Source organism: Copadichromis virginalis, linkage group LG23 (genome assembly GCF_057382275.1).
Source record: "Copadichromis virginalis isolate Kocher_CV1m ecotype Utaka linkage group LG23, C_Virginalis_male_GT1.1, whole genome shotgun sequence".
NCBI lineage: Eukaryota > Metazoa > Chordata > Actinopteri > Cichliformes > Cichlidae > Copadichromis > Copadichromis virginalis.
In genome coordinates, this window is record NC_140639.1 from 50,783,402 (window position 1) to 50,890,915 (window position 107,514).

A 107,514-nucleotide genomic window follows, 5' to 3' on the forward strand; every position below is an offset into this window, starting at 1 on the left:
CCAAGCCATGTATCATCATCCCATTTGGTGATTTGTTTTACTGGGTAACAAAATCCAGCACTCATTGTCTCATAAAAACATCATCACAAGAGTAATTCTGTCGCCTCCCTGCAGATCGCTGATTTAAGGACATTTTCTCCACATTATAACCAGCTAAGAAAATAAAGTCTTGTTTGATTTCATGTGTGGATGCTGTGTCGTTTGGTTTACTGTTACGAGCATGGCCAGAAAATCAAATAAACCAATAAAGTTTTCATATTACTTCTCATTTGTTTTCAGGATTCCATCGGCTTTAGTTTCATCCATATGACCATGTGGGAGTCCCCGGGCACTTTGCTAGCTGTATTAAATTACACTCTGGAGTCACATACTATGAGCTAGCCTGGTAGCCTCAACACTACCACATGCAGAAAAAAAATCTGTGGGGAGTGATTGCATTCAGTGACCTTTAAGTCGCAGAAGCAGAGAAGGAACACATGCTATATATTAGCCATTGTCTTCATGTATGTGTTTTTACTTCTGGAGGTAAAGCCAGCACACAACAATGACACCACAGATAGTACAGAGAGATACGCTTTGGACAGGAAACCACAATCATGACGCTCACAGAATGTGTTTTTCCTGTTTAGCCCCCTCCGCAGCAGTAACAGCTGAAGACACAGCAGATATGATTAATGATAACGTGAGAGCCACTGCAGGCAACAGAATATATAGCTCCTGGGTGGGTAGTTGCCATGGAAATCCACAGCAGACCCAGTGTTTGACTCAGTCGGCTCAGTGGAAAACCTAGCTGTACCTGCAGCTCTCGGTGAAGGTGCTGCAGTAATACGTGGCTCCTCGTTTCTTTGTTACCTGCTACGGGGGACATTGGATCTGGATTTTTGGGGGACTAAGTGCTTATCTTGCTGTGCAGCAGATGCCGGTGTCATAACAGGAAAAGTAAACTCATTTCCAGGATGCCAAATATCGATGTTTTGTCAAAGCTGTTGGTGCCTCGCTGATGTGCAAAATGTGTCTTATAGAGTTGGTGCCACTGTACAGCGTGTTGAGACAGCTTTTACTCAATTTGCCACATGCAGATGCTTGTAAATGACCTTGTGCCATCTCGCTTAGAATGACATCAGTTTTCAACGTGCATTTGCAGTATTTGTGGGTTTTTTGGATCAATCTGTATTTTTACGTGCAAATAAATAGACCAGACCAATCAGACCACTGCATCAGGCAACAGGTACGCTGTAGCATAAAATGTGTACCAGTACTGAGTATATACCAAAATGATCCTACCTTACTCCAGACACACAACTAAAGGCTGCTCTGGGTCAATCAGCTCTCTGAAATTATTTCTCTGCCTCCTCCGATGTGGTTCAAACTGCATCACTGACGTCCTGAAATATGTACGAAAGCCAGCTCCTGGATCATGTATGAAATTCTCCCTGTGGGCTGTCTGCTGCTGAGAATTGGATGAATCCAGAACGTCTCTTGGACCAGCTCATCACTGCTTGATGTCAACTGTATATTTTTTCACAGTGTGTTTTTTTAAGGATGAATTTTCCATAAAGCACAACACGTTTTGTGTGCGTACACGTCACACAACAAGTTCAGATCTGAAAAATTGTGAATCTTGCATTGCTCTTTGGCAGCACGCTGTGTAAAATGACCTTTAGTGTAACCAAGAAATGTCTGGGGCCTTCATTTAACCAGCAAGTTAAAGTGAAAGTAAAAACAAAGTGCAAAACAAAATGCTCTAAACAGGATACGAAGCACAGATTTCTGGCCGACAGACCTGTGTGACTTATAGACCGTTATCTCTTCCTGCATATTGCAATGGTTGGTCCATTAAGGCACTCCCGCCTTAACTGAGGACTGTTAACGTCTTGTGCAAATTTACATGCAATCCATCCAGCCGTTTAAAAACAAACCGCCCTATTTGTGGCCACAAACAAGTCACATCCAGTAACCGTGTGTCCATTACTGCTAAGTGTAGGGGGACGAACAGCCTGCTAATAGAGTTGCAACTATGGAGCACGTCCACTGAGCAGCCATTAATCAATCACTTCCCTCTGTTAATTAGGCCAGTTTCAAAGACATGCCTTTAGTTTGAGTCACCGTGCTGCAAGGCCAGATGGTTGAAACGTCTGAACAGAAACAGCACAGCAGAACCCGACGCGTTCATAATCTCCCAAGTGTTGAAAACGCGCCAGGAGGACAGGTTTGATGTCGAGTGCGTGCCAGGGAGAAAAGCTCTCCACGAGGACAACAAGCATCCAACCGCCCAACCCCCAGGACGTGACTCAGCAGCAGCTGTTGCCATGGCTTACCAGGCAGGACACCCATAGGTTCCCAACGAGCTCACAGTGCTGACACATCTGACGCACCCCTCCCCTCAAATCTCCCCTTTCCCCTTCATCCCTAGACAACAGCGACTCCACCCCGATTCTCCGTCACTTTCTCTGGGGGTCCTGATGCAGGCCCGAGCGGAGGCGCACAGCATGCTGTTGAACCGCAGGCGGCTGTAATCCCATCCGAGTGAAGACCGGGCCCGCTCTCCCTGCCATAGCCACTACCCCTCCTCCTCAATGCAGATTAATACCTTATTAACAGCCTCTGACTTAACACTAATCCACTTACACTAGCACGTAAGATCTTCGGACTGTTATATGGCCCGAGATCAAGCCCGTCTTCGGCCTGAGAAGAGGCAAACTCTGACGATGTCTCCTCTTTGCATTTGTCTTTAGTGATTGCGAGCCCCCACCCCGGGGAAATACACAGAGTCAGTCCTGCAGCAAAGACTCATCTGACTTACTTGCAGAATTCATTAGCTGATAGTTCAGGCATTCATCGCTACGCCCGTGCTAAGCAAGCCAATGAGGGCTCTGCTCCTCCAGAGCCTGAATAAAAGGTCTCTCGTGAATTATGTCCACCTTTACAAATGCAGCAGGTTCTCTGCATGCATGCTGCTGACGGGAAGTCTTACAGAAGTCATGGTAATAACAGTAAGGCTGTGTAGGCGGTGGCTAAATTAGGATTAATGCAGTTTAGGGTGAAGGACTGAGCAAATCTCCTGCTGGGTCACGGCCATCCTGTCCCAATAAGCCACCGCTCACCAGTGCACCGACCCAGCTAATAGCTAACTTGTTATAGGTACACCCTTATTCTCCCCTGTCATTCAGTATAGCACGTTCATGCTGCATCAAATCAGACCTGTAGCTGTTAGAGTGCCCTACACAATCAGTTCCTCAGCTGGTCTACTCTACTTCCTGAACTTGAGATTGTTTGCTCCACAGCTCAGGCTTTTAAAGTGTAATTCGAGCTGACGGTGGTGTTCACAGCTTCCTCTAGAGGAAAGATTCATGACAGGTGGTTTAACAACTTTCATTTCCCTTCCGCCACCTCGACACATACACAACATTTAAAAAAAACCTCATCTCCTGTGCTGGTAAATCCCGGCCGTGGAGCACATTTAAGCCTTTCAATGGTGCCTCATCCGTTAAGCCTATAGGAAGGTAAGAGTGAGGTAGTGTGGAAAGTAGGTTAGACTAAGACTTGAACTGTAAGCTGGAGCCAATTTAAATTCCTGCTAACTACCTTCAAGTGTGAGGATTGTGATAGAGCATGCAGGGTGGGGGTGGGGGACTGGGACATTTAAATGTGCAGATAAACTCTCGCAGCACACCTCTTTAGTAACAAATTTTTTTATTACAACATTTCACTGCTTTTTTTTCTTTCCATTTCTGGTAATGGTTTGTGGCAGAGTAACATGACTGCTGGGAATATACAAAACTCCAAAAGAATTTCGCTCTACGGTTCAAAGCAAACACATGGAATCGATTGGCAGAATCATTTTTTCCTTTTCTCTCATTTGAAACAATTCAGAGACGACAAAAGCCATCCTGAATCACTCCACACAACAAACGAAAAAGGGCCAAAGCACGTTACATTTTCACCGCATCTCCCAGAATCTAGATGGCATCCGTTACACTTTCTTAAATCCTTGTGTACATACAAAAGAAAAAAAGAAAACACTGAAACAACAGTATCAGTTTCTTTTTCCAGGTTGTGGGGGGGGGGGTACATTTTGGCCAGCGTACAGACGAAGTTGTGCATTTCCGAAAATTAGAAAAACAACAAAAACAAAACCTAAAAAAGCTTGACGCCTCAGCTTTGGCGCAAAAGCAGCCACACAGAAAGTTGGGTGGTGGTTGGTGGGTTTTGGTGAGACGGTGATGAGCTTCCTGGGACGCAGGCCACGCCCCATCCCTCAGGCCTCTTGCTCTCTTGACACTGCACGTCGATCTTGGTGGTCAAGGCGGTGTTAAAAGGAGAGACGTGCACATTCACGGACCATCTTCTGCAGTCCCCTCCCTTCCCTCTCTGCCTCAGAGAAATCTTCCTCATCTCTTCCCTGGCGGAAGGACGAGCATGACGGTGGTTAAAGGTGACAGTAGTAAAGGGGTGGGGGTCGGGGTGGGTGCTCTGGCGAAGGCATCATCCATCCACAGGCTGTGCAGCTTGGTTATCGTTTCATAATTTCGGTTACAGAGTTATACAGCTAAAAAGAAGTGACTGAAAACAAGGCAATGCAGGAGGAGGGGTGAGGGGTGTACAGTGCATGACGGGAGGTGGGGGCTTCACGACGTCGCCTGCTTCTCCTGTTCGATGGCTGTGAAGGAGAGGAGAGAGGAAAGGAGGGGTAAGGAATGATACGAAAAGAATCGTGCAAAAAAGAGGAATCCAGAAGAAACGAGGACACCAACTTTCTTTTGTAGGCAGGGGATTCTTCTCCTGCGTCTCTGTCTTCTTCAGCTTGGACTTGTCGAACTTCTCCACCTCTGCAAGGTCGGGCTTGTCGCTCATTGTTGCAGTTAGTCTGAGAAAAGATGGAACAAGCAGGGAGATGATTAATATTATTCACCACGCAAAGTTGTGCAACAAAAAACAAAAGACTAAATATACACGGCACATCAAATCTGACATGTCAGTGGCTTTTATTTGATTTCTGGAAAGGGCAGAAAGCACCGAGCATGTGGACCGAGCTGACATTTTTAATCAGTAGAAGGGCGTTGCCTAAAAATCTCAGCCACCAGAAATCGACGGCTCGAGATGAAGTTGACTGCGCAACCGCAGACTACTTTTTCCCTCGAATGTGCCGCCGGTGAGTCCGCCTTCTTTTGTTCGCCTGCGGCTCAGCCCTGCCTGATTTGACTGCCTGCCATCCATCCCGTTACCCAACACACGCACACAAAAAGTGCGCACACACAACCCGGGATGTTGCACACAGGGAGGGGGGAAGACAATGAAGCCCGTCCAAGGCGTTCAGCGCGCATTTACATAACAATAGGAGTTCCCATGCTGGGCACAGCGAGGAGAAATATGAGGGAGAGAAAAAAAAAAGGGGGGGGGAGGGGGAGCCAACTTGTGCGCATTATTTAAAATATGACGCTGAGTGAATAAAAACTGTAATATTCTAAATGTTAGAAAATATGGATTTATGAGCGTCCACTAGCATGGAAACTGCGCACAACATCCGCAAAATTCACTTGTTACGTACTTCTCCCTTTGGTGCGCAATCTTCAAGGAACCACCGCCCTGATTGGCGTTCAGCTGCTTCACCCAGCTCGTTAAAAAAAATTTTTTTTTTTTTTTTTTTTAAAACCTCCACCCTAAACATTTGCTCGAACAAACCCACGAGGGAAAATATCTAAATGCGTGGTTTTATGAAGGGAACCAGGTGGGTGCAGGGCTCCCTCTCTGACTCTCTCTCTCTCTCTCACTCTCTCACACACACACACACACACACACACACACACGCACGCACAGCAACAAAGGAAATGGGCTGATATGCTTGAGACAAAGACGCTGCACACACGCCCACCCTGCTGTCACATTTACACTCTGATGGGAGCTTAGAAAACCTGCAACCCTCTTAACTCAAGGACAGAAAGAAAAGAGGAAAAAATCTAATCATCTTCTGTCTCCTTTTTCTTTCTTTGCTGTGGCATCACTTTTGGCACAACATCCACTCCACTGCGCATTTACCCGCATCGACTCCGACAGTCTCAGCTCTCCCAGCTGCACACGGTGAAGCACAAAGAGGCTGATCACAAAAACAGAAAAGCAGCATGAGATGCCGAGCAGCTGTTTACTCACCGATGTGTCGGCTGATGTCTGGAAAGGTTGTGCTCGGCGCGCTGTTGCAGCAGTAGTGGCGCGTCTTTGCGCAAGCGTTAGATATACTCAGAAATATGCTAATGACATCTGACATCACCGCTCCCCCAGACCGTCCTCCGTTGCCCCCTGCTGGAGGAAAGCTCTGAATGCTCCATCCACACTCACACACACCACCACCACCACCTCTTGTAGTAAGCTCTTAGTATTATTATTATTATTATTACGTGACAGACGAAAGGAATGGAAAGATGTGGATTTCTGCTTTTTGTGTCTGTTTTTACTGTGAAATCCCCACTGAGCTGAATGGTACACTCCACTCCTCTAGTTTCATAACATGATGCCACTGCACTGAGTGCAACATCAGCACGCGTCTGACTGAGTGGCTCTTTTGCGTTCGCTCAGTTTGATCTGGAAATCGCTCTCTGAAGGCCTGACCTGTGGAAAATTGTTAAAAAACTGCGTCCTTCCTGATATGACTTCCACGTGCCACTGACTGCACTTCCATGCGTGCTGGGCTCCACCTGGTGGCAGCTTCATTTGAGCTGTGCGTCTCCCTCTTTTTGCAGCATTTCCACTGTGATTCATTTGTAGATTAGATTGGATTCAAGGTGAGTTTCTCCAAAGGATCTGCCTTTAAGTGGGAAATCCAACCATACGTTAGGGAGTTCTATACTAAATTGTGACCTTTGACCTCCCCAGAGACTCCCAGGACGTCTTTATCGAGACTGACTAAACTGCAGAAATCCATTCCCTCCACAGAAGGCATATTCAGAGGCTTTGATTAGGAAAATATAGACACAGTAATGCACCGATACATAAGTTCAGGTCTCTCTTTGAAGTCAGGCCTCTCTGAAGGGTCATCAGACCTATCCTGTCACACCAGCTCTCATTACGACCTCCTTCAATACATCCATGGTTCTTCTCTGTGGTCTTCTTTTCCTCCCACCTCACTGGCAAGAGCTCTGATACTGAAAGCTCTGTTTAGGCAGACTGCAGTAAAAACTGTGTTAAGAACAATGTATGTAAGTGCATTTGCCAAAAATGCAGCCTTTAAACTTTCTTCAATCACCTAGCAACAATTCAGCTTTTCTGCGTGCATTCACATAGTCGGGCTGTAAACAGGGTCAGTTAAAACAGTTAAAGGTGTGACCTCCTTTTAGACATCAGGAACACGTCAAAGGGCCTCTGAGATAAAGATAAGACAGATTATTTATTTTTATCTAAGTAAGAGGTTCTGTGCTTTACATGAACTGTGTATTTGTGCAAGTTTACAAGTACTGTTCAATTGTTCTTCAACTCAAATATGTAATCAGCCAATCACATGGCAGCAACTCACCTCATTTATTTATGTAGACACATCAAGACCTGCTGAAGGTCAAACTGACAATCAGAATGGGGAAGGGAGGTGATTTAAGTGTGTGCTGGTCTGAGTGTTTCACAAACTGCTGATCTACTGAGAGTTTCCCACACAGCCACCAGAACAGAGTGAAAGAGAGAATCTCCAGTGAGCAGCAGTTCTCTGGGAGAAAACGTCTCGTTGATGCCAGAGGTGAGAGGAGAAAGGCCAGGCTGCTTTGAGATGACAGGAAGGCAACAATGACTCACATAATTTCACAGCTGAGCAGAAGAGCGTCTGAGTGTAAAATGCTTTGAACCTTGATACAGATGGGCTGCAGCAGCAGGAGGCCACACTGCGAGTCACTCCTAACAACAGCAATCTAAAGCTACAGTTCAAACAGGTCCACCTAAGCTGGATATTAGAAGACTAGAAAACGTCGTCTGGTCTGATGAGTCTTGATCTCTGCTGTAATATTCAGAAGGTAGAATCAGAACAGCTCCCTCTCCTGGTGGTGTAACGTGTGGGGGATATTTCCTTGGCACACTTTGAGCCCCTCGAGCATCGTTTAAACTGAACGACCTGCCCGAGTGCGTTTGCTGACCACGCCCATTCATCTTTTCACGGTTTCTTCCAGCAGGATTATGCACAATAACCCTCAAACTGGAGTTCACTGGACTCAAACGGCCTCCACAGTCACCACCAGTCTCAGCTCGCTAAACTGGAACAGGAGGGTGTGCAGCCAACAAATCTACAGCAACTGTGTGATGCTGTCATGTGAATATGAATCTAAATCTTTGTTTCCAGCACCTTACAGGACAGTTAAAGCAGCTCTGAAAGCAAAAAAGGGGGTCCAACCAACTACTAAGGTGTACCTAACAAAGTGTCAGGTGAGTATATTCCACCCAAACTTGTCAGTTGAGAACACTTTAACCCCCCCCCATCTTACCACTTTTACAATGTTGCTGCTCATGTGTTTCTTTAGTGCCACTAAACAGGAGCGCAGAGATGATGAGGAGAGCGTCGGTAAGCCAATGTCAAAAGCTTTATTGTCAAAGCGTTACACAGATATTTATATATGTATATATAAAAAGAGAAGAAATCACATTTTCAATCAACCTGCAGGCAAATGTGACCCATTACAGCTGATTCACCTTTAAAACAAAAACAAATTACGGCTGAAATCGACACTAGAACAAAGCTCGATGCTCCATTTCTCATCGTGACCTCTTGGATTCTGGTATTCGTTGTTAAATCTCCTTTTAGTGCGATTCTCAGGAAGGAAGGCTGCCCTAACATCGTGCAGCTGAACCAGGCAAAGAAACGAGGAACTAAAACAAAGTGTTCGAGCTCTGACTCGACTGTGCCCGTGGTCACGTCGGTACAGTTACGCTCGCCATGCAGCTTCTGAACTACGCTCAGGAATACGGCGCTAAGCTTGAACTACCAGAATCAAAGTGTTAGAGTTCGGCTACAACTAGAAAACTTTCAGCAGCTCTGAAAAAGCAAACACTTCAGTGACAGCAGGGACGCGGATACATTTTCATGTTTTATTACTTTGTGAAGCATAAAGGGCCATAAACACCGCTGACCCACGACACAGTGGAAAGCTTCATTTAAAGTGAGGTACAAATAATACACGGTGTTACATAAGGGACCCTTTGGTTAAAGTGGAGGCCAATGAGTGCTGGGCTCAAGGTTAGCAATACTGAAACTGAGAGGGGGGGGGGCACAAAAAACTAAAAAAAGCTCATAAATACAAAGTTGGTCTTCGGAGGAGGAAGTGATATTTCTCTGTCTGCTGGGTGAGATGTAAAGGGCAATGTGGGCGTGACCTTTAAACAGTCACATGGGCTTTTGGCTGAAAGCCATCAGGCCTCTTTTGTTTTCAGCCTTAACTGGAGGAGGTGTGCCCGAAAGCGTTGGCCCCGTGGCCTGACGAGCTCCTGTTCTCTACAAGGGTACGTGGCTGAAGAGGTAGGACACCGACTCGCCGTTGTGGGTTCTCCTGATGGCCTCCGCCAGGATCATGGAGATGTCGATGACCTGCAGGAAATAACGAGTTTGTAACGTGAGATAGAAAGTAGCACAAATCACATCTGCTGCAAGCCTCCTCCAGCCTTGCTCCTCTTCTTCTTCTTTTTGTTGCGCGGCAGCCGTGGCTGGCCACCCTGTTTCTACAACTGTTTGTGTATAAAACCCTTTTGTTGAACACATTTTAACAATGCTCTGGCCAGTGTTCGTCTAGTGAGCACAGGCTGACAGATCACCGTTTACCCCAACATGCTGGGTGTGAAGCACTCACAACAATTTACTCTGGAGGAGGCTGGAAAGTTTCCTGAAAGGAGCCTGATACGAGTCGATGAGTCACTGATGACAGCGATGCTGAGGGGAGTTGTTGAGCATTTGCAGACCTTTGCAGGTCAGAGGAGGCTTGGAGAGAGCAGTGGAGGAGAAAGACAGTAAGAAAGATGATGAAAATATGTAGAATGGTCACAGGAAAGAAAGAAAGAAAAATTAAAACCAACTTAACATCCATTTTTGTAAAGCTACATTTTGGTGTTTGAATTCTCAGGAATCTGGAAGTTTCTAACAGAATTAAAGAAAACCGACTTACAACAGCAACATTTCCCTGAAGGACAGAAACTGCAGACAAACAAAAGCTCAACCTGATGCCAAGTGTTTACCTCAGCAGCTGTCAGCTAAGAACCAGGCCTGTAAAGCTGAACAGGTCATACCACTGGATGTCACTGTTGTATTATGATCTTACACTGTGGTTCTACTCAAAAGCTGAGCATTTGTAACCACAGCAGAACTACATGAGGGAGTTTGAGGACCTTCAGCTGCAGTTTTACACCTAATTAGCCAAATGTAGTTCCTGGAAATCCAAACAGGATCCACACTATCCACCGCTGCAGGTCTGGACACCTTTATCACTGCCAAAGTGGTAAACTGGTAGAATAAGCTGCTGCACTGCTGTAGCCAGTGACGATCCCAACCAACCGAACATCAGTCGGTTGAGTTCTGTGCACCATCTCATCTAAAGACGGCAGCTGTTGTGTATACCTGTATTTTTGGGCAGGCCTTCATCTTCTCCTCCTGCGGGATGGTGTTGGTCACCACCACAGCCTCGAACGGGGCGCTGTTGATGCGAGATATGGCCGGCCCTGAGAATATGCCGTGCGTGAGGATGGCGTAGACCTTCACAGCTCCAGCATCGATTAGCCTAAAAGTGGAACAATTACCAAAAAAAGTCACTACATTTATACATAAAACGAGCCAAAGACAAAACCATCTAAGTGACACCGACTTGTCGGCAGCGTGGCAGATGGTCCCGCAGGTGTCGGCCATGTCGTCCACCAGGATGGCCACGCGGTCCTTGACGTCACCGACCAGCACCATGCGGTCCACCTCGTTGGCCTTCTTCCTCTCTTTGTGGATGAGAGCGAAGTCCACATTCAGACGGTCCGCGATGGACGTCACGCTGAGCGGGGGACAGGAAAGAGGAGGGACATGCACAGACTCAACCCTTAATTGCTTCTCAAACAAGTCGACTACAAAGCTGTGACTGAAATCCCCGCAGTGCGCCCTCGTTTCTCTACAGGATGACATCAAATAACTTCCAAAATGGCAAGCAGTTGGCAAACTAAGCAGATGATAATCACCGAGGTTCTGCTGATCTCTCCTAATGTCACTGTGAAAAGACTCGGAGCTAAAGCTTGAATCAGCACATCACTTTCCCCCTACACTAAACATTGAAGTATATTTTCTACACTCAATACAAACGAATGGCCATGGGGGGGGGGGGGGGGGGGTCAGTGCAGTCTGTGTGTTCTTGATATGACCAGGTGCACGGCCACTTTCAGGACCTTTGATGTGGTCGGAGTCCAGTGTTGGGAAGGTTACTTTTAAAATGTATTCCATTACAGATTACCAAATGCATGCCCCAAAATGTATTCTGTAACGTATTCCGTTACGTTACTCAATGACAGTAACGTATTCTGAATACTTTGGATTACTTAATATATTATCATGCTTTTTACAACTACGTGAATGTACTATTGCTGTGTGATTTATTACTATTACTGAAGGTCCGCGACTCCGAACTGTACTAAAGGGACCTCTGACTAATACGGCGGGGTCCCTGTCGGCTCGTAGCCGAAAAATAGCTTTACTTTGTTGTGTGGGTCAACTTTTCTTGCGAGAGACAGAGAGAGGCGTTGAAAGGCTCCAACGGAACTTATTGTTTCGGAGGAAAACAGGAACACGGTGTACAGTCAAGTCTTAATAGCTTACTTACAACTGGGCTCGTCAGGCACTCTTCTTGGCTGCAGTGGTTATTATTATATTTACATGCTTCCAGCTCCCGTTTCTGCTCGATGACAACTCGTACCTTTCCACTCCCCTTTTTCTCCCTCCTCGCTCACAGACCCATAACGTGTATGGCAGTCCATTCTCCCTGCAGCACGGACTACACTGCCCATGATGCTACATTCTTTAGAGCTATGCTTGTAGCATTCTGCCTGTTAGCTTAGCACAACAACAACAACGAAAAGGCGCTCTCTCACCCAGGAAACACACAGTTGCAGAGAGAGAGAGAGCGTAGCCCTGTAACCATGGCAACCGTAACGCTGCCGCCTGGAACAACAGAACGTAGCTGTCAAACAAAACCCAAACAGTCCTGACCCGCGACAAAATGAAACAGGAAAGTACCGCAGTGTAATCCATTTATTTCAACAAAGTAACTGTATTCTGAATACCACCTTTTTAAACGGTAACTGTAACGGAATACAGTTACTCATATTTTGTATTTTAAATACGTAACGGCGGTACATGTATTCCGTTACTCCCCAACACTGTCGGAGTCACATCCATCAGAGTTTTGTCTTAGCCACCGCAGCACGATGCTACCTCCATCATGCTTTACCAGTCATGCACCAATCAGATGACACTGGGCAGGTGATAAAATATAATGTGACACATAAGAGCCTTTTGTCTGTTTTTTTATTGCCTCTTTTCCACCAGCATAGACCCAACCGACTATTTCAGTTGTTTTCCATTAGTACCACTTCAATGTGGGTGGAGTTGTTATAGCAACGTGGCCGGGATGTCCTGTGATGTCATTTTATGTGACACAAACACAACAATGGGGCACATCGAGGTGATGGTACACCTGCTGCTAAACAGATGGTAAACATCTGCACCTTGTCGTTGGTTAGTGTGGAATAATTTTCCTCGTCCAATCGGTGGCCTGCAGTCTGCTGACGTCACGTCTTAAATGCTACCACCTAATAATGGGAAACCCTAAAAACAGAGATGAGCCAAGTCAAGCAGCTGCTGGTGGAAAAGAAGCTTTTTACTAAGGGGGAGCTCCAGTCCAGCTTTTATGGCCTTTACTCCCCCAGCGTCGCTGTTTGGCCAGCGGCCCTTACTCCCCTTCAGGAACCTTCCATGAGGCATCATTCTTTTGCAGTGATCCCATAACGTGTGCTCAACACACTCCTGCCTCAGCTCTGTGGGTCATTCCTTCAAGCTCATGATGTGGTTTTTGCTCAGTCACCATCAGCACTGAGGCTTTACAGACACGTCGTTGCTGAGGGCGAGCAACACAGCCCCAAAATGACATCACAACACTCACACAGAAAAAAGAAATACTGAACCGTGTTGTATCGGCGACTGCAGCTCGCAGACGGCAGCATTTATTAGAGCAAACACGACTTTTCCAATGAGCCGCTGCCACTGACGACACGCTGTTTAATTTAAAGAGTAAATCTACTGCTGCGAGGTGCCAGCAGCTGCAGCACAGTAACACAACTGCAGTGACATAGCATAAAATGAGCCTGCACGAGACAGTCTCACACTAGAATTGAAACTGAAAACATTTTTCTACCTGGGATCTTCGTGTTGGGTCGAGCGCTTTAAGGAGTTGCTTAAAGCCCTCCTTTACCATCACATCAGTAACTTTCATCCACAGCTCGAGGGAAAGGACACGCAACGCATTGCTATATCGCTGATAACGCAATATAATGATACAATTGCGTACAGTCAGATATGGCACAGCCTTGCACGTCACGCTCTTGCGCACCCAAAGCTGGACTCCAGTCATGATCCAGAAACCTCTCAAAGACGCTTAGGAGACACAGGCATGATGGGACATGAAGTTTGAATTTGAAGACGGCACAAATAAATAAAAACAGTGGTCACAGTTCACTGCATACAGTCCGTCTGCAGCTTATTAGCATTTCACATCATGCAGAGATACGTGGTGCTCCTTAACCCCGCTATCTCTGCGGCTTACCGTTTGGCTCCTCCTGCATCTGGAGACACGATGATACAGTTCTTCCACTCAGGAATGTGTTCTTTGATCCACTGCAGGACGGCGGGCTCGGCGTACAGGTTGTCCACAGCAATGTCGAAGAAGCCCTTAAAAACCGGACCAGAGTAAAACGACAATTAGCTCTTTATGCATGCAAACACAACACGTGTAGCACAAATAGAACTGGATCAAAGCATACATTCACCTTCAAATCACTCTAAGAAACTGTTGCTGTGAAACTGGCAGCTTCGTATGAAGCTAGCAGCAGTATTAGGTCCATCTACAAGCACCTGTGCAGCCGTGTGTGAGACTTAGAGGTGCTAACAGGCAGATTTGATGGTCTTTATGTGGCGATTTCTCAGTCTGTACGTCAAGTTTGGCAGTAAGAGGTGGAAACACTGGTGCACCAACCTGGATCTGTGACGCGTGGAGGTCCATGGTGATGATGTGGTCCGCACCAGCCACCGACAACATGTTAGCCACCAGTTTGGCTGATATGGGTGCTCGGCTCTGAGGAAGCATTGAGACACAGTCGTTGGAGGCAAGTATGCACGGGTAAATACGCCGAAAGGACTTTCCCCCTCCTATATGGTGACCATACTGTTTGTATAATCATTTTATGTTGACTCGCAGCACCTTTGAACATTTGTGCTGATGTTAATCAGCCGGCTTTCATTTTCACACATTTTATTTACAAAAATGAAACTAAAGCTATAAAAGCTCCAGCAACCTAAATAAAACCCCTCCCTTGTTTTGCTACAAAGTTCAAAGTTTGTGTGTTGTGATTGTCAGCTGCTGAAGGCACACGTAGACGGCTCCGTCCTTGTCAGAGTCCTTGCTTTGGGGGTCACCCCAGCAATGTAGGTCTGGCTGCCGCTCGGGGCCTGTGCTGTTTAGCTGCTGCGTCTACTCGAGAGACGCGTCAGGGCTTGTTGACAGAACACTCGAATACGTGTTCATGACGGTGGAGCGGCGCTTAGGCCGGTGATTAGACTAAATGTGGCGCTTGGATATTCATGATGGCTAGATGCTCACTGCACCAGGATAAAGTGAGCAGCTGTGAGTGGAGTCTGAAGTACGTGAGATAAAAAGATTTGAGCTGTCAGGAGGACGTTCATTATTCACCTGAAACACATTACAGCTCTGTAGGAAGTTAGACCTGTTTTCTCCATCCATCTATTTCCTTCCACTTATTTATCGTGGAGGTGGGCGGCCTCAGGGATCCAGCTTTTTCAGCCTTGATCAAATTTAACTTAAAATAATAATAATAATAATAATAATAATAATAATAATCTAGCACAAAATGAGCTTGTTGTTCAGAATGAATGTGGTAAATATGGCTATTATATCCTGTAGTGCAAAAGTCACAGTTCGCAGATTTGTTGTCGCTCGTGCAAACAGAACAGAAATACAACATATAGGACAAAAACTGAGTTTGCACAATTCTAATGAGCTTGAAAGTCAATATTTACCTTTGTATTTCAACACAGCCTGAACTCAAGGCCGGCTGTCTTGTCATATCTGTCAGTAGTATGTGACTGATCCCCCCCATCACTGCTGCCACTGATTTTCAGTCCAGTTCTTGTGTAATCTGACACCATCAGCCTCTTCTCCTGTTGCCCTTCTTTAAGAACAGTAACCTGACAGCCACCAACACATGCACTATATTGGACAATATATGTACTACAAATCCCAGCGACAGCTTGGCTGTTTGTGTTGTGAAATGTGAACCGGGTTAAGTTTGTATAGCGTTTCCAAATGAACAGAATCTGGCAGGAAGCCTGAAATCGGCACGTTTTTAAAGTAGAATCTTTATCTGGTGTAAACGAGGATGAGGTAAGAAAGTGTTCACAGAGCTTTGACCCTCACGTGCTACGATGAGACTTTATTAGATAAGTGGAGCTCGGCGCACACGCAGGCAGAGTGAAGGTGGAAAGCAAGGAGGAGTCAGACAGGACGCTAATTCGCTGGATCAGAACCTCTGCAGGTGCTAATTAGTTGAAAACCGCGTCCATCTCGCTGCTTCGTGCAGACGTGATTCTCCACACTCATCACACCAACAACTGTGGCAACACAAGATAATGATTTACAAGATCAGCAGCTTGAGCCGGTTTCTGACACGTCAGTCTGCCTGCAAACCGACGCCGCTGCTGACCTTGAGGGATTTCTTATTAAAACGTCAGTGCGATTAAGTTAATGCGTCAACCTGCCAGAGGGGAAGCAGAAACGTTCTCTGGGGACCTGTTTGGTCTCGTTCTTGAGATTTTGAAATCTGCATTTTAACGTCTCCTACAAAGACAGATTTTCACTCATTACCCAGCAGCCTCCACTCGAGCCGGCGCCCACAGGACCATTTATGTTTGTATAAGCTCACAGCTGCACTGCAGCCTGTGACTAAATGCCAGTTTACAGTAGGGCTGGGCCATATTATACCGTTCACGGTAATACCGGTATAATGTTAGGCAACGATAGGAAAATGAAATATCGCGATAGAATGGGAGTAAAACGCGCATGCGCAGTGCCTTTGTTTTCATACGCACATGGCCGATTGTTGAGTGAAATAGATGAACCAGAATTGGTTTGTAAAAATGGTGCAACTTCAGTGATGTGGAACTGGTTTGGTGTTTGTCCGTCAGATACACAACAAAGCACATTTTTTTGCAGAACATGCAAGCGGCCGTTGTTATTGTCGTATTTGTCGGACTAAGATGCTCTTAAATCTGGGAGTAATCTGGGTCCTAAACTCCGTATGCTTCAGGTCAAACGAACACTGCAGCATCACTAAGAGTTAAAAACTGTCTAAATTCTTTCATCTTTAATAAAACGATCAGCATTGCTGCTTTACCAGGTGTAACTATAAAGTTTAACTTCCAGGCATCCATGAAAACAAAAGTTATTACATTTAACGGAGTTAGAAGTTAGCAGGAAGCTAGCGGAAGTTAGCTCGCTAGTTTCGCTAGTTACCTAAGCATGATATAGCATGTTCTGACGGAGAGATTTCTGAAAAAAATCAAACGTACAGCTCTGCTATCACTTCCAACATAAATGAAGACAGAAAACTAAACAGCAGTGACGTTTGTAGGGTTACTGAAGTTGGGCTAGCTGGTATATAATGATGTGCTACGTGATCGCTAGCGACACAGCTATGTTAGCATAACATAAACAGTGAAGCTGGAGGACGAACACTAACACTTTTCCACTTATAAAAGTTAACATGAAGGTTCTTCATGGTTAGAGACAAATGCAATCGCATGGCAGGATGCTGTAAACGGACCAAACTTCAGTCAGGAGAACAACTGAGATAATCCATCCACAATACGAGGTTAGTCATTAATATACTGCAACAACATGGGAATAGAGCAGCTGCCAGAGAATTCAACATTAATGAATCAATGGTACAGAAGTGGAGGAAGCAAGAAGAATGAGTTTAATAAAGTTTGATTTATCTGACTGCTTTGTTTCGCTTAATGTGCCTTATAATCCCGTGCACCTTATGGTCCGAAAAATGCGTACTGCACACTGCAGTTTAATGTTGCAAAGCACCTCTTTTTAACTTCAGTGGATATTATACATGGTTATGCTCAGGATATGTCAGCCCATTTCTACTGGAAATGCCTTTTGGTTAAACTTTCAGCAAGGAATTTGCATTTGCACTGTTAAATTTTTATAAAGCTTTAATGTACATAAAAACCAGCTTCTTGTTTAAGTGAAAATAAATGGAAGGTTGTCTTTTTGCGCTAGTAATGTTGTGGAGTTGTATTTTGTCTCGCATCAATTATATCGTCGGTTATATCGTTATCGCAAATTTTCAAATATATATCGTGATAAATATTTTTGGCCATATCGCCCTGCTCTAGTTTACAGGATTAAAGTCATATAAATATATATGTGGCTCGCAGGAACAAGCAGAGGTGACGTTTGTACTTTTGGTTCTGAACTCTTTCTGGTGTTAGGGTTTCAGAGTGGTGAGGCGTTTACCTTGTCCTTCTTGTCCTGTCGGGCGTAGGGGAAGCAGGGGATGACAGCAGTGACACGGGATGACGAGGCGATCTTGCAGGCGTTTATCATGATTAGCAGTTCCATTAGGTTGTCGTTAATTTCCCCACAGCCGCTCTGAATGATGTACACGTCTTCACCACGCACACTTTCCCCAATTTCCACACTGTATAACAAAAATGCAGGCAAAAGAATATATTTTACATCCACACAGACACACGACCCTGTGATCTTTGAGTAAAACGACCAAAGAAACCCACAAGACTGAAGAGACAATGAGACATTTGACAAAACGACCAAAACCACACGTAAACAGACAATTCAACCAATGTGGTACAAGACCACAGAGACACAACAAAAGCCACAAAGACTTTAAATGACCACAAAAAAAGAGAGATGAGAAACAAGCTTTAGAGTTTCTAAAGACGCAGAACGTATCCTCAGAGTTACCAAAGAGACTCAAAGCAAAACAGTCAAAAAGATTCAAAGTCACCAAAAACAGACTCAAAATGACGCAAAAAGGAAAAAACGCATAAAGAAAACCCACAGCGTAAAAACACTTCCAAAGAGATACAAGTCAGAGGCACAAGACCACAAAGAGAAACTAAACAACACTAAAAAGCCACAAAGAGACTTTAAAAGACTCGAGACAGAATATAGCCTCAAAACAAGCCCAAAAATCTCCAAAAGGCCAAAGATGCAAAATTACCAGAGACATAAACTGAGCACAAAGACAGAAACATAACTTTGGTGTCTTGTTGCTTAAATCCAGGTAAAAGAAAAACTCAAGGATGGATCAGTCAAAACAACAACAACAAAAAAGCACTCGACCACTTTATATTATAAATCTGATATTAAAACTACAGGATTCTGTGATGCTCAGAAAATCCCCAACAATACATTTACCTTTATATTGACACTCACACAAACTGCACTGTGGGACACTGCAGGTTTTAGTGTTAAAGGCCAAGTCTGGGCTGAGTCCCTCTGCTCAGGTTGAACATGTGAAGCTGACACTGTGTGTGTGTGTGTGTGTGTGTGTGTGTGTGTGTCATTCCTCTGTGGGAGATGACCAAGTCCCGTCAACCTCAGTCATGTGATCACTGCACGCACAGCTATGCAGAGGGAGAATCACGATTAGACAAACAGTTAATAGAACTTAATGACATCAGCAGAGGCTGTGCAAACACTGATACTGTATATCGCTCCAAGTCTGCAAAGTTAGTCCACTAATAGCCTCAAATTCTCCCTTTATCCTCCATGTCTGGGTCTTTCAACTCCATCAGCTTGAGCTGAGTAACAGAGTATTTTCCCCAGCCTGATCATCAAGGGAAAAAGAGCACAAATAAAAAGTCTCCATGCCGTTTTATTCCCAGGGATTTACGCTCTTGTTTTTGTCACAAAGTGAAGTCTTAGTCGGAAGATTTGAGAAGAGCTGCCATCGCCTCCCTTTATTGTGAGAGGATGAGAAAATAATCTTTGTTTTGTGTCGCACAAACAGCTGCGTTCCCAGGAGAGCAAACACGCCGCAGATAATCAAGAGTTTCCCTGGATTTTTGTTTTTTAAAAGCTGTGAATGGAAAAAGGATCCAGACACCTTTAAGAGAGACTGCAGATGACCAAACAACAGATGCAGTCGAGTGCATCACACAAGGAAATCCTCTCTGAGTAACCCCCCCAGCAATGAAATGGTCACTGCAGCCCCCCCCCCCCCAAAAAAAAAAAATCAAGACACTACATTTCTCGTGTTACTCCATCCAAAAGAAGCCCAGCAGCTCCATATGTGCTGAATTTGAAGCTGCTGGGGGCTGAGAGCTCGGGGTCAGCACAAGCATGCAAACATGAAACCAAAAGGTCATCATCCCGCAGGAGAGTTCAGACAGGCTGCACACATTCAAGTCCACAAGCAGTAAAAGTAATAAAAGCCCCGTGGAAAGCTGAAAGTTATTAAACAAGGGTCGACGCATGCGTGTGGGCACTGGATAAACTAAAGGTGAGCTCGGTATTGTGGATATAAGCTCAAATTAATTAAGCGCATGTGACACAACCAGTGGACAGTTAACCATCTTCCCTCATACACAGAGGCAGCAGAAACAAGCTGTGCTCTTATTTAACATGTAACGTATCTCTGTGGCTGCTGTGGACTTTTTAAATGTATGCTAATGCCTTCAGCTATATTTCGGTCTATGAAGTTAGCAAGCTAACTCAAGAGTGTGTTAAAATGACAGCGGGGTAAACCAGCATCCATTATCGGACGTAGTTGACCCCCGCACACCAGCGCACTTTAACCGAGACAACGACGAGCGAGGCTTGAATCAGTTATACCGTAATAACCACAATTTAACTTAAATTATTTAACAGCAGTAACAGCCTGTTCCCTTCTCAACAGTAGCGTTTTCCTAGCTAACAGAAAATCCCTTTAAATGGCTACAAAGCAGAGTTTGATAAGACACGAGCTCGTTGTGGAGTTTGCGACGCAGATACAAAATACGGCATTAAGTGTTACGTGACGCTGGTTTACACCTGTTGTTTTGAACGCACGCAAGACAGGTGAACAGAGCATTTTAAGTAATAAAACAAGTCCTCAATGATAAGGATAGCGCAGGTGTCCGATAAAGGACGCCCCAACTTTAGCAAGCTAACCTGCTATGTTTACATGTGGTTAGCTAGTCACGTGTAGACGTGAATAGTAAACTATTGTTAGCCAGAAGCTAACCCTCCCACATGGGGACACCGAGCCAAAGCACTGAGGGCAAAAAGAGAAGACAAACCCGTTACGCGTTAATGTCAAGATAACTAGCATAGTCTGCAAATCCCAAATATACTCACCATGTCTCCTGGTTGCTGAATTTCTTCGTTATCACTTTCCCCAGCTCCAGTCCCAGCCGATCCGCCACTTTCTGGGACAGGTCGTGGTGGGAGCTCCCGCTAAAAAGCACGATGTTAGGCATGTCCAAAAACCTGGAGCTGCTTGTTCGAGAAAAAGAAAAATGAAGAAAGGTATAAAAGACACGAGGTGTCCCCGCTTTAAGGGTGCTTTGGGGGGAAGAGAAGGGGGAAGAAATGAAGCTTAAGGTTGGAGAGTGAGCATCGCACCGCTGCTGGGACCGTCGGCGGAGAGGAAATACGAGCTCAGCGTTTGCACGGTGAGGGGAAGTGCCTGCCCCTCATTGGACGGCAGAGCTGTCCACTTATGAATGAAGAACGTTATCTCAAGACATCTTTCAAATCGATCTTTTTATTGGCTTACACTGTCCCAGGTTACCCCATGTCTGCTCAGATTTCACCGTGTAGCATGTGACTTTATTACCTTATAAATTAACTCCTTAATATATTGATACTATAATCAGAATCAACATTTTATTGCACAACAAATATATATGCTTTCCCATTTAGTGCACATTAAGCAATCTTAAACTTTTATTCTATTAAAATAAATAAATAAATAAATAAATATTATATATATATATATATATATATATATATATATATATATATATCCTCATTTCCATTTAGTTTGTCGAGAGCATCGTAGTGTAAAATGCCCCAGCTTTTATGCTGTTTTAATGTGCCAAACTAATTGTTAAATATTCTTATGAATTAATAACTACACAGCTATTATTCATTCCAAGAGAAACAAGCTTTCCTTTTTAAATTCGCTGTTAATTATTAATACCCGAAAGCCTTTCCTCATGCTATTCTCATTAAGGCTCAATCCATCTAAAATCCTCACATCTTTCCAACATTTTCCACTCGACGAGCCCAGATTTACCCAAATATAGTGTGGTTCAACGTTTGAACAAACATAATAATTGCTGTGAAATTGTAGTTTTATATATGAAATACTTTTCTAGATTATTTATTTTGAAAAATTGTCCATCCAACTCCTTTACCTTTCTTTTTTCTTTTTTTGACTTAAAATCTGAGCCAATGTTTGAAAACGACACTGGCGTCAGACACTATTAAAGATAAAAGCCTGGAATTCTCACTGGTGTTTGTGGGATGTGTAACGTGGGACAGATACGTTGAAAAATAGCTGAGTATGAAATATTTTTAAACATTCAAGCTGTCCTGTAAAGTCACACCTATTAAAACATACCAATAAAAATTAAAATAAAAAAAACTAGTGATAATTTTGAATGGTATATCGTTGCAATTCACAAGCATGCAAAATGAAGCATATAGAATATTTTTAAGAAAATATTTTATCACAAAAGTGAATAAAGTTATATTTTCACTCAACTTTCATGCTGGATTGAGCAAATATGACAACCCTTACCAGAAAAACAAAAATATCAGTATATAGTTGAATCCAAATAGAACAGAATTCTGGAAATGGTAACCATTTTAATAAATAATATTGTTAAATGTTTGCATATTCATATTCAGTTTTGAGAGCTACTCTACCTACTGTTGTTGGACTTACACTGCCCTGGAGGAATCCAATATTTCACGTAGTTTTTAAACAATAGTAAAAGCTATTAAAGGTCAACAAGTGCAAATAAAAAAAAATATTGTACATAAAAGTAAATATGTCAAAATCGATCTATCAGCAGTGATTAGATCGATCTGAACTTTGCAGTATTAAAGTTTTAGGCAAACCAGAGATGGAGCAGAAACCGCGTGATGATTTGAGACGACTGACGAGCTTTTATTCCTGTGACCCCGTACGTCATTTTGCTTCTAAGCTATATACAGAAATGCAATCAGATGAATGCCAGATTTCTTATTTATCAGCGTTTTTGATCTTTCAAACTTTGACGTTTAAATCATGTTCTAGACTAAATGTTTGACCACAGCTGATAGTGACTGCTTGGCCTTTGCCCAAATGCAGCCTGCACACTTGTGACACTGGGTTTTGTAATTCGATTTACTACTCAGAGAGAAGTCATCTGAGACTTTATGCCTCTCGTGGTGCTCTTTCTTGCCGTCACGTGGTGGCCAGCTAATTTTTCAGCTCAAGAAAGAGCATGACTCCACTGTCTGCTCTGCAGATACCCTGAAACCAATACTATTGATTATTTTGGATTGATTTGCACTATCACAGACTGAGTAATCATTTCAGTTGTGTGATCAAAGAACATCATCAGCTAGAACGTGACCAGACACCAATGATTGTATTGATTAGGTCCAGAATCCTGGTCACTGAGGTCAAAACCTCACGAGGTAGCAACAAGTTACCCCAATGCTGTCAATGATGACAAACCAATAACACGACTGGAGCCGCTCGTATTTTTCAGAAATATATTTTATAGATGATGTCAGAGATGAAATGTCCAAAGCGTAGGTCCCAAAGAAAGATAACATTTTTCATCAATAGAGACAAACAACAAACAAAAAATAACTTTTTTAATCCATTTACATGTAAACCAAGAATTGCTCTTGAGCCACAGTGGTTATATATATGTATAGAACTGGCCGAGGTGGGTGTGACAATCAAACGACGATGCCCTTTTTCCCCCCAAACCTTTTTCTCAACTGATTTCTCCAGTGCCCGTTTAGAAATCTTTGAAAGAGGAACATTCTTTGGGAGCGTCTTTAAGGTCTGAATGTAGCAGAGGTTTGGCAGAGCACGTTTCTCTCAAACACAGTTCATACAAGTCGTAAGTGCTTGAAATCACTTATCCAATAAGAATGATATTAAATGTTTCTCAGTGGAGTCATTTGGACAAAGTCCTTTGAATTGTTTGCCCACCAGAGAGGAAGAAAAAAAAAACATCCCTCCTGGAGCTCTTGGGAGCTGCCAAGGGAGGTTTTTTTTTTGTTTTATGTTTTTTTTAAATATATAAGTCCTCCAGTGTTCTTCTTCTATTGTGCAAATACACTTTTTGTTACACAGACAAGCAGGCATGCTGACTCACAAACCATGCAAAGAGTTAAAGTTTGGCGGGAGCAGACAGCAAAAAAAGAAAGAGTAGTAAAAAATCTACAACTTAAGCAAGTAACAAGTGGAATGTTTGGTTAGAGATGAAAAATATCAACTTAACCGCAAATCTTACAAGTTTAGAAAATTATATCAACTCAAATTTAGACATTTCTCTCCTCTGGCCTGTCCTACAGCTCATCCACGTCTATTATTCTGCTGTAAGTGGACCAGTTTTGGTTGTAGACAGCTGGGCCTTCTCTGGCTAGAGTTGGCCTGATAAGGGATTTTTAAGACAGATACCAATTTTTTTTTTTTTAAATGTATATATTTTGAGATATCGGCTGATATTTTTTTTCCTTTTAAAAAACCAAAAGAAATTTCCCTAAAATTTGTTAAGTGTACTTATTTATTTACTTGTCTAAGCTCTGCCCGACTGTGCTGGGATTAGAAAACTCAGCCTTTTCTGGCCATAGCCTGACTGATAAAGGATTTTTAAGACTGATACCAACATTTGGTGATCTGAAAATCCGATATTGTGATATACCAATATACGTTTTTCTTTTGGACAAACAAAAAAATTTACCCTAATTTTTTTGGGGGGGTGTACTTACTTATTTATGCTCTGCCCAACTATGCTCAAACCAGCTGGTTGTCTTTGTGGCGCTGCATAGTGGCCTCTGGTGGACACACTATGTAATGTCAACACTCATAACTTGGTGAAGGGTGTTTCTCTTCTTTATTTTTTAAAATTCTCATTTATTGGCTGTTATAAATGCCATTACCAATAGTATGGCAAATAATTATGGTTGAAGTTTTGATAAATCAATTGGGGTTCAAAAAAAATGGGACTCACCTTGTGATGCTCAAAGACATAAAAGATATTTTAAAAACTCAGCAACGTGTCCTCCAAAAATCAAACGTCTTCATGGATAATTTATGTATAATTTATTTCTACTGACTAGATCCGCTAGCCAAAAGAAGTATGCAGATAGTATTAAAGCTCATATTGGGTTCGTTTAGTGTCAGGACAGCCACTGAACATGAAATCAGCTAAAAAGAAGTTGTTGATTTTTGATTGTGAACTCCTGTCAATCCTGTCATATTTGCAACAGTAAAGTGTTAACACCCGTGGAACGTAAGCCCCTGTTTATTAGTTTTAATCATTTCCTAAACTGTAACATCCAAAACCTCAAAAAGTTGCCATTTTATACAGAAATGGGTCAGAACAGAAACTCAGATCTCCCGAGTCTCCACTGACAAAAATAGCGAGGGCAAAAATACATCCGCATTACCATCTGCAATATGGCATCTAAGCCTAATCACAGTTAGATGGTGGATGTATTTTGGTGGAAAGAAAATAGCTTCTACATGTAGCTCCTCACAGCAAGATTTGTGGATATTTTTGTATAAGTGGGTCATCTTTTTTCCTCTTTTTGAGCAGCACAAGGAAACTTCTTTTTAGTCCCATTATATTCAAAAGCCACAGGAATGTCTACAGCTGATATCATCAACAATGGGCAACTCGCACCGGAGCAATCCGACTGGATAAATCACTACAGGCCAGAGGAAAAACACGCTCATTTGATTTGGGGGATGAAAAGTCCCTTTAAAAATAAACATGACAGTCGTCTTTAATCAGGTGTTTAACAAAGCAGTTGACAGATGGGGGCTCATTCGAATGTATTCGATCTACTCTTCGTGTCAGGTCAGTTCAAAGCAGGAAAAGGAAGAAGGAAACACCGACGTCATGATAGTGCCACACATGCTTAGAGAAGGACTTTGAAATGATTGGCTGATGTTTTCCATCCCGAGCTGCTTGAAAAACAAAAAGAAAGAAATCCTTTCGTTGACATAGGTGTCCCCTTCTTTTCTTTTCCCACCACAGAAAACTCAGCTAGCTACATAAGGTGGCCTCTAAACGTCGTTTTGTTTGTTTTTTGGGTGTTATCACAGTTGAAAGGTAAGCGCATGTCGCACATGCACCAGAGGAAATGTTAGGCAACAAAGTGATCAAATGTCTTGACTCTGTAGGTGTTTAAAAAGTCAACCGCGGTGCCGCGTAGCGACCACTGGAAAACAGTGCAGTCGATGACGAGTTAAATATGCTGCTTTTTCAAAGTTCATGGAGTAACATCTTACACCATACTGCTTTTCTTTTTTTTGCTCACAATATCATAGCTGTCATTAGTTTAGAGTACATTTATAAATTTTTCCATATACAAATCTCCTATAAACAGTACATGTTATAAATACATCATTGATGAAAATGCAGAAAGGCTTCAGGGAGCCGTAGAAAGAAAGAAAGAAAGAGTTGCTCCTTAGTTCTGATAAATACAAGAAAGAAAGAACAACAGTACTAAGGACGTGAATGGCAGCCCTATAACTATTCAGAAAACGGATAAAAACACAGAACAAAATCTATGGATGAAAAAGTTAGAAAAATAATTTTATACAGTAAAAAGTAAAAAAAAAAGAAAAAAGGAGTGGACACGCTTACCAAACACACTTCTGACGTTGCAGAATTGACAAGTTGATGCGAAAATCATACATGTAAAATACAAACAAAGACAATACTCGATTACTGCCTCTCAAAATATATTCAATTCAATATACATGGCTGATGTTTAGCTCACAATAGTAACCAAGGTAGTTGCCAACCGGCAAAGCATGGGCTCGGCACACACCTGATCTGTGAAGGAGTAAATCAGTAAACATTGAACTGGGTATTGGGCGCCTTGTCTTAAAGGGCCAATACGTGAAATGTTTGTCGGCTTGCCATCTAAGTGGAGTTAAGTGCTGCTGTAAATCCAAACTCATGCTTTGGCTTTCTCTTGCTTGGCTTTCTCTTTTGGATAACATTCAAAATATCTTGCAGGTAAAAAGAAACAAAGAAAAAAAACATGTCTGGCCTCTCTGCTCAAATGCATGCGTTTTACAAAGCGACGACTTCGATTAAAGGGAAGCTACATTAAAGGCTAAACCTTTTCTAATTCCTTCTTTGAAGGTCTCCATGTTTGCACCTTTAATTTTTTTCCTCTACTGAAGCTGGCAACTACCTTTACAAAGCGCTTTCATTTCCTTCTTTCTTTTCTTCCTTTTTTACAGAAAAATAGATCCATCCAAAAAAAAAAAAAAGTAAAGTAACTCTTCAAGAGAGGCCGTGAGAGACATAAATGCTGTCTTCGTCACGTTCCAAGTAAACATGCTGAAAGATTGTTTGCTATATTTTTCATCACCCCCCCCCCACAAGAAAGGACTTGAAACTCTCCTCCGTCTCCCGCACCCTCGGGCCGATTCCTCGGCGAGAAAAATCTTAAGGCAATCTTTTCCTGAACAATCGTGAAATCCAGCGGACCCTCACCAAGGCACTCCTCTAACTCGTCAACCTTCGACAACAGGCTGGTCCGGCGAGGCGACGGAGTCTCACCGTTAAAATCTTTGTAAAAGCCTACTCAAACTTCGGCCCAACCAAAGTCCACAGTGAACACATTTAGTAAAATTATCTTCTCGGTTGCCATGATGCCCCCCCCCCATTTCTTTAGGGAGGGAAAATAGTCAAGAAAAAAAGAAAACAAATCCCCGCGCTTGCCTCTTGACAGCTGGGGACGTCTGCTGTCCCCGTGTCCGTACTGGATGTGGTCAGAGGGCAGCCGCGTAAAGCACCGTATTTTCTGCACAGAAGTGTCATCGCACCTTTCGGTGACGAGATCTGATCTCGCCCCTGCCCTCTCCCGATCGCTCCGCTCCAAATACGCTCGCCCGCTGCCGTGATCACTTGATCAGCCGCCGAGGGCTAACATGGGGGTGCGAAGACTGACAGATAAAACGTCTCTGAGCGAGCGCTTGCCGGTATGTTTAAACAAGTTTTTTCCAGTTCAGTCCTCCTCTGTCTTCTGATTGGCTCCCTACTCTTGAGGCTGAGCCCACCCCCTCTCCCTCGTTTTTTTTGGCCGAGGGGCCGCCAATCAAGGTGACTGACGTGGTGAGTGGGGTTATTGGGGACTAAATGAAGGGATCAGTCGAGACTCTTTGCTGCTCAAAGAGGCGTTCTCCGGAGAGGTCAATGGTAACGCGGTGACGCCCTCACGTTTTCGTCCACTACAGCGGCTCCTCCTCTTCCATGGGCTCCTCCTCAGACCTGCTGAGGAGATATAACACAGAAATATTAATACTAGACCTCAAGCTGTCATTAATAAAATGCCTCCTCAACTTTACCAGCACCATCGAGGACTGAAAGAATGGGAATCCAGTGTGGAAAGATAAAACTGCAATTCTTCTAGCGGCCACTTGGGGTTTGCTCCAAAAGTGAGTCAATCCCCATCAACTCTCATGTTAAAATAACTCTACAACTCTAAAGCAGAAAAAACATGTTGGCAGCTGGCAACAAAAACAGTTTTGGTCTCGATAGCTTATTTGCTATTTCCTGACACCTACACACAGGGTCTTTTTTACTGATATAGAGGCATTTAAAGGTTTTTAAGACTAAAGGCCATGACACACCAAGCACATTGCAAACTGTCCCCCAACTCCCTCAAAAAAACCACGAAATTCCAAATGTTTGGATGCAAATTTGTTGTGTAACGTATGTACACACACTGACATTCGTCCTCATAGATTGCACTGTGAAAAAGACTTGACTCAACATCAAGCAACGATGAGCAGGTCCTGATGTTTTACAGTTAAAGTTGTGTCACGATCGCTTTCACGTATGTTTCATGATGTCAGTGAAGCAGTTTGAACTCAGAGCCAGTTGACCCAAAACAATGTCCAACTGTGCGTCTGATAGTGAATACTGATTGATATTAAATAGTATTAGTATTCCTACTACTATTATTAAAATAGTATTGTTTTACTATATGATTGTATATTCATTGTATATTCAGTACGAGTGCGTTTTGAGCTGAGTGTGTGTTTGGTGTGTACGGCTACATTAAAAATAGGTCATAAACTTTACACATCTGGTGTGTTAAGGCCTTTAAAGTTTGCATGATTGATCGCGTCTCTGACCTGAAGTGGTCGATGTGGCGGCTGTTCGCTGCATGGTACGTCAGCTAATTTAACTTCGTAAACTGGACCTCTGGACTGTGTTTGTGCCTTTTGGATCACATTTAATGCTATTTTCTGACAAATAGCACACATTGCTTCTTGTAATTGCACTAACAGGACGTTACTCAGCACTTGTTAGCAGGTAGATCTACACCCATGCATCTAAATCTCTCCTTCAAGCCATTCAAACAAAGGGTAGCATCAGGAAAAAGTTCCTCTCTGCTTTCACCTTATATACTTTTTTTCTTCTTTTGTGCAGATGATTTCAGCCATTTTAGCATCCTGAAGTCAGTTATTTAAATATTAAATGACATTAATTTAAGACCTTAGCAAGAGTGAAAGGGCAGATTTACAAGATGCTAGTGAGGGCTGCTGTGGTTTGGAGATGATGCCCCTGACAAAAACACAGGAAGTTGAGTTGATGCTTAGATGTTCAGAACAGAGAAGATTCATGGATGTAGTAAAGGAGCACATGTTGGTTGGTGTGACGGAGGAGGATGTGGGGGACAGGGTGAGGTGGATCCACTACGGTACAAGAAGTAGAAAATGTTCTTGTTGGCTCTTTGTTTAGGTTGCTTTATAAATGACCTTTGACCCTATCTAAAGACAAACAAAGTCACTATGATTTCATCTATGTTATCTCTTTAAAGGCTTTAAAGTTGTAAATATAGTCCAGGGAGTATATTTACAAAATATACGTGCAGTTGATCAGTATATGCAGAAGTTGTTCAGTAAACGAATGAATCTTTGAGTTATTCGGAGGTTTTATTGGAGGTTTCCATCAGGATTAAATATATTTAACAACACGTTACTCCGACTGCAGACTTGATGTCAACGACAGAAAGTAGTGACTTTACTGTTGCCGGGTTTAAAGGTTATATAAAGTGTATAACTACTCTTAAGTCAAGACTATTGCTCTTAACACTGTGTTTACTTGTGGTTTTGGATCCTTACCTTTGCTCCATGGCATTAGAGTTGGCCACAGAGAGAGAGGCCATGGCGCTGACGGCCTCAGCCTCCTCCGAGTCTCCCCGTTTGGCTTCCAGCAAAGAAAGCCCCAGCCGCGGCGAGTAGCGCTGCACCGAGCGCCAGTACTTACCTGAGAAGACGGAGCAGATAAAAGACAGGAGGGAGAAAAAACAACAAACGCAGAGGAAGTGAATAAAAGTAAAGCATTAAGAGGGCTGACCTTAAATATATGAAGCTCACACGAAAATGAACCAGAGAGAATCTTAAAAAGTAAAAATAGATATTCTCTAATAAAAATGTTGCAGACTTTATTTTGTCACAGAGAAATGACATGTTGAGTGTTACTCAGCTTGCCTTTCACGTACTACTTCCATGAAGGCTAAACCCTTTGGATTGTTTATGAAGCTACAGATACAGATTAGGTTTCTAATAAACTCTGTCCCTGTGGGTATCGGTGTTATGAGTCGGTGCTCCTGCAACGGTCAACTCACTGTGAGTCTCCAAGACTTTCTCCAGAGAGCGAACAGCGTTGGGGTTTGGCCTCTGCTCGAGGACAGCCTTGGGCAGTGGGTCCAGCTGCATGGGACAAAAACACAGAGAAAACACAAACATGAGCGTGCAACAGCTTCAACAGGATGACCTGCCAGCCTTTTTTAATGAATCTCAGCCGCTCCAGGACAGCGACGTCTATCGACTGCCCCGGAGTTTAAGTGTGGATCAACAAATAAATACAATAATAATATAAAGACTATTTTATAAATAAATAATATAAATACAATAAATATATCTAAAAAAATCTAATAAATAACAATAACTATTTAAGAAAACAACCAGAAAGAAATGAACCAGTAAAATATTGCTGCCCGGCCTCAGAATCCTTGTTGACCCTGTGGTGACATTTGAAAGTTCTGTCAGTGTTTCCCGACCTTTCGGAGCCGTTCCACATATTCCACATATTCCACATATTCCACATATTCCACATATTCCACATGAGAAAAATCCCACAGCACACCACCAAACAAATTTCACAAAAAGCATATTGATCATTTTTCTCTGGGCACCAGGCTCTGTTAGCTTTTTTGCTTTCTTTTGAACACTGCTCTACGACTCCCCCCTCGGGCACTACGACTACTTTGTCGTTTCAAATATTTATCGATTGCTATTACGTACTGCGCTGCCTCACTCACAGCATGACTATTGTGTCATTTCTTCTTCGTCTTCTGTTTCACTGGCACTCGGCAACCTATTTAATTAGAGCAGGTAGTTGTACTGCCCTCTAGTGGAAGAGACTGTAATTGTTCTGCCCGTTACTCACGCCGGTCATTACTGATCAGGTGGAAGCAGATAATCTTCCACGGCACACCTGATCATTTCTCGCAGTACAGTGGTTGGGAAACGCTGTTCCAGGTGACTTTCTTCTTGAGTCATCGCACTCATCCCTCCTTGAGCCTGGTTATTTTCGAGGTTTCTTCCTGTTAAAAGGATGTTTTTCATCCCCACTGTCACCAAAGCGCTTACTCATATTACTATAGGCTCTTTACCTTACAGCAAAACGTGCCTTGAGGCAATCTGCTGTTGGGATTTGATGCTATATAAATAAAATTAACCTGAATTGTTGTGTGTCCACGCTGCATGCCCGGCTTTGTGACGACTTTAGTCTTCACAGCTGGAGAGTAAAATGGAGTCGACTCACACTATTAAAACTGGCTATTTTAGCTCCACCCCTTTAAGCCAAACTTCTTCTTATTGGCTAAAACTTGCATACGTTTTGAGAACATACAGAGCCGAGATGTGTTTACTTAATCACTAACTTCTCCATTTCTTCTCATGTCCACTTCCAGTCAGTTATCATGTGTAAGATGAGCAGGAACAAAGGAGCGTGGTCCGAGTCCTGCTTCGACCCTTTGAGACGTCCTTTTATTAGGATTCCAGCCTTGCGTGCTTTCAGAGTGACCTCCTTACCTCCTGGCCGAGCAGGGCGGCCACGCAGGCCTCGGAGGCATCACAGATGGCGGTGAGGTCGTGACCTCCCTCTAGAGCCAGGACCACACGGCCTCCGGCGAGGGTCATCAGCTGCCTTGTCAGATAACCGAAACCTGAAGAGAGTTTACAGGAAGGAGGTGAATGCACTTAAATGTATCTGAATGCCTTCCACAGCTGCTGAAGTTCGTTAACATTTTAGCGCTCTGTTAGACTCGGCTTCAAAGCTCGGTCAGCAGCGTGCGCGCGTGTGGAGCGGCTGGAGCGCGAGATAAGAAACACTACCGATAATCTCCCACTCACATTTGGATGTCAGAGTGTAGCCGCCCAGCGGGGGAGGGTGTCCCTCGACGGCGTCGAAGCCAGAAGAGACCAACACGATGTCTGGAGCAAACTCGCTGGCTATCGGCATCACCACTGACCTGCGAGTGGAAGGGCGGGGTTCAAAGATTAAACAGTGCATCAGCCAACATCTCAACATCATCTGCACAAAGGCGACGCACAAAGGAGAAGCAAGCTTCAATCATTATTGATTTCATGACAAACAGTTGCTTCATTAAAGTTCGGCAAATTATTAAAGCTGATTATTAATGAGCGTCACACAGTTACTTTTATTTGTTTCATGAGATAAAAAGCTGAATATATCTGTTTCATCCAGTTTCATCTATTAAGAAAGTATCATGTGATTAGTTATGGCCGTCCAAACAGAAACATCCACCTGAAGAAACATTTGGTATCATGACAAAGGAACAGGAGCTCTCAGAAAGAAAACTTTGTGATGCTTTTATTACAACACGCTGACGTCTGACCATTTCACCTTTCATTGTGTATTTTCTTATCTTTACCCACATGCTTAGAGCAGAGCCTGAAACAGTAAGAAGTTTGTCACAGAGCTCTCTCCACGCTCTTTCATATGATGAATATTAATCGAGATGGTTTCTTGAACAGTTTTTAAGGTCAATTTTGAACTTGCTAACAATGACGATCAAAGTCAAACACTCAAGGCCCCGCATATTGTTGTGAAGTCTGAAGGCCAACAAACAAATGGAAGCCATTATATACGCCCTCCCTTTAAGGGAAAACTTTATTTGGGAGCAGGGCTTTAAAGGCAGGGCGCTTAACTCCGAGGTTTGTCGTCAAAAGTTAAACCGACCCCTCACATGTGCTGAAGGTTTATCTGGTACCTGAAGGCAGCCAGATATTCTGCATCTCCCATGGGCGGGTCGAGACCTCCGGTGAAGGCAACGTTGACGTTGAACCCGACTCCAGGGCCACTGCCCACCTGTGGAGAGGAGCACAAACTTCAAGTGAGTGTACGACACAAATAAAAAGGAAAATGTCCTTTTTTTAAGCTTTTTAGCTTCTTTTGGGTAATTACAGGATGCTTCTCCCTACTTCAGATTATTTCTTGCCTTTTGATCAAGATGTCTTTAAAAAAAACTACGATTAGAACAGAGCATTAATAAAGTGATCCTTGGAGAGAGTTCAACTGGAAACGAACAAGATACACCCGGAGCCGACAGATAACATAAACTTGGAGTGCGACCAGCTTCAAGAAGTGTGGACTGAAAAAACTGGCAACCAAACTAAAAACTGTCAAAAAGCTGAAGTGGACCAATTATCATTATCCTTTGCAGCTCCACGGTTTTTATTCTTGGACTCGAGTTCATGTTTAAAATGATCTTTATTTATTTTATACTCCTCAGTTCAATCGCTGTGTGGAACAACTCGTTTTAGCTCGTCTCCCTTTAAGGCAACTTTTCTTCATCACACTGAGCCATAAAACACAGCGTGAAGCTGACAGGGCTAAATTATACACAATTTTATCTTGTTATGTGAAGCTGGCCATATTTAATATGCGTATCCTGGCCACCAGGTCAACTGTTTATTGAGGCAACTATCTAATCAGCCAATCACGTGGCTGCAAAATCCCAGCAGATCAGGAGTCCAGCCACGTTCAAAGTCACTTAAATCACCCATTCTGATCTGACTTTGAACTTCAGCAGGTTGTTTTGACCATGTCCACATGCCTGAATGCACGAGCTGCTGCCATGTGATTGGCTGGTTACATATCATTAACAAGCAGCTGCACAGGTGTGCCTAATGAAGTGGCCACTAAAAAGTAAAACAGGTCACACACTCACCTCATCAGGTGCTCCGCTTCCAGGGAAGAAGTTGCCGTCGTCGTAGCGATGAACAGAGATGTAAAGGACGTTGGGGTCATTGTAGAAGGCTTGCTGGGTGCCGTTGCCATGATGAACATCCTGAGAGTAGAAGAAGAAAATAAATCTAACTGGTCTTAAGAAAAGAAAAATCTGCATCTTCTGATTAGCGTCACATGACAGAGGATCATGTGACTCACCCAGTCCACAATGAGGATCTTGTTGACATTCAGTCTCTGCTGCAGCAGTTTGGCTGCGATGGCCACAGAGTTGAAGTAGCAGAAACCCCTGAAACAGCAGCAGACGGAGGGCAAGAGCTCCTGTTTGTTATGAATATCTTTGCCAGAGCTCCATTTTCATTTTTGTAATGGGACAATTTAAAGACTTTTTGAGGAGAATATGGAAAATAAATAAAGCAGGGCCCGAGAAAGCTGGCAGAATAAAGGCTCTCAGGATTTTATGTGCAAATAAACTCAATGGTTTATGTAATTTCTATTCCAGACGAGCCCGTTCCAGCTCTGGTTTTTGTATACGTGCAGATTAAGTGTCTCCAAGTCAGTGCGGTGACGGCTTTGGCCTTACATGGGAGTGCTTTCCTCCGCATGGTGTCCAGGAGGGCGGACCACAGCGAAACCATTCTGGAAAAAGAAGAGGCAGGAGCGACAGGAGTCTGTTAGCACTGATCACTGTTTCCTCTGTGATCCTAACCACCATTAAAAAACATCATAACTTAGCCTTTAAGTGGGAAACTATTACACACGAATCAAATGAAACGCTGAGAGTGTGACAAACATTAAATCACAGCAATACAAAGCGAACGGAGGGTTTAATAACTGCAATAAGGCTGCAACAAGTTTTGGGTTAAAACAAGCAATGATGGCCGTTTGTGTTTGGGGCTTCCCACGATGCACTGAGCGCTTAATCAGGAGTTATTATTAATCCTGGTTCTCTTCCACAGAATCTCTGCCAGAGGCTTCTTCCTTTTAAAAAGGGAGTTTTTCCTTCCCACTGTTGCCAAGTACTTGTTCATAGGACATTTCTGCAATTATTGTAGAGTCCTTATAATATAAAGCGCCTCAAGGTGGCCGTTGCTGTGATTTGGTGGTATATAAACAAAACTGAGCTGAGCTCAGTGAGCTGTGAAACATGGGGACTGCAGGTAAACTACTCTGCAGTTATTGATAAAGGTGAAGCAGCCAATACGAATTAAGCTGCGTGCTCTATTTTTTCTAGAAACTTCTTGCTTAAACTTGTGAGTGATGCTCTCAGGTAGACACCGAGTTGTCTGCAACCACTGGCCAACTGTGCATGGGGAGTTGTACCTATTGAAGCATGTTGGTGGTAGCAGAGACGCGTTTACTTTGAAGGCAAATGATTTTCAGTGTGAACTGCACTGATTAAAGTTTCACTACTGCTGACTCACCAGTTTGTGAATGATTGGAGACACGCTGACAAACTTCAAGAGATTGGCACAATCTTTTAGTGACCAAAGCAATCACAAAGATGTTTTGGACTTCACCTAGCGACAGCAACAGACACATGTTGCTACTTCAACCACATGTTTCAGTAGCAGCATGTGGTTGCCAAGACATCCAGAAGAAGAAGAAGAAGCTCTGAGTAGAGACCCTGCTCCTTCTCATCAAGAGCCCACTGAGGTGTTGCAGGTGTCTCATTAAAATGTCTCCAGGTGCCTCCCTTCAGAAGCTTTCTGGGTACCCCCAGCTGGGAGGAGACCCCGGGGCAGATCCTGAAGTCACTGGGGGGGTTATATATATCTCATTTGGCCTTTGAGCATTGTGGTATCTCCCAAGTGGAACTGGAAAAAGCTGAAGAAAAGGACATTGGAAATACCAAGCTCAGCCTGCTCTGGCTGGGTGATGCAGAACGAATGAAAGGGGGTATCTTAAATTTTAAGTGGCAACTTTGGGCTTCACTCTGAAGTTTCAAAGACTGTGGCAGAACTGCAGCACATAAAACACATTAACTTTGCTGCATCGCAGTGGGAAACAGAGCAAGAAGCACCAGACAGGTGTAATCAAGGTTACCTTTAGCTCTCCAGTAGCAACTTTAAAAACAAGCTCTACCACCGAGCCGACGGCGAGGCGAGCCGCGCTGGAGGAGTGGACCTCGTTCCAAATGGTGTCGCTGTCCACCTAAGACCAGAAAACCGAGTCTCATGTTGATAAACTGGCTTGGAAACCGATGTTGAATAGTGCAGGAAGTGTGAGCTGTTTTAGCCCCTTTTAAACAAAGCAAACAAGCATTACTTACCCCCACCCCTCCACACGGGAGCCGAACAAACATAGGAGTGATTGAACCTGTCGCAGGAAACAAAGATTCAATTTGACATTATCAGCAGCTGAGTGTGTGTGTGTGTGTGTGTGTGTGTGTGTGTGTGTGTGTGTGTATAAAGGCTTACAATCAAGTTTCTGTCGGAGTGGGTTGGTTCCATACAGCAGGACGTGGGCTTCAGAGTGAACTGTCTGCAGCTCTTCCAGAGTGGCCTTCCTCCCACGGATGCACTACACACAGACAGACACACAGATGGATTCAGCTCACATAAGCGGTTCACTACTTTGTGCGACGGCTGGTGGATGCTGGATATCTACATTTTTTGCAAGCCTACCTCACACTGAGCTCTGAGTCCAGTCTCTTGTAGTCGGGACCAGATGCTCTGAATGCGTCCCGCATGCTCCGGGTGGCTGTTGGTGTTGCCGCACATGCACTGATGCTTCTGCATCAGGGAGTCATACACGAGGCCTTGGAAACACATGGAAACATTCACTACACTCGTTCAAATGCTCGTACACACTGATTGTGAAATACCACCTTCATTTTTGTTAATCTACACAATAGCGGTCTAGATGAACGCCTTACTCTTTTATTTTGAAAAGCTGAGGCATCAGATCCTTGTTTGATATTCGCTGTTGAGCTGTGCTTTTCCCGCACATTTTTCTGTAGTTTGGAACTGAATCGGAGCAAAGTAGGCCAAACTAAAAATATCTTCAGCTGTGGTGCTCGCATGCAAGAACTGTCACAAAAGTGCGCTTCCTAAAAGACACGCTGAAGCGGCTGGGAGGAGATTTAAAAAAAAAAAAAAAAAGAGGTTTCTCCTCAACGAGTGAAACAACAGAGTGGGAGAGACAAAGATTTTGGCAAGATTCACTGATCCAGCTCGTCTATTTCTGCTACCAGATGGAGGCTGGAACTAGCCCAACGTTTTCTGGCCAATTCACCTGATTTCTGGGTGATTTTTTTTTCTTTCCAGTCCCGAGTGCATTAAGATGGAAATTAAACTCACAGGGAGGCGGCTAAACTGCCGATGAATCCTACTGGTTGCTTTACGGTGATTGTAGATTTGAGTTAACGTGTAAGCAAACGAGCACGCACACAGTACGTGATGCTTCAGTGGGAGGAGAGGAGGGCGATGCTGACCTGTGGTAAAGCGAGGCTTGACTGGAGGATCGGGCGTGGGGACGCTGATCGGGAAGGAGGAAGCGGAGGCCGGAGATGACTGGGCCCTGGACAGGGGGCGGTGTCCCGGGAAGGAGATAGAGAGGCCGGCAGCTTCCATGGAGGCCTGGTAGTTTCTCAGTTGGTGAATCCGCTGCTGCTCCAACAGCAGGGCCTGCTGCTCGCACGCACAAAAGTGAAAAATAAAGGATGGGAATTCTGGAAAATGTTTAGATAATAAAACTCTTTGATGCTTTTTTTTACTGCAAGCGCAACTTGTGGCCAAAAGGTGGCAGCCAAAACAAATAATCTGGCTTTGATCGTCCCTTTTGCTTCTTAATCTCATGAACGCTGTGCCATTTCTTTCAAACCACCCCCCGCCACACTCCAGGACTTCCCCAGGAACACCTACAACCTATCTAAGCCAATCAGGTGCTCTAAAAGTTAACTCCTCATCTTTTACCTGTCTGAAGAGGAGCTCCTGCTCAGCCTGCCTCTCCCTCTCCCTGTGCTGCTGCTGCAGCACCTCCTCCTGCAGCTCCTGGGGGTCGGGGGGCTCCTGCTTGATGGTGACCCCGTGCGGCAGGCCTCCTCCGTCCTGGTGCTCCCTCAGCTCCTCCTCTGTCTCCTCGGGGTGGCTCTGGTGCTGACGGCCCACGGGCGACTCGCTGGGCTTGGCCATCATCTGCGGGACACGGCGCAGGCAGAGAGAGAGAGGGAGACACAGAAAGGGGAGTGAGGGCGATGATGCCGCGACGTGAAATTTATTTCACAATCGAACAGCGGGATGCGACAAATCCAACGTGTGAGGCTGCATTCAAGGCAAACGGGCACGCTCTCCTCTGAAACAAATTCCTGGCAGAGCGCTCTTTCCTCTCGAGCATTCTTCTTTTAACAAGCTTAATTTGGATTACTCAGCCAGATTGGTGTCTTGCTCATTTCAAACCTATCCTTTCTAATTGAATGTGAGTAGCCGCTCTCCCGACTGTACTCCGGGGCAAAATGTGTCTCGCAGAACAGAGACATTCCCCGCTCCCCGTCGCGTCTCTTTACAGTTGACTCATTCTGGGCCCCCCGTTAACCGAGCGGTGACTCAGTTGTCTCTTCATTCACTTTTACTGACACGAACCGCTAAAAGGGCCCGAGAGTACTCGCCTCCACAGAGTTTACGATATGAAGGCTGAGAGAAAGAAGTGTTTGCTGGAAGTCTCAAGAGTGAGCTACATTTACAGGTGTGTGTAGTTGTGTGTGTGTGTGTGTGTGTGTGTGTGCGTGTGTGTGTGTGTGTGTGCATGTGTGCGTGTGTGTCTATGTCTGTCTGTGTGTGTGTGTGTGTGTGTGTGTGTGTGTGTGTGTGTGTGCGCGCGTGCGTGTGTGTGTGTGTGCGTGCGTGCGTGCGTGTGTGTGTGTGTGTGTGTGTGCGTGTGTGTCTGTGTGTGCGTGTGTGTGTGTGTGTGTGTGCGTGTGTGCGTGTGTGTCTGTGTGTGTGTGTGTGTGTGTGTGCGTGTGTGTGTGTGTGTGTGTGTGTCTGTGTGTGTGTGTGTGCGTGCGTGCGTGCGTGTGTGTGTGTCTGTGCGCTCCCAGAGCTGCGAGCCTCTGGGTCCCCTTGGCTCAGTGCCAGGGGACAGCCTTGACGTCAGAGCATTCACCAACTCCCTTTCAACCTCCTCCTCCTCCTCTTCCTCCATGTTACTGTTCTCGTCTTCTTTGCATCCAAACAGACGTGTCTTTACCCCCATTTTTCACGTCCTGCTCTGACCTCTGACCCCCCCGCTCCACTTTCCCAGAATCCTCCTGCCTATCTGCTTCAAACTGATGCCCTTCATTTCATTAGCAGCCAAGTTAAAGCAGACATAAAGATAAAAGACAGGAAACGTTCTGTTTTTATTAAACTTGGTGCTAATCTGACACTAATCTGACACTTCCTGGTTAAATAAAGGTTAATAAATAAATAAATAAATTTACACTGGTAAACTGGCTGTTTGTCTATAGCAGTAATTAACTGATTACATTTATATGTGACTAATTATTAAATGAGCATAATGTTAGACCACAAAATCTACACTCAGGTAATACCTGTGTTCATATACAGGGCCCAGTATTCAAGTTGCTTTAGCTTGTCTATAGTCTCTGCTGCAACTGCAAGCCACTTTGCAACCCACATCCAGCTCCAGCTGCTCCTTTGTGTTGTTTTTAACATCTTTTATTTTGGAGTTAGGCAATCATACACTTGTTCTTGACTGGCCTATGTTGTTATCTGGGCTGGATTATCCAATGAGCATACAGTATACTCATGTACAGCTTGGTGCCCATTCAAGAGCCAAATGACACCAGAACTGTTCGATGTTGAAACCATATATTATCGAAACAGATATATTTCTTTATCATATCAGTTACATAATTAGTAGAATACGGTAGTCCGTATTTTACCTGACACTTTCTCCCCTACATTACAGAGGCTAGTGGTCTCTCCCAGGTATAACAGGAAAACGGGGGGAAATGGCATGTGTAACTTTTATAAAATTGCCATTTTTTAATAAACAAACTTAGGATGAAAATATTTCCCTTAACTTTAAAGTTGTTGAGACGTTCAGTGCGGTGAGATGAAAGGTAATCCGGAGGTTAGCAGCTCACAATCACAATCAGATTTATTAGCTAAAAGTTTGACTGGAGCCAATCAGAGAAGAAATCATCCATCAAATATTATTATTTTACTTACTAAATTTTGACAGATAAACAATGTTTACTCCTCTGGGCTCTACTTCATCACTGTTTCAACACCCGTCCAGAAGCAGTACCGTGGTACTGTCAAGAGGTAGGTACGGTCTCGCTAGTTCAAACTATTCTGTGTATATGTATGCAAACACTCCTGTATGTCGGATTACTGAAGAAAGAAAAGAAGGAAGACGGTGGACGACACCACAAAAGGCAATAAATACACAAGGTAATGAGGCTTCCCTTTAAGGAACACAGTGAAGGAGAAAACCCAAGAGTGCAAACACAACAAACCCAACAAGGAGACAAACTCAAAACACTGTGAGCGATAATCCCCACAAAAAACCCCAACTCTGTGTCAAGACCTTGGGACCATGATAGTTTTGAAGCTTTTGCTAACACAGATATTTTATCTGAAGTTCAGAAACATGACGACATCTTCTCTCACAGATACCTGCTCTTCCTGTCTTAGGGTTTCCACCTATGTGCACAGGAGTGTGGGGTCGTCCCAAGCCAAAACCATATCGTCACTAGAAAACCTTCTTCTGACTATAGTTATGTTTCTTACTAAACTAATTTTGATACGTGATCCAGGCCATCTTGCTTTTTGTGTGTGGTTTGATCTTTAGCATTATTCTGCTATTTAGCCAAATTAAACGCTGCTTTTATTTGTTCGAGCTACACAAACTGTGCGCACGTCTGTTGTAAAATGGTATGGCTTCTCAGACAGCAACTAATAGAAGCATGTTTACATTTAGGTTCTTCCATTTCTCTGATCCAGCTGAGGTACTATATATCAGGGGAAAGTTGGACATGGATGACTTGTATAAAGAATACCATGTAACGGATCCACACTTGCAGGAAACTGTGGCTAGAAGAATCTGGGCAACCTTTCTTCAAGGCAGAAAGACACCAAGTATGGCTGCCGTTGGATGTTTTCTCTTCTGAAATTCCTGTTACAAGTGCCTTTGTAGAGTTTTTCCTTTTTGGGCTGACCAACAGAGCCGGTGTGCTCCTTATTAACAACGGGTTGCACCACAACAGGTGGTGCTACATGTTTTTAATTTTTTTTGTTTTCCATTGCCTTTCCTGACATAACCCCAAAGGGATTTCTGTCTCCTCCTGGGATGAACTCGGGATCTTTCGCTTGTTAAACCACCAAATATGTAAACCAGCTACACTACGGCGCTCTGCACAACTCATAAAGTGTGAAACTCAAGTCCAGAGGAACTTTGGATACAGTTGTAAGAAGTTGTACACCTATGCACTCCAGGGGAAGGCCGTGTTGGAATCTGCATGCTCACACAAAAAAGTACAAAGTGAAGAATAACATCTAAGGTAAGATGAACTTTGAGGCTATAGAATTGACTGTTTGTGCTGTTTCCAGCGTGGTGCTAGATTGTAATGCTAAACCAGTGCAGTTCTTGAGTTTCAGCCAGCCTCTTTCCAGGGTGCTTAAGTGCACAGCGTGTGTGGGCATACCTGCTTTTGTTGCAGTGTTGCACAAAACTGAAAAGATCCGATTTTTGTTCCTGTTTCCTCCTGACTCGTTTCAGTTTTTTATGTATTCTCTTTACATTTTGTGCATTTTAAAGTGCAGTAACTGAATTGGTGTTAGCAGGATGGCTTTATGAACTTTAAGCGAATAATGACTTTTAGGTATATGGTTATACTTCAATATGTGGTGCTAAAAGAGAAGTTTGAATATCTTAAATGTGGTGTTTGTTTTACAGTACTGCCATGTTCATAACGGTTGCTTGAGAAAAAATATGAAGTGTCACCTAAAGTGCAAAAGCAGGAACCACTGAGTGTAATTCTATTTAAAATAAGAATGGATTACAGTTATATGAACACTTACAATGTGTGGGAGAGTCAAACTGTATCACTCAGCCTTTTAGCTCACCCTCAGTTCATATAGTTAATAATGCATCAGTAGTGTAGTTTAAGCCCTCATAAGCATCTTTTTTATTCTCTTTGTATGCTTTGAAAAAGTGTCATTTAAATAAAGGGAATGACACATGCTAAAGGCAACCTACACTCAAACATATTTATGGCTGAAATGCTGGCTTTAGCTAATTTGACTACATGGCATTTTCCATGTAATTGTATTACAGAATTAAAATGTAAAATGTTACATTTAATGAAATGCATTCAGCATTAGCGTTAGCCAAGTAGTTAGCTAATGCTATTAAAGGTTTTCACTAGCAAACCAACAAGAGCAACCTAAATTTGGCTAACAGGAAACCTAACTTGATCATATATTCATTCTATTGTATCCATTAATAAAGAAAACACCTGAAATGATAACCATTTTAACATAATACTAGAGATACGTGTTTGCTATTAGCTCGTCAAACTGTCTGCCCAAAAACACTTTTCTGTGATTTTGCTTTTTTTCTACTTCTGTTGTATTTTATTCAAAATCCACTGTGTTTAGTGTCCTTTTGCGCAATTTTTCTATTTGCTGATATTTTAAGTTACAGTGTGTATGACCTCTCAGAGCCACCGTACTGCTGTGTGTCATTTTAAAAAGTAGCGATACATTAAATCAAACTTTTTCACTACCATAATACTGAAGGCTGTGCCCTACATTAATAATCTCTTTGGTTTGCTAGGATCTGGTTACCCTAACCGTAGCACCGGTCTTCAAGTGAGGATGTAATTGAGCTGAAGCTGACACTTTCGTAATGCTTAAAAAATGCACAAACCTAACAAAAATGACACATTTCATGAATGTTCATGTCAAAAAATGATGTTGTGCCTAATGCACGTAAGTAGATGAGGACAAATTTTAGAGGAACAGTGCAAAAGACGTGGTGACAGAATGCAAGGAAGGCAAAGACTAATCTGGATCATAGCTTTTCAAAAACAAAGCTATTTGCACACATTTTAAAAATGAGGTAGCAGTGATGTTTAGAGGTGCTGGTAGGCAGGTTTTGCTACATCAGGACAGAGCTGGGCCGGCTGTAAGCTGCACGCATAACAGTAATCAACCTTCTCATCCAACTCTGGGACACATAAACTGTTGCTGACCTTTTCCTTTACATGTCAGAGATCTCCTAGTATAAGAGTTTGAAACCAAAAGGACTCGAGTTTAGATCAACTTGTCAGATGTAAAAAAAAAAAAGAGTAAATCTTATCTACATCTACATTCACAGTAGATATTTAAAGGAACAAAACCAGCTCTTTTATCCCCTCTTGTATTAATTTGACAGAATAACATGCTAAAATAGAGATTTTCTTTCTTCTTTTTGTCCTGGCAAAAACAAGCAGAAAGCCGTCCTTAGCGTGCCAGAGGCTGTTGAGAAAGGTGTTTGTGTAAAAATCTGCCACTTGAGATCTCTGAAACATATGAAGGGAGTGAGATGGAGCAGAGCAGTGCGGGGGAGGTGGAGGAGGAGGAGAGGAAATCCCTTGTTTCATCCACCCACCTCTCCTCCAGCACGTACCCTTCTTGAATAGGTAAAGCGGCAGCTGCTCTCTTCCTCCATGCCCATATAAGGCAGAGGCTTCCGGCGCGGTTGCCATGGCAGCGCATGGTTACCTCGCAGCCCGTGGCAACTGTCTCGGCCACAGTCGCAGAGACGTGGATGCAAGCATTCACACACACACAGACACACACAGCTATACATGTTAACCCATACCTGCCTCCACCTACTCACAAACAAAAATACTACAGAGAGAGAAAGAGAGGGCAGAGGAAAGTCAACAACTTCACACACAGCCAAAGCTAACACATTATTGGCTGTGTAGCCCGGTGCTGCCTACGCAAACTACTACACTACAGCTCCAGAGCTGGCCCTCTGAGACTCATAGCCTCCATTAATTATCAGTTTATGTGAACGTGATATCAGATTTCTGGCCACTCGAACCCCCTGCCTGAGACGACATGTTATAAAGCAACATGGATGCATGATTCAACAAAACGGCACCACTTTGCATTCAAACGCGCCCGGAGACAAGCTGCCTTTAAAACAAATCACAAGTTGAATTCAAACCCAAATTGAATACCTTGTTTAGGTGGAGCTGCTGCTGCTGGAACTGCTGCTTGTGCTTCTCCAGGAACTGCTGGTGCTGCTGTTGGACCACCAGCTGCTGCAGTGCCAGGGCCTGCGCATGAGCCTGGGCCGCGGTCCCCTGGGGCAGCGGGGCCGACTGGGTCCTCCCCAGGGGCCGGTGTTGCCGCTGCAGTTTGGTCATGGACGCTGCTGACGACATAGACAGGCCGCTTACACCTAAGACACAAACAAGGCAGACGTTACTACATAAGGCAGAGCAGATACCAAAGCATTGTTTCAAAGTAGTCTGGCAAGGCGCTTGATTTCTCAGTAACAGCAGCAGCATTGTTTCAGGCCAATCCGGGCCCTGCGCTTGATGCATTATCTTACAACGTCGCTTCAGTTTCGTGCAGCTTTTTAGGAAAATGTGCTGAAGCAGTGTTTTGTCAATGACATGTCTTAAAGTGGCTCTGAGCACCGGAGCGACTATTTAGACTAGGTGTCATAATGATTCATGGTTACTTGAGTGTGCAGTCTATTCTGGCGGTTAGCTCAGGGGAAATATGACAGCATTTCCAGAGTGGCGACCCTGTTTTTCCAAATTAAAAATCAGAAGCGAGAATCTGAACAATCGAATCACGAACAGGTTCACGTCTAAGCAGAGGGGCGGGGAAGCAGGTAAAGTCCAGCTGGCTTTGATTACAGCTCACAGGAGTCTCGGTTAAGACTTCCCAGACTGGAGCGAAAACACCTGAGGAAAATCCCGAACTCTTGGTATAAACCGCACTGATGAGAGCGCTCATATTCTAGATAAATATGATGTGTTCCTAATGTTGTCGTTGGACCTCGGATTAGTTAGCAGATGTATTTGCGAACCGAATAAAAACAACCATCTGTGCTGCAATACTGTGAATCTCCCATTGTAGTGACACGAGATCATCTCAGCAGCTCAGATCAGCTTGCGGAGTGTCGCAGCACTGAGAAAAAGTAAGAAAGCAGACGCGGAGCCTCAGAGGCACCACATCGCTGTGCTTTCAAACCGATAACTTAAAGAGAAGGAGCCGGGGAGGAGCTGACATGAAACACAAGAGTTAGTGTTAAGTTTTCATGGTTAAAAGTGCGTCTTTCTGATAAGTAGCTTGTTGCTGCACGTAACGATTCACACTCTCCAGCTCTTGGCCTGTGCGTGGGCATTGATACGTCCTTGTCTGTACGTTTTTGGACAAGAATACACGCATTCTCATACGTGCGTCTGTATCTGCGTCACTGCTCATTCACTGCTAATGCCCCACTGAAAATAGACGCAGTGTGGTAGTGAGTGAATGAGCTGATGAGAAAGGGCACACAATGGACCCATGTCATACTCAGACAGCATATGCTGACATATGAAAGGAGCTCATTAGGTCGAGCTAATGAATGGACGTCTGTCAGTGTGAGGGGGCACACAGCGATGATGGTTTTATTTTTCTGCACGTCCATGTGTGTGTATGCGTGCATGTGTGTGCGTGCGTGCATGTGTGTGTATGCATGTGTGTGTGCATATGTGTGCGTGTGAAACCAGATGGCTGCAGGAGCAAAAATGAATATTTTTACTTTTCGTTTACGTTGCATTTGATTCTTTTGTTGCTTTTTCTCAGCTACTGCTGCTATTTATTTAACATTTAATCAAGCTGAGGCTGTAAAACGAAGCAGTAAGTACCAAAAACTGCAGTTCCTCTAATGGCCACTTGAGACCAACTCTAAAAGTGTTAACTCTAAAACTCTAACTCTAAAAATTCTCCATTAACTGCACTATTAAAATGTCCAACTTTAGAGCAAAAATAACATCTTTACAGATATTTTGGATATCTACAGCCAATTTTAGCATCTGTGACAACTACACAGGTTGAACTGTTATACAGCACTGTGGAAAAGTCTTCAGCTGTCCTTCATTTCTTTATATTTTGCTAGGAAAACGGAAAATAAATGGAAATACAAAAAAAAGGCGTAAAAACAGAGTTTGTACAATTCTAACAAGCCTGAAAGTCAATATTTGGTATGGCCCAACTTTATTCTTCAACACAGCCTGGACTCTCTTAGGGAGCTTTCGGTAATTTCTTTAAGCAGTCTTCAGGGACAGTTCTCCAGGCTTCCTGAAGGACATTCAAAGCTCTTCTTCGGATTAGGCTGCCTTTTGTTCTCTGTCAGGATGATCCCACACTGTTTCAATAATGTCGGGCTCTGAGGGATCCATCAATTTTTCCAAGATTTCCAACATCACTGGCTGAAATGCAGCTCCAAATCATGACAGAGCCTCCACCGTGTTTTACAGATGCCTGTACATTCACTGCTGTAGCGCTCTCCTTACCTCTACCATACATACTGACCAATGTTCCCTCTAGTTAGGGCTGGGTTTTTATAATTGATTTATCGATTAAAATCGATTCTGGCTTGGATAACGTAAAATCGATTCATTAAAATCCTGAATCGATTTTTTAATATAAATTTATTTTGCCCGAAATGCCAGAATCTCAGGTGACATCTCACAAAATTTCAACAACCACCAAACAGCTAAGACAGTAAATGAGAGCAGGTACACGGATTCTGCACAAAGACTTAAACACACAGCGCGACCCGCGGATCAGAATCAGTGAGATGTCGCCTTTCTCACAGTCGGGGATGAAAGCAGACAGCTCGCTGACTCTGATCTGTCGGCGGGTCCGCGCTTTGTGTTCACGCCCTTTTTGCGCTGATTCTGAAGCTGTTAGTTTGATCTCTCTCCAAACAATACTGACTGAACCAGCAGCAAAAGAAGATCCAAACTACACTTCACATAAACATCATCATGAATTCACTCTGACTTTTACGGTTTTGCTTCGACCACGATGCACAGCTCTCTCTCTCTCTCTCTCTGTACTTCACGAACAGTTTCCCGTCTAAAAATCTGTTTTCTTCGTTATTCGCTTTCTTGTTACGCACAAGTTTACAGCGCTGTCGGCCAACGTTTTTTTTTCGTTTTATATACTTCCGAAAAAAAACCTAATTTCTGCTGTTCAATACTGAACAAATTTAAACTTTTTAAAATTATGCAAAATGCAAAACGCTGTGTCTCTAATAAAACCGCTGTAACTTCAGAGGTGATGTTCATGTGTTGATTAATGGTTTTCTTTCGTTTTTTGATGTACTGCAGATTAGAGCTGGGCGATATGAGATTTTTTCATATCACGATGTGTTTTTTTCATTTCAGGCGATAACGATATCTATCACGATATAAGCCAAATAACTATATTTGTAAGATTTAAATGTGCCGTTGCTCACAAGTAAAATGTGAAATAATCAGCAGCTTGTTTTTATTTAAATATTTATTTCCCATAATAAGTTCAACAGGGTAGATGTACTTAAGGAACATGAGACTTTTTCAGATAAATAAAGGCAAATATTACAAACTACACAAAAGGCAGCCGCTAAAGCGTTTAAGTTTCAAAATAGAACAAACGAAACAGACTAAATTGTCAATTCCACTTAGAAACAAAATATTAATTCTAAAAATAAATCTTAGTTTGTTTTACAGAAGAACAGACAAAACTGACTAACTTTTGTCAGTATCAAATAAACTGAGAACTAAAAGGAAATTCTCAATCTCTCCTTGTTGTATAGCTGAGCTTTTCAAACAGTTTTAACAGTTACTTTAGTCTGACAAAAGCCGAATGACGAATTAGCGCTTCCAGTCAGAGACTGAGGCTACATCCACACGTACACGGGTATTTTTGAAAACGGAGATTTTCCGTTTCCGTTTTAAAAAATAATCCCGTCCACACATAAAGGCAGAAATGAAGGAAAACGCTGCTATGAACATGCCAAAGCAGCAGGTGGCGCTAGATTCCTAACCGTGCAGAAATGTTGGCCAATCAGAAGTCTAGAAGCCTCAGTGGGAAAAAGTAAACAAAGCTGGGGCATAGAAGCAGAACCGAGTCGTAAGTGTGGACGGACAGTAACTGTGTGTATATGTAAGCATTTAAACACTGCAGAGAGTAGAATTAACAGTATTGTAGAAATTCATTTCACTGAAACAATAACGTGGCGCACAGTGTGACGCATGCACCAGTTTATTGTATTTCCAGACTTGCTTTCAGCACAATTTACAGTGAACGCTACTCTGTTTTTGTCAGACTTGAAATAGCAGAAATACCTTCACACTACGGAACTTCTATGGCTCTTCCGTTCGACAATCTCTCCGGCGTTGGAACCATCATCTGTTTTCTCTTCGGTCACGCTCGGTTGATTTTTCTAGTCGGCACACTCATTTCCTCCATTACGCGCTGGCTGCTTCCCAAACAAACACACGTGCGGCTTGGCACTTGTGCTGTACGTAACAAGTCACGCGACGTGACGCTGCGGCTGTGATTGGTTCGGCTCTGCGCTACTTAATTTGGATTGGCTGACCTTTTTTTTTTTTTTTTTTTTTTTTTTTTTAAGAGGACAAGAGCGGCGAGGTCTATCGCGATAGTTTAATTTCTCTATCGAGTAAAAGTTATATCGCGATACATATCGTTATCGTTCTATCGCCCAGCTCTACTGCAGATTATTTTTATAAAATCCAGGCCAGGAAAACCTTCATGTTTTTCTGTGTTTTATCTTCAGCTACTTTGACACAAAGGCCTCTGCTGTGACGCTCACACCTTTGATAAAGTCTTGCGTGTGTCAGCTTCCTTTTTATAGATACAAAAATATGTAAATGTGCTGATCTGAATTATAATATTTCTGACTGTCAAAATTTCCCAGATTCAAATCGAATCGAATTAAATCGAATCGTGGATCGAATCGATTCGGGACCTTGTGAATCGGAATTGAATCGATTCTAGAAATGAGTGACGATACCCTGCCCTACCTCTAATGTTTCATGTGTCTGAGCGAACACACAAACTCTCTGAGCGTCCCTTGGACCACTGTGAGCAGCAGCAGACGTGTGCACTGTGGTCACGCCAGCATCCAATCCATCCAAGTTACATGTTTATTAAAATAATCTAATTACAGCATTTATGTTAGACTACTTTTAATTAACTGCTTTAGCCCACTTACAATGAAAAGAAAAATAATCTTGTTCATGACCTGTAGCATGTTAACACTATTGGAAGTAAAAAAAAAAAAAAAAAATTATATATATATATATATAATTTTTTTTTTTTTTTAAATAAAGCTCTGACTTGTATGATGAGTCTGTGGTCTGGGAGAGAGTCTGTAACTCTGTCTGCAAATACAGTAAATAATGACCAATGTTGGGCAATTACCGGTAACTATAGAGTTACTTCTTCAAAAAGTAACTGAGTTTTGCAAACAACAAAGTTTTTTGCAGCTGTTTACCTAAAAATGCAGCCAAGGTGTTTTTTAAACAAACATTTCAAACTATTTACAGAACAATCAGCTGTTCTGCATCAAATCTGATGCCACACAAATTATTTGTGCTGCTCCAAAAATAATTCCTGTCCACTATGAGATGAAGGAGAACAACAGCCTGATACCTGCAGGACAACAGCAGATGTGTCACTGCTGTAACACCTGTAACACTCAGCAGGCGCCTCATTGTTCTGACACACAACAACACTACTGACTACACTACACACTAACTACACACTAACTACACACTGACTACACACTGACTACACACTGACTACACACTGACTACACACTAACTACACACTGACTACACACTGACTACACACTAACTACACACTGACTACACACTGACTACACACTAACTACACACTGACTACACACTGACTACACACTGACTACACACTGACTACACACTGACTACACACTGACTACACACTAACTACACACTGACTACACACTGACTACACACTAACTACACACTGACTACACACTGACTACACACTAACTACACACTGACTACACACTAACTACACACTGACTACACACTGACTACACACTAACTACACACTGACTACACACTGACTACACGCTGACTACACACTGACTACACACTAACTACACAAGATTTGTGCTAAACGAATAATGAATCGCATCATTGGCTGGACTGTGGGATAAGGTGGCATCGTTCTGATCCCATACAGGAGCAGCCAGTCACTGACTAACACTGTAAAACAGAATTGTTAACGTATTTATTTTAATTTCAATTCAGGTTAGATTTTTTTTGTGCGCAATGCAGATTTTCTGTGCGCAGAGACGTGCCAGCAGCTTAGAGGGAACATTGATGCTGACAGTGTTTCCCTTACTTAAGAACGGCTCTTTGACATCCATCCTAGACGACCTCTGTCCGGGTTCCTCAAATTTTTTATGACCCACTGCACAACACGCTAAGACACCAAGTTTTCAGCTAATGTCTCTTTGGAATTAACTTGTTGGTGCAAAAAACAAAACAATTTTATATATTTAGCTAATCATGCTGCTACTTGCAAAGTCCTTAAAGATATAATTAAAAACTTGCTCTTTGCTAACTTGTCTGTGCAGACACATGCTTGAATGTTTCATGGTTCAGTGTTAAATAACTTAAACAAAAAAAACATTCCTCTGAAAACAGTAAGGCACATGGACTCCGTCACTAATGAATCAAAAAGCAACACAAAATTACATGGCTGATTGTGCCACATGTCAGTGGCATGTTTAGTTACACATTATCGCTCATTAGCAGGTATCTGCGTCTATGGATGCTCCTTGGTAGCATCAGTAAATACCAACACCCTCTTGTCTATCCCCCAAAAACCAAGATGAGTTTGAACCTTCAAGATATGAGCTCAGTTGGGTGATAACTAACTAACTCTTGTTCAATATTCAGTTTTATTTAAAGGACACTCCAGGGAAGCAGCTGTTTTCTCCTCTAAGTATATGTTGTTTTAAGCCTGTTTATCTAACGGGGGCAGCTTGCTGTCCCCAGGGTTCAGGTAACACCCGAGGTCTACCCTCTCATCCAGATGCGGTCATGTCGGCCTTCAGATCACTATAGTGATTGCAAAAAATAGCTAATTTGGAAACCAGTGGCTATCGCCATCTTTCATGTATATATAGTCTATGCTTTAAGGTATTTAATAAAAGCTGAATTGTTTCCCCTACCTGTCACCAGGGGGCTCTGCGCTGGACTCTGCTCCATGAGCACCATGTGTTGGAGCAGGGGACTGTGTGCACCGTGCCCGCCTGTTCCTGCTCCAGCCTCAGCCAAGTAGGGGGTCAAGTGGCCACCGGAGAGGAATGGAGGGCTGAGGGAGAGGGCTGGCTGCAGGCCTCCATCCTGTTGGGCTGAGGTCACCTGGAAAAGAGCGTGCAAGCATATTTGAATAGATAGTTGGAGACAGTGCACTCTAAACAAAACAAATTCACAGTTAGAGAGATGCACAGTCTGCAAGCTGTTCAGTCAAGTTTCCTCCTTACATTAGAAGCAGCAGTGGCCGTGGCAGTGGCTGGCAGCCCCAGGGTGATGTTGGGTAAAGATGGGGAAGTGTAGAGGGACAGCTGGCTAACGGAGCCACGATCAGCACCGCTGCACAGCCTCTGGGCCAAAGATGCCTGGAAAACACATTTAAATGATTTATCTGTGTTTGCATCAAGGGAAAAAACCTCCTGCACACAGATAACAAAAAAAACCAAACAGCACACAGAAGAAAAAGTCCACACACGGGGAAAGATCTACATTTGCACCCTCACTGCTGATGTAAAACTGTCACGGACAGAAGCCTCCTCCACACTGCCTGAGTGCCCCTAATGGCTGCCACAAATAGCATCTTGCCAGCTCCTCAGCCTGCCTCCTTGTCCACAGAACAATAATCCGAACATCCCTCAATCACAGCCTTCATACGTACTCCAGGCTGCAATGTTTTAAAGCTAATAAGAGAACCTGCAGCACATCGCTGGCACAAAGGAGCCAGGCTACAATTTCAGAGATCAGGCTTAATAAGTTTTATGCTAAAATTACAAGAACAACAACAGAAAGATAAATGGCATCTATAACAGCAAATGTATGCGTGTGCGTTACCTCCGTGTTGTTGGAGACTGACACAGTGATGCCGTTCTCATTAGGGATGTTGTTGGAGCTGTTATTTGGAGAGCTTGGGCCCGAGCCGGGTGCGCTGCTACATGCCGAGTCTGAAACGCGCGCAGACACACAAATCAAACACACAAGAAACCAGCAGCAGTGTGGAATGAAACTCTGAGCGAGCCGTTTGCTTGCCTCTTACCTGCCATGTCGAGCGAGCGTTTCTTGGCGCTGGTGATGGGACTGTCTCGGCGACGCAGCAGCGGACTGCTCCTACGCTCGCTTACCTTCTGCTTCAGCCGGGAGCGCAGCTTCAGGTTGGGCTCAGATGCTGAAAGAAGATTGAAAAGAGACCAAATTCTTTTTTTGAAATCCAATTTGAACTCTGTTATCGTAAGCGCATAAATACCTTAATGAAGAAAGCTTTGATAAGCTACTGAAATGAGAAAAAAACCTTAAAATACAGTTTCTACATGTCACCAATTCATTTCGAATTAACATTTTCAAGAGGTTTGTGATTAATGCATTGATGCGACCTGAGTGCTCACACTGTGCGTCCATAACATGAAGGTTATAACACAAACTCTGTCTCTCGTTACCACGTGTATACTACACGATGCACGACACACGATTAAGGCGAAAAACGGTCGCACAACTGAAAAATCATCTCAAAATGGGCCAAAAATGGCACAGTGTATGCCCGGCTTTAGTCAGCGTGGAGCCACTACTCCACATCGAAAGAAGGCAGATGAGATGTTTTTAATGACTTCTCTATATTTTATTGTCTGGAAACTAATGCATCAAATATTTAAAAAGCATCATGGCTGCTGTTTTGCACTTCCTGTCCAATACAATAAGTGCCAACTTTCTGCTCAAACTTCTTCGGGTTCGCTCAATTCTTTAGCTAACCACGATAATTAAACTAATCTTTCCATGTTCCCCCTGTGAACCCTTGACGTTCTCACAGCCCTGGTTGGAAATCACTGCACCGCAGCACTAACCTCCACTTCTGTCACCTCTGGTAAATGGGATATTTTGGTTTCTTGCCAACACCAGCTGAGGAGCAGCACCCCTGTCAAACCTCCTTGATGTTAAACAGATAACTGGCAGCTTTGGATGAATCAATCGGCAGGAAGTGAGAGTTACCTGAGCTACAGTCACGCAGACTTTCAGCTTAAACTGGGAGCTCTACACACTGATCAGCCGGGGGAGCACCTTCTACCGAGCGGCTCTGTTACGAAACCTGTTAGGTGGACAAACTGTTACATGCTGCTATTCATTTAGTGTACAATTCCCCCCGCCTACTGAGATGCTTTCGAACAAGCCACATTCTGATTTTCCCAAAGACGTTGTGGCTAAAAAGCAATTAGCTCCAATTTGGGAGCCGTGTCTGACTGGCTAAAGGTCTTTTGGTCTTTTGTGTACGCTGTCACGGACTTGTGAATGGATACTGACAGAAGGGAACGGCATGTCACCTCATTAGCTTTCATGGCTCAGACCATGAAGGCTAATGCTCGGTTTATTTTACCCTGCCAATCAGCAGCCTTGGATAATTTTTCTATTTATTATCCAATTTTCAGTCATCAGCGGATAGATAAAATCAAAAACAGGGCACTTCTAACCTTTATTATGACATAACCAGTTTAACCGTCTACTATATCTCTTTTAAGACTGACAGGATAGGTAAAAGCACCCAGAAGCTACCATCACCGGAGCAACTGTTCCTTTTGGGAAACGATCACAGATGAACTTGTTCCCGTTTGCAGTGTCAAGTAAAAATAAATGTGTGGAGAAGACACAAGTGTGAAATATGAGGTGTGAAGGTACAGTAACACAAAGTGGGAAGGAGAGCTCAGTCCAGATGGAGTCAAACCAATTAACGTTGAGGGGAGGTGGTTTTCAAAGCCAATTTACTACAAATCCAATAAAAACTCTGTGACTCTGCTTTAGATTTTAGATCTAAATTAAGCAAACCCAAAAAAAAGGGTCTTTGTCATAACAAATACAATATTTGGTCAAAATGAAGGCTGCTGATTAAGGCTTTTGACTTTTTGAATGCTGTGAATGTTCCGGTGTATTTCATCACTTTTCACCAAGCACAACAAGAGATTCTGATATGTTCTGTTTTAATATTTGTTCTAGTAGTAAAACTACTGTATCTACTAGGGGTGCAACAATACACAAAATTCACGGTTCGATATTTTTTCGATACAAAAAATGTTCATGCTTTTTTAATTTGTCATTTATTAAAATTATAAATATATATTTTAACTCAAAAGTACAGTTTTTAAATTTAATGTTGCTGAAACAACAAAGTAATAAAAAAAATAACTATCTGCTGGAGGAATCACTCATCTTTGGAAAAGAGTTTATTACAGAGAAATGGCTCTTTCAAAATAAAAGCTATACTATAGCTTCTTCTGGGCTATATTCTCAGCAGCATATTAAACATATCAGGTCCCCATAAGGAGAATCCTGTGCTAACGGCTGTCTAAATGACTCGGGTAAAGTTTGTAGCATGCGTGCTTGTTGTTTTTGTCTGCTTCCACTTGTCTTTGCACGAGGATGCTGTCGGAGTAAATGTGCAGTCATATTCGTTGTGTTCCCACTAGTGCTGTCAGCGTTAATCTGAAATGACATTAACGCCACAACACGGCAAATCTCCGTTAAAGAGCTACCGCGGATCGCCCCGTGCGTGGGGCTGGACGGCGTCAACACATTAACGAGCTAACTGCGCTAACACACTAGTTCCCACCCATGTAATTGAGCATTGCATGGCACATCCAACATACTGTTTTACTTTAGTCCATGACGCGCTTACCTTCAGGGTCATACGTCACATGAAAACCAAAATAGTTCCAAAGGCCAGCTCTGAATGAGGGTGGGGGAGGTTCAATTTGCCATGTTGCAACGAGCTTAGCTTCTGTCTTGCTAGCTTGTGCTGCGCTCAGTGGATCTGCGCTTGACAGTGCAGCCTAGGTGGAGTAGTCGAACGCAGATCCACTGAGCGCTCAACACAGACAGCATCGTCAGAAGAAAAGTTGATAAAATAAATTAAAATTTTTGTATTGTTCGATACATATGCGTACCGAACCGAAAGCACTGTATCGAACGGTTCAATATCGAGTATCGTTGCACCCCTAGTATCTACAGTACTGTACAAAAGTCTTGATCTACTCCCTTTTGGTCACATGTATGGAAAAACTGTATAAGGTTAAAAACACGATTTACACAATTCTGACGAGTTTGAAAGTTAATATTTCGTATGATAAGCTTTAATGTTCAACAGCCTGAACTCTTTATGCAAGGTTGCCTTGCTTGTCCTTCTTCAAGGACATTCAAAACTTTTTTTAAGTGTCAGTAATGCTGGGCTTCTGGCTTTGAGGAGGCCAAACCATGACTGGTCTCTGTCCAGGTATGCTTTAATCCAGCGGTCCCCAACCCCCGGGCCTCGGACCGGTCCGTGAGTCGTTTGGTACCGGGCCGCGAGAGTTGAGGCCCAGGTGTGAAATGTTTGGTTTTCAGGGTTTTTATCGGTTTTCAGCGTTATTTTGTTATCGTTTTTATCGTTAACTCTGTTTTCCTGGGTCTTTTCACGTGTGTTATGAATAAATCTTTTTTTCGGTACTAGTTTTATTTTGTTGTATTTATCCGCGACACCTTAAAGGCCGGTCCATGAAAATATTGTCGGGCATAAACCGGTCCGTGCCGCAAAGGTTGGGGACCGCTGCTTTAATCGCATTGGCAGTGTGTTTAGGAGCATGTCATGGTGAAAACTGAAGCCAGTGTCAATCGGACACGCCAGATTCTATTGCATAGTGGATGAAAATCTGATTATACTTTTCTGTATTCATAATTTCATCAATTTTGACAAGATCTCCAACACCACTGACTGAAATGCAGTCACAAACCATGACAGAGGCTCCGCCGTGTTTTTCACATGGCTGAAGACACTCAAGAAAAACTCTGAAAGACCTGTAGGCACCGGGGAACTACTGGATATAACCACTTAAAAAAAAACCTCAGACAAAGTCTATCTTCTTGAAAGCAAAGTATAAAGAAACATGTCTTCTGTCATGATCAATATTGAATGAGCACGACCTTTCGAGGAGAAAGAGTTTGAATAAATGCATCCATCAAATCAGAAATAACTCCTGAGTCGTCATTTCATTTACATCTTTGAAGATTCATGACAGATCTTGTTTTTCTTAGAATTTGAAAATACTAATAGGCATTTTATTTTCTGAAAGGAAAACAAAGAAATGGCACGACAGAAGAAGGAAGGATAACAAGTGGCCCTTTGAGTAATTAGATTTCTGCTTTCGTTATTAGCAGAGGAAAGAGGAAAGACATTTTTAAAAGTCAAAGCCGAGGGGAATTGACGAAAATGTCAATAACTGTGAAAATAGGTTTTCTCTGCTCTTTGAGGGCTAAAGAGAAAACAAGACCAAATGTGGTGCTCATAAAAACACATGTGGTGTTAAGGGAATCGGTTATATCTAAGGCTGCATTATCATGTTTCTTGGACCCATCTTCATTCTCTAATTTTGGCAATCATTGCACAGAACAGGCTAATTAATTTTACATTAATTTATTTTTTTAAGTTTGCTGTTCAAAATTGCAAACTCCGACTAGTGATAGTCTGAAAGTTGTATTATAAGCCTGTGAAAAGCAAGAGCACACGCAATCAGAGCGATATGGCTACATAAATGGTGTATTGTGGCCCTGTTAAACGGGGCCTTAACCAGGGCGCCCAGCTAGCATTCAGTGAGTGACGCCCCCACAGCCGCATGTTGCTTTGTATATACGGGAGATTTATACGGTCCAGTTATCAAGCAGCAGCATGTACTGTATGCGTTCTTGTATTCCACATGGGCATGCTGCCCAGTGAGGCCACAAAACAGCCTCGCTCATCAGTGAAAAGACAAGAAGGCTTCACTTTGTTTTCCCCTCTCATATCTTTATTGGTGTGTGAGAACATGTTCTAGACAGGGGCATTGTTCATGTCGTGCTCTTTCACCCCTAAATGCATACAGAAATACGGTACAGTGAATGCACTTGATGTTCTGGGACAAAAGGTCCTCAGGAAACACCTTGTGTCACCTGACTCTTCTACCTTTTACACCTTTAGCTTGCTTAGAACTTAAACCATGTGTTTAGTTACAATTTTGCACCTTTCCCACAGCTTGGCCTTTAATAAGTTGAAATGTCGTCTGGTGTAGACTTCCTGTTCTGTTGTTGGACAAGTATAAAAAGAAAAAATCATCACCTGATGACATTTGGGTGGTTTTGAGATACAATTTCCAGCAAATATGGTTCCTTTTTTGCTCTCCACACACTGAGTGTACAATGGAGAACAAGTGCACCAAAAGCTAAAACATTTCTGGGACTTGTTCCATGCTGTAACATTCTGCAGAGTCTTATGTGTAGATTAGAAGTAGTCAAAGTGAACTGATGGACGAAGAATTACAGGTGAAAGGCTGCTTGCTGCCATAAGGAAAGCATGAAAACAATGAGTCCGTTTTACTGCTTACAGATTTGCTTGCATTAAATCTAAAATCTCACGCTGTTCAAGAAGTAACCACAGTTGTCACCAAATCAGCCGGGACTCAAAAAGAAAGCAAACTTTTTGGCTTGTTCTGTCGTTGCACTGTAAAATGGTAAAAAGGACGACGGGGAGATGCACAAAAGAGCGTTGTTGCTTCCTTCGGCCGTTGCTGGGAGTTCTGGGTTCCAGTCCTCTATTTTATGGCCTGGCGGTGATATAAAAGAGCCTCTAAACTCCACCAAGCTGCCATTACCATAAGTAAACCCCGCAAAGCACGTCAGTGCTGTGGGCAAATATCAGGGCGGCACAGGTTCCCCTCTCTCTCGGCAGCAGAGCACAATCCTCAGCCTTATAGAAATCCAGGGACGGGCTGACACTCCAGGGACGATCTTTTCACTCTCTGCCATCTTCCAGTTTTTCTCTCTCTTTTTTTTTTCCATTCTGCACATAAAGCAGATTTTGCTAAGTGTGTAATCATTGTGCACTTGCTGGATTTAGTTTAAATCCTGCATGCCAGCTCTCATTTTCTATGCTCTAATCATCTTTCTCAAGGAAATGATCAGCGAAGCTAGCAAGCACCTTCTTCATTCTCCTTTTTCTGTTTTCACTCATTTCTACTCATTATCTCCTTTTCTTCCTTCATGTTACTTGCCTCTTTCTCCCTCACTTTCCTCTCCTTCTGCTGATCTCCCAGGGTGGAATGCAGCTGTGTGGGCCAGTGTCAACTGTGGTCTATCTGTTGTCGTAGCCAGCAGCCTGCAGGCTCAGAGTCAACAGGGCTGGAGCGGCCTGCCACTGGGCTAAGTGAATAATTGCACTGTAAGACGACCGCTGCTTCACGGCTACACCACCGCACACACCACTCGCACTTCGCACACCCACACAGAGCTACACATACACACACACCTGACAAAAGCACGCTGAACACAGCTGGTTTTACTCGCTAAAGCTTTAAAGACATCTGATGTTTGAGCAGCAGACCCAAAGAATGACAGATTGTGCACCACAAGTAAACTTTTATCTATTTCTGTGGTGTGTGCAGCAGTTTTAACTGCTTTAATTCTTTTTGACATGATGAGCACCGAATGTGAAACAAAACTTTCAGCTCTGTGAATCTGTTTTAGTTTCTGGACAATAAGAAGTGCATGCTGCGCTTGTGTGTACATATCTTACATACACTATGTGAAAAAGGTATTTGGCCACCTACACATTAAATTTACTAAAGCTTTTATGCTATCCTATCCTACAACCCTAAGCATCAGTATGGTGCAGCTACAAAAGCTTCCACCCCTCTGGGAAGGATTTCTACAAGAGTCTGGAATAAATCTGTGGAAATCTTTACCCATTCATCCAGAAGAGCATTTGTGAGGTCAGACACTGATACTGAACTCACATTTTTTGATCTAGTTCATCCCAAAGGTGTTGAACGGGGTTAAACTCACCAAAATGCATCCAACCATGCCTTTTTTGGACTTTATGTACTGGATCACAGTCATGCGGGAACAGAATAAGGACCCTCCCCAAACTCTTCTCAAAGCTTGTACTCACCTGGTGTATTGTTTTGTATGTGTATGTGCTGTTAATTTATGCAACTTATAATAGTACTGCTGTCCTTCTTGGCCAGGATGCTCTTGTAAAAGAGATTCAATCTTAAGAGTAGGGATGGGTACCGGTATCCGGTGCCATGATGGCACCGGTTCTGACATAAACGGTAGTAACCAGACCGAAAAGCAGCGCACATTTCGGTGCTTTTTTTTCCTGAGATGTGATACACTTTAGATTTTAGCCAATCATTTTACCTTTGCGAGCGTAGTAGGCGGGCCCAGGTACGTACGTTCTGTTAGAGCAGAGCTACAGATTAAAAATGCCCAAGGCGAAGCTGTCAAAGTCTGGCTGTACTTCACAGCAAAAGATGCAAACTCAGCAGCAACAAGTGCTTTAAGCTGATACTGTGATACTGTCAAAGGAGGTAACACCTCGAATCTGATGAAACACCTGGCGACGCATAGCGTTTTTTTAAAAAGCCGAGAAATGCGCCGTATTTGATAGCTTGCTGCGAGACCTCACACCGAGCACATCTACTGCGGGTTTGGTGCCTGTTATCGGACCCGGAGTTAGCAACATCCCCCAAGAACCCGAAGAGGAGAGTCCTGGCCCCTAGCCCTGCCAGTGTAGCAGAAATGATGAGGATGATGATGCAGCAGCAGCCGTTCTTCTCTGCGTGAGTAGCTTAATGTTGTTCGTGTGTAATTTACGTTGAGTAGGCTAACCACGTTATTACATTAATGCATGTAAGGTGAACTAGCAAACACCGTCGTAGTTACATGCGGCTGTCTTCTTGTTTGATGGCAGATACTCCCTTCACCCTGGCCAAAAAGGCTAAAATGACCAAAGAAAAAGTGGAAAACAGTTAAACATGAGAGGTTTAGGACAAATTGTGTGTTCTCCTTTCTTTAAGCACCAGTTCGAGCACTGTTAAAGTACCAGTTTGGCACTGGTATCGGATAAAACCTAAATGATACCCATCCCTACTTAAGAGTTTATTTTCTCCGGGTTAAATAGAGGTTTATTTTTTTAAAACTGCTCCAGAGTTTACTGGTAGTGTGCTTTATGCTTGGCATTGTACTTGATGTAAGGCAGTTGAAATTTCACCAACTGACTTGCTGCTTTGGTGGCACATTATAGTAGTACCACACCCAAATTCACTGAGCTATGTTGTTATGTAAAGGGAGAGTGGCTTTTTAAACATTGAAGAAAAGACACCTGCAAAAGCACCTGTGGAAATGTGGAAGTTTAAGAGGACCAAGAACAGAGCCCTGGGGAACTCCAAAGGTAATTGGAGTTCTTCACTACTAACACAGCCCTCAAGCCAGTTAGTCTTAATATTCAAATATCCAATACATTAAAGGAAATAACAGTAAATATAGCTGTCATATTTTGGTAAAAAACAGTAACTTTTTACTATTCAAACTATCAGTGTCAAGCTGATGTTTCTTAGCGCTCACTGTACTGAACTACACTTACCTACACTTGCACTCTCTACTGCTCTCATGTAGGGAATGCTGGGAGACCCTGACAGCCTAATCTGGATGTGATTAATGGAGCAGTGCTCAGTGCCATCTAAATAATTCTAGATGTGAGTCTACATGGCAGCTACTGGACATTAAACTTTCAATGTGTGTGTGTGTGTGTTTGTGTGTGTGTGTGTAATTCTCATGTGTGCATGCAGCAAATAGATGAGTCTGCACTGCCAAAACAAAGTGTATCCACATGCGTATGTGTGTGTGTGGGGACCGCACCAGTCTTTCGCAGTGGGAAGTCATCCCGGGGGTTGTAGACGCCCAGCACAGGGTGGTTGTAGGTGGACACGCCAGTCTGTGGAGGCGAGCTCTGGTCCAAAGAGCTGTGCTGGGTTTTGCTGCAAAACACACACACACACACACACACACACACACAGTATTAAAGGGGCCACCAAGATCACAAAACATGTGCAACAAGGCAAAACACCGATAACTCACTGTACACGTGACTCAATGAGTAATCCAGACAAAGCAACGAACTTCATGGCTGTCATAGATCTTTATGATTAAAGCATCATGCAAATCCCTTGGCAAGAACACAGAAATGTGCTGCCATCTGTTCACTGCCTGCAAAATAAGGTGGTGTTTGCAGGCAAAGTTAAGCCGTGTTGGCTTTGACCCAAATGCATGTTCCTGACAAGCGGATGCACACACTTGTCTCTTCCAAACTGAGTCCAATGAGTGGAGAAATTTAGATTACAGAGAGAGGCGTAGAAAAGGAGAGAAGCAGGCAGATATAGAAAGATACACTTTGTGTTACTTTGAGCTGTTGAAAGTCAACACTTGTGGGTGTTTCACTGGGTCACACATCAAGATTATGTAACGTTATTTATTTGGTTTTGCGTTTGCAATTTGTGGTTTCAGTCCTTTTTTGTTGTAGCACAAAGACGCATGTAGTCATAGGGAATAATATTCGGATGTGCTACATCCAGGGCTGAACTTCAAAGCTAAATATGGTAAATGGTAAATGGCCTGTATTTATATAGCGCTTTACTAGTCCCTAAGGACCCCAAAGCGCTTTACATATCCAGTCATCCACCCATTCACACACACACATTCACACACTGGTGATGGCAAGCTACATTGTAGCCACAGCCACCCTGGGGCGCACTGACAGAGGCGAATATATGTCAGGCCTGTGTCAGCAGTAGTGAGCGCTAATATTAATTTAAGGGCTGTGCTTTTATTCTACAGTTCTGAGTTATTTACACAGAGAGAAAAGTCAACTGCATATACATTTTCATACAAAATATACAATTAGCTGATGGCACGTTACACTGGTTGAACTAAAGTCTCTCACCTGAGTTGCAAAGTTCTACGGGTTTTTGAGAATTGATATTACTGGAAATTCAATTCAAAACTGGAAAATATACTTTTTCCAAGTAAACGAATTAATGACAGTAAAGAATGAAGGAATACATGTGAATTTTAATTGTGTTCCCAGTGTCAAAAGTCCCAGAGGACTGTCTTTACTCACCGTGAGTCCATTTTACCATTATTCAACTATTTGTCGTTAAACTCACATCTTCATGTTTCCTTCACACAGAGTCAAACCAGGACTGCAAACTCCTTGCGAGTAGGAAAAGTTGGCGTCCAGTGATTGGAGTATTTATATATAAATATAACTGATGTGTGTTTGTATATTAAATTCTGTAGCTTGCATTGAGCACGCTGTCTACAATGTCACTGACGGGCAATAAAAAACATGTGACAGGAGGCCACCAAACCTAGAAAGAGGAAACAGCAAGTGTGCACACCTGCACAAGGCTCCCGAGATGCTACAATAACCATCCAAGGCCAAGTCTTCAATGTGAGGGTCCCTATCATCAGCTTCCAATATGCAGCTCTATCACGTGTGCGTGTGAGCATATGTGTGTGTGCGCGGGCTGCCATCTTTGTTTCATAACCCTGCTAGATCCATCTTTCAGTCGGGCTCACACAGTGTGGCAGGTGTGGAGGAGAGGAAGCTCGCTGACAGATTAAGATACAATCCAATACATTATTCAGCCGCTGTCAGAGACAGAATTACCATCCTACACTTAGAAAGACCTGCAGATGCGTTCAGGAGTCTTCTGCTGCTTACAGTCATTACAAAGAATCAGCGGCGGCTCGCGCACTGACAGGAGGGAGAATGATTTGATGTCAAACAAACTTTTTGGTTGAGTGTATCATGTGCATTACTAGCTGAGCTAATACCACAAAAGATGCTCCTCACCGGTACCAGTAGGGAGAGTCGTTGGGGAGGCCTCCTTGGTTGATGCTACGCTGGGCCAGTGCCTTCTTCTTATTCAGGACGAACTCCTGGAGACGCATCTTCACCTCGGTGCTGGCCACAGCGCCTGAAAGAGAAAGCCACGGATAAAGTCATTACAGCTGAATGTACGCTACATCACGAGCAATTACCATAACAAGTTAGCCACCGCGACTGAACTTGTAGGAAGACTGCGCGGAAAAGGGCCAAGTGTCCATGGGTGGTTGACGCGATAGTTGGATGTCTCATCACAATTCTCATAATCAGTTTGATCTTTTTCACTTAAGTGTGAAACGAACCCTATTACACTCTTCCACTGTAACATGTTTCAAAGCAGATACTGTCTTCATTAGGTTTTTAATACTGTGGGTGGCAGAGTGCTGCCTCACAGCAAGTCCTGGGTTAGAATCCACGACTTGTGTGGATTCTCTGTGAGTACTCTGGTTCTCTCACAGTCCAAAGACATGCATGGCTTTAGGTTAACTGGTGATTCTACATGTGAATGCGGGCGTGAATGTTGGCCTCTTGTCCAGGGAGTAGCCTGCTTCTCGCTTTATGACAGCTGAGATAGGCTCCAGGCCGCCCCTGCCACCCTAAATTGGATTAGTAGAAGGAAAGATGGATGGATGGACTCCAGTTTTAAATGGCTAATCTCTGTAATCACATATCTATTAGGAGTTGGTGGGCATGCGTGTTGTTGTTCCTGGGTTTTTGTTTCCCTTTTCGAGACGCAGGTAGGCGGGGCGGTGCTTGATGGCATTCCGGCGGCGTATCGGACGTCATCAGTGGGAGCATTTATGGAGCTGAGTAACGGACGTCTGGTGTCGCAGTATCGTGGTAACCTGCTTTTGCAAGATTAATCTGTTGCTTCCGCGCTACTGAGCTGCATGTTTTAAGATCCGTCTCCTGCCTGCTTTCCCTCTGCACCAGCCTGTCTCGCCGCCTGCCTGTGTGTGCTGGCCCTCTTTGGATCTGTGACAGAGACTTACCTCGCGCCGGCCTGTGACCACTGCCATACCTGTATTTCAGTGTTTCAAGTAAGCTCTCCAACTCTCCCCGTCCGCCTCAGTTTTACTCTCGACGTTATCCCCTAACTCTGTTTTGTCGCTCGTCCTCAGGTAGCTCCGGTGCGCCATCTATCCTCCCGCATACCTCGGCTCCGTTTCATCCCCTCGGCTCTGTCTCCTCGCACATTTTCCCGGCCACTGTACATAGCCCCTTCCCTTGTAAATATTCCCCTGTCACTGTAAATAAATCTGCTTCACCGCGATCCTGTGCCCGTGTGTGTTTCTGCCACTAAATCCCCCCGTTTAAATTCCCCTAACAATATCTGCATGTTCATATGTAACATCTATAGGCATGAGATGAGACAGTGTAACTAGACTATCCCAGCTAAGACCTCCAACAGGAGAGATCTTATTCCTAATCCTCAGATCAGGTAATTTTGGATAACCGATCACTACATGCAGGTTAAAAGTTTAGAGTTCGTTTGGCGGTGATTTAGTTTTTATCTTAAACCAAAACTTGCACACATATCAACTGACTACAGATTCCTGAGTCTGGACTCCTGAGATATAGGACACTGCCCCCAGAAGCTAAGGGGGGAATCAAACATTGCCACAGCTTTGTACCATTTAACACCACTTATTGCACGAATACCTGCTCCAGTATTCTGAAAGCTGTTGCCACTCAGACAAAACATCCACATCACTGCCAGCATATAAAGAAAAGAAGTCAAAATCAGGACCAAAGATTTATTAATGTTTTCTTTCCAGAAAGTCTCATCTTTATCTTCAGAGGAAATTCAACAATCAGATCAGAATCAGAATCAGAATCAGAAAGGGTTTTATTGCCAAATGTTGAGCGGGTTTACAACATTAGGAAATTGCTGCGGTGCTTCAGTGCAAACATACTGTTATAAATTAAGCTTATTAGACTCCCTATTAGCAAGGACTTGGCAACAGTGGGAAGTAAAACCTCCCTTTTAACAGGAAGAGGGCTAATTTGTTCAGTTGTCTTGTATTTTCTAAACTTATTATGCATAAATCCCATCTGGAAGCTAAAATCAACTCGTCAACTGGAAGTCATTGAACAGTAAAACTTGAACGTCTGACCTTCCTCAGACGTTTAGGCAGAAATTAGTGTTTGTCTCAGTTTTCTGTGTAATCTGGGGTGCTCAATAGAAAGATACGAAAGTGGGCTTTAAGTAACTGCGACTATCTCCCGATTTTTAAAATGAAAAGAATCAGTTGAGAAAAGAATCAGCGGATTAATTACTAAAATAACCAATCAATCAAAAAAACCATGCTCTCGTCTTACAGTGAATCAGCAAAAACAGACTTCTTGGATAAAGAACTGTGGTAAGAAAGAAAAACGCTACAAACTAAGAAATTTACAGACCACAAACTGCACCTTTGCAGATACACGTGAGAGCAAACACTGCAGTCCTCTCTCTTGCTCTTTTGGACACACACGCACACACACACGCACACACACACACACACACACACACACACACACACACGATCTGTAACCATTTTCCATATAGTGTGTAAACGGCTCTCAAGGACTCCTGTCCACTTGCTTTCAATGAACTGTTGAGAGACATCCAGCAGGCAGCGGTAACAACTCGGCCCAGCTCCAGCCAAGGCCACCGGGCTAATACAGCTCGTTTACCACAGTAAATACACAGGTTCTCCAAGTAAAATGGAAATACACAGACATGCAAACACACACGCACAGAAGCGCACAAACACAACGGTCCTTTTGAACAGAGAGTTCTCGATAACTCTGGCAGATGCTACCAAGCTTCCTGACTGTATAGACAGGAAACAATAGCTCACAGTGGTGGTGGTGGTGGTGGTGGTGGTGGTGGTGGGTACCCTACACACGACATTATATGCTGTAACTGTAACACTGAACTGAGTGTGAAATCAAATGCTGTTCATAACGTAAGCTACTAATATGGGGACGACAACCTCTAATTATTGTTTCCAGTGTTATCCTGTTGATGCATCCCAGTAGGTTAAGTTCTGTATGTATTTATGGAAAACATAAATGCACGCAAGTCTCTTGCTTTGGGGACACTCATATGGACCTGAAGGTATTTATTAAACTCAGAGGAAAGACTCCCACAAACAGTGGTTAGCAACAAGCACAACTTGGCTCCTGTTATGTTTTAGTTAAACCCAGATTAGATTCATTACTGGGTACGACCCACAGAGATTCACAGCAGATTCTGTTGTGAGTATAGATGTGGTAGAGAATTCTGTATGACAACTGCAGGTTCGTAGGAGCTTTGATCAGCTTAGATAGTGACATACTGAGGCACCAGTGGTGACAAAGTGTGAACTGAAGATGAGAGAAAATAAATAAGTTACATTTGCTGTTATACTGGTTCAATATATGATTTCATATGGTTTTGCTGTTCAAACTGGGAAAGTTGGCTACAGGGCGCAGGCTTGGCTTCAGATTCAGGTTGACTGCTAGCGCTCTCAGTATCACTGATCTTGCTTCAACTTACTTTCTTGGCCCCTCTCCTTGTTCTTCAGCAGCAGCAGCTTCTGTTCTCTCTGCTGCTTCTCCAGCTCCTGCTCCCGACGGTGGTTCTCCATCTTCCTCTGATGTTCCAGCAGCTCCTGCTGGTGCTTCAAAGCCAGGAGCTCCTGTTGCTGCTGCACGAAGAAAGACCACAATCACATTAGCAAATATTCACCAAACGGGCGACTGATTGCAGATAATTCCAAGTATCCTGCACGGAAGTTTGGAACTGTTCCTTATTAGCCCTCACATCTATCTGTCTACATATCATGAGATGAGATAAGATAGGCTTTATTAGTCACAGAGTTGGGAAATTCACATTGTTAGAGCAGCAGAGTGAACACAGCAGGAATAAATAGGTCAACAACAATACGAGCATGCAAAAACACAGAAAACTACAAGGTTATATACAATATTTACCATATTCACAAGAGCTTTATGTTTCCTTCTCCGTAATCACCACACATGTCCAAACAACAAACTCATCCCATACTTTTGTGAGCATGTCTCACTACAGTCACTGCTGTTGCTATGCTACCTACCAGTGACCACGTGAAACTCACAAATACGCTTTTTCTAATAGCTCAATTCAATTTTATTTATACAGCAACAAATCACAATGACAGTTACCTCAAGGTGCTTAATATTGTAAGACAAAGACCACAATAATGCAGAGAAAATTCCAACAATCAGATGACCGCCTGTAAACAAGCATTTTGGTGACAGTAGGAAGGAAAAACTCCCTTTTAACAGGGAGAAACTTCCAGCAGATCCATGTGGCCAGCTGCTGCGACTGGCTGGGGTCGGTAGTATACAGTAGGCTACTGTATATGAAGAACTATTACCACTTGGGTCATTCCACATAAATCAACCGTTTTTTAAAAAGTTCCCACGTGACCCCCTCAGAATCACATCATTGATTTTTTATGTATGATACAATTAGTGCAAAGGTTTTACACTCTGAGGTGGGTGAAAGCATTTTTGAGCCCTCACGTCTGTAAGAACAAGAGACAGACATTCAATTTTCAGGCCTAAAACTCAGCTCCAGATGTCACAACCTGAAGCCAAAATCAATTTCTGTTGCATCAACTTGACAGGATATATCACATTTTCAGTAGCAAAGCTGCACCAATTTAATGTCTATGATGCAGAGGAGCAGGAACAAGCATTAGTGCCTTAGAAGTTTCATTTGTGGCTTTAACCTCAAGAAGGGAATTTTGGGGGTTCATTTTTAAAGGTCATGTCAACATGAAGGATTGGTTGGTTGATCAAAACAGGTCACGGCATATGAAAGGTCTCATTGTTTACCTACATTTTGATCCTAGGCTCACCTTCAATCCATGATTACTTTCTTATATAGTCATATTTTCACCTTGTGGCTGTGAAATGGTGTTAACTTGCTCTTTGGACGCGCTTTTTGCACCGATCGAACAACTTTAAGTCCCGAAGACGTTTTATTTCCCCACAATCTGAGCGCACATAAGAGCCTGAATCACAGTGGCTCTTCCAGATCAGTGGATCTGAGTATTAAACACAAGTGTCACAGCAAATGGATGGTCCATATGACATGTGACATCATCATCATATGGCAAAAGAATCTGAACAGGAAACAAAACAATCACCGTCTGTGATCCCGGACATTCTGGGTGCTCAAATTCGAACGACTTTTAAGAACGTCAGGAGCTTAAAGGAAAGAAAATCATAGCATGATGGTGAAGTTTTATATGCCTAAATTAAATATACTAAATCTATTGCACCAAAGAAATCCGCTGATGCTACTGGCTCACTTCACGGACTAAACCCGCTCGCCTTATCAGATACCATCACTTTGCAAAGATCTTAAAAATGCAACCATTTCATTACTTGGTCGTCTTTAAAAGTCGAGTAGTCCCATTTCTGCTTTGCTTGAGTTGCCATCTGAAGTAAATACATCTGACAGCTGTTTAAAGAAAAAAAAGGAGGGGGAAAGAAATAAAACCTTTGCAGTTCTATAAAAAAATCCCCAAAAACCTCAGGCCAGAAGCTTAAGCCTTTAAATAAATATAAACAATTTAACAGGGGGATGAGGCTTTAGTAAAAAAACACATAATCCAATCTGCTTCTTCCTCAGAAAAAAGAAGAGCATCTGTTAAATGCTCTGAAATCTGCCTTCCCTGTGCTTTTATACCGCAGAAACAAACTCACCTGTGCCGTGACGGCTTGTGCTGAAACCAAAAAGGTCAAAAATAAAATCACAGTAAAAGCCAACCTGTGCTTGGAGACACCTCTTCATCCCACTTGAGTGTCCTAAGACCCAGAGCCTGACTGTGGATAAAAGCATCAATTAAATTAAACGCAGGCTGAAGCTCACTTTCACCCTTTTCGCAGCCGTAATTTCAACAACATAAAGTACAGAGTCAAGCCTCCGAATCACTTTGTAATATGGAATAAATAGGCAAGCTGCCTGCACTCCGCCAGCAACATAATGACCTCTCGCTGATGTGCCAAGGAATCAACACCCTGGGCTCCTTTCTCCCTTATCATTGTGAAACCAGTGGCAATATTTGATTAGTTTACTGTAACGGCATGTAATCAGGTCGTGATGGCGTCTTTTTATTTTTTTAAGAAGTGTAAATAAACGCTCAGTAGCCGGGACATGCGCTCGTGTTTACCGCCAGGGTAAATCAAATGCTCGAGACCGGTCTGTGAATAAATTAGCGGCTGAAGGTGAGAGGAAGGTGAGGTGGGGCCCGTGAGAAAAGCTCATCGGCTGTCTGGCTGGCTTCCAGCCCGACGCCTGAATCCTTTTTCCTTTTTTTGGTCTTTCAATCGAGGTTGGGGGATAAGGGATTGAGTGGGTGGCAAGGCTCAAAGTAACCTCGCCACCCACATTCACACAGCCCAAACCCCTGTGGCTCACTAGGCCAGAGATGTACACAGCGCTTTGAGGGCCCCGAAAAGCGCTATATAAATGCAATCCATTATTATCATTATTATTATTATTATAGAAAATGTTGCCACTTTTTGACTAAATACTCTGAAGAGTTTCCGACTGTCTCAATTTCTGAGAGTTCCCCGTTGTTAGCATGTGAATCAGCGTATGTACGCCTGCTGCTATGGGTACTCGAGTATGTGCTACTGTGGGCATGTGTTCGAGTGCTTGCTGACATTTAAGAGGATGTTTAGGTTTTAATGGCTGTAGATTTCTGTGCGTGCGTGCACACAGGAGCTGATTGAGGACAGGCCTCACTGCTCAGTCTGTGCGTCACTCTCCTCCATCTGCGCGCCGCCACAACTCAAACGCACCTTCAGATATCCTCGCTCATCCCTCGGCATCACAAAAATGACAAAACAGGACGGAAAACTTTGGTGTTCCTCCACCGCAAAAGAAGTGCGTATTCCCGCTCCTCCAGAACATCTTATGTACGCGTTCCAGCAAACGCGCGTTCCAACTTCTTATCTGACGCGCGTCTTTTATTTTGACAGCGAATGCGCACCTGCGGACCACTTATGTGCAGCCCTGTGTATGGAATTTACAATAAATGCATCATAATTCCCTATAGTCTGAAGGTTTTACATATCAGAACATAGTAAAAATGTAACCTGGTCCTTAGCAGCTCTTAACATGAGGTGAATACAACCTACAACAGATTATTTAACAAAATGCAGAGGTGCACCCTTCCAGCTTTCTAAGTCCTGCTAATCATATGCACTTGATTAGCCGATCACCAGTAATTCTGAGCACCTCTGTAAAAGCAGAAGTTTTGTAAGGTTGCTGGTCTGGAGCATTCAGTTGTGTGTTAACACGATGCCAAGGAGGAAAAAACAAAGGCAACTTGTGCTGCCCATCAGTCTGGGAAGCATTGTAAGGTCATTTCCAAACAATCTGAAGTCCATTATTCTGCACTGGGAAAGATTATTCACAAGTACAAAACATTCAAGACAGTTGTCAGTCTTCCCAGGAGTGGACAATTCACCCCAAATTCACCTCAAGGTCAGTGCGTGCAATGCTCGGAGACGCTGCAAAAAACCCAAGAGCTACATCTCAGACTCTGCAGGCTTCAGTTAAAATGGTAAATGTTAAAGTTCATGACAGTGCAGCTGGAAAAAGACCGAACAGGTTGGAGGGTAACAAGGGGCAAATCTCTTTTCTTTAAAATAACAGGACAAGAACAATTTCTGTTTGCAAAGCTGCATCTGAACAAAACACAAGACTTCTGAAACAATGTCCTTTGGATGAGACCAAAGTTTGACCATGACGCACAACAACCAAATACATCATACCAGCTGTCAAGCATGGTGGTGAAGGGCCACGATTTGGCCTCAGCACCTTGTAGTCATCGATACAATGATGAAATCCACTCTATACCACAGTAGAGTCAAAGTGAGGTCATTGTGGGCGACCGTGGCTCAGGGGGTTGGGAAGCGCATCTGTAACCGGAAGGTCGCCGGTTTGATCCCTGGGCTCTCTGTCCTGGTCGTTGTGTCCTTGGGCAAGACACTTTACCCTACTTGCCTACTGGTGTTGGCCAGAGGGGCCGATGGCGCGATATGGCAGCCTCGCTTCTGTCAGTCTGCCCCAGGGCAGCTGTGGCTACAACCGTAGCTGCCTCCACCAGTGTGTGAATGTGAGAGTGAATGAATAGTGGCATTGTAAAGCGCTTTGGGTGCCTTGAAAAGCACTATATAAATCCAATCCATTATTATTATTATTATCTGTCCAACAGATAAGGTTGGACCCAAACGGGGTCGTGCAACAGGACCATGATCACAAGACTGAATGGATCATTTTAAACGTCTAGAAAGGAAAAAGATACAATAGAGTGAAATTACAGGAAGAGGAAAAAAACAGTGAAATACAAAAACAAAAAAAATTAAATGAAGAAAAATGTAAACCAAAAGTAAGAGACAGAAGAAAGTAGGAGGAGCGGATGACACACAAACAAATGAGGGAAAAGTTTAAATGTGAAGACAGAAGGAAGAAGTGAGAGAAGGAACAAGAAAGGAGAAAATTAGAGACGGGAAGAGCAAGGGGAAAAAAGCAGAACCAGTAAGGAAGAAGGAAGCACAAAAAGACAAAGGCAAGACAAGCTCGAAAGAAACGAGAAAAGGAAAGAATAAATAAAAAGGTTCGTAAAGAGGGAAGCTGAGCACCAAGAGATCAAGAGAGCAAAGACTTGCATGTGACATTCAAACTAATGTAATCCTGCACGTCGCCATCTGATCTTCTGCCCCCACAATCCATTTTTAGACAATTTATTCTAAGTCCTGAAATAATAAGTAGTTCAGCTGTATCTGCGTGTATTACAATTCATATTACAGCAGTATTCTTCTAAAAAAGAGCAAATACTGGAATATCTTTATGTGACATTTCTGCCTCTCGGGAGCGCTCCGGCGCTCTCGGGGGTGGGGGGCTGATGTATTAAAGCTTCGGCGTGTGGGCGTGATGATCTAGATTCACTTTGTATTTCCAGGTCACTGTGACATGTGATCCAAGCTCCAGCGCACACTCCTGTGCAGCTCTGTTTATGTTCCCCAAGCGTCCGGCCCGGGCCGTTCACACCAAACCGAACTTTTCACTTTTTCACGTCGCCCTGAGCACACCGTATATTTCTGGATATTTAAAGTAAGGCTACAACAGGGCTTGTGCATAACTTATGTAACACCAGGGGAAAAAAGTCTTTCGCACATTTTCCGACTTCAACCACATGCTCATATTGCTCTTCTCCATCTCTGGAGTTAAAATAAATGAAGGCAGACTGCCTCCTTGTTCTCTGCTCCCTCTTCACTCGCAGCATTTAAAGGTCTCACAGGCTGAGTTTAGTCTGCTAATGAAGAATCCCACAGCAGACTACATCAAAGTCTGTCTTTGCTTTGTTTAGGACAGTTTTAAATAGGTTTGAGTAACAGGCCCGCTGCTCTGCTTTTACACTGATGGAAGAATTAAAGTGAAATCAGTGTCCAACACAGCGTTTGTTCCTCGCTGATAACAACAATATTACAACCTGTGTATTTAAAACAACAAAAAAATATTAACAGTTTTACTGCTTCACTCTTCAGGGCTTATTAGCCGCATTTACAATGATCGTGGAGAGAGCCGATGCTTACCAGAAGTCTGACAAATTTAAAATTAGTAACCAATCGATACAAAAAACTCAAATTTCTTTGATTACCCATTTGCAGCAGTGTCGATACCTCAAAACACTGAACATCACTCTGAGGAATTTCAACAGGTCAGTAAAGCTCCTGTTTCAACCACGCTGACGTATTTAAAAGTTATAATAAACGTCAACACATTAATGTTAGCCGTTTAGCTATTAGCAGTTACCCAATAGCCATGTTACGGTGAATTTACGGTAAAGTGGGTAGGTATTAATCTAAACTGAGCCTCCAGAGTCTGCAACCTACGTAAATGTGCTTGTGTGCAGTAGGGCTGCCACGATTTGTCGACTAGTCACGATTACGTCGACTATCAAAATCGTCGACGACTGATTTAATAGTCGACGCGTCGTTTGAAACTTTGTAAGATCACAAAAGACGCAGGAATAAGTAGCAGGATTTAAGAGTGTAATAACGGACTGAAACAGAAGATGGCAGCATTGCATGTACAAGGATGTCAGCTACCGTTAAACCCCGAAGAAGAAGAAGAAGAAGAAGCAGCTGTGTCCCAGAATTCATAGCGCGGCCCAGCGCAGTTTCCAACAATGGCGGCAGCTAGTTAGTTTTAATGTTACTCTTATTATTCTTTCTGGGTCACAAAATAAACGTTTAACATATTTTCAGGCGAGAATGTAGCTGTGTAAACCTCAAATATCTGCTCAGTTTATCAGGACACCACATATTTTCAAAAGCGCTCCGACGTTTTCGGAGACATCTGTTACCCACTAGCTCGTTAGCGAGCCGGGGGCTAGGTCACTAGCGCCGTGAGAACACCGGACTCCCCGCAAATCGTTTTCAAACCCACCGCCGTCTTTCGCTACTCAGGTTAAATATATATGAGTCACTTAGATAACTTAAAATGTTATTGTTTGGCTTTTTTTTTTAGTATTTTATTTGTTCCTGAGTAAATCGGTTTGGCTGAGATTAAAGTTATAGTTTTTGCACAGCTGAATAAACATCAAGCAGACAGCTGATTATCAGAAGTGTGAGATGCTCCAGAATTTACTCCTGTGTCCTGTTATATTTTAGATAGCAAGGAGTTTATTAAACTTCACCGAAACAATCTGCAAATTTCATTAAAATGTAATAAACTATCATCTTGTCTTTATTTTTAGTTAGCACAGACCTTAAACACTTAAAGCTGTAAGCTAATGATAGTTATATAAGAGCAGATGCTGCTGGTGCAATAAGCTGTAGTTTTACGTCCAATGGATGATGATCTGATTAGTCGACTAATCGCAAAAATAATCGGTGACTGGTCGACTATCAAAATAATCGTTTGTGGCAGCCCTAGTGTGCAGTCCTCCGGAAAGACCGCGACCAGGTCTAATGCTGATCTGTTGAGCTGTGGACCAGAAGAGGCTGTTGTCTGTCTGTTTTCAATACTCTGCTGCTTTTAAAGCCAAGTGTTGAATATTTAAAAGTAGAATGGGAGGCAGAGCCTGCAGCTTTCAGGTCCATCTGTGGAACCAGCTCCCAGTTTGGATTCAGGAGGCAGATATGATAAATCATATAGTTAGGGCTGGATCAGGTGACCCTGAATCCTCCCTTAGTTATCCTACAATTGATCTAAGCTGCTGGACGCTTCCCATGATGCACTGAGTGTTTCTGTGCTTATACACCTCTCTGTATTTGGTCATTAGTTATGATTAATCTCTGGCTCTTTTCCACAGCATGTCTCCTCTCAACCACAACTAGTCTGATTCTGCCTGAGGCTTCTTCCTGTTAAAAGGGAGCTTTTCGTCCCCACCGTCTCCAAGTGGTTGCTCATAGGGGAGGGTCTGATTGTTGGGGTTTCTCTGTCTTTACTTTACATTATAAAGTGCCTCAAGGCGACTCATGTGATTTGGTGCTATATAAATAAAACTGAAGTGAACTAGTTCGAGTGGGAGTACTTGATAAAGGTGATGCAACACAAATAAGGCTGTGTGTATTATTTGCTTCTAGAAAGTTGTGCCTATCTAAAGCGCTTTTACGACTCTTGTTGTGATTCGGCCCTGTATAAATAAAGTTGAACTGAACTGAACAACAAATCTGCAAAACAAAGAATGAAAAAGTCAAAGTCCAGACCTCAAACCGACTGAAATACTGCGGTCAGACATTAAGAGCTGTGCATAAACGAGTGGCTGCAACCCACAGTAAATGGAAGCAGACTAAAACAGACTAAGACTGTGAAAAAATTCCCCCAGACTGATAAAGTCATGCAGAAAAAAAAGGTTTGTCTACAAGCTCCTGAATCATGGAGCGTGCCTACTACTGAGGGTGGATTTCAATCATTTCCGAACCGGATCAGAACAGGGTTGGAGGGGTGAACGCGCTGCTTTTAAGTTGAAATGTTCTGAACAGGCGGCACAGGAAGCCTCCTACTGGATTTTAGCGTGTTCCTTGTCAAGTCTAGAAAAACATTTTCTTCCAGCATTGTTAGCAGCCCTTCCTTTGTTCACAGACGGACTCACAGGTGAACTAGCTGTGATTGGTGGAATCACTGTGCAATCACGTCCAAATAATCCTGCCGGGCCGTCACAGCTTTAACTGCTCTTCTTTTGGCTGCTGTGAAACTGCAGCTTTAAGGACTGCTAGTGCCATTTCTGGAAAACGTGGGCCAAATTTTTCAGATTTGTTTTGAATGCCTCCTTTTTTTCCAGCACTTGAACTTCATTCATTGACAAACACGCGGCCGTACCTGAATGTGCTCCTGCAGCTGGGCCTCATGCTGGCGGGACAGCTGCTCGTGCTGCCTCTGGAACTCTGCGATGAGGATCTGCCGCTGGATCTGCTGCTTCTGTTTCAGGGCCAGCAGCTCAGCCTGCAGCTGCTGCTCGTGCACCGATGCCGCCACCACGCTGCCGCCACCGCTTCCGCCGCCGGGCTGGCCGGGCGACTGCTGGGCGGGCGGGGAGAGCGAGGACACCTGCTGCTGCTGCTGGTGATGGTCCACGCGCAGATCCATGGGGATGGCGGCCGGCGGGAGACGAAGGGGCAGCGCAGAGTTGATGTCGACTGCAAGGGAAGATGACGGGAGAGAAGAAGAAAGGCATCTGCTTTTTTAGTTTGCTCCTGACAGGTGGTGACACCTCACAGCAAAGCAAGCTGCCAACATTATCATCACCATCATCTCACCACAGATTATTAAAACATTCAAGGACGTATTTTCTAACCGAAAGCCTCTCCAGACACTCAGCGAGCATCAGCTCCTCGTGTATTTTTAGCAGCATCACAAGCAGCAAAGTAAAGCTTAGAAACGTACAGATTGGGCCCACTATCACGTGAAAGCAATTAATAAAAGTCTATTGACACCCAGCAGCAGAAAATAGGAAAAAGGAGAGTGGATCCCAACGGCTCTCTGTAACATGTTCACATGTGTCACATTGATCCTGTTCTCGAGCACTTAAAGCTGCAAGGTTGCGTGGATGAATGGGATTAAATCAAAGCCCTGCTAACTGTTGTTCTGTGTTTCTACCTGCCTGAAAAGCACCTGAAAAGTCACTCGAAGCTCTGCGGTTTCACGCTCCCCAGCAGCTGTGCAGTTTTAGGACGGAAGCATACCTGCGTATCTGCTCGCCTTTATTTCAAAATCCGGCCTCAAGTGAACATGCAATGTAAGGTCGAAGGATTTCCCCTGATAATAAATCACCTTAATAGCCACATATATGTTGCTTTTTCCTGCTTATACCACTTCCAGGAATGTTTTCCAACAGTAACCCCTGACCTCTGATCCCTGAGAGAAAGTGTTAAATAAAGCTTTCATAAAAATAGCGCCCTTTTGTCCCCTCGTCTCTTTTGTATATACAAGGAAAGCCAAACAATCCGGTTTCGTGTGTAATTGCAGAAGCCCGGCGTCTTCCCACAAAGATCGCATTGACCTGGAGCCCGGCTGCGCACAAATCACTGCCCAGGAAGCCCTCCAATCAGGCAGCTTCCTCCCCATTTAATCTGAATAAATAGGAGTCGATTGGCTGATTATTTACCTACATGTTTGCAGAGAGTGCAGCGAGAGCCAGAGATACTTTGTGTTAATAAAGATGCAAACACGCCATCAGCGGCACACTTAATAGGAGGGTTCAGAGCCAGGTCTGCTCATAGAAAACACACAGCGGCAGATTTACACTCTTTTTTTTTTGAGGATATCGTATTCGTGCTCGACCTTTCAAACAGCCACAAACTGATCACATCTTTGTTTTCCTCAGACAAACCTCTGAAACATTTCCAGTTTGTTCCAGGCTCCAGCACAGACGCACTCTCGCTGCATCACAGAGACGTGTAAAAAGCCTCTTATGGAAGATCCTTGCAATGGATTGCAGACAGACCACAGAAAAAACTTCTGAACGTCCTCCAGTGTAACCGCACATCTCAAACGACTCGGCTTGCCGCCTTCTTGCCGGTGTTTTCCGTGTGCCGGGGTGAAACACATCCACATGGTTGCCGCCATCCATGCCATAGGAGAACAGGGCAGCAACACCCAGCGGCTCCTTAAGGACTTGTCGTCATGTGGGGGATTTTAAAAAACAACAACACAACGTATGAGTCAGTAGTCCGCGCTGGTTGATTTGTTTCAACCCTGCAGGACATGAGGTTTGACATTTCCCAGTCATGAGAGGGATCTCATGACTGGGAAATGTCTTTTGTTTTTTTAGCCGGCTATTGCTTTCCTTCCAAGAAAAGAACCTACATGGTTGGATTTTTTGTTCTTTCATTTCCTTTTCCATTTGTGAATCTGCTTAACAAGGTACCCAATATTTAATTAAAAATGGAGCAACGCCCTGAGTTTTGGCTCCTCTCTGGCCCTTTGCTCATGTTAGAAGCGACGATGGTTACAATCTGGAAACCGACCAGCAGGCGAGGAGGGAAGGAGCGAGGTGAGCTCGTTTAAGACAGACGAACTCCCACAGCCGTGAATCACTGTGCAGAGCAAAGACGGAGAAGCAGTCCGATCTAAAGATAAATGAAACGCATGGAAAACTTTGGGTTTTGCTTTTTAAAGAAGGAACCGGCTGCTGAGGTTGTAGTGAAACTCCCATACCGCTGTCAGCCGTAATTGTGAAGGCTTGATGGAAGATTTCCATGAGATTTACAAACTACACGAAATACAGGCGTGTTCCCTCCTGATGTTTCTTAACATAAAAACGAGGAACCAGCGATTCTGCGTTCATCCAAAAGCAGAAGCAGAGAGAACCTGACCCAGCGGTTGAAGCTGTATCATAAAGGGCGTCAGGTAGTGAGCACATCTGACGAGTGTCTAGCTGTGTGCCTGAGGTAAAATAGTATTATTTGACTTTTTCCATATGATTTTATTTTCAGCACTTTTGAGCTACAAACACGCTTGTTGCCAAATGCAGAGGTCTTATTGGTCGAATCTGCTCATTTGGATCAGAAAAATCTGAAAAACTAAACGTATCAAATTCGTGGTTGTGAACCTCTGCATTAGTGAGTCCAAAAAAACTGTTTTACATGCAAAATGATCAAATGTTACGCGTCTAAAGGCCTTAAAGCAGCTGACGGATAGATGAATGTCTCTACCTGTTCATGTAATGAATAACATCAAACTTCTTTGTGACACATTGCAGGAGCTGTAAAAATCACTCACAACTATTTAAAAGAGAAACTGCTCCACACAACAGTCCAACAGTATAGGACCAAGCAGTTAAATGCACATGCTGTATTTAAACTCTGGACCTCCAAAGGTCCTGAAAAGATTCACGATCTTATCACACCCTTTGAAGAACTGAGGCGCGAGTTTAACCTGTACAGAACTAAAGTTATCAAAAGCTTATCAGCATAATTCTTTCAGCAGGCTGCCACAGACTGAGAGCGTTGGCCTCTTCTGCTTTGAAAAGTTGCTTTTCTTGCTCTTCAGTCATCATTTTTCCTGCGTCTGAACGAGCTACTTCACAGTCCTCTGCTAGCTGAAGGTTAAAAAGCACTCCGTGCTGCGCTTTCAGGCCTGCAATCTGACGTCCTGGTTGGAATAAGGCCTATTTCTTCGTTTTTCATTCATTTTTTTCCTCATCTAATATTAGCTATAGCAAGTGCTAAGAGAGGAGTGGGGAAAGCACACCGGAGATGTGTTTACGGCTGAAAACGACACTTATCAAAGTGCCGCGGCTCCTAATGCAAATCCATAACTCATAAACACACTCTCTCCCCGAACATTGTGTTCTTCTGCCACAAGAAAACACACACAAGCCTCACACACACTCTCTCGCTGATGGTCACGCACAAACACACCTCACATCTCAGGCACCGGCGCTAATTGCGAGCCGCACAAAAGGAGAAGATGATGCAGAAAAGACGAGAGAAAGGTGTGAATCAGAGCGGCCGTTAAACGCACCCATCAGTGCTCTCCTCCTCCTCCTCTTCGTCCTCTCCTCCTTGTTTTTCCTCCTCCCCTCTTCCTTCTTCTTCCTTTAGGGCCGTTACAAGGAAGGATGGTACGTCCTGCACATCTGACTTGTCTTTTCCAGCTCAGCCTCTGTCACTTTTGGCTCGGCATTCGCCCCCCCGCCTCCTGTTTTAACCTGATGGGCGTCTCTCTCTCTCTCTCTCTGCTCCTTTCTCTCTCCTCCCCTCGTCCCTCGTTTGCCCAGTGGTGACATCACAGGGCAGTCTCAGGCATGCAGCCTGTTTATTCTGCAGCCCTCTGCTTTTCCAGGAACCAGCGTCACACACACACACACACACACACACTCTCTCTCCTCCCATACCCTCTCTGCTCTCTTTACTTCTAAGGCCAAGGAAAACCCTCCATGCTCGCTTGCAGACACCGATGTCTCTTCCCCCCTCTCGCGCTCACTCGGCGGGCCGTCCCATCTGAACCGGCTCGCATGCCTTTTTTTCCTCATCCGCCCCCTCCCTCCCCCTTTTACTTGTAATAACTATCCCCCCCCCCCTTGCGGTTTTAATGCTGTGAGCTCGTATTCCCAGCCTGGAATTTGCCTACATTTCCCAAACAAATAAAACCGCAAAATGGTTTCAGGTGAACAGAGTGAGGATCCCAGACGTATTAATGCTGCAGGATCGTAGTTAAATTTGGGATTAATGTTAAACACTTCAATCAATTATATCTCGACCAACTCAGATGAATCTAAAGTGGCTTTTTTTTAAAAAAAATCCCAGCATCTTCATTTTATTTTGAAATTCTGTTCAGAAGAACAGCTGGAGGTGCACGTGAGCTCTCTACTGCAACATTGCTCTGATGACTACCTGGCTCTCAGCGAGCACAGTGTTTGTCCTTCATGCAAACTGCTCTACTAAACTAAAAATAACTGTCAATAGAAGAGATGTGAATTTGGTATTTACAGCTTCCTGTCCTACAGGCGAGTTTTACATTTACAGCCTGAACGTTTAGCTGAGCTCTGAACAGTAACAGCTACTTTTTATTAGGCATTTTGTGACCAAACAGGTTGACAAAGTCAACAAGAAAAAGTCCATCTTATGACATTTAATGACCGTAAACTATAAAATATATGCTTGTAAAAAGTATTTAAAGTATATTTAGAGGTAGGTTAAACGTTTAAATGATACAATAATATTTGCACACATGTCATCCTGCTGCTCTGGCTGCAGAGGTTTCATTGCGTTATAACAAAAGCGTCTACGGGACGCACAAACTTGGTAAAAGTTAAGTGCAGCAGCTCAGTGCATAAATGTAAACAGGCTAACTGGGAGGGAAACTACTGACACGTTGGGCCCCAATCACACAGGCCCAGAGTTGGTTGCTGGAGATTTCTGGAAGTTGCTGTGAAATCAAATGCTGACACCAGCCGAAGACCTCATGAGGGAAAACGGAGTAATCTATGACAGGTTGCTACAGTGAAACTGTTCTTTTTTGTTTTAGGCGCTAACAGATTACCCTCGTCACCGGTAGTTTCCAGACAAGTGTGTGCCTTGCATGCAAAGCACAGTGACTGACCTCACTCTAGTGACTGCCAGCAACTTCCAGCAACCAGTTGCCAACCAGTCACTGAACATACAGTTTTCCATAGAAATCGGTGGTTACTACTAGTTTCTAAGCCTGCGGCACTGGGGCTCTAGTAGTCATTTTACAGCATTAATCAGCAACTTTTTGTAACTGATCAGGAAATACAAACTTTCCCAGCAACTTGCCAGATGATCCGTGCTACAGGTCTCACACAGGCCTAGTGAGCAAGCGACCACCTTTTGGAGGTAAAAATGACAAATGCTTATGTTTGTGTTTGTGTGAATATCCAAACCAATTCAATAAATCAATACAGCTCTCGAGGTAACTGTTTAAAGGTTTTTCAGGTAAAGTGTGAAGTGGAAACACATTAAGTTCTTTTTTAAGCTCCTTTTCATGGAAAAACATGAATGTATGACAAACTGTGCATATGGAGAATCTTCACATCACCACTGATTTCTCTTCTGCTGAGTCTGCTCGCTCACACTGTCTTTACTGTGGATGCTTTATTATGTGAATGACTTACATTGGTCAAGGTCAATAAACTGCATACAGTAGATGTTTATTCACAATCTTATTTCGCTTGAATGAACATCAAGGCAGCCTCGCCTTTACACGTCAAACACACGTGACGTGATCTTAACTAAGCGCGAGCACAGGAGGGGCATACTTCAAAAAAACAAAAACAAAGCAAAAACATTCACAGTCAGTGAAAATCCTTTGAGACCGACCTGCTTCTTAAAAAAAGAAAAAGATAAACTCTCGTATCGGCACGTCTCCGTGTACAAGCACTGACGTCAAACACGTACCTCAGTTTACTGATGTTGGCCAGATAGAAGATAATATGAGGGCACTTCCACCAAAACCAAAACACTAACAAACGTGCCGTCTCTGCGCGACCGCAGGGACTTCCAGGCTTCTTGCGCAGCTGTACCTGAATCAGACTTGACAGGAGCGAGGACTCCAGCTCAGTTCCAGTTTGTTTCCTCTTGGATCAGCTCAGGCTTCAGAGAGGAAAGACAAAGACGGCTGAAGCCTCAAATCTCTGTTCCCTTTTTCTTCCTTGAAGTTTACACAGAAGATCTCTGAGCATCAACGACAACCTCTCTGACAGCACATAACCTAAACATTTTTCCCTCTATCATCTAACAACTTTGTCCCCCTTTGCCACCTTCCCTGTCAGCTGTTCCTCTACCCTCCATCCCTGTGTCCCCTATCCTGCAGCCCTATTTTGCGTCCTTACCCGCTCAGCAGCTCCCTCCCTCCCTCCTCTCCACCTTTCTTCCCTCCATCTCTCCGCAACAAATCACAATCTGTTTACAACCCCTCAGGCGCACTCCACAACTCTTCTGGCTCCAATTGCGGATCTATTTATACCAGACAATGCAGAGTGCTGGCGTCTCTGATTTGAGACTCGGATAGCACAGCGTATATCCCACGGTCTGACTCGCTGAGCTCCACACTCATTAGGCTTAATAGATGTCATACTGAGAGCCGAGCGGAGCTGTTTAGAGAAGCAAAATGTGACTGAGGTCGCTCTCTTTTTTATTTTCTGGCGCCGTGCAAAGAGACAAAGAACAGGTTTCACAGTGAGTTTAGCAGCAGGGTGCGACGAGAGGCAACAAGTAGCACATCTGTTGATGATGGAAAATAGCTGCGGTCGCTTTATCGGCCTCTGAGAGCGGGCTGCGTGAACATCTCTTTTAGTTTTTCTCTCAGTGAGAGCTATCAGAGCAAGACTGGCTCTGAAACGGCCCGGCGACCTCCAAAAAAAGAAAAAAGTGAAAAAACACAAACAGACCTCGGGCAAAGTAGGGAAAGGGAACAGGTAAGGCGTGGCGTTGGGGAACGTGTCGAGGTGCAGCAAGTCCTGCTCTTCTGAATGCAAGCCCCGACTTGTCGCCGTCTCAATGACATCACAGAGCGGTCTGCGGCACCGCGGGCTAACAGGAAGGAGACGGCAGAGACACAACATGTGAGATCTAGAGCGGGGCGACGTGTGAAGCCGAGGTGCGGTACGTGCAGAAGTCCTTTGCGACCAGGCTTTAAATTAAGCGTGTCAGACCTCGCTATCTGGGATGACGCACAAATAGAGGATGGTGAGGGCTTCAACGCAAAGATGCGTTCAGTAGAGTAGGTGTGCACTATCAGAGAGAGGTGAGCGCTCTTTGAACTACATCTACTTCTGCAGGGGGAGGAGGGGGAGGGGTTGTCAAATTTGTCAGTTGTCCTTGTTTAGGGCATCAGCTGATGATTCTTTATATCATCAGCTGATTTGTTCATATTTCAGATCAAGAGAACATTTGTTCTCATACTTCTAATGCTACATTCAATTTAAAGTGACAGCAAAGCAGTAAAACAGGAAGTCGGCCATTTGCATTACTTTATTTCTTTATTTATAAAAAAATTTGAATATTATTTTTAGCAACTCCTCTTCAATCTGCAGACATGGAAACCCAGAGGTTGAGAGCAGCAGAACCATTAAACACAAATCAGTAGCAAAAAAAAAAAAAAGGTCGTGAAAGGAGGAGCTGGGGTCCAACACAAGGGGCGAGGTGGGTTGCAAAGCAGCTTGTAGATCCCAGCAGCTACGGGCAGCGTGAAGATACTTAAAAAGTCAACCTCACATGAAATTGACCAAACAGAGCACAGCACACCACCAGCTGGTCTGACATGACTATGGATGAGCTCGACTTTGAGGCCTGCCAAGCTAACGCCGTGCAGCGATGTCATTTTTTGATCGAATGATCTGCCGACTATTTTATTCTTCAATTTATTCCTTGGACTAGAGAATGTCTGAAAGCAGTGCCACTTTTTTTCTCAATTCCACTTTTCAAACGTGCCTGATATGTCTAACTAGCACTTCAAAACCTCCAAGCAGTCGGTTTAGCATTACATAAGATATGTCAGCATCCTAACAAACAAGAAGCTGGCACCAGAGTCTGCGGCTAAATTACGACATCTCTGCTTTGAGCTTCTGCAGATTTGCAGGAAACGCAATTTATTCGGTTAAAAAAAAACAAAACAAACACAACGCTGGTGAAAAAATGGACCTGCACAGCTGCGTGCAGGTGCACCGACCAGAGCTTTGCACTGTGTGCTAAGATGCAACCACCAGCATCTGGTTACATTAGGATCACATGACAAAAGTGGCTTTAATGATGCAGCGATGTAGATGTTAAGATTTCCCGCAGCTCTCGCTTCTCAGGAGAAAGAACCGAACGGTCCGGGGTCACACCAAAGCGGAGGGCCCCGAGCCGCTCTGTATCCAAGACAACAGATTTGGAGAATATCTGATGAAGTCACTCCGGCAGATTTCAATATTTTATCAGCGCAGCCGGAAGGCGCGCAGAAAACAACCCCAACAGAGAGAGCGCGTGAAGCCCGTGAAAGACCAAGACGCTTAGGGTCGAACCAAAGATGAAACTTTGCTGTTTGCTCCCCTGAAGCAACAGGCTGTTCGAGCTTACAGCACTTCTTCATCGCTGCTCTGGGAGAGCCGTGGAAAGAGCAGCACGGGAGGAAATTTATGAATCAGCCTTTTGCCATTTGTTTTCTTTTGTAACTATTTTTCAACCACGACAATCCAAATTGTTCTGTGTTAGAAGCATTAGAAGCGCCCTCATTACTGAATTAGATAATGCATTATGCATATATTACCTCAGACTCATTTCTCCTTCAGATTACCTCATCTCTCCATCTGTGCCCCTTTCACTTCTGTACTCTGGCCTCCCTCTGCGCTGCTCCATCTCTCCTCTGTCCTCTCGCTGCTATGAACTCTCCACGCTTGTATGCTGCTAATAAACACTTGACGATTTGAGCATACTCGGGGTGGCGGGGTTCACAGGAAGTGGTGTGATTTGTTTGGGGGAGATGAAACTGTGTGGAATAGTTTGTTTTGGTGTAGTTTCACGTGAGCTCGCAAACACACTGCTGGATTGTCATTCAGCAAAAAAAAACAAGAAAAAGGAAAAACAAACGGCACGCTGAGACACCAGCGTAAATAAAACACAGAAGTACGGCGTCGTCCCGTCAAACACCGTCAACCTTCAGTCGGACAAAGTGCAGAGACATCTCTGACGTGATGGCACTTCACAAACGGCACGACAATTTATGACATCCCAGGAGAAACAAACACGCATGCAAAGTCACACAGGATGTGGTTAATAGTGAAATCACGTCTGTTCACACACACTCTGGTTTATAGAAGCTCACACACACATACACGTGCACCCAAACAAACATCCAGAGTGTCCAACCTGTTGGGATGTGGTTGAGCGCCGATGTCTTCAGGACCTCGAGCGGCTGCTCCTTTCCCAGGATTCCCTCTGTGGGAGAGAGAGAACACTCCGCTTCAAATATGGTCCGCAACATTGAGACAAGCTTCCAGCGACAAACCTAATCGGGCAGTTTTTTAAAAGAAAAAAAAAGAAACAGAGCCACAGTGCAAACAAGCGGGCTTCAGGTCATCTGCGCTGCGGCCGGCGCGTGCAGCGGCAACGGTACCGACACCTGAGCGCGTTCCATTGGCCGGAGAGAGAAAGCGAGTGGTGAATGCGCGGAGGGTCTTCGCGACCGCAGGGGTGCTTGGAAAAGCTCTGAGGGGACGCCGAGGGGCGCGCGAGTTCGGCGTGCGAGAGGAGAGGAGAGGAGTTGGGGCTCGACTGATGCTGCCTGTGCTCAGCATAGCAAATGTGGCTGGCAGCAAGCAGCGGCGGCAGAGAGGGATGAGGGGGATGGTGGTGGCGGGGAGGTGGGGGGAGCGATGGAGAGGAGGAGAGGGAGGGAGGGAGAGAGGTAAAAATAGCTCACCCTTTTGTGTGTAACGGCACATGCAGGAGCACACACAGGCACACACACACACAACGCACATGCATACAGACACAAAGACACTCCTCTAATGTGCATGTGTGCGCATGTGTGTGTCTGTGTGTGTGTAGGCTGTAATTATAGTGGCAACATGAAAAGGCTTTTGTAGCTGCCGAGCCCTGGGAAGACATGGCTATAAAAAGCAGAGCCACGGAGAAGGGTAGTGGTGGAGGAGGAGGATGCATCAGGGGATGGAGGGGGTAAGAGGGGAGAGAGGTAGAGGGAAGCAGGGATGATGAGGCGATGGAAAGATGGAGGAAAAAGCAACGAAACGGCGAAACGAGAAAAAAAAAAAACACTGACATTGAAATAGTGCATGCATTGCAACCGCACACAAACCTGCGACTACTGCTGCTTCATCCACCCTCTATATGTGTGTGTATTCATAGTAAACACGAGCACCTGAGCCATCTGTATATAAATACATTTACATCTAAAAATCCTGAGCACAAGGCTCAAAAACATCTGAGGGGCACAAATATGCAATTATTCCTTTTGGACGCGAGATGAAAATCCATGTAAAATCCCTCCGGAGGCATCAAAAAGAAAAAAAAAGGAGAGGGAAACGGGCGAGCGTCTCGCTGTGCGTGATCTATTTCTGGAATTCTCTCTGGACCAGATGGGCACATACACACAGACGCACGCTCTTAATTAGCCTTGAAGCTGCAGGGATGCGTTTTGCGCTGATTATGTACGTGCATTCGTCTCGCGCCACCTTGCGCGAATTGATGCACCAGTACCCCCGAACCCTCCACCTTCAACCACCCTGTCCCCCCAACAAGTGAGGGCTTGGGCGTGGGCTTGAGTGTCACATTTGGCCCTGTTGAAACAGATCTACACACACAGGTGACATTCAAATTCAAACTCCTGCAGACTTTATGTAAAGAGCGAGGAAATATTACAAGGTGGTCAAAGCCTCTCCAAAAACAAACCCGTCCGCATCGGTGAGAGCCGATATCCCCTGACGTTCCTATTCAAATGAAACACACGCTGCTGCATTTTGCAATGGAAATGAGGTGCATCTGCCTGTGCATGACACCTGTGGCTTGGAGTAATTCTACGCCCTGCTTTTGCACAAATTGCTGGTGGGAGCTTTACATCTCCGACTTTTAAGTGTGGGGAATTGGTGGAGGGGTGCGCGTGTCGTTGTCTGTGGTTAGTTAGACAAAGCGTATAAGCTTTCAGCCCCAAACCGCAGGGTTGATACCCGACACTCACGTGGGGAGGAGGGAGCATAGGTGTGTGCTGGAGCACTGAAGAGGGAGAGTGGGACACACAGCAGTCGGAGAGCAACGTAATGAAGCGATAACCCGCCAAAGTAGTGCCCTATACCTTGGCGACAGGATCCATCAATCTTAAATGTAGCCTAGTTACACAGCAGAGCCCCCCCCCCAACACCTCAATGTAGCTCCTTCATATCTCCCTTTCTCCATTCCTCTCCATCCTTCCATCCTTCAGTTCCACTGGGTAAGAATCGGGAGACAGGGAGCCATAAATAGCTTCTTCTACCCTCAGGCAGAGAGTTAGTCGACTCAAGTTAGCGTAGCTGCATCAAAAATATGTTGTCATAGGGAATATAAATGGGTGGGGGGGGGGGGGGGGGGGGTGCAGGACTAACGAGCTTAGCAAAATGGTGAAGGGGCTCCGTCCGCCGCATCTCCAAGGAGAGACAAGAGGCAAACTTGACCGGTCCTGGCAACGAGAGCATACTGTATGTTGACAGAGGCCTTTGTTATGCCGGAGAAAAGAGAATGAGACGTTTGTCTGCGCCGCTGTGGCATTTACAAAGCGAGACAGTGACTGAGAAAGAGAGGAAGGATGCTCCGGCCCTCATTACATTCAGCGCACTTCCGTTCTGGCTGCTCTGTCCAGGGTGACTCCAGCGAGCAAGGTGAACCCGACAGGAACAATACGATTAATCAAACACGCCTCTCCTTGAAGAGGCTTTTTCCTCTGGGTCGCAGATTCGCTTCCCAAGGGCACCGGCTGACGTCAGGGACCCCGGTAAAAAGAGAATGAGTGACCCCTGCGTGAGCCCCGGCCAAGTTTGCGTCCTGCGGACGGTCAGAAAACAACCATCTGACCTTTCGTTTCAAGCTGGAAGACTCGGAAAAACAAGGTGGTCACATCTTACATGTGACAGAAAAATCAGAAATGAGTTGGAAATTGGTCATTACGCTGCAGACGCGTGTCCAAAACGCTGTTTTGCTGTGTAACTGCCACAGACCATAAGGGCTTACGTGTGACTTACTTACGTGTGAGATATGTTCAAAAAAGCCGCACATTTAAGATAACGCAGCTGATTTAGAGAAAACCACCAACGCCACACGGTGAAGAACAACTGGTTTGCTTGCATCATAGCAAATAGCCCAGGCCAATTTGACTTCCACAGCAGTCAAAATCTTGAATACTTGAAGTCATGTTCAGTACGTGCAGGCCTGAATTCACTGTGCACCAAAAGCAAACAATGCCACAACATTCAACAGAGGGTTGTGGCAACGGGCCTGTTGCCACTGCACACAACTGTACAAGAACGGTCCCATAAATTGGCCCTTTCACACTCCGTTTCGACTGTGGCGCATAATAATGATATTTGCCACTTCCTTCGACTATGATCTCAAATATGAGAGCGCCAAATGTGCATTCATAACACAACCTGGTTGGAACCAAGACAGCTGCCGGATTGCTGCTTGCTGTACTTTTACGATGTTTGAATCTGCAGCCTTTTCAGCGTTTACCAAGCAGTAAAAGCATTCAGGGGTTCAGTAATGCACGTGCACCTTTCACATCTGTGAAGGCACCATTAATGCTGAATCATATAAATACAAGTTTTGGGGCATTTTAAAACAGAAAGGCCTCATCACTTCAGCAACATGTTTTACAACAGCATGGCTCGATTCACCCCAACATACATACTAAATCTACTGTGCAGTGAGGCAAAGCGACACAAACAGAGCTGCAATCGACTTAAAAATCAACTTCAGCGAAAAATCCAGTCAACACTGCTTTATGAAAATATGGAAGACAATTAGAGCATCTTAAAAAATGGGGTGTATATTCCCCCAAAATAAAAAGACATTTTAAATAGAAGTAAAACTTCGTATTTTTCTGTTTTTGAATTCTTAGGTTTTTCTCAGAAATTCAGAATTCTGACATTTTCAGAAAAAAGTCCTAAGTCAGACTTTTTTTTCTGAATTCCGACTTTTTCTGAGAATAACCTTTTCTCCGACATTATTCTCAGAATTCTTTCTTTCTGGGGAAAAAACCCCCCAAAGAATTCCGAGGTAAGAATTTTGACTTTTCTCTCAGAGTTGTGAGAAACAAAACACACACAAAAATCTCAAGCACAGGCTTTTGTTCAGTGGCCCTAATCCTCTTCCGTACAAATCCCTATCAACTGGGATTCTCCTGATGCCAGTGATAAGCTTTTCGATATCATTTGAGAGCAGCTGTGTGGTTGTATGGAGCTGCATGGTTCAACTTTACATTTATGGAGACAAAAAAAACCCAAAACAAAACAAAACGAGAAAGCTTGCAGAAAAGTGAGAGCTTCCCAATAAGTTATGAACATATGTTAAAACTCTGTAACTTGATTCCAGCGTTCGTCGAGCACGTCATCGTCCTGCTGGCTGTTGAAGGCAAAAAGAGTTTCCAAAGCGTGCGCTGTTATTCGTTTATTTGGTGACAACAAAAGCAGACCTTAGCCCGAATTAACCCACAAAACCTGAAAAGTGCAAATTATTTCAACTGACAGCGATCTTGCGTCCATCTTTAATATTCTCTACTTAATGGGCAGCCATGATGGTTGCTAGGAGATTTGTGATGCAACCGTAAAGCTTTGCTCGCTGGGCCTTACAACAGCAAACACCCACAGCATCAGAGCTCGCAGTTGCTCCGCACCTACCATGCACGCACATCTCGACTCTTTAAGCGCTCGTGTGCTTCGAGTTCCGACAAAGATGATGCGTTGATCCTCTTGCGTAACCGTAGTATTTCCTTGACGCCCTGGCCAGACATTTGTGCTTCGTGTCAAGCACTGTGGAGCACCATGTCAAAAGGCACAAGGATTGGGCTCCCAGGCAGCAGTGTAAACCGTAATTGCCGCTGACAGCATGCTGGCAGAACACAGTGTATCCCGTTTCTCAGCTGGGACTAGACAAAAGACGCGGGGACAAAAGATGCGTCCCTTCATTAGCTCATGTTCGCTCTGCGCTGTCTTTGTCCTGCCACCAATTAAAACCGCAGCTTTTCTCATATGCTGACACATCATCCTGCATAAATAGCATGTTTTAGGTGTTATTATTATTTTGGAGGGAGGACAAGCATGGCTGCAGCAGCAGGATGCTGGTGAGGACACGGTGAACCTTTTGCATCCAGGCGAGTCAGACGCTGCACAAGAAACCCCCTGGGTTTGTCCTGGGATGGGACTCTCATGTTCAGCCAAGTTGGTGGCGCATGGGAGGACAGCGCTGACAAACCGTCTGGCTGGCAGCAGCCTCATCTGTGTTCACCGGGTTCAGCGAGAGAGAGAGAGGGTGCGGCATTTGTGGGAACACGCTGCTGAAGTGCATTTTGCAATCTGCCACAATTTTGTAATTGGGTTTCGGAGGGGCAGAAAACAACATGTCAGCACAAGTGGACGGCCAGGCAAACGTGACAATGAGGCTCGAAATTACCCTCGATGAGGCTCATGCACCTAGCACAATGACCGCCCGCACAAAAGAGCCAGCGGTCGTGTCACGCATGCACTCGCCCCGTGCTCCATTTTTAGCCGCACGGCAACAAAGCGCTCAATCACGGCGAGGAGAATCTACACGGGAGACCAAAAATAATGATCGTTTGTTCGCCGTGCTTGCACGTGCACATCTCTTCTGTGTGTGTGCTTCTAAAAATAGACTCGGGGATAAGCCGGGCCCTCTTCATTGCAGTGAAAGCTTTTAACCCTTTCACCTCTGGATTTGAGCAGAGACTGCGTGCATTTGGAGAAAGAGGCTGGACAGAGGTCAGTGAAAGCAGAAGGGGGAAATAGAGTTAGAAGAAAAAAATGCATTTAATGCATGAAACACCTTTAAACTTTGGTCAGCTGCTGCAAGTGGCTTTCACTTTACTTGAAACTCCTGATATGAGCTTCCTCTATTTCAGTGCATCTCAGCAGCCAAATACAGCTTTACTGTAGCAGCTCTGATGGACCAGTGAGGAAACACTGTCATACTTATGTGTGCTTCACTTTCCTCAGTTTCTCTTGTAATAGGATGAAGGAAAGAAAAAGGTTTCTTTTTCACTTTTTCCATTTACTAGTTGGGACAAGCCACCGATCTTCCAGTCCCAACCCCATTCCTTAAATCTCTATGCTGCCGCTTCCCCAATAATAGTATCTGGTAGGTGTAATAAAAAGCAAATCTATAATATAGACGTATAGCCATCCAGAGATCTGTGTGCATGCCTGTACTGTGGTGGTTGTCAAGGCAAGGGTAAATGCTTCTCAGAGCAGCAACCTGTCAAAATAAAGGGAGGGGGGGGGCTTTAATTTTTAAGTAAAAACGAAAGGTAATAAATCACCTTTCTGGCCCTGCCATGTGCGATAAGGCAAACTACAAGACTGTCAGCAGCAGTGCGACAGTGCGGGAGCCTGAGTTTTTTATTAAAGCCTGCCTTAATAAACTTGCAAAATTAGTTTTTGGTCACGACAACAATTACCTAGAAAGTATGAGGCTACGTGTCTGGGGATGTATTTTTTTCAGCACTTTAGATAGGACCGAGAGGAGAAGCAGTGACAACACAAGTCGCAATGCTGAGGATGCAAGTGTGTGATGGACCCCTGGGAAGGTGATGTCAGTGAAAACTGCATGGATACACACTTGTACTGTACAGCAAGTTACAGTGGTTTGGGTCTCTTGAGTCAGATTTACCACAAGCAGCATGAGGGGGGAAAACCCTGCACCCACGGGTAAATGCATGTGCGTGTCTGTCTATGCTTGACGTCAGCAGAGGTCCCACGGCATACCTGCGAAAATTCCCCACAGGCCTGATAGTAAAGGTGATAGTAAACACACGACGAGGGTCTGGAGCAGAACTCTTAAACTAAGACAAAGTGGTGCAATGTAAACCTTGTGAAGACCATGTTTAGGTGGAAACTAGCGAGCTAGCTTCCTGCTAACTTCTAACTGTTTAATTTAATAAATCCTGTTTTCATGGATGTTAAACTTAATTGTTACACCTGGTAAAGCAGCAACGCTGATCGTTTTATTGCAGATGAAAGAATTTAGACAGTTTTTAACTCTCGGTGATGCTGCAGTGTTCGTTTGACTTTGGGACCTGAAGCAGACGGAGTTTAGGACAGTGTTGCCCACTCCTCAGTAAGGAAAATCGCTATTGGCTGTCCTGCAAGTCGCCAAATGACGTCATCGCCTAATTTGCATAATTGGTAATGCTAATGTAATTGTAACCTACGCTGTGGGAGAGAGAAATAACATCGTGGAAGAGACAGTAAAAAACTTCCTAAATGCAGTTAGAATTTATTTAGAACTACAAATTTAATTTCTTTTAGTGATTATTGCTTTTGGCTTTTTTGGTTTGTTTTGGTTTTTTGTTCCAACCCTGCTCCTTTACCCGGGCTTGGTGTGATGCATCAGCCACACAGGGGTAAATTAGTCCACTTTTTACTTTATTAGTTTGCTTTGCAGTTTTCTTCATTAATCATTTGGTTAAACCTAACACTGGTATTATGAGGCGCGCACATAGTAACATTGTGTGTTTCTCTTTCTTTGAGTTACCTGGGTTTGGGCGGTGGCTGTTTCCTGTCTGGGCAAAAGGCGTGGCCGAGGACTTTGGGAACAAAATGCCTGCTCAGCAGAACTAACCATGGGCTTACCAGGAGCAGGGGTGTTTTAGGTTTAGTTAGGTTATTCTGTGCTTAGTTAATATTAGTGTGTGTTTTTATTTTCCCCCTATTGTGTGTAAATGGTTTGGCCAAATCATTATAAAAGCTACTCTCATGTGTCTTTGTAATTAGGTCAGTTTGTGAGTTGTGTCTCACTTTGTTTTGTTTAAGTTTCTGGAAATTACTTTTCGTAGAGTTATATTTAGTTGACCTCTTTTATGGGCCTGCTAAGAATGGTTTTGAATGTTGTTAGTTTTGGACTTTGAGGGTTAAAATAAAGAAAAACCTTTTTGAAGACACTTTTTCGCCTGTGTCCTCTTTGCTTTGGCTGCTTGGTCCCTCACACTTGGACCGGCAAAAGTGACCCAAAATAGGCGCTCTGGTGGAGTTGCTTTGTGTGTGTGTTTATAAGTAGTTTTAAACCTTGTGATCCACAAAACAGCGTACGAGTAAAAGAAGAACTGACTGCGTTACAGTCAGTGCGGGAGCAGCGGCTTCGCTCATGCGCGATTCATTTGCAGTTTGGACGCACAGCCGTGAACATCTGCTGCCCTGATAGCAGCGGGGGGAGGACTATCCTCCGCCCGTGAGCGCTTTGGCACGGGTGCGGTGCCCACGGCAGCACCGCTGCTTGTTGAGAGTAAGAGCGATACGCGCCTTCATGTCAAAAAGTCGTCATAAATAAGTCTCCAGTAACACCAGAAAAAGTCGCCAGATTTGTCGCTAGTCGCTTTTCAGAAAAGAAAAAAAAAAAAATCGCTAAGGGGTCTGAAAACTCACTAAATATAGCGACAAAGTCGCTAAGTTGGCAACACTGGTTTAGGACCCAGATTACTCCGCGAGGCTCCTGACTACGGTAGCCGTAATGCTCCGACAATGCACCTAGCAGTGCGCATTCATAGCTTACCAAAGTCGTACTAAAACATTTGACATATTGCTGCACGCCGTGTGCTACGTAAAATCGGTTCGAGGTCAGTAAGCACAACCATAATTCATAGATAAGGCACACTGTCGATGTTTCAGAAACTTAAAGGATTTTAAGTGTGCCCTATAGTGTGTAAAAAATGTTATACAGAAGAAAAGAAGATATTGCGATATATACTGTTACCGCTCATGCTTCAAATTATACCGTGATATGGATTTTAGGCCATCTCGCACAGCCCTAGTTTCTAGCTACACAAGGCAATTTAATTTGAAGTCCCCGTGTTTGAATAACCATGTTTATCCATTATATTTGCCCTCATTAACCTGCTGCCTTTCACTTATTACAGCACAACAAGGATGACTCACTTCTATATGGATTCGATACCCACTGCACTGCACAGCAAACATCTTCAGCCATCCCACATAACCACCCCCCCCCAAAAAAAACCCCAAAGATAAAAGAGAGTGTGGCTCCTGGGAAGCAAAATGCAAAGCGCTCTTGAGCAATAGTTCTCAGCCACTTAACACTGACCTATGAATCATTCAAGCATAGCCACCTAACCCACGGGATGAACCAGTTTTTATACGTTTGGCATCCACAAGTCTGCTTGTGTCCCTGTGACATAACTTTCGGCATTGGACAGTGAGCGCAAGGGTCCGCACAGACCTGCCTAATTTTTTGTGCTCGCGCAGACTCATTGCAGAGAATTCACATTACAGCAACTACAGTGGATGCAAAAGTATTCGGCCCCCTTGAACTTTCCCACATTTTGTCACATTACAGCCACAAACATGAATCAATGTTATTGGAATTCCAGGTGAAAGACCAACACAAAGTGGTGCACACGTGAGAAGTGGAACGAAAATCATACATGATTCCAAACATTTTTTACAAATAAACAACTTCAAAGAAGTGTAACGGGGACAACTATTTGACTGCCGGTTCTCCAGTTGTCCTCGTCTGAGTACAATCCAGACTTAACACAGTTTGACAGGCATAAAATAGTATTTTGCAAACACAAGGTGATTTCCAAAGAGTTGGCACCCAAAGAGTTGCCATATCTCAGCACAATTTGCAGAGTGTCCTCAAACAATCTGAGGAAATTGGACAAATGGAAGATGTACAACTACCTAGAGAAGTCATGTCGTTAAGAAATAGGAAAAAGTCTAGCAAACACCTGGCGCAGGACCTAAGAGATATATCTGAACCTTCAGCTGATCCATCTACTGTTCACTGAAGCTTCATCAGAAATGGCCTCAGTGGAAGGGTGGCTGTCAACAAGCCATTCTTTAGAGAGGAAAACACAGAAAAGAATGAAGTGTGTCAGATTACAGAAGAACTGGACTGACAACAAGTGGCAACAGGTCTGATGGAGTGATGAACCCAAATTTGGTCTCTGGTTCATGTCAATGTAAATATGTATCTCAAGTCATCACAATGGATGCTCTGGCAGGGTTTGGCGCCACATTTCAGTCAGTGTTGGGGATCCTGACGAAATTGATTTAATCATGAACACAGAAAAGTACCATCAATGATTCCACTGCCAAATCAGTAAAACTAAACCTGGATAGAAATAGACACGGTTAGAGCTGGACGATATATCGAGTTTTTAAAACATATCGATTTTTTTTTATACGAGATATAAGATGTGACCATATCCTTTATATCGATATAGTCTATGTTACGTTATAATTATAGTTGTGGAGCCGCAAGTTTGCCTCTCTTTCGTCTACTTTTGTCTCTACGCAACGTTACTCCGCCTCGCCTTCACTGAAGACAACTCCCCCTCCTCCCCCATCGCTTCACGTGCAGGCAGCGACAAGATGGACACGGCAAATCTCCGTTAACGAGTTACTGCGCATCGCCCCATGCGTGGGGCTGGACGGCGTCAACGTGTTAACGAGCTAAACATGCTAACGAGCTAACAGCGCTAACCCTAAAATCCTTTCATTCTCTCAAAAGTTGACAGCGCGCCTTATGTATGAATTCTGGTTGTGCTTGATGGCCGCGAACCGATTTTATGTGGAACACGGCGCTCAGCAATCTGTCAAAAATGTTTGAGTACGACTTTGGTAAGCTACGGAGCTGCAGCGCTTGATAGATTGTCGGCGCATTACGGCTACCGAGGAGCCTCGCGGAGTGATACGTACTGTGCATCAACGTAATATTACCGTACTGTGTATAAGGACCATAAATGGCACCTGTAAGAGACGTGGTTATGAAGTGGATTTCAAACTCCAGGCTATCAGTCACGCAGTAAAACTTGGAAATAGAGCTGCTGTGAAATCTGTCTGTCTTTGTTATTACGCTCAGCGTCTTTTAGTTTACATTTTGACTGCACAATTGTGAGCTCTTTGTTTAGCACAAAAACAACCTTGTTTTATTTTATTTATGGAGCATTATTATTTAATGAATGCTCATAATTTAATTTTGAGTAATTTTTCATGTACATCTGTGCTGTATGTTAATAAAAGTGCTTGTGTGACATCTGGGACACAGCTTTAACTAAGAACTCTCTTTTTGTTCTTACTTTATGGCTTAAAAAAAATATCGAGATATATATCTTATATCGCCATCCAGCTAAAAAATATCGAGATATGAATTTTGGGTCATATCGCCCAGCCCTAGACACGGTGCAACACTATCAGCCATGGACTGGCCTCCCCAGAGCCTGGACATCAACATTATTGAAGTAGTGTGGGATCATCATGGCAGAGAACAGGTCAAAAGGCAAAAACATCCAAAGAAGGAGAAAATTATTGTAGAAAAGATGTCCTGGAGAACTATTCTTGAAGACGACCTAAAGAAATTACAAGAAAGCTAGCTTTGGGTTCAGGCAGTGCGGAAGAATAAAGGTGGCTAAAACGAATATTGACTTTCAAGCTCATTAGAACTGCAAACTCTGTTGCCTTATACACTGTATTTTCATCTGTGTTAGGAAATGTTTCAATAAATCATTGTACCTAAAGAGTTTTTGAGACTTTTGTCAAGAAAAAAACTAACATTTTAGCTAACGTCCTTAAGCTTTGCTACAATACAAACTCAACACTGTAACCATGTTAAAAAGTCCCAGTATTTCACTTGTCAGAGACCCTTCATTTCTTAACAGGGCTTTTATTATGAAATGTTTTCATGCATCTAAAATAGCTGTCTTTTACCCGTTTGTGCTGACCACCTCCTCGGCCACATTCACAGGACTTCTGTTAAAATTTGGCTCTGTGTTTATACTTGTAGAGTTTGAAAAACATTTAATGGAAACCAAACTAACCACCTATTTAACTTAACCTCGGCAATGCTCCACAAAACCTAATACGTCAGCCACGGAACAATATTTAATCAGAATTGGTCAAAATTTTAAACTGTCACTATCTGAAATAATGAAATCAAAGAAATCTTTAATTCGTCATTTTTAAACATGAGAGCAAGTAGTATGCTGATGAGCTGTCCACAGAAAATATTACAACATCCTGTTTCCTGTGATTATTAATAATATAAATTTCTTGTCATCCAAAATCTTAGTAATTCAGTAAACACGGAAGCTCAGCAGAAACATGGCTGACATATAGAGAGCTGGGCCTGAGCACTTGCTTCCATCTCAGCTCTTGGCTTCAGTAGAATTCACATGATTTGATGTGGTTATGCTACTCAGATATTAAAATGTTTTAAATTATACATGTATTAATCTTCTAAGTTCAAAAGTTCAAAGGAACAAGAGAGATGAAAGAAAATTAGATTATGAAGTTGTTTCTTCTTCCTAACCCTTGTTCCTTGTCTGGAAGGCAGAAGTTAGTACTTCATGTAAAAATGGTTTTATAAATCTAATATGAAGTCTGTAAGCTAAAACTAATGCAATGTAATACAGCCTAGCAATAAATCCTACTTTTGTGGAGGTTATAGTGTTCCCCTTTTCTCAAAAATGTTTTAGAGATGCTGAATCAACTTTATGATCATGACAAATGATGTCGTTTGTGGTGGTATGGAAATAAACTTTATTATGTAGAGAAACTATTGCATCTCTGTTGCCCAGTTGGCAAAACCTTACATCTTTCTCCATTTCTGATATAGTACTACACCACTAAAAACAGTCTCTTGAAAACATGTGGCCATACAAGTCACCATATACTGTAGATCTTGATTTAAGATACTGGTTCATGGTTCCATATGTTGAAAATGTGTTTTTATTGGAGTCTGGTGCTTTTTATCCATCCATCAATCTTCTACCGCTTAGCTGTCCCGCTAAAGCCGTCTCAGAAGAGAAGCTCAGACCTTCCTCTCCACAGGCAGCTGAGAGCTATAATCTCTCCAGAGTGTCCTGGATCTGCCTTAGGGCGTCTTCCTGGGTGGACATGTTTAAAATACCTCTCCTAGGATGCCTCCAGAAGGCATTCGACTCAAATACCTCAACCACCATTTTAATTTCTCTAGCACCCCTGAAACTAGAGAGCCACCCAGCTTTACAACCCATTAAGAATATTTTTCACAGTATTAACACTGGATATCATTACTGAGATAAAAGAAACCTTCGCCAAACAAAGCCTCACCATCAATATCTTGGTCTTTTGAAACTGCCTGTGACGAGGAAGGGGTGTATCTGACTTCACTGGCTAATGCTCATTAGTAAAAGATAAAACCCAACCATCGCTACCTGTTATGATGGGCTGCTATTAGCTATTTATAAATATTTCGGTATCAAATAATTTTCATTTACTGGCCGATGTATGACAATTAAAAAACAAAGGGGAGACAGCACAAACATGCTTCATTCACTTTAGGAGTGTTGATGTCGCATAGTTTGTCCACCAGGGGGCACACTGCAACCTCTGTGTTGGTAACAAATACGTTTGGAAAAAACAAACAATCAGCAGCCGATATATCTGATAGTTAAAATTCCTGCACCCATCATGAGTTACAATTAACAAACCTCCTTTCTGACGCTGCAAATGACCAAAATTTATAAATGAACGTCGTCTTTATTCCAATATAACTTCAAGCTAGCGGCTAAAGTCATAGAGTCATCGGGAAAGTGTTTGTGGGGATTACAGAAGCAAGAGAGCCGAGGGCAGTTTTCCCATAGAGCTCTACACAACCAGAGGAATCACCCCCTGCTGGCTATTAAAGAGAATGCAGGTGGAAAGCAGTTTTCTAAAACGATTGAGCGATTAGCAAACTAAACTAAATATTCTGTAGTTGGGTTCAAAACCTTTTTTTCTCTTTCATAATATCACAATTTTCTTTTTAATAAGAAAGTTTCACTGTTAAGTTAGCTCACATATCTTACAAGCTTAGAACCAGGCAAATATTAAGAGTTAATACTGTTTTACCTGTTCGGCTGATAATCCATCCACTAAATCAAAATAAAGGTATTTTTCTGTTTATGAGTGACACAAATCACATTTTATTACTGGCAAAAGCTGTAAAGTCGCAAAAAAAACCCTCCATCGTATCTCTCTCCTAACCTACTGTGCGCTCAGAGATGCAGCACAGAGGCCAGCGCAGGTCTGGTGCTTTAGCGGATTAACTGGGTGCAACTCTGAATTGCTGCTAGGAATTCTCTGCTACTGCTCTCTTCATGCCTGGATGCCATAAACCGTCTCGTGTTGCTGTGTAGGGCTGCCACAAACAATTATTTTGATAGTCGACTAGTCACCGATTATTTTTGCGATTAGTCGACTAATCAGATCATCATCCATTGGACGTAAAAGTACTGCTTATTGCACCAGCAGCATCTGCTCTTATATAACTATCATTAGCTTACAGCTTTAAGTTGTTAAGGTCTGTGCTAACTAAAAATAAAGACAAGATGATAGTTATTAAAATTTTAATGATATTTGCAGATTGTTTCTGTGAAGTTTAATAAACTCCTTGCTATCTAAAATATAACAGGACACCGGAGTATATTCTCCAGCATCTCACACTTCTGATAATCAGCTGTCTGCTTGACGTTTATTCAGCTGTGTAAAAACTATAACTTTAATCTCAGCCAAACAGATTCACTCAGGAACAAATAAAATACTAAAAAAAGCCAAACAATAACATTTTTAAGTTATCTAAGTGACTCATATATCATGTTTAACCTGAGTAGCGAAAGACGGCGGTGGGTTTGAAAACGATTTGCCGGGAGTCCGGTGCTCTCACAGCTCTAGTGAGCCTTGCCCCCGGCTAGCTATCGAGCTAGTGGGTAACAGACGTCTCCGAAAACCTCGGGGCGCTTTTGAAAATATGCGGTGTCTTGATAAACTGAGCAGATATTTGAGGTTTACACAGCTACATTCTCGCCTGAAAATATGTTAAACGTTTATTTTGTGACCCAGAAAGAATAATAAGAGTAAAGTTAAAACTAACTAGCTGCCGCCATTGTTGGAAACTGAGCTGGGCTGCGCTATGAATTCTGGGATAGGTTGGGCCACGAAGTATACACCCGACCCATCCTTCAAATCTGGGGAAATGAAGGGCGCATTTGTTGGAGTCTTTGGATTTGGACAGTCTTCGTCGTGTCGCTGTAACGTAATCGGCCTGCAAATGCGGGCACAGGAGGATGCGGTCCCTGAATTTGGACACAGCTACAATACCGGACACAGCTTCTTCTTCTTCTTCTGGGTTTAACGGCAGCTGGCATCCTTGTACATGCAGTGCTGCCATCTTCTGTTTCAGTCTGTTATTACACTCTTAAATCCTACTACTTATTCCTGTGTCTTTTGGGATCTTACAAAGCTTCAAACGATGAGTCGACTATTAAATCAGTCGTCGACGATTTTGATAGTCGACGTAATCGTGACTAGACGACTAATCAGCGCTATTGCTGTGACATCCCTGAGGCTTACAGAAAGATGCTTTACTACAATCAAAATCTGCAAAAAGATCCAATGATGGAACCACATCTATTGACCTGAAGCCTTTCTATCAAAAACATGATGTGATAACGATGTCAGGAGGAGGAACAGGTTTACCCCAAGATGATGAAGATTTGGTGCACAGTTGCATTAATTCTAGAGTTTATCACAAGTGGAACCAGAAACCCAGAGAGTCGGTGTTCTAGCATGATCTACAGTAACTTGCAGACCACTTCCTGGAAGGTTCATAATTAACAGCAGTAGCTCCATTAAAGCTACAGACACTTTTACAGAGTGGAGCAGAGCTCAAACCAGGAGTCCATCTAACCACCCATCCATTTTCTTAAGTGCTCATCCAATTCAGGGAGCCTATCCCAGTTATTATAGGGCCAAAGGTCAGGTACACTCTGGACAAGTCGCCGGTCTATTGCACAGCCAAACCTGATGTTTATAAGCATCGTATAAACAGTGATCGGTGAAAACATGAAAAAAAAAATATTCTGGGGGAACACAAGAGCGTTTAACTTAGAAACGGTTTTAAAAGTGTACTTTTAACCTACCGGTAGTAAGCAATATTTGTATATACCAAAAAGCAAAGGACAGGAATGACTGTACCAAATTACTGCTATTCCCTGACCATAAATCCTTTTTTAATGCAACCGCAGCACGACTAGCTTGTCTAAGACATAAATCAGCGGATGTGTGAGACCTCGAGAGAATTATCTAATCTTGGGTACCAGCCCATGCAATGCAATGTCCTGACCCTCCTCATTAGTGTTTATTTTAAAATTATGTTATTTTCCTCGCCGATTTGTGGCGTTTCCAAGCTGCGTAAACCTAACGGGCGCTTGTAACCTAGATACCGCTGAGCCTTCGAGGAAAAGAGCACTGTGTCAAGTTCACCGGTTCAGAGCCATAAAAGGCGCTCACGCCCACACAGACCTTGCAAAATAAAGCAGTAAAAAATCTAATCTGAACACACTTTATGTCCCACTGTCAACGTGCTTTTGATAGCGTTCGCAGAACGTGTTAATTATTAATTCCCCCCCATGCAACAATGTAAAGTTCAAACCTCTCATTCACAAAATAACACCTGCCACTTACTAAGTAACCATTCAGTGGCCTGAGTGCATGCTTGTGTGAGAGTGTGTGACAGTGTGTGTGTGATTCATTTGCAGGCCAAGCGGTAAACAATACAGGCTTTCCTGGAAAGCCGGCGCGATTCTGACTAAGATGAAAACAAATCATTGCCAACGAGCGGCATCACCTTCCCTCTTCAGCAGCACTGCAACACCAGAGGACAGCTGCTCTTTTTTTAACATCCTCCTTTTCCACTCACAGCGCATCCAGCCCGCATCAGTTCCACAATAAAGCGTCTCTCTCGCTCTCTGCACGCTCCCAACCAACCGGCTTCCACCTCTAAAAGCAGAAATCAAAGACTGTTGGTAACATCAAGCGGATTTAAAGTCTGGTTTTAATATTTCAAATACTTTTAATAAAGGATGGATTTTTCCACTCCGAGGTAGTCCTATGTTTATATGCAAATGGTTTATGGATCGCAGGAAAACACGCGTCTTCTTCTTTGTTTGTTTTTCACCTTTATTGGACAGTAACAGTGGAGAGAGACAGGAACCACCCAAACCTTTTCATCCATTTCTCTGTTACTTAATAATTAATACGTTTTGCCCTTTCTTTTTCGGACTTGTGTAGTTTATTGGGCCCTGCTTCCTTTTATTTTTATAGGCGGAAGCCCAGAAACTGATAAGGGTGCTCGCCGAACGACCACAACCATGAAGGCTCCCTCAGTCATCACGGAGAAGAGCTCAACACCTGCCGAGGACCTGAGCTGATGTTTCTGAATCTGCGTGGGCGCTGCAGGACTCTATACTCTGAGCTCTTATCAATCCCGTGCGTGACATTTAGAGAGACAACCGCCCTGTTTAACACCACACACCGAGCACGTTAGCTCACCGCTAAGCACGAGTGTAAAACAAATGTCGCAGGCTAATGTGTTAAAGCTCCTGGCACACACAGCAATCACTCCTGTGCAAACACTCCAGCCTGTTTGCTGACCCCCTTTTTTTGTTGTTGTTGTTGTTCTTGGAAATCAAACCTGAGAATCTGTTTTATATTTCATTTTTCTGGGAAGAGATTTGTGATAAATGATATTTAATCTAACCTAATCCTGCCAATCTAGCTGCTTTAAGAAAATGAGTAAGTCCTGGAAGGGGAAAAATAAATAACAGTGCTTGCTAGTAAGCTCATTTACAGATTAGAAAAAATGGCAAACACACACACACACACACACACACAGCTTGATTGGAAATAAGTGCAGAGCAGAAGAAAGTTGGCAGCTTTGGATCACACTGCACAACAAAGCCGTGGATCTGAAAGTCTCATTGTTCACCTCGAGAACACAGGCGCTGTTGTTTTAATTGTGACTCTAAATGAAAGTAATTGGCCTTAACAGTGATAGCGGCAGACAGTCTTAAAGAAGCCTCTCCTGCATCTGCAGTTATTAGCAGAGAGATCTCCGGAGAGATTCTTCGCTCTGTAAATACTGCTGTCACACACATTTTCATGAGGGAAAAAAAAGAAACAGAAGGCTGACAAGGTCAGCGTCGCATTCCTTTAAAATGTCTCCTGGCTTGCCTCTCTCCATCTCTCTCTCCGTCTCCCTCTTTGCGCCGGCATCCAACAAGTGCGTCTCGAAGCTGTCATTCAAACGAGACAAGCAACACCTCAAATTTGACGCCCACACTTGGCAGCGCTCTCGAGGGCCGGGATCGCCTCCTCTTGAAGGCTTTCCCGCCAGCAAACAAGACAGCGGGAAACAGCCGCTCAACAGGTATGAGTCGTAATCTCCGGGCCTCGCACAAAGAATCGCAGCTATTTCTGTGTCGGCGAGAGGTGAGCTAACAGGGGGCATCCCTCTGCACGCTTCCAGCGGAGCGGGGGTGAAGCACGCTGAGGATGCGAGAGGGAGCGGAGGGAAATTAAAAAGGGTTCATTTCATATTGTGACAGGAGCTGGTTAGTTTATCTTCTTCTATCAGCCCAGAACAGAGTGAAGCTTCCTGCCCTGGCTCCTGCTCACAGCTGGGCATTGATTCAATATCACTGTTTGCTTCGTTCTAACAGTCGCACTGACATCAAATAATGAGTGGTGTGTTATTTCAGAGGTTTTTGGAGGAAAAACAATAAATAAATCAAGAGCAGCTATTGATCGTAAAAACCCCGTGAGCCTGCGTTACCTTTTCAGTTCCTTTACCGAAGCTGATTTTTCTCGTGGAGTTCAGCTACTCTCTGCTAAGCAGACGCGGTCTAATGAAAGATATTTTGGGAAGTGAATCTACACTCAAGAGCAAAAGGTGAGGATCGGTGTCTTGCAAGTCTCCAAAGTGCAATGTTAAATCAGCCCTTTAAGGCATCTGTAAACGTAACGAAATGAGCCGCTGCGTTTAACTTTATTAACGTCCATTCACAGCCTTAACTTAAAGCTACCATAACTCGATTTGAAATGCTTACTTACCACTTTTAAAGCGTTGAAAGACCTTTCCCCTAGAGCTGGGCGATAGAACGATAACGATATGTATCGCGATATAACTTTTACTCGATAGAGAAATTAAACTATCGCGATAGACCTCGCCGCTCTTATCCTCTTAAAAAAAAAAAAAAAAAAAAAAAAAAAAAAAAAAAAGGTCAGCCAATCCAAATTAAGTAGCGCAGAGCCGAACCAATCACAGCCGCAGCGTCACGTCGCGTGACTTGTTACGTACAGCACAAGTGCCAAGCTGCACGTGTGTTTGTTTGGGAAGCAGCCAGCGGGTAATGGAGGAAATGAGTGTGCCGACTAGAGAAATCAACCGAGCGTGACCGAAGACAAAACAGATGATGGTTCCAACGCCGGAGAGATTGACGAACGGAAGAGCCATAGAAGTTCCGTAGTTTGAAGGTATTTCGGCTATTTCAAGTCTGACAAAAAACAGAGTAGCGTGCACTGTAAATTGTGCTGAAAGCAAGTCTGGAAATACAATAAACTGGTGCATGCGTCACACTGTGCGCCACGTTATTGTTTCGGTGAAATGAATTTCTACAATACTGTTAATTCTACTCTCTGCAGTGTTTAAATGCTTACATATACACACAGTTACTGTCCCTCCACACATACGACTCGGTTCTGCTTCTATGCCCCAGCTTTGTTTACTTTTTCCCACCGAGGCTTCTAGACTTCTGATTGGCCAACATTTCTGCACGGTTAGGAATCTAGCGCCACCTGCTGCTTTGGCATGTTCATAGCAGCGTTTTCCTTCATTTCTGCCTTTATGTGTGGACGGGATTATCTTTTAAAACGAAAACGGAAAATCTCCGTTTTCAAAAATACCCGTGTACGTGTGGACGTAGCCTCAGTCTCTGACTGGAAGCGCTAATTCGTCATTCGGCTTTGGTCAGACTAAAGTAACTGTTAAAACTGTTTGAAAAGCTCAGCTATACAACAAGGAGAGATTGAGAATTTCCTTTTAGTTCTCAGTTTATTTGATATTGACAAAAGTTAGTCAGTTTTGTCTGTTCTTCTGTAAAACAAACTAAGATTTATTTTTAGAATTAATATTTTGTTTCTAAGTGGAATTGACAATTTAGTTTGTTTCGTTTGTTCTATTTTGAAACTTAAACGCTTTAGCGGCTGCCTTTTGTGTAGTTTGTAATATTTGCCTTTATTTACCTGAAAAAGTCTCATGTTCCTTAAGTACATCTACCCTGTTGAACTTATTATGGGAAATAAATATTTAAATAAAAACAAGCTGCTGATCATTTCACATTTTACTTGTGAGCAACAGCACATTTAAATCTTACAAATATAGTTATTTGGCTTATATCGTGATAGATATCGTTATCGCCTGAAATGAAAAAAACATATCGTGATATGAAAAAATCTCATATCGCCCAGCTCTACTTTCCCCGAATTATATCAACCACTCATTAACCCCTCAGGCGCCTGCGCGCTCACTTATGTTGTGCAAAAGCCTTGAGCCACCTCTGGTTTCTTTGTGTTTCGCTAGCAAAATGAGAAATAGGTGCAGTGACTTGTTGAAACACGCAAATATGCATGAAAATGCAGTTTCTAAGAGAAAAAGAGAGTTGGCTCTACTCTCAGGAGGAGTAAGGAGCTCTCAGCTTTCTTGCCTATATTTTGTCTATATTTGTGTTTTTCATGGATTCAACCAAAAATGGTGTGTTTTTGTTACAGGCTGCTAGTAACTGAACATGTTCAGGTGTGAGTCACTCTCACTGCTCAGTCATCCTCAAACAGAAACTGAAACTTATTTAAAAAACAAATAAAAACATACTTCTAGGCTCACAGGCCTACGTGCAATTAATGTAGTTACTGAATATTATTTGACACTTGTTATCTTCCGTTTGACACTTCCACTGTCATCATTTAACGTGTCACCTTGCATAAATTAGCAGTTATTAATGTCAAAATCGTTGCTCGGGATTAGCAGTTTATTAGCTTTGTCAGCTCAGCGGATGACAATGAGTTAATGTGTGTGTGTGTGTGTGTGTGTGTGTGTGTGTGTGTGTGTGTGTGTGTGTGTGTGTGCGCGCAAATATTGCACAGCTCTAATCCAAGTTTATAAAGGAAACACTTAGGGAAAAGGAAAGTGTGTGACCTCTCTGGCTGATCTATAGTCATCTTAAACAGCGTGCACATGTAAGGCCAAATATCCACTCTACCCTCTGTGATGTGCATCACATGTGGCGATGCTGCAGGACTGAGGACGCCGGCTGAGACTACGGCTCGCTCCGATCCCTCGGGGCCCAGCGGTTGCCCCAGCTGTGGTATTTATACTGCACACACTCCCAGGTGTATAAAGTAAACACAGCCGACGCTGTCAGGTACCGCGTCGGCCAGTGGCAGGAAGCTAACCTTTCTCATCCACCAGCTGGTCGCTAAATAATGTATCAGCTCGCGGAAGTGCAAGTGAAGGCTTCCAAAGCAGCGATCAGTCATCAACAAGGAAAAAGGGAGGCTCTTTTTACTAAGCTGATGCCGTGGACGTTTTTCTCTCGCCCCTCCGGAGCTCATTCATATTGAATCGAGCCCATTAACAGTTATAAGACCAGATTAAAATGCTTTATTGCATTTGAAGCGAGCCACGATCCGCCTCTGTTCACAATCAAAGCGTTCGCATACGCCAATATGGCAGATGTAGCAGCAGACAGATTTCCCTTAATGTGACGGCGCCGAAGGGGATACATTTTCATTAATCTGCACATGACAGGTAGTTTTTTAGGTCTCTAAAAATGGTTTTAAACAGCATCCTAGACACACCTACAATTCAGCCAGGCCCACTATAATCAAAAAGGATTGCTGTTTCCACCTGCAGGGTTTCTATTTGGTGGTGTGGAGGCGAGGCAGGCATCAGTCACATCAGATATGACAATAAGTGGAAGGTACAAGAGGAGCTGGGTTGGGGGTGGGTTGCAAAGCGGCTTACAGGTGCAGTCTCTGTACTTCTGTATTTCTGAAACAACATTCACAGACTTTCTCTTTCTTTTTCTTCATGTATTAAAAGTATTTAAAGCTTTTCTCTGGTTTAATTCCTGTTCTGCTGCAAATACGTCGTGACTACAAGGCAGACTGATACATTAAACTCCTGGATAGTGAAGCAGCATCTGCATGCAGCTGTAGACTGTGGTATTTGTTTGTTTAACACAAGGGCAATATCAGCCGGACGCATGTGCCTGGCCTTTTACTCCTGTGAGAGTTAGAAGACTGAGCAGGCCCTTTCCACCCGGTGCATAACAGGTAAAAAGTGGTAGACAAACATCTTACCTTGGTGGCTGTGTGAAGTCATTGCTGCCAGGTCGGTCAGGCAGACGTCCACGCAGTACGGCGAGTGTGCACCCAGCTCGTCGTGTGAGCGTGTGTTCACTGAAGGACAGATGTCTGTGTGTGTTTGAGTTGAAGTACGGATGTGGTTTACAGGATGGTGATCAGGAGCCTGTTAGCCTGCCAGAGCTGGGAGGAGGAGGACAGTGTGGGTTTGAATGCGTGTTCAGGCTGATCCAACACTCAGGACGGTCAAACGGGAAACAGGAAGCAGACGTCCGGCAGCAGCCAATCTCCATTAGCTTATTGATCCGGCAACTCCAATCAGAGTGGCAACTCGCTGTTTAGCACCAACCTGTGGGAGGATGAAAAGGACAATGTTTTATTTAAACGCTTCACGTAAGAGAGAGCAAAGGAGAGACACCAGCTGGCCTGTCACAGGTCGGTGCTGTGTGTATGCTGCTCCATAAGAATAAATAGGAAACCTTTTTTGCAGGAGACACTACAGCAGAAAGATGCTGTTCACATGGTTTGCACTCCCAGGACCGTGCAGCACACGCAGCATAACAGCTGAGCACACGGAACTGCATTAGCAGAAAGTTAAGAAGCAATTTCCCCATGATATCGTTTCCAAACAGCGCCGATGTACTGTAGCTACATGTACACGGTATTTTTATACAGCATATGAACCGAGGATGTCAAAGTGGGCGGG

At 43.6% G+C, this 107,514-nt stretch overlaps 3 protein-coding genes across 5 annotated transcripts; all 3 read right to left on the bottom strand.

Moving 5' to 3' along the window:
• Positions 1 to 3,676: 3,676 nt before the first annotated feature.
• LOC146682100 (thymosin beta-12) lies at positions 3,677 to 6,232 on the bottom strand. The gene is made up of 3 exons (XM_085449872.1): positions 6,148 to 6,232; positions 4,755 to 4,867; positions 3,677 to 4,660 (listed from the first exon to the last, which is right to left on the bottom strand). Exons 2-3 carry the CDS (start codon positions 4,852 to 4,854, stop codon positions 4,629 to 4,631), a joined length of 132 nt encoding a protein of 43 aa, XP_085305998.1. The 5' UTR covers positions 4,855 to 4,867; positions 6,148 to 6,232; the 3' UTR covers positions 3,677 to 4,628.
• A 2,298-nt stretch (positions 6,233 to 8,530) lies between these two features.
• Positions 8,531 to 20,969, bottom strand: LOC146682101 (ribose-phosphate pyrophosphokinase 2-like). The gene is made up of 7 exons (XM_085449871.1): positions 20,646 to 20,969; positions 17,799 to 17,982; positions 14,232 to 14,330; positions 13,803 to 13,927; positions 10,815 to 10,988; positions 10,571 to 10,730; positions 8,531 to 9,550 (listed from the first exon to the last, which is right to left on the bottom strand). Exons 1-7 carry the CDS (start codon positions 20,765 to 20,767, stop codon positions 9,458 to 9,460), a joined length of 957 nt encoding a protein of 318 aa, XP_085305997.1. The 5' UTR covers positions 20,768 to 20,969; the 3' UTR covers positions 8,531 to 9,457.
• A 2,077-nt stretch (positions 20,970 to 23,046) lies between these two features.
• Positions 23,047 to 106,892, bottom strand: LOC146682102 (histone deacetylase 4-like). 3 transcript variants are annotated; one of them, XM_085449499.1, is made up of 26 exons: positions 106,806 to 106,892; positions 84,724 to 84,792; positions 75,233 to 75,549; positions 66,395 to 66,545; positions 62,836 to 62,959; positions 60,840 to 60,958; positions 52,195 to 52,323; positions 51,993 to 52,102; positions 51,392 to 51,526; positions 51,077 to 51,269; positions 44,019 to 44,242; positions 37,756 to 37,977; positions 37,275 to 37,470; positions 36,466 to 36,599; positions 36,259 to 36,361; positions 36,111 to 36,157; positions 35,885 to 35,992; positions 34,422 to 34,477; positions 34,040 to 34,127; positions 33,822 to 33,941; positions 32,862 to 32,959; positions 31,981 to 32,099; positions 31,660 to 31,793; positions 30,189 to 30,273; positions 29,683 to 29,827; positions 23,047 to 27,823 (listed from the first exon to the last, which is right to left on the bottom strand). In XM_085449499.1, exons 1-26 carry the CDS (start codon positions 106,825 to 106,827, stop codon positions 27,781 to 27,783), a joined length of 3,291 nt encoding a protein of 1,096 aa, XP_085305625.1. In that variant the 5' UTR covers positions 106,828 to 106,892; the 3' UTR covers positions 23,047 to 27,780. The 3 variants fall into 3 exon arrangements, with proteins under 3 accessions (XP_085305625.1, XP_085305624.1, XP_085305626.1); XM_085449498.1 differs by lacking the exon at positions 106,806 to 106,892 and having other exon boundaries at positions 84,724 to 85,059; XM_085449500.1 differs by lacking the exons at positions 84,724 to 84,792; positions 106,806 to 106,892 and adding an exon at positions 78,878 to 78,922.
• Positions 106,893 to 107,514: the final 622 nt, after the last annotated feature.

What these genes read in the sequence shown, in the direction of transcription:
- LOC146682100 (XM_085449872.1), bottom strand. Translation starts at nt 4,854, where the DNA reads ATGAGCGACAAGCCCGACCTTGCAGAGGTGGAGAAGTTCGACAAGTCC. An exon ending in TCCCCTGCCTACAAAAGAAA is followed by an intron (nt 4,661 to 4,754) that starts GTTGGTGTCCTC and finishes TCTCCTTCACAG; the next exon opens with CCATCGAACAGGAGAAGCAG.
- LOC146682102 (XM_085449498.1), bottom strand. Translation starts at nt 84,838, where the DNA reads ATGTTGCGGACCATATTTGAAGCGGAGTGTTCTCTCTCTCCCACAGAG. An exon ending in CAAGGAGAGGGGCCAAGAAA is followed by an intron (nt 62,960 to 66,394) that starts GTAAGTTGAAGC and finishes TTTCTCTTTCAG; the next exon opens with GCGCTGTGGCCAGCACCGAG. An exon ending in GAAGCGGAGCACCTGATGAG is followed by an intron (nt 32,960 to 33,821) that starts GTGAGTGTGTGA and finishes TCCTCTCCACAG; the next exon opens with GTGGGCAGTGGCCCTGGAGT.
- LOC146682101 (XM_085449871.1), bottom strand. Translation starts at nt 20,767, where the DNA reads ATGCCTAACATCGTGCTTTTTAGCGGGAGCTCCCACCACGACCTGTCC. An exon ending in TTCAGCAACCAGGAGACATG is followed by an intron (nt 17,983 to 20,645) that starts GTGAGTATATTT and finishes TTTGTTATACAG; the next exon opens with TGTGGAAATTGGGGAAAGTG. An exon ending in ATCTGCCACGCTGCCGACAA is followed by an intron (nt 10,731 to 10,814) that starts GTCGGTGTCACT and finishes TTCCACTTTTAG; the next exon opens with GCTAATCGATGCTGGAGCTG.